Genomic DNA, 123871 nt, shown 5'->3' on the forward strand with positions numbered 1-123871 from the left:
TCATTTGAACCACATAACAAGCTTATAAGATAGGTAAAGGTATTATCACCCCCATCTTACAGATGAAATAACTAAGGCTCATAAAAGCAGAGTGTAATGTATCAGCAACATGTTAGAAACAACTGTAGTAGCTCGAGCTGATTGTGAAATTTTCATTATGAACACTTAAACCTGAGAAATAGGTGACACGATGAATCAGGGCTTGATATACTGCAGTAATTGTCTAGACTTAAGAAAGTGCTAATGATCCACACTAAAACTTGAAAAAATATGCCTTACATACGTTTCCCCCCTCCCTCAGAATGCCAGTTGTTAAACAATTACCAGCATGCCCCGAGAACCAGAAGACTTGGTTGGGTTTGAATATGGCTTCAGATACTTACTAGTTGTGTGTCCCTGGGCAAGACACTCAACCATTCTGATCTGCAGTTTTTTCCATTTATAAATTGGGATTAATAATAGTACATACTTCAAAGGTAATCAATGCATTGGCATCTGAGCATGGGAAAAGCTCAAGAAGAGGTGACTCCAAAAGACAAACTGCCTGTTCACAGTTCTGCTGAGGCCTGGTCCACAGGTTAAGCCAAAGCCTCCATCTTACTTTGGAACAATCCTCTGACTTTTCTCCTCTCAGGTCCTTTTGTGGGAGTGTCCCATGTAGCAGTCTTGCTTGAAAACATAGTCTTGAAAATATCAGCCTAGGAGATGTTATTTTTATCTAAATCCTGCCTCCTTCTCATCAAGTTTCCATTTTGAAATAAAGTTTTCCATATGTATGATCTAATATCCAGTTTTCCCCAAGGCTACATACAAGAATTTTGTACTGATGGGACTTCAGAAAAAGTTACTGAGTACATAAAAATAGAAGAGCTGTCTAGTGAGGATTGAATTCTCATCTGCAAAGAGGGCAATGTCCCAGGGTGCTGAGGCCCTGCCTTTCTCCTACTCCACACTAGATGTTGGAGAACACTTTTTGCTGCACAAAAACTGCCCAATATGGTCATGGAATGTCAGAATTGGAGAAGACCTAAAAGGGCATCTGGTTCAAAAGCTTCATTTTATAGTGGAGGGAACTGCCCCAGAGAGAGGCGGTAGCTTGCCCAGGGTCATCGAGTGGTCCCCAAACCCCCAAACTAGTTTTCTTACTAAGCTGCTTTTTCATCTAATGAAAAAATTCAAGGAAACTTATATCAACAACCATGTCTGTCACATAGCCAGGTGCAAAGGGAGAATTTTAATTGGAAAAGGAGAAAAATACTCTCCTGGAGGAAAGAAACACAAGCCAATGTTGAAGGCAAAGAGGGTATACTCTCAAATAATGATAATATTACTTGCTAGTAACTAACGCCTGGAGTGAATCAATGGTAAAGAAGCTTTTCTCATCTCAATATCCAATTCTCACTGAGGCACCTCTCCTTTTTAGAGAAAGGAAAGAGATCCTAGAAAGTAACTTACATGTAGGGATGGAAGGAGAAAAAGAAACGACAGTGAGGGGTTTTGTATATTTTTCTGTCCACAGCTGCTTTACAGAAACTGTCTTTAAAAATCAGCTGACGCGCCATGGTGTAATGAAGAGACATCTAGCCTTAATGTCACAAAAAATAGATAGGTAAGGTCTAGCTCTGCCACCTGTGTGACCTCAGGTAAGTCACTTGACATCTCTGGGCCTCAGCACCTTCATGTAAAAAAAGGGATTTAGAATAAGGGAGAATAACCAGTTTAGGGTTTGCAAAGCATGTATGTGTGTGTGTATACTTACATATATACACACATATACATATTACACACACACATATGTGTATAAATATTTACACACATCTATGTGTGTATATATACACACACACATATTGTTGTCTAGTCATTTCAGTCATGTCCAACTCTTTGTAACCCTTTTAGGGGGGAGTTTTCTTGGCAGAGAAACAGAAGTAGTCTACACTTTCCTTCTATAGCTCATTTTACAGATAAGGAAACTGAGGTAAACAGGGTTAAGTGACTTGCCCGGGGTCACACAGTAAATGTCTAAGGCAGGATTTTAACTCAGGTCTTCCTGACTCCAGTCCCAGCATTGTATCTACTGTGCCACCTAGCTGTACACGCAAATATACACAGAGATAGGTAGATAAAGAGATATGTTAGAATAAGCGTACAAGTATAAAGGGAATCTCACATCTAAAATGTCCACACGTGTTAGAGGGCTATTCGTGTGAATTAGTAATTAATATGTCTTGGGAATAATAATGCATGTCACTTTCCTTGAAAGATCTGATGGGGCCAGGCTTTGGTGCTGGAATTCCTCTAATATCAGAAGTGGCTAACAGCAGCCTCAGTGCAAGTGAGTGGGCCTCAGAGATCAAAGTCAAACCAAGTACACCCTCAACAGTGGATGTTCCAATACCTCAGGCTAAAATGGGGGAGAAATAAAAGCCATATAACCTTAAATACTAAAATGAACAAATAAATAAAAGCATCTCTTTCTTCTTGAGAGCAAAAGAAGTTGTCTTTCTCCCCACTGCTGTCATTAATCATCTACCAGGATTGCTGGCTTTTAAATGTTTATTAAAACATAATCACGATAGCATGGGAACTTAAAGCATTACAGTCAATGTAACAAAAGTGTAGATAACAACTGAATTTGGCTGGCAGCCTGGGTAGGACAGATGACCTGTGTGTCTCCGTTTCTCCCTGTCTTTATATGCATGTCTCTGTCTCTCTGTGTGTCTATCTCTGTATGTGTCTCTGTCTCTATGTGTATGTTTCTGGGTGTCTCCATCTCTCTCTGTCTTTAGGTGTATGTCTCTGTCCCTCTGTCTCTGTGTATCTCCATCTCTGAATGTTTCTATGTCTCTCTCTCTTTCTCTTTTTCTCTCTCTCTGTTTGTCTTCCCATCTCTTTCTCTCGGTGATCTCACTCCCAGTGGCAGAGCTCATTCATTCTGTGTGTTGCCCAGCATGGTCTGATCTCTATACTTTCTCTGATTTGTTTGCTATCAGCCTGAACAAATGAGTTCATTTGCTATTTGCCAAGTGTGTTCATTGTAGAACTGGCATTTGGTGAGAAGGGAATCAAGTCATGGATATATATTTTGAATCACTCCTTACTTGTTAAAGGATAGTGATCAGGAGCTAAGGGTGAAACCTAAAAATTATCTCACCTAGACTAATATATATATATATATATATATATATATATATATATATATATGTTTCTAGCCTAGTACCTTTTATATATATATATACATACATACATATATATTTCTAGCCTAGTACCTTTCTCTGAAGGAAACAGAGTGTATCCAGCCTCTACCAACCAATCTCTTGCTTCCCCTCTGGCAAGAACCAATCTCCCTTGAAGAAGGGTGGATGGAGGAGACAAAAGATCTATCTACTGATGCCTCCTTCAAGTCATATCTAGACAGACTCATGTGAATACACATAATGTATGAGGGCAAAACATAGCACACACATCCCTACATTCCTATTTGTGCTCCAAACAGGACAGCACGGAAGATTTTGAGCTCCAGCTTACTACTTACAATACTTTGAACAGACTTGAGTTGGTCCCATTCATTGATGACACACTAGAGATGTTCACTATTTCTGGATATACCAGATTCATAATAGACACTTTCCTTGCACCACCTTTGCCTGCCTTAGGAAACTTCAAGCCTGCATTCAGAAAATAAAGATAATTCTTCTGACCTGAGTCCTAGACCATTTCTTTTTTTGCTCACCATAGGGGAGAGTGCTATGTGTGTGCATGTGTGCATGATTATATGCAATTTAGTAAGCTCTGCAATGCTCTGGGGTTTGATGTTTGATGCTTGATGCAGTCAGCACATCCCCAAAGAGAAGCATACGTATGGAGGACCTATTCGGCACTGCACCTTTCCTATGACAAAGAGATGTTTCTTTGATTTGTCCCTTCATATATGTGTGTATATACATAAACACACATGTAGCTCCAGAAAGAATAAAGCAACTGGGCCAAAGCTGAAAGAAAGCTCAGCTGTGAATGTATTTGGTGATGAAAGAAAAGTCCAGCGCTGCAAAGATCGATATCACATAGGAACCTAGAATGTAAGATCTATGAACCAAGGTAAGTTGGATGTGGTCAAGGAGATGGAAAGTTCAAACAGCAACATCTTGGGGGTCAGTGAGCTTAAATGGACATGAATATACTACTGTGAGCAAGAATTCCTTAGAAGAAATGGGGTAGCCCTCATAAACAATAAAAGGGTGAAAAAGGCAGAACTGGGGTATAATCTAAAAAATGACAGAATGATATCTATTCAAATCCAAGGCAAACCATTCAACATCATAGTATCAGAAGTCTAGACTCCAATCACTGATGCCAAAGTTGCTCAATTCTATGAAGACCTACAACATTTAGAAAGAATGCCAAAAAATGGCACATTCATCATAGGAGACTGGAATGCTAAAGTGGAAAATCCAAAGATAATTGGAATGGTAGGCTAGTTTGGCCTTAGACTACGAAATGAAGCAGGGCTGAAACTAACAGAGTATTGTCAAGATAACCCATTGGTCATAGCAAACACTTGTTTTCAACAACCCAAAAGGTAACTGATTCTACACATAGGCATCACAAAATGTTCAATACTGAAATAAGGTTGATTATATACTTTGAAACCAAAGGTGGAGAAGCTCCACAGTCAGTTAAAACAAGACCTAGGGCTGACTGTGATCACGAGCTTCTTACTGCAAATTGCAGACTTAAATTGAAGAAAGTAGGAAAACTATAGATAGGTATGACCTAAATAACATCCCTTATGAATACGAAGTGGAGATGATGAATAGATTTAAGGGATTAGATCTGGTAGATAGAGTGCCTGAAGAATGATGGAGAGAGGTTTGCAATATTGTATAGAAGGCAGCAATTAAAAAACATTCCAAAGAAAAAAAGAAGAGCAAGAAAACAAAATGGCTGTCTGATAAGGTTTTACAAGTAGCTGAGAAAAGAAGAAAAGCAAAAGAGCAAAATATACGCAACTGGATTCAGAATTTCAGAGAACAGCAAAGAAAGGTTTTCTTAAATGAACAATTCAGAGAAGTCAAAGAAAATAATAGAATAAGAAAGACAAGGGATCTCTTCAAGAAAATCTGGGATATTAAGGGAATATTTCCTGTAAAAATGGGTCTGGTAAAAGACAAAAATGGTAGGTACTTAACAGAAATAAAACAGACTAAGAAAAGGTGGCAAGGGTATACAGAAGAACTATTCAAGAAAGATCTTAACATCACCAGTAAGCAAGATGATGTGGTTGCTGATCTAGAGCCATTCTTCCTGGAGAATGAAGTCAAGTGGGCCGTAGGAAGCACTGCTAACAATTAGGCTAGTAGAGGTGACAGAATTCCAGCTGAGCTACTTAACATCCTAAAGGATGATGCTGCTGAAGTGTTGAACTTAATATTCCAGCAAATTTGGAAAACCCAACAGTGGTCACTGGATTAGAAAAGACCAGTTTACATTCTAATTCCTGGATTATGGAAAAAGCCAAGGATTCCAGAAAAACATCTACTTCTGCTTCACTGACTACAGTAAAGCCTTTGACTGTGTGGATCACAACAAAATGTGGCAAGTCTTCAAAGAGATGGAAGTACCAGATGATCTTACTTGTCTCCTAGGGGACCTGTATGAGAAGCAACAGTTAGAAATAAATGTAGAACAACTGATGGGTTTAAGACTGGAAAAGGAGTATGACAAGGCTGTATACTGTCACCACATTTATTTAACTTATATGCAGAGTACATCATATGAAGTGCCAGGCTAGATGAATCAAAAAGCTGGAATCAAGGTGGCCTTGGAGAAATATCAACCATCTCAGATATGCAGACAATACCACTCTGATGGCAGGAAGTAAAGAACTAAAAAGCCTCTAAATGAAGGTGAAAGAGGAGAGTTAAAAGCTGGCTTGAGGCTTAAAAATTTAAGACTAAGATCTTGAAAACCTCTCCCATCAATTCCTGGCAAACAGGGGGAGAAGAAATAGAAGTATGGTCAGATTTTATATTCTTGGGCTCAAAAATCACTGGAGCCGGTAATTACAGCCATGATATTAAAAGATACTTACTCCTGGGAAGGAAAGCTATGGGACATCTGGACAGCATACTAAAAAGCAGAGACATCACCTTGCCAACAAAGGTCCTACTAGTCAGATCCACAGTTTTTCCATTAGCAATATATGGCTGTGAGAGTTGGACTATAAGGAAAGCTGAGCACTGCTGAGAAACAATGCTTTCAAATTGTGGTGCTGGAGAAGAATTTTGAGAGTCCCTCAGACAGCAAGGAGATCAAATTAGTCAATACTTAAAGAAATTAATTCAAACTATTCCTTGGAAGGACAAATGCTGAAGCTGAAGCTTAAATACATTGAGAATGTATGTAAGAAGACATGACTCATTGGAAAAGACCCTGTTGTTGGGAAAGATTGAAGGCAAAAGGAGAAAGGGACAGCAGAGGATGAGATGGATAGATAGTGTCAAGGAAGCAAGAACCATGAGCTTAGACAGACTTCAGGAGACAGTGGAGGATAGAGGGGGCTGATGTGCTATGGTCCACAGGGTCACGAAGAGCTGCACATGATTGCACGATGGAACAACAACACAACAGCAATAATATGTACATACACATATGTTAAATGTGCACATAACTACATGTGTTCTATGGGATCTTTTCATTCAACCCCTAAGTTATACAGGTAAGAAAACAGACCAAGAGATTAACTGTCTTGGCCAATGTCACACAGCTCAGGTTCCTGATCTCTTTTTAGCTTCCAAACATATAACAAAACCTGGCACTGGACTAGATAAACCTGGGTCTGAATCAGGAGATAAATTCTTTGCCACGAAACAGAGCCAGAGACAGGAAAGGAGACAAGGTGCCATTACTGTACTTGAATTGTCCATAGCAACCCCTCTGTAAAGCTAGATTGAAGTAATTTATGGAAGAGTCAAAACTTCTGTAGTGAAAAGTTCTCTAGACTTGGAATCAGGAAGGCCTGGGTTCAAATCCACCATCATCATCACTAGCATTTTTATAGTCTACTATGAGCCAGGCATCGTGCTGAGCACTCTACAAATATCACCTTGTTTGAGTCTCACACCTCGGTGAGGTAAATGCTATTATCATCCCTACTTTACAGCGGAGGAAACTAAGACAGATAGAGGTTAACTTGGTCACACAGCTAGCATCTAAGTTAGATTTGAATTTGGGTCTTCCAGACTCCAGGCCCAGTACCACCTACCCACCTGACCCTTCTGACCCTTCCTACCTGTGTGACTTTGTGCAGGTCACTTAACTTTTCTGAACCTCAATTTGTTCATCTGTCAAATGGGGATAAGACACGCTGTAACTACACTTTGCCAGCTTTGAAATACTATATAAATGTGAACAATTATTATTATAGGTGGGTTTAAGATTACCACGTCTGAGAGGCAGCAGATAGAGCACAATCCTGGAGTCAGGAGGACCTGAGTTCAAATGTGACCTTAGACACTTGCCAACTGGGTGACCCTGGGCAAATCATTCAACCTCAATTGTCTAAAAAGAAATTACTACCCCTGCCACTAACTAGCTATGTAACCAGGGGTAAGCCCCAACCTCTCTGAATCTCAAGCTCTTCATCTGAAAAATGAAGTAGTTGGACTCTCGATCTCTAAGCTCTCTTCCATCTATGATCCCTTAGTGCTCAGCACCGCACCTGGCACAGAGCAGGCACTTAACAAACACTTGTTCTCTTGGCCTCTGCTGCTAAAGAACTGGCTTCCATCCTGTCTGCTCTACGTCTAAGCCAAGGCCCTCCAGTGTCCATAATAGTACAGACTGCTACAATTTCATCTGGAAAAGAGATTTCAAATCTCACTGGGCACAGATGGAAGCTAAGATAAGCTTCTGCGAGCAGAATGCTACCAGACTGATGTTAGCCCTGAAAGTCTTCAAGAACACTCCTTGGTCCCTCCAGTCCAAACTCTTACTTTCCCCTCTAATTCCATCAGGCGCAATCTGGGGGTGACTGCGGGTCAGTGTTTATCAGCAAGAGATGGTCACATTGTTCAGAGTTAGACCCCAAACCACCTTCCTGAAATGGTAATTACCGAGTCACGCCAGCTGCTTCCCCAAGAAGCTGTCTATGGAGTGAAAACCAACCTGTCTGGCCGACGGTCCTGGGGTAACGAAGCTTGACCAGGATTCTTTACAGTAAGTTAATGCTCTACTTATCGCTACGGCAGAGCTGTTAGGGATCAGAGTGAAGCCTTCGGTTTACAGGAGAGACTGGGGCTCAGGGAAGGGAGAGATTTGACCCAATGGGTCAATTCAAAAAGTCCTGAGCAGAAAGAGTCTGGGTCCTGGGTCCTGGGCCCCCAGGGTAGGGCTCTTACTCCTCCTCCATGGAAGAGCAGGTCCTATTCTCAACGCTCCTCTTAGCCTCTCCTGTTCTGGGTTCAAGAAAATAACTAGACAGTCTTGGGCTTTACAGTATCTGGTGTTTCCCTTCTCTTGTAATTTCATTTTTTCAACTCTCTGAGACTCAGATAACTTTAAGGTTAATTTGGCAGTCTAGAGAAGGGTTAGGATCAGCTTTGGGACTCCATCAATGAAACTGTAGTTACTTGATGTGTCTATGTATTAATTTAATTTCTCATCTTCCAGTTTTCTAACAGAACTGTTGCTTTTCGGCAAACTTCTCTTACTCAGTTCACACTCTAGGTCTGGTTATTTTGGGGGACATGAGCAACCTTCTCAAGAAAATGTTATTTTTTCCATGAAGATTTAGTATCTTAGAACTGTACATGTGGGGTAGGCAGGATGTTGCATCTCAAGTAACTAACACCAAAATATCGGTGTATTGATTCTAATGTCAATATTTTTAAGATCATAAGAAAATTTGTTACTATTAGATTCTTACTGGATTGACAGTGCTTGGCACATAGTAGGTACTAAATTGACTGACTGACTGACCAATGACTATGGGTATTTACTGTTGTTGCTGTTGGCTGTGTTTGTCCTTCGTTCTCGAAGAGGACCATGACATCAGGGAAATGATGACATGACTTGCACTTGACTCTGATTTGAGCGAGGGAGGGCTGTGCAAGGTCGCCAGCCTCGCTTTCTGCTCCAGAGCCATCTGGGTCCAGTGGTCTGATATTTACCAGGACAACTGGAGATGGCCCAGGATGCACTGAGAGACCCTGGCCCTTTCTGGTTCTCACTTTGAGTGAGGTAAGCCTATTCTGAGTGAGCCTATTCAGTGAATAGGTTTCTTTAAGAAGGTAATCAAGGGATGGCCCCTTTAATTAAAACTCAAAAAGAAAAATCAAACTGGGAGGGGAAGCCCCTCAGGGTTCCTGGCCAAAAGAGAAATGGTTATTATTTAGGATTTACATTCACTCTGTGCTAGAAGGGCAGGGACCTAGTATCCAATCTATGAGCTCCAGAGTGAGGTGGGTTTAAGGTGACAGAACCTAGAAAAATGAGTAGGAATTACCCAGAGGTAAATTTAGGTTTGAGGTCAGAAAAAATTCAACAAGTGGAGCTGCGGGAAGGTGGGACAGACGGCCTCCACCTTCTCAGCAGTGTTCTAGCAAAGGCAGATGACCACTGGTCAGGTCTAATACCGTGGGGATTCCTAGTTTAGTGTGCAGTTTGGACTAGAGGATCCCGGAGGTCTTGTCCACTTCTAGAAATCTGTAATTCAGTGATTCAGTAGGGAATGAGCGTTTGCACAGCTGCTACTATGTGCCAGGCCCACAGCTATGGGTTTTTTATAAACAGCATCTCATTTGGTCCTTGCAACAACCCCATGAGGTACGTGCTATTACTACGCCCGTTTTACCGTTGAGGTGACAGAGGCAGAGAGTTAAGTGACTTGCCCAAGGTCACACAGCTAGTAAGTTTCTGAGGCTGGGCTTGGGCTGAGGTCCTCCTGACTCCAGGCCCAGAGCGCTACCCATTGCTACCAGCTGCCTCCTAATCTACTAATCAGTCAATTATCCTAGAAACAGAAGGGAGCCACTAAAAAATTTTGAGCAGTAGTTACATAAGAAGCAACATGGGACAGGAGAAAACACACTTCATTTAGGAGCAGAAAGCCTGCATTTGAATCCTGATTCTCCCAGTTACTGTGTGTCCTTAAGCAACTCACTTGACTTTTCTGGGCCTAGGTTTCCTCATGGGTAAAATAAGGTGCCAGACTAGACAGATGATCTCCGAGGCCTATCAGCTCTAAATCCTACATGCTATGGAAACATATTAGGAAGAAAATGACCAACTGTGGGAAGGATGGATTAAAGAGACCATTAATAGGGCTATTCTAATTGGCCAGGAGAAAGGTGATGAGGGCCTGAACTAGGAAGGTGAAAGGGTGGAAATAAAGGAACAGATGTGAAAGAATCAGCAGGCTTTGCCAACTGACCTGAGGAGGGGAGGATGAGGAAGAATGAGGGCAGACTCAAGGAGGGTTTGGGTCTTTCTAAAACAAAAATACCGCTGGGGTCATACCAATCATACTTTAAGATTCGCTATGTCAGGAGCTTCCTTCTGACAGGAAAGACCCCAGCTGCTGAGAATCAGGAAAGGGAGGGGTACCTAGAGGGAGGAAGAAGATGAAGGAAGAAGCACTGACAGGCTTGAGAAAAGCCAAGGAAGGAAGAGGACAAGGGAAGGTGAGCTAACCTCCGAAGGCCCCTCTTGGTTAGTCCCAGACCTCATAAACAAACCCTGTCAACTTGTCTTCTCACAGGTAGGAAGGACTCCCTGAAAACACCAGCCTAGGCAATCCCGTTTTTATCTAGCTCTTTCCTTTTCCTCTCCTCCTCCACCTCAAATTTCTACTTTGGAATAAAGCTTTCCACAAGCCTTACCAAAAGCCCTTTTCCCTAGAGCTACGTACAGGAATTCTGTCCTAAGAGAGCCACAGAAATAGTTATTGGCACATAAAAAAATGGAAGTCTCTGGAGAAAGGCATGTCTAGTGGAGGTCTGAGCGTCCATCTGCAAGCAAGGGAATGCCCCCAACTGTCCCAAGATCCTCGGGGCTCTGCTTTCCTCCTAAGTCTGCACTCAGTGTTGGAAAAAAAAATTTTTGGTTATGTGAGAATGGCCCACCTTGAGCTGTACAATCATGGGATATCAGCATTGAAGAGGAACTGAGGGATCCTCTGGTAGAACCCCAAAACCAGAAAGGTAAACAGTAACAAAGTGACTGAGCCAGGGCAGGTGTCTCTGCTAGTCTAGCTCCCTTCCAAGAAGCTTTAGTTAACAGTAATGAATGTCATCATATGTAGATGTGACTTCACCATCAGATCACAGTGAGGTATGTCATCACAGCTAGACGTGAAGTCACAGAATGGGAAGGAGAATAACATTTTCCTAGAGGGAAAAGATCACGCAATTCTGTATCTAGCCACAGTGTACTCTGAAATAGTGAAGAAGTTACTGGCTGAGTATTAAGGACATGATGTTGAGAAGGCTCTTCTGTTCGACTTTCTCTGAGGCATTTCTCTCTTTTACAAGCAAAGAGAGATCATAGTGGTGGCAGGAGGGTGACTTGCTACTGGAATACAGCAGCCTTGCTGAAACAGACCAAAAGGTCAATTGATATGTGCTGTAGTGAAAAGAAACCTGACCTTAGTTCACAAAGGTTTAGGCTTAGACCCAACTCTGCCAATAAGCTGCCAACAGGGTTTCTTCAGAAAGGCAAGTTAACTTCTCCAGGCCTCAGTCTTCTCACCTGGAAAAAAAAAGAGAGAATTTGGCTAATGTGATAGCACTTTAATCTGCATTATCTGATTTGATCCTCAAAACTACCCTATGAAGCAGAAAACTGGGAAAGAATTTTTATAACCAGTGTCTCTGATATAGGCCTCATTTCTAAAATATATAGAGAACTAAGTCAGGTTTATAAAAATACAAGTCATTCCCCAATTGATAAATGGTCACAGGGTATGAACAGGCAGTTTTCAGAGGAAGAAATTAAAGATATCCATAGTCATATGAAAAAAATTCTCTAAATCACTATTGATTAGAGAAATGCGAATCAAAACAACTCTTAGGTACCACATCACACCTGTCAGATTTGCTAACATGACAAAACAGTTAAATGATAAATGCTGGAGATGTGGGAAAACTGGAACACTAATGCATGGTTGGTGGAATTATGAACTGATCCAACCACCCTAGAGAGCAATTTAAAACTGTGCCCAAATGGCTATAAATATGTGCATACCCTTTCACCCTGCAATACCACTTCTAAGGCTGTATCCCAAAGAGATCATACAAACGGGAAAAGAACCCACATGTACAAAGATATTTATAGCAGCTCTTTTTGTGGTGGCAAAGAATTGGAAACTGAGAGGATGCCTATCAACTGGGGATGGCTGAACAAGTTGTGGAATATGGATGTAATGGAATATGTGGTACTATAAGAAATGATGAGCAGGCAAACTTCAGAAAAACCTGGAAAGACTTAGATGAACTGATGCTGAGTGAGGGAAGCAGAACCAGGAGAACGTTGTACACAGTTACAGCCACATTGTGCGGTAACTGACTTTAATAGACTTGGCTCTTCTCAGCAATGCAAGGTTCTAACACAACTCCAAAAGGCTCATGATGGAAAATGCTGTCCTCATCTAGAGAAAGAATTACAGAGTCTGAATGCAGATCGAAGCATACCATTTGCTCTCTCTCTTTTTTGTTTTGTTTTGTTTCTTCTTTCTTGTGGTTCATTCCATTGGTTACAATTCTTCTTTGCAACACGACTAACGTGAAAATATGTTTAATGTGAATGCATATGTAGAGCCTATATCAGATTGCATGCCCTCTTGGGAAGAAAATTTGGAACTCAAAAACTTATGGAACTGAATGCTGTAAACTAAAAATAAATAATTTTTTAAAAACTACCCTATGAAAATAAGTGCTACAAGTATTATCCCTCCCTCTCCATTTTACAGATGAGAAACTGAGGCAAAGTTAGTGACTTGCTCAAGGTCATACAGCAGAAAGTGTCAGGTAGAATTTGAATCCAGTTTCACAAAAACCTGGGCCAGACTTGAACTGATACAAACTAAAGTGAGCAGAACCTGGAGAACATTGCATACCATAGAGCAACATTGTCTGATGAACAGCTAAGAATGATTTAGCTCTTCTCAGCAATACAGTGATCCAAGACAATTCCAAAGGACTCACGATGGAAAATGCTATCCATATCCAGAGAAAGAACTGATGGAATCTGGATACAGACCAAAACATACCATTTTTACTTTCTTATTTTGTGTGTGTGTGTTTTTCTTTTGGTCTGTTTCTTCTTTCACAATATGACTAATAGGGAAATATTTTACATAACTGAATGTGTGTGTGTGTGTGTGTGTGTGTGTGTGTATACCTACATCAAATTACTTACTGTTTTGAGGAGGGAGAAGGGAAGGGAGGAAGGGAGAAAATTTGGAACTCAAAAACATTTTTAAGCAAATGTTAAAAATTATCTTTCCATGTAATTGGAAAAAATAAAATACTATTTAAAAAAGAATTTGAATTCAGCTCTCTCTGACTGGTCTAACATTAAGTACTATACTACATATCTCATAAATAAGCTCTAAGGTCCCTTCAAGCTCTAAATCCTATGAATCTATCTTCTTTTTTCAAAATTGAGTGGCATCTATATACACCATTTTCCATCTCTGCTGACAGGTTTAAGGAAAAGAATTGATGATTTCTAGATAATGGAGCAGTCTCCAACTACTGTGAGTTCTCCAGAGCCCACATCAGATGCCCAGATCCAGGTGAATGGGGCCTTCTTGAAATTACCATCAACAGAAGGTGTTTCAACCTACATTTCTCTGCTTATCTCCATACTGGGAACAACTGGCAATGGACTTGTCATCTGGTATCTCATCTTGCACTTCAAGAACAACTCTTTTACTGTCTACATCCTCCACCTCTCAATGGCTGACTTAACTTTCCTACTTTGTACTTCTACTAATACTATAGTTCACATGGTTTATTCCAAGAATGACTCAACCAGACTACAATTATTTGACTTCATCTTCTGTGTGCTAATTCTGTTTGGCTACAACACCGGCTTCTATCTCCTGACAGCCATCAGCGTGGAGAGGTGTCTGTCAGTCCTTTACCCCATTTGGTACCAATGCCAACGCCCAAAGCACCAATCTGCTGTGGTCTGCATCTTGCTGTGGGGACTCTCCATTTTTGTGACCTGGTTAGAAGGTTTTTTCTGTTTTCAGGGTACACATCCCAGGTTCCCCATTAGACCATGTGCTGCTGTAGAAGTATTTTTGCTTATCTTGAACTTCCTCGTGTTTGCCCCTCTCATGGTCTTCTCAAACTTGATCCTCTTCATCAAGGTCTTCTGTAACCTGAAGCACCGCCAACCAGCCAAGCTTTACATCATCATCATAACCACGGTCATTCTGTTCCTTCTCTTTGCTATGCCTTTGAGAGTCTTGTTGATGTTATTTGACTTCCAGGATGAAAACTATGAACTTCTATCAACAGTATCTATATATTTGAATTTATTATCTTGTATTAACAGTACCATCAATCCAATTGTCTATTTGGTGGTTGGTCAGTTCAGGGGGCAAAGGTCCAAGAAGACCCTGAAAGACACATTACAAAGGGTCTTTGAGGATAAGCCATGCTCCCGTGAGAGAGAGAAAAGAAGACACTCTAATTTCAGTGCCATCCAATGGGAGCATCGTGAAAGAAACAAGTCATGTTCTGAAAATAGATTATCAACTGGTATAAAATAGATTAGTGCTCACCTAGCTCATAAAAGTGTTTTGTACAAAACACAAAAGTGATTTTCCTTAAGCACAGATATGACCATGTCACTTGCCTACTCAATAAACTCCAATGGTTCTCTTGCCTCTAGGATCATAAAAATACAAACCCCACTGTTTAGCTTTTAAAACTCTTAACCTGGCTCCAACTTATACTTCCAAACTCATTACACATTACTCTCTTCTTGCATGTAGAACACTTGATGGAGTGCTGGGCCTGGAGTCAGGAAGATTCATCTTCCCCAAGTTCCAAATCTGGCTTCAGATGCTTAGTAGCTATTTGCCCCTGGGCAAGTCACTTAACCCTGTTTGCCTCAGTTTCCTCATCTGTAAAATGAACTGGAGAAGGAAATGGCAAACCATTCCAGTACCTTGCCAAGAAAACCTTGGAGTGATGAAGAGTCAGACACTACTGAAACGACCGAACAACTCCTCCTGCATTCTGTGATCCAGCTAAACTTGCCTTCACTTCGTTCCTCACAGGGGGCCCTTTACTACACATCTCTGTGACTTCGCATCAGTCATTCCCCATTTCTGAAATGTATTCCTTTTCTCTTCCTTTAAGACCCAGCTCAATTGCCATTTTCTACATGAAGCCTTTCCTGATTCCACTCCCTAATCCCCAACTGCTAGTGCCCAATATACCTTGCGTTTCTGCTTTGTATTTGTTTGCGTTTATTCTCTTTCATGTTTTTCCTGTATAGGGGATAGGGATAGGTACTGCCCCTATGATTTCCTTGTTGTAAGGAATTCTTAGGGAAATTCCCTCTACCAATGCAAACTGGCACTTTTCCTGAAGCTTAAAGTCTTAGAAAGTTACCCAGCACCTAAGAGGTAAAGTGACTTGCCCTGGTCCCATAGCCAGGATGTGGCAGAGTCTAGGCTTGAAAGAGCATATTCTTGGCTTCAAGGTTGTTGTTGCTGTCCACCCCACAAAGCTGCTTCTCTCTTTATTCTGAAAACACTTAACGCAGGTCAGGGTTGTCTTCCCTGTTAGAATATAAACTCTTTGAAAGTCGGGATCATCTCACTCATTGTATCTGTCTCCACAACACCTAGCACAGGTCTGGCACATCTGTTGTTCATTTGTTTCAGTCACTTCCGACTCTTTGTGAGTCCATTTGGGGTTTTCTTAGCAAAGGCACTAGAGTGGTTTGCCATTTCCTTCTCCAGGTGTTGCACATAGCAGGCACTTAATAAAAGTTGGGAGGATAAAATAAGATCACGTTTGTAAAGTGCTTTACAAACTTAAAAGCACCGTATAAATACTAGTTATGAGTACTACTACTATGCATAATCGAGTGAGCAGAGTGTGCACTGCACAGGAAAAGACAATATACAAGGACAGCGTTGGAAAGAAAAACAACTTTGGAACTCTGATCAAAGCACAGACACAGAGGACCTATGGCATGTTAGCCACCTCCTGAGAGCGCTGATGGACACAAAAGCACAGTGTCACACATGGTCAGAACTGGACACTATAGATTTGTTTTGCTTGACTGCTTACATCTCTCACAAAGGTTTCTTGTTTCTGGTCTTGTTCTTGGTTACATGGGGAGGGGTATGGTATAAAGGAGGGGAGGGAATGGCAGTAGTGAGACCAACAGAAAGAAAGCCCTCATAACATTTTTTTTTAATGCACAGAAAAGAACAGAAGGAAGTTCAGAAGAAATCATAGACAAGTAGGACAGTTTTGAAATTAACACAGAGAATTTATATATATATATATATGTGTGTGTGTGTGTGTGTGTGTGTGTGTGTGTATTAAAAGCAGGCAAAGTGAAATGGAAAGTTTCATAAAGGATCCTCTTTTTGTGTTCTGCTGTATATATGGAAATGTTCTCTTTGGTGTTTAAGTTCAGAATTTTTAAGAGATTTTTTTAAAGAGTCAAAGGTTATTACAAAAGGAGTCTGACCCCCTCTTCTATGTGGTCAGGCTTCCCTAGAACTGAACGTAGTCTGGATTACATATATGGGTCCAGTGAGAGGGCCACCTTATAGTGGAGAGAGAATAATGTCCCAGCCCTCTGAACCCAGCAGTTGTTCTAAATGTTCCATGTTTATATGTACATTTATGTGTATACACACATGCGTATATATGTAGGTGTATGTATGAATATACACGTGTGTCCATGTATATACGGGTATATGTTCATATATGCCTATACACATGTGTGTCTATAAACATATACATACATATATACATGTGCGTGCAGATATAAGGTACTGCTGTCTTTAATATGTGAGCAGTATGGTTGCCCAAAAGAGCAGATAATGAACTTTTGCATAAATAAAGATTAAATCACTTTGTAAAGAATGTAAGGTGATGCTTCTTTCGCTCAACAGTTTGGTGTCTGAAGGAGACAAAAAAGAGCTTATTAAAATATTATAAAACACAAGTGTGAAGAAACAGAGTTTTCAGAGACATAAAATGTTAAGGGCACTACCTTGAGGACTGAGGAGCTCTTACCTTTGATTGCCCAGAACTGGACTGCCAAACTGGACATCTCCACACCATGTGCTCCTTACCACCACAAACCTCCTTTATGTGCTGTCTTCCTCCACTATTATGTGAGCTCCTTGAGATCAGAGACTGTCTTATTTGGCTGTATTTGTATTCCTGGCACTTAGCAGCATCTGCCATATAGTAATATCTTAATAAATTATTTATCTTCCTATCCACCTGTCTATTTTTTGTTATGGCTGTTCAATTGTTTTAGTTGTGTCTAACTCTTCATGACCCCATTTCAGGTTTTCTTGGCAAAGATACTGGAATAGTTTGCCATTTCCTTCTCCAGCTCATTTGACAGATGAGGCAACTGAAGCAAATGGGGTTAAGTGACTTGCTTGAGGTCACACAGCTAGCAAGTATCTGAGGCTAGATTAGAACTCAGGTCTTCTGGACTCCTACCTGTCTGTCTGTCTCTCTACCTATCTATATGCCTGTCTAGCTAGATAGCTGGCTAGCTAGCTGTCTGTCTTCATTTTGGTTCTCTTCAACAATGAGGAACAACAACCAACCATAAAATGTCTTAGGTTATACTGCTAAAGAACTGGCTTTTTGTTTATTTCACTTATAATTTAACCATCCAAGTATTTCAGAGTCATTTTTTCAGGCAGTCATTCTATGTTCTGCCTACTTATACTGACTTTTTTCCAAAGCAATAGTTATGCCCCATAGAGTGGGGGGGGGGGCAGACTGTTGGGGAGGAAGGAGGGGAAGCAAATTGATGCCAGCTTCTCCCCCATGAGCAGCTGTGTCCAATCCAAGGCCCTCCAATGTCCAGAACAACACAGACCACTAGAATTTCAGCTGCAAAAAAGACTTCAAATCTCACTGGACACAGGCACCAGGATTGTTGCCAGATTTGATATCAGCCCAGAAAGGCTTCAAAAACCTTCCTTAGTCATTCCATTTTAAGTTCCTGCTTCCACACAGAACAAAAAGATCCTGTTAGCTCCATCAGGTGCACTTTTGGGTGATATTGTCTGAAGAGTGAATGAGTACTTTGTCCAGCTGCCAGTAAAAACATCCTATCTAAATTGGCAATTACTCAGTTACATTGGCATCCCCCCTCCCAAGAAGCTGTCTGCAGAGAGAAAAGCAAGTGGTTGGAGGATAACTCAAGACTGGACAGGATTCTTGACAGTAAGTTCACATTAAGTTCATCACTATTTCAGAGCAAAAAGGGACCTGAGATCTCCCTCTAAATTTATTCCAAGGAGTGAACTGAGGTTAGGGGGAAGGGGATGGGGGGAAAGAGGTATGTGTGTGAAGTGTTTGACCCAACCAATGTCAATAGGACCAGAACCTGGTCTCTAGGTTCTCCTGGTAAGGCTCTCACTTCTCTCCCATGGGAATACTCTTACCATACAGGAGCCTCTTTACTGCATAGCCAATGATGGGCCTCTTGGGCTTGTTTATGTACATTAACTTCCTTTCCCTAGGATGTTGGTATTGTGTCAATTATATCCCTTCTCCCACCTATAATTTCATTTCTTCAAGGCTCTAAGACTCAGCCAAGTCTCTAAAACTTAGCTACTAAGTTAGAAAAGGATTAGGATATACTTCAGGGCTCCACTTATGATTTAATAGATAGATCCTTGATGGGTTGGCATATTAACTAAATTTCTTATTATTCATTTTCCTCACTGAATGATATTTTTGTCCTTGTAGGCTCCTCTTACTTAGCATACACTATCACTCTGTTTACATTGGGGTACATAAGCAACCTTCTCAGTCAGTTGATAAGCATTTATTAAGTACCTATTACTTGCCTGGCATTGTGCTAAATTCTAGGGATACAATGAAAGGCAAAAGACAGTTCCTGCCCTCAAGGAGTTCACAATTCTTAAGGAAAGATTATTTCCCATAAAACCTTAGTATTTCAAAAATATCTTTTTGGGATTTGCATTTCAAGTAAATCATAGCAGACATATGTCAACATGTTAATTCCAATAGCAAAATTTGTAAGGCTATAAGAAAATGTGTTACTATTAGATCTCCACCAGATTAATAATGCTTAGCATGAATGTTTGTTGACTGATTAATTGACCATTGATGCTGGGTGGTTATGGCTATAGATGAAGGTGTGTTAAGGTACCCAGAAGGGGAAAAAAAACCACAATTAAAAATTCTCTCTGCTTTTGCACTCCACATCTCTGCCCACTAAAATCCTTTTCTGCCTTCAAAGCACTGGTTTTTGCAATTAATCGTGCTTTTATGTTCTCTTCTATTGCCAATTTTCTTTCAAAATCCTCTATATGATATCCCCTAAGATATTACCTAACAATATTTATGGAAGCATGGAAAGTGGACCTGGAAGGGACCTTAGATATTGTTTACTTCAACCCCCTAATTTTACAAATTTGGAAACAGAGACCCAAGGAGTTTATAAAGGGACTTGTCCCAAGTCAAAGTTGTCCCAGATCCTTTGGGACCCCATAGTTGGAACTGCAGATAATTGACATGTTGGTATATTCATTTCACTTCTTATTTTTCAGCTAACTCCACTGCTGCTCTGTGAGTCTCCTCTTACTAAACACATGCTCTCAGTCTCTTTTATTTGGGGCAAGTCATGAGCAACCATCTTAAGAATATTTTTATCTCTCACAAAGCCTTCCCATTTTTAAAATATCCATTTGGGGAGGGGGAGTTGTATCTCAAGTAAATACAATAAATATAAATGTGCTGAATGCACTTTACTTCTCTAGCATGGCCATCTTTTTTCCTACAGAATTCCAGGAATCATTCGGTCTTCTTTCCTTTCCATCTCGACCAGCCAGCGCTTCTGTCTAGCATCTCTCTTCTCCACTGTAGAATGGAATTACAAATTCGATTCACTTATTAAATTAAGTGCAAGTTTCTTAAAACACCCTAAAAAAGATGTAAGAATGAAATCAGGCAGACCCTACCCTCAAAAAGCTTACAATCTATTAGGAGAATGTAGCCTATGTTCCTGTTCTTATTTCTGTCAAGACTTTGAGAATTTAACTGATACTATTTGACTTCCAGAACGAAAACTATGCTTTTATCAATATTACTTATATCTTTGAATTTTTATCTTGTATTAATAGTACCATTAATCTGATTATCTATTTGGTGGGTGTTTGGTTCAGGGAGCAGAGAGTCAGAAAGTCCTTGAAAGACACAATGCAAAAGGTCTTTGAGGATAACCCATATCATGTGGGAGAGAAAAACCTGGGCCCTCCAAAATCAGTACAAAAAAGCAAATTGTCTTCTGTATTAAACACCAGCAACCTAGAAAATAGGTTCTCAGCCAGAGAAAGAAAAGATTGCTACCCATCTATGCAGACAATATAAAAAAGTTCTTTTTGCACCTCTTAGGGAAAGGATAGGCTTGCAAAAGTATTGTAAACATACGTCTTGATGGGGCTGTCCTTACTGCTCCCAGTCCATTCCACTCACCACCTTCTAATCCTGCCCTCTACAACAGATCCTGGGAAATGGTTTTACTTATTTTCAAAACGCCCTGAATCTACCACTAACCCCATGCACCAATCAACATTGTCTCATAAACGATTAAATTCCTAGGTGGGCACTTTAAAATGACTGATGATCGACAGATTGATCTTTAAGGTCCCTCCTAACACTAAATCCAATTAATGTATGATCTAATAATTAAATAGCATTAAATACAATCTATACAGACACTATTTTCCATCTCTGCTGACAGGTGTGATGAGGAGAATTGATGATTTCTAGATAATGGTGCTGTCCTCAACCAGCAGACCTTCTATGGAGTGTCCACACCAGATGCCCCAAGTCATATGAATGGGTCTTTTCCTAATTCACAACCAGCTGAAATTATTTCAATTTATGTCTCTCTGTTCATCACCCTTCTGGGAACAGCTGGCAATGCACTTGTCATCTGGTTTCTCCTCTTCCCCTTCAAGAAGAACCCTTTTACTGTTTATATCCTACACCTCTCAATTGCTGACTTGACTTTCCTTCTTTGCATATCTACTATACATACAGGAATAATAATTTTCTACAATTTTAATATTCAATCATTTGCACTAAGGTCATTTCTGATCATTTTTTATATGATGGTTCTCTTTGGCTACAACACTGGCCTCTTCCTCCTGACAGCCATCAGCGTAGAGAGGTGTCTTTCAGTCCTTTACCCCAGTTGGTACAAATGCCAACGCCTAAAGCACCAATCTGCAATTGTCTGTACTTTGCTGTGGGTACTCTCTGTTTTTGTGAGCTTGTTAGGTTTTTTGTGTTTGTGGGCAACAGAGCCCAAATTCCCTTTCAGACCATGTACTGTTGTGGAAGTATTTTTGCTTATCTTGAATTTCCTTGTGTTTGCCCCTCTCATGGTCTTCTCAAACTTGATCCTCTTCATCAAGGTCTTCTGTCACCTGAAGCACCACCAACCAGACAAGATTTACATTATCATCATAACCACAGTCCTTCTATTCCTTTTCTTTGCTATGCCTTTAAGAGTCGTGGTGATGATGTATAACTTTAAAGATGAAAACTATGAGTCTCTGAGATTGTTACGTCCATATGTGAACATATTATCCATTATCAATAGTACTGTCAACCCAATTGTCTACTTGGTAGTTGGTGGGATCAGGAGAAAGAGAACCAGAAAGTCTTTGAAAGATACATTGCAAAGAGTCTTTGAGGATAAGCCACACTCAAGAATGAGATCATAGGCTTAGAGATTCACTCCAAATTCACTGCCCCTCACTGAAAACAAATCCTATTCTCTATTAAACTAAGATTACCTAGAAAGTATATTCTCAGGCAGGGTAAGAAAAGATTGCTGCCTGAGTAGACAACTTTAAGTTCCCTTTGCATTTTCTAGGGAAAGTATGATAAAACTGTCTTTACTATCCTTAATCCATTCTACTTCCTTCTAATCTTATTCTCCACACTAAACACTGGGAAATAATTTTAGTTATTTTCAAAAGATCTGTGTCCTGGAAACCCTTCTCTTTCTGTCTCTCATTTCTGACTGCATTGTTATTTCCTCATAGGCTGAAACTGACTTTTTTGTATTTTAATCCCCATTTTTTCTTTTGGTGATCTAATCCACTTCCACAGATTCAATAATCATATAGCAGCAGAAAATTGTCAAATCTACATATCTAGCCCTCATCTCTCTTCCAACCTCAAGTCCCATTTTACCAACTGCCATCTAGACATATCCACCTAGATGTCCCATAAGCATCTCAAATTTAATATTGCAAAAACAGAACTCTCTGTCTTTGCCCTTATATTCATTATATCTTTTTGCCTCCCAATTTCTGTGGCTATCAGCCTTCAAGTTGCCCAAGTTCCCGTCCTTCAAAGTAGCCTTCCTTCTTCCCTCTTCCACCTTCCTTCTCTTTCTCTTATAGAAGGCAATGTGATACAGTTGATAGGCCACTGGACTTGGAGTCAGGAGGAGATGGATCCAAATCTCACCTTCAACACTTAAGAAACCCTGGGCAAGTCACTTAACTTATCCGTCTTCATGTATAAAAAGACAGAGTTAGACTTAATGGCCTATAAGAACTCTAAATTTTAGATCTATTGATGGAATCCTAACAAAGGTGCCCCTAGCCCCAATATTTTAACTTACTTATGGCCTCACTGAACAGCAGACAAGTCGTGATTTGACTATACAATCTGGCTTTCACCACATCACAGGCCCCCAGACCCAATATCCCAAATATGCCTCACTGGAATAGCAGGCATGTCCACGTGATGGAATTCTAGCCACTGCCTCTAGCTAGCCACAGCCCCCAGACTTAATACTCTAACTTCTTCATATGCCCCACTGAGCAGCAGGCATTACCTGACCACATCATCCATTTAGCTCTAGACAGAACCACAACAGCCAGCCAATCAGAGAGCAGCACCACCAGGATTTTGACCAGGAAGCTTGACCACCAAACCATAGAAGGGGCTTTCCATAAGATGGTACTTGTGCAGTAACAGTAAAGAACTGCCCTAAGTGAACTTATGATGCAGAGACGCTTATAATAATATCATTATCAAACATACATGCCCACCTACCAGTGAGCTTTTCTATATTCATTATGGGTAATTGCATGCACAGTTCCACCGAGGTTAGGACCCCTCTATTGCCTAATCCCTTAACAACCCCCTCCTACATTTTAATATTCTGTTATATAATTCCATCTTTTGCTCTATAAAAATCCCTGTCTTGTTTTCACTAAGCTGCCAGTTCCTTCTTGGAGCTCAGCCTATTTTCTGAGAGGTGTAACTCTCAATAAATGCCTTTATTTGGGTTGAAGATGGTCTGAGTCTGTGAATTCTTTTGAGATTATCCCACCACACATCTTGAAACCACAACAAATACAATGACTATCCATGATTCCAGAAGACTAATGATGAGCTACACTATTTACCTCCTGTCAGAGAGCTGATGGCCTCAGGAAGCAAAATGAGATTGTTTTTTGGATACAGCCAATTTTGCTTGACTATGAATTTGTTGTGAGAATTTTGTTTCTCTTTTTTAAATATTTTATAAGGCACTCTCTGTCACAGTTTTTTTCCTAGAATCAGTTTTTTTCCTCAAATAAGTATCCTGTAACCAACAGTTTTATTCTAATATACTATTTCATTCTTTCAAGTTCCAATTAGGTGAACTTGTAGCAACCACTGATCATTATCTATCATTCCAGTGCTTATTTGAAAGAGACATCACTGCCTTCACCTAGAATGGAAAAGAACAAAGGAAAGGGCCAGGAACCAAGAGCCATTCAGCCATAAAGGGAAGAAGGCCCTTTCCCCTCACTGCACTGTCAGTCACTAAGATATCCCAAGAGAGTCTGAAGCAAAAGAAGAAATAGCTTCAGCTGTCAGGCCTCCTGAATGCCTCTACTGCCAATTAAAAGGCCACCTCTCCAATTCAGGGTTCACCTACTGGAATGTGTTACAGAATGTCTACACATGCTCCACCTCCAGAGGCACCTCCCTTACATGTTTTCATGATTCTCACCTTCCAATGTGGGGAGACCACAACATATGCCAGATCCCCATTACATGGGCACAGTAAGTCACCATCAAACTTAGGAATACCATTGTTTTCCAGAAGTTCTTTTGTACAGAGGCCATGTGGTATGGTATAAAGAACACTGGATGAGACATCAGAGAATCAGAGCATGAATCTGGACTCTTCTGATTACTCCCTGTGTGATTTTGGGCAAACTGTTTAAATTCTCTAGGTCTAAGTTCACTCATCTGTCAAGTGAGGGCACTGAACTAGATACAGTTCTATAGATATAGACAGATTCTTTCCAGCTCTCATATGCTGTGATCTAATCAAGTCAGTTGTTTGGAACTCAAAAAACATTGTCCCATAGGAAAAATGTTACACAAAGCAGCTAGTTTCCCAGGCCAGCCCACAGCAGTCTATTTAATCCATAAAATAGCTGAACATAGAAAATAACCATCACTTACAACCATATTCCAAGGGGAAAATGAATTCAGAATGACAACTTTGGATGCTAGGAACACATCTCCTTTCTGTGGTCCCCTCCCCAACAACAGAATCTGAGATTCATTCCCCACTTGCTGCTAGATCAGGGGTGGGGAACCTGAGGCCTTGAGGCCACATGTGGCCTTCTAGGTACCTGGGTGCAGCCTTTTGACTGAATCCAAGTTTTACAGAACAAACCTTTTATTAAGGAGATTTGTTTATTAAAGGGACCTAGAGGGCCACATGTGGCCTCAAGGTCACCCCTGTGCAGGATTATGGAAATGAAGTCACTTAGTTCTATTCCCCATATGAAATGGAGACTTCAACACAGGAAGAAACTGAAGGGGGCTTGAGACTCAGGGATGGGGTTTCCAAGAAAATCTCAGGATTAGGAACTGACGTGAGGTCTCTGAAATGGAGCACGTTGGGGAGATGGTAGGTACGGAGTCAGGAGGTGTCTGGGAGTGAGGAACAAAGACGCAGAGGAGGAGAGAAGAGGACACACTTCCATCATGCAAACTTTGGGGTTTTCTTTCTGTTTCTCCTGTTGGGGTTCAAAAAAGCCCTACCTAATAATCACATAATCAAAAAGCTTGAGGGATGGTTTGTTTATAGTACAGAGACCAAACCAGTTCCCCTCCAATCCCTTTTTAATCACTCAATTTCTTTAAACGCTTATCCAACTCACTTCCACTTCCTTCTATCCCGTTCCTTCTTTCTTGTCACCACTCTTGCCTCTACGAGGACAGATTCCATCCCCAGACACTTAAGGGTAGAAAAGCAAGGTGAGAAGTTGAGGAGGGGGTGGAGAGGCTCTTTAGGGATGGGAATAGCAGAGACGGAAAGAGGGAAATTTTTCTTTGGCTGCCGTCATATTTAATTGTAGTAGACTGTAAACAGATAACCCAGGGTATGCGTATTTGTGTAGATACACTGATACATATGTTCCATTGGAGCTACAGACCCAAGTGTTTGATGATTGTCAAAGCAGAGAAATGAATAAACTTTGTGTCTGCTGACTTGCCAAAACTCTTTTACTATACCTACTAAATGCCAGGCACCAAGAATAAAAAACTAGTCTCTACCCTCAAGGACGGGCAACTAAGTAGCACAGTGAATAGAGTGCCAGGCCTGGAGTCCTAGACTTTGCCTCAGTTTCTTCATCTGTAAAATAGGCTAATGAAGCCCTAAATGGGGTGACAAAGAGTCAGACAAGACTGAAATGACTGAACAACAAAAAATTCTCATCAAGGAATTCACAATCTAATAAGGAAAATGCATAAAGGGAAAAGCACAAAGTACTAGCCACCCCGCCTCCCGCCCCCCTCTCCCCTGCCAAAAAAAATAAGGAAGGAGAAGTCACTTTCGAATGGGGGTATCAAGGAAGATTCGCTGAGGAGGTAGTTGCCCCTAACCTGAGCCTTGAAGGCAAAAAGGTTTTCAAAAGACAAAGATGTGGAAAGAATGCGATCCAGTCATGGGGAAATAGCCTACATCAGTGCATGGATTAGGAAAGTGTAGGAGAAGACAGAGCATCAAGTGGTCCGTCTCTCTGGAACATAGTGTGTAAAGGAGAATAATTCAAGAAAGGCAAAATATTTTGGAGCCAGACTGTGAGGATCCTTAAGTACCAGGATAAGTACAGGGTTAACAGTTTACCCTATTAGCAACAGGGAGCCACGGAAAGTTATTGAGCAGTGGTGAGACCATGTAAGAAGCAGCATAGTATAAGAAAAGCACTAGACTTGGAGTCATGACCTGGATTCAAATCCTGGCTCTAAAAGTAATTACATATCAGACCTTAGGCCTATTGCTAATCCTCGGGCCTGTTTCTTCTTCATCCGTAAAACGAGGTGTTTGGCCAGAGGATCTTTGATGACCTTCCTGCTCTGCATCATATCATAATTCAATGACCTGCATTTTAGGAAGAATAATGTGGTGGCTGTGTGAAGGAGGAATGAGAGAGGAGAGAGACTGGAAGCCAGGAGGTCAGTCAGTAGGCTATTGGAATGGACCAGGAGAAAGAGGCCAAAGGCCTGAACCACAATGGTGGCAGTGAGCACGAACGAACAACAGCAGGTGAGAGATGTCAGACCCTAGAGCCAGGCAACTGATGGGATAAGAAGGTGAGGGATGAGTCAAAGATCATGTGCATGCTCCAGGTCTTCTTTTTTAAATGCAGATGCCCTCAGAAGAAACAGTACGGGACACTGTGGCTGATTTGCTGAGTCACAGGAGAGACCGGGAAAAGGGAGCAGTAATTAGTCCTATCCCAGCATTTGTGTAGTGTTTTACGGTCCTCACAACAACCCTGTAAAGTAAGTAGGTGTTATTATTATCCTATTCTACAGATGAGGAAATCGAGGTTGAGAAAAATATCTGAGGCAGGATTTGAGCGTGGGTCTTCATCACTACTAGTCTAATGCTCTATTCATGGGACCACCGGGCTGCCTTGGGGAGGATAAGGCCAGGAAGGAGAAAGGCAATGACTGGTGGGTCTGTGGATGGTGAGATTAGCTCAAAACCTACATTTTACTTTGGAACAATCCCGAGCCCTCCTTCCATGTACTTTTGTGGGAATGTCCCAGGTAGGAGAAAGGTCCTATACTATTTTTACCTAAATCCTTAACCGTTTCTCCTTCCCCTACTTGAAGTTTCCATTTTGGAATAAAGATTTCCACATGTCTGAACTAAAGGTCACTTTTTCCCCAGGTCTACATACAGAATTTTGGACTAATGGAACCCCAGAAATAGTAGTTGGCCACATAAAAAAGTCAATTGCTGGAAAGAGGCCCACGTAGCTGGGGTCTGAATGTCTGTCCTACCATGGAATGCCCCCAAAGCACCCAGGGTGCTAGAGGGTTCCGCCTTTCCCATAGATCTGCAGTGGATATTGCAGAACATTTTTTGCCATGTGAAAACTACAGAACTAGGCATTTGTTGAACATGGTCATGGAATGTCAGAGTTGGAAGGATGGAGCCTTTTGTTCCAATATTTCATTTTATCCCTAAGGAAACTGAAGACCAGAAAAGTGACTTTCTCACGTTTGCACAGTGATTGATCCAGACGTCCCTTGACTCCTGGTCCAATTGTCTTTCAGCATAATGGGATCACAGATTTAGAGCTAGAAAACACCTTTGAGGTCATCTCCCCCTCATTTTACAAATAAAGAAACTGGGGCCCAGGCAACATAAGTGATTTATCTGCCCAAGGTCACACAGTAATTAGTCTCAGAGGCTGGATTTTAACCCAAATCTTCTGATTCCAGAGCCCATGTTGTTTCTACTTAAATGTCTGAGGAAAAAAAAATCAATGCTGTATCATTTTAGGTACAAGTTTTCCAGAAATAATTTTTTAAATTAATTTAAAATTGTTCTAAATTCAAGCATTTCTAGCTTAGAAATAAAAATGTCCAAAAATGATACTGGCAAGCCACTTAGCCTCTCTGGGCCTGGATTTCTCCATCTATAACATGGTAGAGGTGTTAGTGTTTTTAGGGGTTGCAAAGCACAGTGTTTCAAAAGTCTTAGTGCAGTTCTAAGTTTTCACAGCCACTTTTGGGACACCCTGTATGTACTCTCTCATTTGATCCCCACAACTACCATGTAAGACCTTATGCTACAAGCATTATTATCCTCATTTTACAAAAGACAAAGAAACTGAAGCTGAAAGAGCGATTTATGCAAGACCAAATAGCTGGAAGTGGTCAAGGTGAGATCTGGCTCCAGGTGGAGCCCTCTCTCTATTCTGCTATGCTCCCTCTCATGCAGGATTTCTAAGGTTTCTTCCAGTTCTAAATAGCATGTCTATGATTCAATAAATAACATCTAGACATAGTATCTGCCATTTCTGCCAACAGGTGTGAAGAAAAAACTGATCATTTCTCAATAATGGAGCAGTCCCCGACCATCCTGCCTACTCTGGAGTCCATGGCCGATTCCAGGAGCCAGGTGAATGAGTCTTCTGTGAATTCAAGATCACCACAAGTTATCTTAAACTATGTTTCTCTCTTCATTTCCCTGTTGGGGATAGTTGGCAATGGACTTGTCACTTATTTTCTTCTCTTCCACTTCAAGAAGACCTCCTTCATTGTCTACATCCTACACCTCTCAATCGCCGACCTGACTTTCCTTGTTTGTTCATCTACCTTTACTATAAGAGACATCGTTTGCTTTGATTCTGGCAGGGAATTATTTCGATCAGAGTTCTTTCTGTTTGTCTTCTGTATACTGATTTTGTTTGGCTCCAATACTGGCCTCTACCTTCTGACAGCCATCAGTGTGGAGAGGTGTCTGTCAGTCCTTTACCCCATTTGGTACCAATGCCAACGCCCAAAGCACCAATCTGCTGTGGTTTGCATCTTGTTGTGGGGACTCTCCATTTTGGTGACCTGGTTAGAAAGCTATGTGTGTGTGGGGAAAGCAGAGCCCAAAATCCCTTTCAGACCATGTGCTGTTGTGGAAGTGTTTTTGCTTATCTTGAACTTCCTCGTGTTTGCCCCTCTCATGGTCTTCTCGAGCTTGACCCTCTTCATCAAGGTCTTCTGTAACCTGAAGCACCGTCAACCAGCCAAGCTTTACATCATCATCATAACCACAGTCATTCTGTTCCTTGTCTTTGCCATACCTTGGAGAGTTTTGTTGATGCTGCATAATTTCCGGAATGAAAATGATTCATTTTTATTGATATTATATTTATATTTGAATTTATTATCCTGTATCAATAGTACTGTTAACCCAGTTGTCTACTTTGTGGTTGGTCAGATCAGGGGAAAGAGAACTTGGAAGTCCTTGAAAGATACATTGCAAAGGGTCTTTGAGGATAAGCCATGTCCAGGAGTGAGAGAGAAACCTGGGCACTACAAAATCAGTGCCCTTCACTGGCGACAAAACTAAAGGAAAAAAATGGTGTCCTGTATTACAGGATTAGGAACCCGGGAAAATCAATATTAACAAAGTCAGATTTAAACAACTGGAAAAATATTAATTGCTCGTGGGTAAGCCAAGCCAATATGATAAAAATGATAATTTTATCTAAATTAATTTACTTATTCAGTGCCATACCAATCAAACTACCAAAAAATTATTTTATAAAGCCAGAAAAAATAATAACAAAATTCATCTGAAAGAATAAAAGTTCAAGAATATCAAGGGAATTAGTGGAAAAAAAAATGTGAAGGAAGGTGACCTATCTATACTGGATCTCAAACTGTATTATATGGTAGTAATCATCAAAATGATATGGTACTGGTTAAGAAATAGAGTGGTGGAGCAGTGGAACAGATCAGCACACACAGTAGGAAATGGCTAGCGTAATCTAGTATTTGATAAATGCAAAGATCCAAGCTTTGGAGACAATAACTCACTATTTAGCAAAAAGTGCTAGGAAAACTGGAAAACAATTTCGCAGAAACGAGGTACAGACCAAGATCTCATACTGTATACCAAGATAAGGTCAAAATAGGTATGTGATTTAGAGAAAAAGAGTAATACCATGGGCAAATTAGGGGAGCAGGGAATAGTTTACCTATCAGATCTATGGAGAAGGGAAAAATTTATGACCAAACAAGATATAGAGAGCATTATGGGATATAAAATAGATAATTTTGATTATATTAAATTTGAAAGGTTTTGCACAAACAAAACCAATGCAGTCAAGATTAGAAAGGGAGCAGAAAGCTGGGAAACAAATTTTACGGCATGTGTCTCTAATAAAGACCTCATTTCTCAAATATATAGAGGACTGAGTCAAATGTATAAAAATACAAGTCATTCCTCAATTGGTAAGTAGTCAAAGGATATGAATAGGTGGTTTTCGGACAAATAAATCTCAGTTATCTAAACTCATATGAAAAGATGCTCTAAATGTCTATTGATTATAGAAGTGGAAATTAAAATAACCGAGGTACCGCTTTACACCTATTAGATTGACCAATATGATGAAAAAGGAAAATTATAAATGTTGGAGGGGATGTGGAAAAATTGGAGCACTAATACACTACTGGTATTGTTGTGAACTGATCCAACCAATCTGGTTGGATCTGGTTATAAAACTGTGTATACCCTTTGATCCAGCAATACCGCTACTAGGTCTGTATCCCAAAGAGACAAAAAGCTTGGCACAGGGGGACAGAACCTATTTGTACAAAAATACTTATAGCAGCTCTCTTTGTGCTGACAAAGAATTGGAAATTGAAGTGATGTCCATATATTGGGAAATGGCTGAATAAGCTGTGGTATATGATTGCAATGGAATACTATTGTGCTATAAGAAATGATGTCGCAGGTGGATTTCAGAAAAACCTGGAAAGACTTACATGAACTGATGCTGAGGGAAATGAGCAGAATCAAGAGAACACTGTACATAGTAATAGCACCACTGTGCAATGACTAATTATGATAGACTTAGTTCTTCTCAGCAATGCAATGATCTAAGACAACTCCAAAAGACTTGTGATGGGAAATGCTAACCACATCCAGAGAAAGAGCTATGGAGTCTGAATGCAGATCAAAGCATACTATTTTCACTTTGATTTTTTTTCTTTCTCATGGTTTCTCCCTTTTGTTCTGATTCTTCTTTCTCAACATGACTAATGTGGAAATATGTTTAACATGACTGTACATGTGTAATCAGATTGTTTGCTGTCTTGGGGAGGGCAGAGAGAAAGGAGAGAGAGAGATAAATTTGGAACTCAAAATCTTACAAAAATGAATGCTGAAAACTACCTTTACATGTAATTGGAAAAAAAAAAATGCTAGTTCCACAAACAAAAAAAAAGAATTTTTTTTCTTTGCACAACTGTATGCCAATAAAACTGATAATCTAAATGAAATAGATGAATATTTACAAAAATACAAATACAAATAGAAAACTTAAATAACCAACCCTATTTCAGAAACAGAAATTTAATAAGGCAGAAGTGAGCTCCCTAAGGGGATAAAAAAACAATGACTCAGGACAAAATTCTACCAAATACTTAAAAAATTATTAATCCTAGTACTACATAAACTGTTTGAAAAAATAGGTTAAAAAGGAGTCCCACCAATTTTTTTCTATGACACAAATATGGCTCTGATACCTAAAAATAGGGAGAATCAGAGAAAGAAAACTATGGATCAATTTCTCTAATGAATATTGATTTTCAAAGAAATTTTAAATAAAATACTAGCAAGGAGATTATAGCAATATATCACAAAGATCATACATTAGGATGAGAGTAAATTTTTACCAACGATGCAGGGCTGAGTCAGTGTTGGGAAAACTGCAAGCAAACTGACCATATCAGTAAAAGAAAACAACCAAAATCACATGACTATTTCAGTAGACTCAGAAAAACATTTTATTTTTTACAACACTGATTCCTCTCAAAAACAACAGAAAGCACAGGAATAAATGAAGTTTTAAGTAATACATTATATCTATCTAAAATGAAAAGAATTATCTGTAATGGAGATGAGCCAGAAAACTTTCCAGTAAGATAAGGTGTGAAGAAAGGATGTTATTTACTCAATATTATGCTAGAAATGCCAGCTATAGCAATAAGATAAGGAAAGGATACTTAAGGAACAAGCATCTGCGAAGAAGAAATAAAGGTATTACTTTTTGCAAATAATATAATGGTTTACTTAGGAAACCCTAAAGAGACATAAAAACTAATCAAAACAAGTAACAACTTCAAAAAATTTGTACTATGTAAAATACACCTATACAAATCATTAGCATTTCTGTATACTATCAACACAATGCAGCAGGAAAAGATAGAATGAGAAGCTCCATTTAAAATAACTATAGATAGTATAAAATACTTGAGAATCTACCTGTCAAAATATACACAGGAATTATATGAAGACAACTTAAAAAATATTCTTCCGACAGATAAAGATAGATCTAAATAACTGGAGAAATATTAATTGGTCATGGGTAGGACTTGTCAATATAATAAAAATTACTGCCTTAATTAATTTACTTATTCAGGGCCATACCAATCAAACTACCAAAGAATTATTTTACAGGGCTAGAAAAACTTTTTAACAAAATTCATATGGAGGAACAAAATGTCAAGATTACCAAGGGAATCAATAAAAAAAAAAATGTGAGAAAGAAGAGGGCCTAGCAGCATCAGATCTCAAACTATACTACAAAATTGTAATTGGAAAAATAATTTGGGTCCGGTTAAGAAAGAGAGAAATTGATCAATGGAATGGATTAGGTATACGATATACAGAAGCTTATATAAAAGCACAGCAACATAGTGTTTGATAAATCCAAACATCCCAGTTACTAGGTTAGGAAATAATGGGATATAGACCAATATCTCATAACACATGCCAAGATAAGCTCAAAATGAGAGCATGACTTAGACATAAAGGTGATATCATAAGCAAGTTAGTAAAGTAGGGAATAAATTACTTGTTAAACATATAGATAGGAAAAGAGTTCATGAACAAGAGAATGAGAGGTTCACACAAGATAAGAAGGAATTTTTATTAGATAATTTTTTTAACTGCACAAATAAAACCAATGCAAGTAAAATTAGCAGAAAGTAGGAGATTGAAAAAAATCTTTATACCAAATCTTTACAGAAAAAAAAAATCTTTGCAGCAAAAGGTCTCATTTCTAAGATATATAGAAAACGGAGTCAAATTTACAATAAGAAACATTCCCCAAGTGATAAATGGTCAAAGGATATGAATAGACAGTTTTTAGGGCAAAAAGTCAAAGCTGTCCACAGTCATATGAAAAAATGCCCTAAATCACTAATCATTAGAGAAATAGAAATTCGAACAAACCTGAGGTACCACCTGAAACCCATCAGATTGGCTAAGATGACCAAAAAATGGAAAATAACAAATGCTGGAAGAGATATGGGAACTAGAAAAAATAATAACACAACACATCTGGAGAAACAGGTCAAAAATATCAAGGAGGGGCAGGTAGGTGGCGCAGTCAGTAGAGTATCGGCTCTGGAGTCAGGAGGACCTGAGCTCAAATTTGGCCTCAGACACTTGACACATGTACTAGCTGTGTGACCTTGGGCAAGTCACTTAACCCCAACTGACCTGCCCCCCCCCAAAAAACAACAACAACAAAAAGAATATCAAGGAAATTAATAAAACAGTGGGAAGCAAGGGAGTCTAGCAGCATCACATGATACTATGAAGCATGAATCATCAAAACCATCTGGTTTGATCAGAGGAACAGATTAGGTACACAATACATAGAATAGAAGTGAATGAACACAATAGCCTTATGTTTGACAAATGCAAAGATTCCAGTTATTGGATCACAAACTCACTATTTGACAAAAACTGTTGGGAAAACTGGAAAACAGTTTGGCTGAAATTAGGTATAGAACAACATCTCACACTATATACCAAAACAAGGTCCAAATATGTACATGATTTAGATATAAAAGGTGTCATAAACAAAATAATGGAGCAGTGAATAAATTACCTGTCAGCTCTATGAATAAGGGAAAAGTTCATGACTAAACAAGAGACAGAGAGGAAGTAAAATGGACAATTTTGATTACATAAAATCAAAAAGTCTGTACATAAAATCAATGCAGCTAAAATTAGAAGAGAAAGAGGTAAATGGGAGGATGCAATAAGTTTTTCTGATGAAGGTCTCATTTCTAAGATGTAGGGAACTGATTCAAATTTATAAGAAAAGCTCCATTCCCCAACTGATAAAGGATATAGATAGTTTTCAGAGGAAGAAATACAAGCTATCAATTGACATATAAAAATGTTCTAAATCACAAATAGAGAAGTGAAAAGCAAAACAACTCACACTCATCAGTTTGATAAAGTTGACAAAAATGGAAAATAACAAATGCCAGAGGGCCTATGGGAAAAGAAGTACATTAGTGTACTTTTGCATTAAAGGACTGTGAACTGGTCTAGCCATTCTGGAAAGCCACGTGGAGCTATGCCCAAAAAGTTAATAAAATGGGCATACCCTTTGGCCCAGTGATACCATTACTAGGTCTATACTCCAAGGAGATCCATAAGAGAAGAAAAGGACCCATATGTGCAAAAATATTTGTAGCAGCTCTTTTTGTAGTGGCAAAGAATTAGAAACTGTGGAGGTATCCATAAGTCGGGAAATGTCTGAACAAGCTGTGGCATATAAATGTGTTATAATACTACTGTGCTAAAAGAAATTATGATAGGGATGGTTTCAGAAAAACCTAGAAGACTTGTATGAACTGATGAAAAGTGAAATGAGCAGAACCAAGAAAACAATTTATACAATAGCAACAATACTGTAAAGACAAACAATTCTTAAAACCTTAGGTACTCTAATCAACACAATGACCAACCATAATTGCAGAGGCCTCAAGATGAAACATGTGACCCACCTCTTAAGAATGGTGATGGCCTCAAAGCACAAATATTGAGGCACATTTTTTTTTACATAACCAAGGTAGGAATTTGTTTTGCTTGACTGTACATGTTTGTAGTCAGTTTCGTTTTTCTTGATTTCTCAACAAGAATAGAGGGTGAAATCAGAGGAGACGGAAGGGAAAAAATGCACAGCTACTATTTATAAAGGGCTTAGCACAGAGCCTGGTACATAGTAGTCACTACATAAATGTCACTCCCTCCCTTTCCCACTCGAAAATAAAACAAAACTCAAAAAAATTTTTCATCCCACTTGAAAATAAAACAAAGCTCAAAAAAGATGTTTTAAAGAATAATGGAATACCTAATGGGACAGGCCCAAGAAGCTCAATGTTTAAACCAAGCTTGAGAAGAAACAAGGATCGTTGCATATCGATTTTGCCTAGAATACATATCCAAAAGCTTAGGACATAAGGAAGAGGTCTCAAAACTATCCAGTAAGGACATATCCATGTGGAGTGGACAGAACACTAATTCAAAAAGAAACATCATGGCTCACGTTAGTCACTCAACTCTTCATACTTTTTTCTTGGTGACAGTGGAAAGCGGCATGTTCCTAAACTGCAAAAAGAATATTATAATAAATTGAAGCAATCTCCTTGTAAGTGATGGCCTGCTAGCACAGGTTCTTTCATCTGCTTCACTAGGAAAGATAGCTTTTTAAAGGGATCAACAATCTTCTTTAATTACTTTCACTAATTCAGGGGAAAAGTCAGCCCCCTGAACGTCAGAGAAAATACAGAGAAAAGGTACAAGCAGAGAAATTAGATTAGACCAACAGACAGATCTCTAAACTGCCTAAACCAAAGCAGTATTGCTATACACTTTACATATATCACTGGATTGAGAGAGCCTTCACATCTGAGCAATAGGGGGTCTGAACATATGGCTACTCAGAGTCTTGATCAAGAAATCAAAAAGTCCTTCTCACAAGAGAGCCCCCAAAGCAAAATACCAACTCAGAGTGTGTATACAGTTCTCAGAGCCAGAGGGCATCACAACCCTCATGACTCAGTGCCTAATTTGAAATTAGCAAAAGGTGTGAAAGTCTTCCTACAAGCTAGCCTCCTCTCCCAATGGGCTCTGTGACTCAGGATATATCACAGCTGTGGGCTGGACCAGAGCTCAAAGCAGGTCACATAGGCCTATTAATGGACTGGGAAGATCTTCATATCCTATTAACATTACAGTAGTAAGAAGAGACCAAAATACGGATATCCCCCACCTCCAGATAAGGCTGGGAAATGATTTTCATGTTCAAGTTGTCTAACATCTTCTTCCCAATTTATTTTCAAGTAACCCATTTTATTACAGATCTATAACACTACTAATGGGCCTAGTATTTCATCTTAACTAAGACATAGAACACTGTCAATATTAATGACCATTGTGAAGAACATTTTTATTAATTTAGATTATTCTAATCTAAATGTTTCTGCTTAGAGAGGACGTTGAGTTTTCCACGTATGATACCATATTTCCCCATGTATAAGACACAGCTTAATTTGGGGGCCCAAAATTTGAAAAAAAAAATGTATTACATAAAGTTACTGAACCCAAGTTTTATTCATCTGCTCATAGCTTTCAGGCATCTTTTGGGCAAATCTGGGCAAGTCTGGTGCGTGTATGCAGGGTTAATCCGTTCCATTTCATGAACCAAAAGTACACCAATTGTGTCCTCCTTTGAAATAGTAACTTCTTTTTCATCAGCAATTCTTCTTGCCTCATGCTGAACCATCTTTGTGGACACAGGAATTCCAGTTGTCCTCTGCTCTTCAATCCATATCTTCAATTCCCTCTCTAAATCAGGTCATTTTGCTGACTTGCCTCTCATGGACTTCTTCTGCCATGGCATTTTCAGTAGGGTTTCTTCTTCCTGTAGCCAGTCTCGGATTCTTTTCTCAGTTTCAGGAGGACCAAACTCACATTCGGCAGCACGATTTCCATTCACTTTTGCAAGCTGGATCATTTTTAACTTAAATTCAGCACTGTGGGAAAATCTTTTCTGAGCCATTTCTGGGCAAAACGTGGCAAAACGTAACCTAATATACTGGTAACAAATGTGAAACAATGAGTGCAAAGACAACAAGCTCGAAAAAGCAGGAAATGCAAGTAAAAAAATCTACAACCACTGTATAAGATGCACCCAGTTTTTAGAACCCGATTTTTTTGGAAAAGGGTGCGTCTTATACATGGAGAAATACAGTATTCTCAAACCAATACGCAACCTTCCACAATAAGGTAAAACACAGTTTCAAATCTGAGTAAAGTTCAGTTAACATTCTGTTCATCAAACAAAACTACAGCCATTTAACTTTCTGCATGCCCTTGGAGAATCATTTTCCTGAAATCATTCAATTCCTCTTTGAATACTCCCTTTAAGCAGGAATTCTTAACCTGAAATTTGTAAATTTTTCATTTGTTTGCTTCATATTTTGATAATTGTTTTTCAATATAATGTAATCCTATGCATTTAAAATTATTTTTAAAACATTTAAAACAAAAAGGGTCCATAACACACACAAAAATTTAAGAATTTCTGCTTTGAGGGTTCTTTTTTAAAGTCAGAAGGAAATACTTCCCTTAAATAAAATAACCAAAACCTTTGCCTTCTCTTAGGCGGATCTCTACCCTAATCCTTTCACAGCATGGGAACAGACAAAGATCTAAACTAGATTTCAGGGGACTAACTGTGAAGTTTGCCTCCTGAGATAGTGGATTATAGGGATAGGGATTATAGGCAGAGGTGTGCTAGTAAATGCTTAACAACTAATTCTCCGGGGGAAAAAAGTATGCTCGACCACTTTTAAATTTAATCTGCATTATTAATGTTTTCTCCATGACTTTAAGTCTAGACAATCAAGAAAACAATAAATCTAGCCCTGATTTGTATAGCATTTGCTGATTTCCACTGTATAAATAGTTCTTGCTGACTCTAGCACAACTCTGATTATAGAGGCCATGATGTGGCACTTTATGTGGTATTTTATTCTTTTTGAAGTGATAGCTTTCCTTCTACTTACTCATGGAATTAAAAAGAATTTTAAAAGTCACCTAGTCTAACCCCATTATTTTACATTTAGGGAGATAGAGAACTTGTTTACTACCCAAGATAAAGTTTCCCAGACAGATCCCTTGGTTATGTTCCTGTCATCACCTCAGCGACCTTGAACTCCAGTAACATGAGTACGAAAGATGCGAGCACGAGCTTGGCTGGAACTTTTTGTTCTAGATCATGTTAAAGTAATAACCCAACTATCTGGGGAATAGCTAACTGTCTGTGACAGAGGACATTAACGCTCTCCTAATCGCAGGGAAAGAAAATGGGGTATATTGGTGCCAATTCAAACCCTGAAGACAAGTTTTGAATTTTCAGTGTGAATATTTATACCTAGGAAATTAGCAAATGCTATACATCCGGGCTTGGACTTAAGAAAGGGATAGGGAAAATGTAAATAATGCAGATTAAGCTTAAAAGTGTGCTAGGCATACTTTGGGGGAGGAGGCAAGTTAGTTGTTAAACATTTACCAACATACTGCTGGATAGAAAAGTCTTCATTTTAGCCTGAGCACTCTGCCAAACTTGTGGTAGCTAAGTGTGGTGGTGATGATTAAAAGTTCTGTTGACCTGTTTTTCTAAGGAAAAGGATCTAGCCACTACACCCTAGCCAATTATAGCTGACCAACGGGTGACCCTGAAGAGGTGAGCCTAAAATGCTGGTAACAGGGAACACCCCCACACACACATACATACACACGCCAGCATTTGCCACAAGACCAGTGGAACAACTCCCGACTGAGAATTTGTGCCCTGTGGGCACCATGAGACTTGGCTAAGACTAGTAGAAAACTCTCCCAGTAGAGATGCCACACCCAGCAGGGAGCTAGCCCGGTGAGTACAGTTTATCAAACATTTATTAAGCTTGTATTTTGTGCCAGGAACTATGCTAAGTGCTTGGGATAGAAAGGTCAAAACAGTCCCTGCCCTCAGGAAGCTCACATTCCAATAGGGGAGACAGGTAAATAATAACGTATACAGAAAATAGAGAGAGAGTAGATAAACAGTAATCTCAGAAGGGAAGGCATTTTAGCAGCTAGGACTGGAAAAGGTCTTAAGAAAGCGGAATTTGAGCTGAATCTCAATAAAACCTCTAAGATGGAAGGCATCAACATGTTCCTTACTAAGGTCTATTCTGCCCAGATGTTTAAGGGTACAGGCTGTTTCCACATCACTTCCTCTCTTAGAGCAGGGAGGACCACAGTCCTACGACAGCTGTGCATCACTCACAGATTTTTGTTACCATTGGCAAAGATCCCTTTCATTGTCATGGAAAGAAGCAGGCAATGTGGAACAGTGGGAAAAGCACTGGATCTGCATTTTTGAATCTCATTTGTGCCACTTAATTACCTGTGTGACATCTAGGCAAGTGACTTCAACTGCCAAGAGTCTCTATTTCCTCATCTGAAAAACAGAGGGCTTAGACTATATGACCACTCTTCATTTCAACTCTAAAATCTTAAGTATATGTAAGGAGAAGAAAGATTTGCAGGAAGTCAGCTCCATCGTGTTACTTCTACTCTTAGTAAGTGAAAATCCAGGGTAATATGCCTAGACCCGTGTCTAGTTGCGAGGGTCACGATAGAAATTGAAAGAAATTTACTCACCTTAGCACAAATATCAGAATAGAGTGGGGAAGCTGCCTCTTAAAAGGAAGCAAAGATTTGTCCTGAAGGACTCTCATTATTCAGAGGGCAGTGAGCGGGAGGAGGTATATGTGAGAGCTTGACTTGCAAAAAAAAAAAACTGCCAAAGCCCCATGAGGCTATCAGCCTTCTTCCCAAAGAGTTATCTTCACTCCCCTATGAAGAAGAGAATGCCTATTAGCTGCCACTCAATGGAGAACCACCAAGTGACAATAGCAACTGCTCAGTGGAGAACCAAGAGAAGGCAGCCAAGAAGAGGAGAGTCTAGATGACATCCGCAAAACAGGAGATGACATCAATAGCTCTGCATAGAAGCAACAAGTAGTAGCTCTGGAGGCAGAGGAGTGTTCCAGGTGGGATGCAACCAAAGAAATACGGGAGTGCCAGGCTACATGTGTGTAGCCTCCTTTCCCACTGGTAACCTGAGAATCTGTGGGAGACTGTGCCCCTGTACATATAGGGTAGGGGGGAGAATGGATTTTCCTCATTATTTATCTTACCATAATACTTAATTAAATGCCTTTGCTTTGAGTTTATAGGTGTTTCCTTTGGTTTAGGGACACTGGATAGGGGCCACATGAAGTGTGGCTTTGACTACACAGTAACTCAAAGCATACTTTGAACCTGGGCATAGCTTTCATGGACTGACATTGAGAAGTGCCCTGGTATTTATAAAGGGCTACAAAATTCACAAAGTGTTTCATCCGGGCTGTGCCCATTAACCATGGGTGTCCCTCGAGACTATGGCTTGGACCTTCTTATTTTCTCCCTCAACTCTATTTCGGTGATTTCATCAGCTCAGGGATTCAATTTCCCTCTCTGTGCAAATGATTCTCAGATCTGTTTGTCAGTCTCTAACTTCTCACCTGACCTCTCTAGTTTTGCCCATTTTGGAGAATCAAAATGTCAAGAATATCTAGAATTAATAGAAAAAAAGTGGGAAGGAAGGCGTACCACATCTCAAACATGAAGCAGGAATCATCAAATCAATTTGGTACTGGGGTAAGAAATAGAGAAACTGATCAGTGAAACAGATTAAATATCAGAAGCAAATGAGCACAACAGCCTAGTGTTTGATAAACCTCCAAATACCAGCTATTGGCTCAAGAACTCACTATTTCACAAAAACTGTCGGGAAAACTGGACAGCATTCTGGCAGAAACCAGGCATAGAACGTCTCACACTGTATACCAAGACCAGCTCCGAATTTGTACGTGCTTTAGACATAAAGGATGAATCATAAACAAATCAGAACAGCAAGGAAGAAATTACCTGTCAGATCTATGGATAAGGGAAGAATTTATGATCAAATGAGATACAGAGAATCACTAGAGGAAAAATAGACAATTTTGATTACGCAAAATCAAAAAGTTTGCGCACAAGCAAAACTAATGCAGCTACAATTAGAAGAAAAATAGGTAAATGGGGGGGGCAGGGGGTATCTTTGCCCCCAAAGAGCTTATATTCTATATAGTAAGAAGGTGCCATTTAGTGAGGTTGCATAGGACAAGGAAACTTATGAATGCTTCCAGAAAAGGGAAGGGATGCCAGGCACGAGGAGCCTGTCTTTCCTCCCCCCCCCAAAAAAAGTTCAGGAAACCAGCTATGAATTTTGAAAATAAGGTTAAATGTGTAAGAAACAGTAAGCCGGTTGTTAGACCTACATATGATACACCAGGTAAATCTGTAGAGGTTTACATATAGTTCAATACCATGCTTTAATACATGATAGGTTTGTATACAATTGCCATTTGATGCTTTACTTTATTCCATTTGTTGATATGTACGTTTTACTGGCTGAAAATAGTAATATATGTGTGTTATTGCTAATTTATATATATATAGAATATTACGTAATTTACACATTTAGTTGTCTATCTGCTCATATAATTGTGTATATATATATATGTATATATATATGTGTATATATATATATATACATATACATACACACACATTCTCTCTCAAGATTATTTTTGCCCATATATGCTGATTGCCTGGAATGAGAAAAAAAATGTTGATATAATATAAAAAGTTATGCAAAATATTTGGCTTTTTTGTTAGCTGATGTTGCATACTCCCCTGTCCATTTTTGAATTTTAATTTGCAAAGGCGTGAAAATGTTCACTGGCAGGAAGATGTGAGATATACTGTTCCTATGAGAACATTTTCATATAAAACAATTTAGTGATGAAAAGGGTGGAATGAGTATTTTTGAGTAAAGGAAAAGATGTATATCAACTGACAAAAAATAAATGATATTGTCACTGTCACAGATAAATGTTTTGATTCCTAAAAAGAGTAGGAAAATAATTTCATTTTTAATAAAAGCTAATATTTGTGCATAAAGAAATACATCTTTCAGGTGGGATGTGAGCAATTTTAGAAAGAAAATGAGCTGTAATATAAAAATTCTCAGATGTAAATTATGTAGAATAATTTTCTTCTATGGGAACAGTGTGATATTGTAAAGAAATAAAGAGCTTATATTGCATAAAAAACTGGAGAAAAGAGAGTCTAAAGAAATAGTTTCAAGAACACCAAAGAATGAGTGAATAAAGACTTTAGAACTTTCAGAGTCTTACGGTCCCTCGCCTCATTTGTATGCTTTATGACTAAAAAAGGTGAAACTAACAATGAGAAATCATATAAACAGTTGGATGATGATGTGAGATTTTTAAAGGATTATTGATTTGATAGGGGAAATCTTGGGTTACTCCTTTATGTGAAATGTGCGTCACCGAAAGGTGGGAACCTGTTTTTTAAGCTATTAAAGCAGGCAGAAATGGGCATGGGATGCTGAAAAAAGGAATCCATGTGCTGTCAGAGCTGTGGCGGTTAAGAATCTGTCAGCTGACAGGTTTCACCTAAGTGATCCCTGGTTGGTAGAAGAGACTCGACTTAATTGGCCAGGGACTTCCTGACATCTCTTGCCCTTCGGCGCCACCTGCCGTTGGAAAGAGGTGAAGCTTCTCATAAGGGCCTATTGCTCTCTATTGCCATCTCTGGCTTGAGAAAGAAAAGCAGAAAAGGCTTTACAGTTGCTTTTGATAGTAGCCTGGGTGAGCCAGCCGGGTCAGTTTGCCTGGCTTAAAGAGATAACTTAAGCTGGGTTGCCGTGAGATTGATTACACAATGCAGCATCTGGGTGAGAAAATCCCTGAGATAACCACTCTGATGAGCTTTGCAGTTCTCTGGCTTAAAGAGAACTGCCATTCATACTAATAGGTTAACACTTTTCTAAACACCTTTCTAACAGTGATTGTAAATTGAAGCAGTTTCCAAATGCTCTGTTTGAGTAAAGAAGAGGATTTCCCTAGCTGTAAGGACTAACAATGAAGAGCAGAAAAAGTTTCCTGAATGAACGAAGGGCATTAGAGCTTGCATTCCAGAGTTGTAAAGGCTTCCCCCTCATTGGAAGATGACCAAAGAATGAATACAGCAGTCAATGCAAGATCATTTCCAGTCTAAGTTAGGTGGATACAGAACAATGCAGTTGATGATGGATGTTCCCAGAGCACCTAGATTGGCTTAACTCTGTTATTCTCAACCTTTTTATTTTTTCGGTCTTAGCATAGTATTCATGGCATAACAAATGTTTAAAGTGCCAAAAAAAAAAAAAAAGGATTCCTCCAACAAATGCAAATCACTATCTTCTCCACAACTTTTAATCTCAGAGAGCTGCCTAATTTACCCAGGGACACATAGCCAGTATGTGTCAGCGGGAGGACTTAATCCAGGTCCTCAATCTCTATTCACCATGCTAGGCTGCTTCTCACATCCACGTCTATCTAGATAGATAAATGGATGGATGGATAGACTGACAGATGGACGGATGGATGGATGGATTCAGGCCAGTAATTATTAACATGAAAGTTAGTAGACTACAGCTTTAATGTAATGCCTCTCCCATTAACTAGCCGTGTGACCTTGGCAAAGTCATAACCTTTCTAGGTCGCATATTCCTCATCTATAGATGTTGTTTGTCCTTCATTCTTGAAGAGGACCAATGACATCAGGAGGGTGATGTCTTGACTTACAACTGAATTGGATTTAAGTGAGGCAGAGCTGTGCAAAGTAATTAGCTTCACCCTCTCCTCCAGATCCTAAGTCAAAACAACTGGCAATGGCCCAGGATGCAGGGGTAGGCCTTGGCCTTTTTAAGCTAAGGTCTTTTTCAGGTCTCAGTTTGTCTGAGGCGTCAATGACTCAGCTAAGTCCCACCAGGATTCTATACACGAGAGCAGAGGTTTTTCCCATTTGACCTTGTTTTGCTGGCCTTTTGCAAAGCTAGACCTCAGGTCTATAAACTCTATGTCCAACCCTACAGGAGAAATTCATAAAAGGAAAGCAAATCCATTTGTGAACATCAGGTTCACATTACTCACCAGTCAGTATTTAATAAGCACTCAGCATGCAGGATGCTGTAAGACTAATGCAAAACAAATGGCTTCACGGGTTTAATGGGTATTGTATTTCCTGCATTTACAATGGATGGTGGAGGGAAGGAGAGAATTTGGCACTAAAAATAAAAATTAATTTTTTTAAAAAGACTAATGTAAAACAACACACACTTTCCAAATTGTCCTGGTTCAAGGAAGCATACTCAAAGGGCTCTGTGAACTCATTAATGTGCGTTTCCTTTAGCAACGCCTGCTCATTATCTCTAACTCTCATCCACAGCCATCTCCAGTCCCTCATTTCTATTTTGCCACTGGACCGAATGGTTCAGGAGAAGAAAGTGAGGCTGGTGACTTTGCACAGCCCTGCCTCACTTAAATCCAATTCACCTTCCAGTGGTGGCATCATGTTCCAGATGCCACGGTCCTTGAGAACCAAGGACAAACAACAAGATCCTTCCATAGATTTGTCACAGGGTAAAAGAAAGTCTCTTGCCCAGATTCTGACTTAATTGGAGGGGTAACCTAAGAAGCTTCTCCACTGGCATACAGATCTGGGGGAAACAGGACCAATGGGCATGTGGGGCTCAGAATTAAGCAGGAAGAGAGTGTCCTGGGCAGCTTTCAGGATCCTGCAAAGCTTAGGTACTCAAAAAGCCAGGAAAGGAGAAACAGGAAGACTAGGAAATAGCCAAAGAAAAGAACATCCCATCGGCCTGAACCTCCATCCCTCCTGCTGAGGCTCAGGACTCACACGGAGCTGGACTCCAAGGGGTCAACTGAGCTCCTAGTTAAGAGCAGGCACTTTCCAGCCAGCAGGGAAGCCTTAAACCCAGAGAAGGCATGGGGTGAGGGCGGGAGGAAGAAGACCACCGAACAAAAGAGTTCTGATCCTGCCTCTGTCACTAACTGGCTGCGGATCCTAGACGGATCGCTTCCCCCTCTGCTCCCTCAGTTTCCTCGCCTGTAAAACAGGGGGAGATGATCAGCATGCCCCGCCCCCCCCCCAAGTTACAAAAGAGGAAGTCGAGCAGCCGCTGCTCTCCCCGGGGGCTGTCCAGGCCCGGAGGGGCCGAGTCGGGATTCCAAGCCATGTCTCCCCCCTGCCCAGCGTTCCCGGACGCAGCCCAGGCCGGCCCGCCTCGACGCCAGAGGCGCCCGCCCCTCGCTCCCTCTTGTCGTCCCCGGCGGGGCCCGCGGAGGAGCTGGTGCAGCCGGGGCCGCACGGACGAGAGACGCGACGCGGAGGCTTCTTTACCCAGAAAGTCGGCGCCCGAAATGAGCTCCTCCAGCAGGGGCAGCTTCACTCAAAGCCGTCGGCGCCCAGCTCCATGGCCGACCACGTGCGCACTGAGGCCTGCCCCGCAGGGCGAGGCCCGAGACCCTGGGCTTCTTAAAGGGGAAGTGCCCCCGCACCAAGCCCGCCCCCATCCGCAGCCACGCCAGGTCCGGGCCCCCTTCCTGCAGCGCTACACGAGGGACACGTGGAGCCACGGCGAGGGGCGGGGGACAGGAAACAAGTGGTGGCTGGGGGAAGGAAAAGGAGGGGGGGAGAGGAGCGGAGAGGAAAATTTAAGGAAGGAGGGGGAGGAGGAAGAGGAAAGGAAGAGAAAGAGAGGAAGATGCAGGAGGAGGGAAAGATTGAAGGAATGAAGGAAGGAAGACGAAGAGAAAGAGAGGGGAGGAGGAAGAGGAAGAAGAGAGGAAGATGCAGGAGGAGAGGAAGATCGAAGGATGGAAGGAGTGGGGAAGGGGCAAGTGGAAAGAAGGGAGAGGGAAGGCGGAAGAGGAGAGGAAGGCACAGGAGGAGGGAGATGGAGGAGGGGAAGAGGGAGAGGCTCATCTGTAGAATGAATGGGTGGCACGGTGGAATTGCTAACATTCCCCTCAGCTCTCAGGATCTCCTAATTTTGTGATTTTTCGGGCGGAAAATAAGGAGACCCCTCAACAGAAAGCAAACAGAATGGCTGGACATAGGAATAGTTAAGTGAGTTGTTTCTCTAAAATTACAAGTGCGACTTGGCTTGTCCAAGGTTAAGTACAAATTTACTCTTGGGCTGAGAAGCCCAGCTAAATTTAGACAAACCTTTTATTTTGGTTTGTGCTGCCTTGAGAACGCTAACTTTTCCCATTTCCACTTTCCCAGGCCATGGGCAGAGACACTGCTAGAGGGAATGCCTGCCTGCTCTGGAGCTGGAGTGGGGTGGGGGGTGCCCTGCCCCCCAGCCAGTCTGCAGGAGAGATTTCCCCAACCACCCCTGTTTGTTACCACTTGGTTACCACTTCATTACAACTGTCACAAGCCATCCTGGGAAGGTGACTGGTGCAAATGACTTAACCTCTCTGGTGCCGACTTCCTTCATCTGTAACATAAGAGGTCTGGACTTGAATGACCTCTAAGGACTCTCCAATCCACTAGGGACTTTCCTCTGTAACAGCACACAGTCTGTTGAACTGGAGGCAGCTAGTGGCTCAGTGACTGGAGATCTGGGCCCAAAGTCAACGAGACCCAAGTTCAGGTTGGACTTCAGACATACTTGTTAGCTGGGTGACTCTGGGCAAAGCATTTAACCTGGCTGCCTCAGTTTCCTCAAGTGTAAAGAGTTTAATAATAGCACCTACCTCCCAGGGTTATGATTAAAAGAATTACTTATGAAGCATTTCACACAGCACCAGAATGTAGTAAATACTTAATAAATGTTCATTCCCTCTTTTCCTTCCTGTTCCTAGGCCCTGGGTAGCTAGGTGGTGCAGTAGATAGCGAGTGCTGGAAGACCTGAATTCAAATGAAGCCTCAGACACTAGTTCTGTGACCCTGGGCAAGTCACTTAACCCTGTTTGCCCCAGTTTCCTCATGGTCAAATGAACTAGAGAAGGAAATGGCAAACCACTCCAGTATTTTTGCCCCACCCCCCCCAAAAAAAAACCCAAATGGAGTCACAGAGTCAGACACAACTGAAAATGACTCAACAAGAAAATCCCTTATTCTGACATCTTCATTCCTTCCAGGCTGCACTCCTGACTCTCCCGGACTTTCTCTACGTGCCAAACCCCACTATATTGGCCCTTTTCCATGCCCTTTCATGTGTTGTCTTCTGTCATTCGCATAGATTATATGCCAGGCACTGTGCTCAGTGTTCGATAAATGTTGTTGATTTGACATAACCAGTCAACTTCATTTTTAGGTCATGTTGTCGTTCAGTCATTTCAGTTTCATCCAACTCTTCATGACCCCATTTGGCGTTTTCTTGTCAAAGGTAAAAGTGGAACTGCTTTTATAGGGTCAAGATTTTGAAGAGAAGAAAAGTGAATGATTTATGTAGTTGTGTCCCTTTAGAAATTAAAAAAATAATTCTGAAGGACTTATGATGAAAAATTCTATCCATCCCCAGACAAGGAACTGATAGTGTCTGAATGCAGACTGAAGTATACTTTTTTTAACTTTATTTTTCATGAGTTTTTTTTTGTCTATGTTTTCTTGACTATTATGGAAGTGTTTTGCATGACTACAGCGTGTATAACCTTTATCAAATTGTTTGCCTTCTCAGTGGGAGGTGAGGTGGGGAGGGAGGAAGGGAGAGAATTTGGAACTCAAAGTTTTAAAAATGAATGTTAAAAATTGTTTTTATATGTAAGTGGGAAAAAATAAAATACTATTAAATAAATTAAAAACAAAAGAAATTTTAAAAATACCCCAAATACGTATTTCTAGTAGTGAAGGAATTCTTGTAAAAGATGATGTGAGAAATTCAGCTAAAATTATAAACATTTTAAGTGCCCTAGGACCTGTCCCTCCATGTTTACATTCTACCAGATGGAGATTAAGGGAGAGAGAAGACTCTAAGAAGTTAAAGAAAAACTCCAAGAGAATAGTAGCTGTTCAAAAGCTATTCATGTGTGGTATGAACCAAGGATTACTGAATTGCTTTATTTTCACTCCTGAGCTCACAAAAGACCCACTGAGATTATCTAACACAAAATTAAATCAGCCAAAAAGTACAATAAAAGATCATACATCTAGAGCTTGGACATCTGAGATCATTTAGTCCAACCTCCTCGGGTTGGGTTTGATATGAAAACACTAAGATCCAGAGAGAGGATTAAGTGACTTGCCCAGGTAATAAATAGCCCAGACAAGATCTGAATTCCAATTCCAAATTCAGAGCTCTTTCCACTACATCATGAACAGAAGACCTTGCTGGAAAATGTATGATCTATAGGTAGTGACAGATATATAAGGAAACATGGTACTGATCCATTTAACAAATATTTACTGATTCCCTACTATTTACTAGATACAAAGAGATATTAATCAATCAATATTTATTAAGCACCTAGTGTGTGCCAGGCTGTGATAAGAGCTGGGGATACAAAAAGAGGCAAAAGACAGCCCTGCCCTCAAGGAGGTTACAAAAAACACACAGGTTGTTGCCCACCGTCTAGACGAGAGGTCAGGAAACTATGTCCTAGTTCATAGCCTGATTTTGTACTACCCCTTTAAGCTAAGAATGATTTTTTACATTTTAAAATAAAATGTTAGCATATTTGAAAAATGTAAAAATCATCTTTAGCTATACAAAAACAAGCCTGCTGGCTGCCTAGTTGTAGTTTGCAGGCCCCTACAGTGTTCAAAACTCCAAAGCTTTACTTCAAGTGCAATTTTAAAAGTGAGTAGGCAAGTGTAGTGGCCTTTTGATAGGAAAGGCTTCTCTAAAAAGATGGGACTTAAGCAGATTCCCAAGGGGTGCTGGATTTGAACAGGGGGCGCGTCTGTGAGGGCATTCTGACATTCCAATTTTTTTTCACTGAGGTCAGGGGAACTAGAGAAGCACATGAACAATCAAAATTCTGTGGTTTCCTTGGATCAAACACATTTGAATGCTATTATCTGCAACTGTTTTTCCCCTTCTGATCTATCCCTCTTCCTTGACCAAAGTAACAGGGCTTTTAATGAGAATACTGAACTCACTTGAAGTGCTTCCGAAAAGTGAAGTGTAAATTCATTTTCTACAAACCAAAATCACTGTACACTGAGAGTTTACACTATTTCAGAGACGTTCTAGCAATGATTCTTGTCATTGTCATCCTGTACTTCTTGCCTACTTCTTTCCCTCTCTTTAAGCAAATACTTAAACATATCAGGAGTTTCTGATTAAAGGGATCCTAGAGTGAATCCATTTTGTAAAATGAATTGTCAATCACTCTATAATTTATTTGTTAAAAGGTAGATTTTCCTTTTTTGTGTTTTTTTAAAATAGCACCTGTAAAAATATCAAATCATGTAACACGTGGGCCAAAAAGAAAACGTTACAGATTAGTGAAGTCGAATCAGATGAAAAAAAGAGGGGTGGGAGGTTAGTGAAGGGGACCATTACTTTGCTTAGGATAAAAGATCAACTACTGAAAAGTCAACTGTTTCAACTCTTCCAGTCACTAATGGCTATAAATCATGGCTGTTGAAGTACAAATGGGACATGAACGCCCCATCCCAGAGTCGAAAGACCTTTCCCACCACCTCTCAGGACTGACATGCCTTTTGTTCTGGAACAGGCAATTCTGGGCAATAACTTGAAATGTTCCTTCCATTTTTCCCAAGGGGGGGTAGGAGGGATGTGGGAGAAATAGCATCGACATGCAAGAAAGTGCCTGGAGTTGGGTGAACAGCCCATCTAGCATGAGTCTTATAAAGATGTTTGTGAAGCTAAGTATGAATTAATTAACTTAAAGGAAGCCTAAATAAATTTCCTTGACTGTACCCTGAGTTTTTGAGATATAAGATGCCAGTGGTGCAGATCATGCCTTCTGGATATTTTATTCAAAGTCTAAAATAGTATGTTTTGCAATTAAAAACATTGATCAAAAAGCATTCAGGCATCGCTCCAAGGCAAAGTCTGGGCTAATGTTACTTTTTTTTCCCCCAAAAGAACACTGACAAGTTATTCTTCCCAATTAAACTTTTTCTTTATTAAATCTACTTAGAAAAGTAGTCTTCAACAGAACCAAAATTACCCTAAACCCATCAGTCATTTACTCTTCTCATGATGTTGAAAAGTATTTAAAAAAACATTAGCATAGCCTTTTATCTGTGCAACTTGTATCTCCTCTCACAAGATATTTTTACCAGCCACCCTGGAATCTGATTAATGAATTCACTGACAAATACAGTCATCAAAATGATTTGGGCTTTTGTCCCAAAAGTACATGTCTTCCCATTTACTTCTGGGAACGAATTTTCTCCCGTGAGCCAATTCTATTGAATCCACAATTTCGTGGCACCAGAGCTCTGGAGAAGGATGTGCTCAAAAGATGTGGGGTAGGAAAAGAAACCTAGTAAAGATTTCACAAGCCCATCTTACAATACTCTTAAGAGCCAAGTCATGCAGAATGGCCTTCCAAGGGCAAAGCTGAGATGGGGTAACAGTTCCTGAAGACTTCACTGTATGCGCGATGGAGATCCTCCAAGCATAAAAGCCAGAAAGGCCCAAGCAGTAACAACACCACAGATTCTGCAAGAAAATGATGGAAGGTAGATGGCCATCAAACCAGGGATCACTTGTTTTTTTTTGGGCTGCACATGAGTTTGGCTGAGTATTTTTCTCTCATCGCTTCTTGAGTCTTGTTCATCTAGAAGGGAATTCTTCACCACCCAAGGTCCAGCGCTATCACACTAAACTCATACATACATACATACATCCCTAAGATGATGCCCTTGTGTTCTGAAAATCAATTTTCCTAGTAAATTTACAGAGGCTCATAGAAATTAAAAGTTGGTTTCTTTGGCATCCACAGGGGCAATTTTTATAGAAACATATAATGTAAAAGCTTTGTTCAGATGCCATGATCCTCATTTAGCACTTAATGTAGCTCAAAGACATTTAATTAGCTGTTCCCTTGCATTATAAATCAACTAGTGAAACATGCCATGACTCAACAAACTGACACCTTCTGTCTGCAAGTGGAGAATGCCACCAAAATGAGACTTTATAACCCTGGCCACTTACTGTAGTAGGCAGTTGATATTAGGTGAATGCCTCCAGTATCGGTACAGGGTCACTTGCAGGTCAGGGTGATACCTGTATTCTTGCAACACAATCCGGACACTTGAGAAGGGGGAAAAAAGGCATTTCCTCAGTTATCTAGTGACTGGCAGTACACTACGCAAGAAAGGAGATAATACTGTACCCATTAGGCTAGAAGCAAGTGAAGCAAGTAAAATGCTATTTCAAGGAAGGGGGAAATGAACCCATGAGCCACCTACTCCTTGAACTTGTTGGTCATAAGCAGAAACTGGTTGTGGGTGAATCGCCGGACGTCGAATTTGCAGAGGTCTTTGAATTCATAATAGACCTGCTCTTCATCTACCCCAGGCCACCTCTTGACTTTGAGGATGAGGGTGGGTGGCCGGTTCCTGGGGGAATCTGGGCCAGAGAAATTCTGGAAAATATGGAAAACATTACATATGGACTGTCTACAGAAATAAATGCTTTAAATTTCCAATCTGATATTGCTTTATCTCTACAAAATCAGAGACTAAGCTACGTCTAGTCACTACTTTTTAACTTTAGAGATCCTTAGGACCACCACCAGTTCCCAGGTCTCACAACCAAAAGGTCACAGGATCACAGACTTAGAGCTCGAGAGAAACAGTGAAGTCATCTGGTTCAACTACTTCATGTCACAAATACGGAGACTCAGGGCAAGCCAAATTAAGTGACTGCCCAGGGTAACCCAGATAGAAAATGGCAGAGCCAGGATGGATTGGGCTGCAAGAAAATACTGACATGTCTTACATGCTTGGGAAAACTTTAAAAAGACTAGACCCAATAACAAATACGTAAGCTTGGTTTTTATAGATTTGTCAGGATAAAATATACAAGCTGTCAGTCTCCTTTCTACCATGAGTTTTGGTTTCTGAGTAGGTCCAGAGAGGCAGTTTGATGACACTGACGATCATTTGTTTAGTGCCTGAAAATCTAGACAGTTACTGCCCTCAAGGAGCTCACAACCTCCTGGGGGAAAACATGTGCACAGACAGTAAGTAAATATAAAGTATAGACACAGTGAACACAAGATGCTCAGACCTCAACAGTGCAGGACAATCAAGATGGAGACTTGTTAAGGACTGGACTCGTGTCTGCACAAGTAACTTACCAGAGGGCCGTTCCTGCTCTCTGCCCCTGAGGGAACATCCACCCTACCCAGCTTACACAGAGTGAGCGTGCAGCGGCCTACATTCAGGACTGCCCTTACGCTGAAGACAGCACCTCACCCCTTCTCCATCCCCAACCGCCACCAAGTGACTTCCCACTCGGGGTCCCCCAACAAAGCAAAGGGTTAGACACACAACTACTCACAATTTTAGAGATATATGCGCGGATAAGGTTCACCTGGTTCACATAGGGAGCCAGCACATCAAGATACTGAGGGAACGTGGGCTCTAGTCTTAAGCCGCTGTCAGGTGGGAAAGAGAAAGCCCCCAATCAGTTCCAATACACACATTTAATCACAGTACCCTCTGCATCAGATAATAGAGTCACAGATTAAGAGCTGGGAACATCTTTAGAGATCTCCTCATTTTGCAGAAGGCCAGAGAGATTAACTAAGTTGCTCGAGGCCACATCAGTAATAAGTAGCTGAGCCAGGATTTGAAGCCAGGTCCCTTGACCCCAAACCCAGGACTCTTAACTCTAACACACTGCCTCCTCTTGTGTGTGTGTGGGGGGGGGGGGGGCAGGGGAGGTCTTTGGAAAAGGCTGCCCTATGCATTTCTAGAACTCTCTCCTCACATTTAAACCTTGCTCAGTTTTTCTCCTCAGTAAAATAAGGCCACTACTATTCATGCTACTTACTGTACAGGGCTATATCAGGAAGAAATTTAAAAATTTTTAAATCACTCACTTCCTTTAAGACCTAAGGCCTCTCCTGACCCCACTAGCAGCTACTGCCTTCCCACTGGATCTACTTTCTGCCTCCTCTGTGTGGATCTTAAACATCCTCGTTTTATTTACATAATGTTGTACACTGCTCCTAGAGGGCAGCAATTACTGTTGCTTTTTCTTTTTCTTTCTTTCTTTCTTTATTTGTAGTTTACCACACACGGTTCTACATAATTTTGAGTTCCAGATTTTCTCCCCTCCCTCCCCCCTCCCTCCCCAAGACGGCATGGAATCTCATTTAACTACCATGTATAACTTCGCATTGAATTAATTTATACACTAGTCAAGTTGTGGAGAAGAATTATGACCAATGGAATGAATCATGAGAAAGAAGAGACAGAACCAAAAAAAAAACAAACCCAAAAACAAAAACAAAAGAGAAGCAAAAAAGGCGAGCATGTAGTGCGCCTCAATCTGTATTCAAACTTCACAGTTCTTTCTCTGGATGAAGATAGCATTCTCCATCATGAGTCCCCTGGAGTTGTCCTTGCACCTTACGTTGCTGAGAAGAGCGCAGTATGTCAGGGTTGATCCTCACGGAATCCATATATCTGTGGTTGTGTACAATGTTCTCCTGGCTCTGCTCCGCTCACTCAGCATTATGTCGTGTAGGTTTTTCCAGGTTGTTACGAAGTCTGCATCATCCCCGTTTCTTATGGCACAATAGTATTCCATCACCTTCATATACCACAGCTTGTTCAGCCATTCCCCAATTGATGGGCATCCCTTTGATTTCCAATTCTTGGCTACCACAAAAAGAGCCGCTATAAATATCCTTGTACATATGGGTCCTTTTCCCGCTTGTGTGATTTCTTTGGGATACAACCCTAGAAGTGGTAATGCTGGGTCAAAGGGTATGAACATTTTTATAGCCCTTTGGGCATAGTTCCAAATTGCTCTCCAAAATGGCTGGATCAGCTCACAACTCCACCAGCAATGCAACAATGTGCCAATTTCCCCACATCCTTTCCAGCATTTATCATTTTCCTGTTTTGTCATCTTAGCCAATCTGACAGGAGAGATGTGGTATCTAAGAGTTGTTTTGATTTGCATTTCTCTAATCAGTAGTGATCTGGAGCATTTTTTCATATGCCTATAGATAGCTTTAATTTCTTCCTCTGAAAACTGCCTGTTCATATCCTTTGACCATTTCTCAATTGGGGAATTACTGTTGCTTTTTCTTTGTATTCCCAACAATTAGCACCATGATTGGCACATGATAAGCACTTGCTGATATAAATAATGACTGATTGAAAATGCTTCCCAGTTACAAAATGCTAAATAAATCTTAAGTTTTTAGTAGCACTTGTTATGGGCTATACTGTATCAAATACTAAAATTTTAAATTATTTTATTATCACCTCCACTGAAGTCCACCTTTGATACTTTACTGTAGCATGGAGATGACTCTGGGTTCCCCAAGATTAGTCTAGCTCCCATTGGTCCTACCAAGTACAAGCCCAGTCTGTTCCCTGAGGACCAGTCAAGGTAAGTTCTGAAAGTCTCATCACCAAGTTTGCCCTCGGCGATAAATATCTGGGCCACAACAACTCACTGACTTAAAAAAGGATCTGCGTTAGTGGAAGAAGTACCGATGTCAACAAAGTCACAGGTCTTTGAAGTACTCATCAACTCTACAGGAAAATTTCTCCTCCCCTAGCTCCGCACTACCAGCAATGGCTCTCTTGGCCTAGGACCTGTCCTCTTAGAACAAGTGTCACCAAGGCTCAGAAGAGGAACAGGGAGAATAAGGATTGGATAAGAGCAGTGAGGAGTTACTGCTTTGCAGTCAAGAATAAAAACAAAGGTTAGGGCAGATAAGGAGCTGAAATGGGAGCTCCAGCAACATTATGCCCCCTCCCACCTATTGTCTGCATTGGACTGGATTAGACTGAGCAGTAGTAGCCAGCAGAAGGGTCAGTAAACAGAAGGAAAGAAGAAAAGGAGAGAAATCCTTGGTAGCAGGTGAGGAAAGGAGGGAAGTTCTGGGGTTTTGTCCAACCAAAGAGGTTCTTTGAGAAAAAAAAAGGACATTAGTCAGAATCTGCCAAGTCAGGCGTTTCCCATACTTGTGATAACTCTGTCCTCATTATTCTCCCACGGCCAAGACCATGCTGGGTACATCGTAAATGTTCAGAAAGTATTTGGCGATTGACTATTAAAAGTACAAGATGAAAAGAAATACTTACCCACTTGATCTATATAGTAGTAAGTGTGCCACCTTCAAGAGAACTGGAAGGAAAGAAAATCTGAAAAGTAAGTGACTCCCTGGCTCAAGTCTCTTTCTCTAATTTATCCTGCACCCAAATGCCAAAGGGATCTTCCGAAATGCAGATCTAACGTCACTCCCCTAACTCAATAAACTCTGGTGGCTCCCAATAGCCTCCAGGAACAAATAAATATTCCCCTGTTTGGTATTTAAAGCCCTTCACAACCTGGACTTTGTACTAGTCATGCCCCAGGCCTGAAAATACCCTTTCCTTCAAGTCTCAGCACAAGTACTACTTTCTACATGAAACCTGTCCTGATCCCCACTCCCCAAATTGCCTTTTATTTATTTTATATTAAATGTATTTATACATTTTCTCCACCAATAGAATGTCAGAGTCTTGAAGGCAGAGATTGTTTCCCGTTGGACTCTGAATTCCCAATACCTAGCACAGAGCCTCTCACAGAGCAGGCATCTAATAAATGTTTATTGATTAACTGACTCCAGGTTTCCATTTTGTCCCCCATCAATCTCAGAGTGCCATCACATTATGTTTCTCATCATTCTGGAAAAGTGCAAAGTCCCATGAATGTAAATATAAATTTCTCCTCATGGTACCACCATCCTCCCAGTCATTCAAGTTCAAAACCTCCCAAGTTTTCGTTGACTTCCATCCATCCTCCATCCCCAATCAACTTTTATTCTAATTCCACAATATCTTGTTTCTAGTCACTCCATTCTATGTCCATATTATCATTCTCATTAGGGCTCCAGCTGCTTCTGCCCTGGACTATTGTTTTTTGTTTTGGATTTTTTTTTAATGAGTCTGAGTCTCACTATCTTGCCCAGCTTTAGCCTTACTGCAGCTCGGAATTCCCAAACCTTAAGCAATTCACCAACCTCAGCCTCCTCACAAGCCCACACCACCACCACCTTTACTCTGGCCTATTTTTCCAGACTCTTCATTGGCCTCCCTGCCTCCCTCCGGTCTCTCTTTGCTTTCATCGTTCACCCCACCCTCCCACCAGAATAATTTCTTAATGCAGGATCTGAGCATGTCACCTCAGTTTACCAAATATAAATGTCTCAGCTGGGATCCAAGGTCTTAATAATCTGGTTCCAAATCGTCTTTCCAGACTGGACTTTTCTCCTCCATAGTCTGCCAAGCCCACATGAATAAAATAGACTCTTCCCCACTCTTCCAATGGTGCAAAGCCTTCCCTTCCCTCAATCTCTCCAGCTATAAGTGATCTGTCCCTTCTAGAATCTCTCAGACATTCCCTTTGGACCTGTCCTATATACTTATCAATTATAATGAGCATCATATTACTTGTACACCTCTCTCACACAGACCCAGAGTAAGTTCATTGAGGGGAGGGGTTGTGTCTTCTTTTACCTTCAGCTCCCTAACACAGTACACCTTGCACACAATAAGTATCTTATAAATATATGAATGGAAATTTTTAAAAAATAAGTTCCTTTTTTACCTGATCCACAAAGAAAGGCGTCATAAGCTGCTTCATGAGGGTATTTGGTCTCAACTGAAACATTTTCCCCACAAAGTAGAAAAACAAAGAATCGAGCTATGATTAGAAACAAAATTTGGACTAGGAACTATCTACTCTTGATCCCAATCCAACCAACTTTCTACCTCCTTTGGCATTTAGGACTACAAATGCCTAGCCCATGCCTGCCCTTCCCCAATATTATGTCTAATGTTTTTCTCCTCCTAATTGTGTCAAAGGAAGAAAAAGTAAATATAGAGGGAAGAGAGTGGCAGGGAAAGGAGAGAAGAAAGAGCTTATTGAAGAAAACTGGAAAAAAAAGACCTGAGAGCATATATCACAAGATCAATCACAATTTCCTCAGTACCTGGAACACTGCAGGTGCTTAATAATTGCTTCTTGAATTAAATTGAATCAAAGACATCTTAGGTGAGAAACACTGAGTGAGAATGTGCCCATCTGTCCAACGCTTGCTGGGGATAAGGCACATTTCAGGGAAATATAGCTCCCCAATCAGTAGGCCTGGAAGCAGGCCTCACTTTAATTGAAACCTACCATATTTGATACACTCGCTTGCATGGATGATCACTGGACAAGAATTCTTGGTAGGATTTAGGTCACTTTTAGAGAAAGAACAAAAGGTCAGGTTTTTTTTTTCTTACTTGCAAATGTTCATTCTTTCACGACAGTGCATGCACTCACACATCCTCTTTTCCCTTTGACTAAACTACTGAGTCCAAAATACTGTGACTTAAAGGGAGAGCTCATTCAAGGAACAGAACAGAACACTGGCAAAGACCAAACCACACTGCTCTGAGGGACTTGCAGAACTCCTCTACCATCCCGAACCCTGATCGACATCGCCACTAGCCATGGCCGGAGTTTGAGATATATCTCGATCACTAATCCCCAGTTGGCTGACAGAAATATTAAAAGCAGATCAAGAAGCTTTACCTGTTAAATCTCTAAACCTGCTGCAGGTGCTTTGCCTCTTATTGCCAGCCCCCACAACCAATGCTGAGCTTCCTAACAGGGAATGAATACAGCTGATGCCTCCTTTCTTTGAAGGGAGGGCTTTTCTGTCAATCTGCAAACCCATACCAACTGAAGGCTTGGGGCAAAGATAAGGCAACTCCTCCTCCTAAAAAAGGTTGGGCATCCACAAAAACACATTTACAGGGTATGTCCTACCTGTATTTTGGCCTATATTATTCCAATCAGAAAATAGCCTAAAGGTCAAAAGTGAAAATAAAACCCCAACTGCTCCCAGACACTTTCCATCACCAAGGTGCTGGGCCTGAGATGCCACAGTTCCTGCCCTCGAGGACCAACATCAAAGACACCTTGCTTGCCTGTTTAGGACTTCATAAACTTCCAAAAGATTTGAAGCTCTCGGGAAACTTAGTTCCTGTTGGGGTGAAAACACAGGAGAAAAAAAACTGGGGCATAGAGAGGGAGTATGGGATTTTATAAATTTTTCACCTTAAATATATTTTATAAATTTTTCACCTTCAACCCAAAGGACTTGTATAGTAGTACTTTTGTCCCCTCTAATGCCATCCAATAGCATAACCATCCCTGTTCCTCCAATCAAGACTGAATGAATACGCAGCCTACTTGGAGGTCATCAAGTAACTCCAAAGACAGGCTGTAGAAAGACTGACCCCAGAAACACATAGCAGAGCGACACACTTCTTTGGCAGGAGACCAGTGTACCAAGGTAGTGATCTGAGCTTCAAGTTAAGAGACAGGACACACCCTAGGATTTCCAGGTCTCAGCAGGACCAAATAACCTCAGAGCCAAGAAGGGAATTTTGGTCCAACAGCATCTAAGGAGCTAAGCTTCATCTTGCATCGTCATCCCCACTGCCGTCATTATAGCTGACATTTATACAACCCTCTAAGGTTTTGCAAAGCGCTTTACATATATTGCTTCACCCAAGTCTCACCACTACCCCATAAGGTCGGTGCTGTTATTAATTTCTATTTTAAGGTGGAGGAAACTGAAGCTCTTAATGGTGAACCACCAAGTGCCTAAGGGGGGACGTGAACGAAGGTCTTCCTGACTGGGCACAGCACCCTACTCAGTGGAATAGAGTCATGCTGCCTCCTAGGGAAAAATGCTTCTCTTTTGGGAAGTGGACTGCCACTCTGCCTGAACAACTGTGGCCTACTTCAGGACCTAGCAACTATATTTTGACATTTTTGTCAGCCCCTAAATCATGTGAATTTTGTTTGGTCCCTTCTTCATTTTCCAACGTGATGGAGATTTCTATCTAAGTTCTAAATCTAAATTTTTCTAAAGGTGCTACAACTCTGATACCCACCTTGAAAGGCATTTATTTCCCTTAGGGTTGTGCAGACAGTTATACAGAGTTCCAATAATATGTGGATAATTAATAAAGACTAAAGAAAGTCCCAGCCCTGATGATCCCAGTAAACAGACCAAACACAAATAGGGAAAAGCACAGAGGTTTGCATAAAAGACAGAATCTATTTTGTTACCATTCATAACCTTGCACAGGTCAAAGTAATGACAGTCACTAGAGCCTGAACTCTAAACTTTATTAGGAAACTGAAGGCAGAAGAAAAATGTACATTGAAACTAACAAAGTATTCCCTTTCCAAAATGCAGTTTGTTCATTTACCTTCCAAATCTCTTTTGTCACATTCTTGGTATCTATGAGGACAGGAAACAAGCCATGGATGTTCAGCTTAAACTGCTCATAGGATTCTGAGGAGAGACTCGATCAATCAGCATTTATTGTGCATTTTACCGTGTGCCAGGGATTGTGTCTAGGGGCGGGAATATAAGAAGACAGGGAAATCTCTGTTCTCAAGAAATGCAGTTTAGCCAAGGGAGATAACATAGACATGTAAGGCATCTCCAAAACTATTAAAGCTTAGAACTGAAGATAAGACTTTGGCCACTAATCATAAACTAAGAAGGTGTCAATTGAAGAGAAGACGCAGAGTCTTGTGTGGGACAAACCACAGGCTCAAAATAAACAAAAACAGAGGTGTCTCGGTTTTCTCAAGGTAGAAACAAAACAGAAGCTTTATTTGATCAAGTCTCTCGAGAATTGGGCATCTCCCACTACCAGGGTGGGATGGTAGTGCAGAGAGGCAAGGGGGAGAAGGCAAGCAAGGGGATATATAACCTTGTACAAACAATTCTAAGAAATTCCACCCCTAGAGGCTGGACCCCTGTCCCTATTTGCTGGGACAGGTGGCCTCACAATCTATCCCAGAATAAGTTTATCCAATACTAGCACAGAAACTACAGAATTACCTTATAGGGAAATCTCAATGTTAAGATGACGGCATGGGAGTGGGCTAGGGGAGGGGAAGAGGGGGAGACCATCTGATTTCCCTGAAATCATATGATTTACAGGAAAACGAAACTTAGGCCTAGTGAGGTCTACATCCTAACTAAATTTGTACTACCTGAGTATTACCTTGCTTGATTTATTCATGGGAAGCTTTCACAAACAATCTTGTGTCCCACACAGTCTCAACTCAAAAAGAGGAAGGTGAAAGTTCACTTTAAGAACTGCATCAACTAAGCTTGAAGCTGGAAGTGACATTCAACAAGTTTGGCTGAGATGTGGTGCTCAGTGAGGGGCTTGGGCTTCCTCCCAAAAGAAGCTAAAATAACATATAAAATATATAAAGTAAAATGAAGGGCTAAAGCCATCTTCCCAGTGGAGGAGGACAAAAGGCAGAAGGCAAATGTCTTTTGTTCCAAGAAGACAAAATGAGATGAACCACAATAAGCAGCCCCTGCCTGACTCCAAGTTCCTCTAGACATTGATAAGAGGCATGTATTTGTGGAGGGGGGCAGGTGGCTAGGCAAGGGGGAATATTCCCCCACCCCACCCCCAGTCCCTATAATCCCCTAAAGACTAAAAAATTGTGTGCTTTCTCAGGTCAAGTTCCCTCTCCAAAGCCCCAGGTCAGGTTTTGCTGGGACGAAAAAGGGGCAAGGACATCTCCTTCCCTACCTGGGAGGGGTCTGTAGAACTTTTCATGAAGGTGCAGAAGGTCCATCATCATGTTATGTCCCACCAAAGGCTAGGAAGAATAGAAAGGATAGGGACAAGAGACATGGAAGAAACGAATCTAAGTCAACAAATATCATCAGTATTTTGTTACAAAGAAGTCAGTATATCAGTAGCTGTAGGTAACCTCTTCAACCCTCTTCCCACATCATTCTCTCTCTTCCTTTTAAGAAAAGGGGCTCTTAACAACCCAGCTACCAGCGAGGATCAGGTACCTGAAGAGGAGTTGTTAAGCACCTATTATGTGCCAGGTGCTCTGATAAGCTCCCAGGAAAACAAAGACAAAGGAAATAGGCCATGTCCTTGAGGAACATTAAAGTAACAGATAATAATAATGATGATGATGGCTGACATTTATGTAGTATTTTAAGGTTGGTAATGTTTTATAATTTGATTTCATTCAATCTTCATAACAACTCTATGAGGAACGCAGGGGCTATTATCAGCACCACTTTAAATATGGAGAAACTGAGTCAGAGTGGTTAAGCGACTTGCCCAGGAACACACAGCAAGCATCCAAAGAAGCATTCAAACTCAAGTCTTCCTGACAGAGTCCACTCTGTTTACTACACCTCCTAGGTTACCAAAGTAAGATAATGACAGGAAGAGGGAGCTAGTTCTCATGGCCAGAGCCATCACTGGCCATGGTCATTAATCTAACACTGTCAAAAAGCATGCAATATGAATGTGGGTCTCTCTACCTTTTTGGCTTTTACCAGCATCTGGAAAAAGACAGCAAAACCCCGAGCCGAGAGGAGAATCTTCTCCCTCCTGCAGTCATCATGGTCATGAGAGGAGTTCTCTAGACACCAACGGTACTGCCTGCTCACTTTCTTTACTAGCACCTTCAAGGAGAGATCAAGGACAAGTTATCCTTGGTCTTAGACTTGGGGCAAGGAAAAGAACTCTCCAGCTTCAGGAAAAAGGAAGGGGGGGAAGGCCAAGGAAGGAAATCTCAAAGGCAGGCTGTAATAATCTGGCAGCCAGTCCAGCCTCCCCAAAACAATCTTTTTTCCAGACTTTCACTGAGGAACCCTGGCATCTGGCCCACAAAGATGGTCCTTTAACAGAGGACAAATTTAAACTAGGTTTGGCTGGGTGACAAAGACTGATAAATTAAGAGGCTACCAAGTGCTCCTCTTGAACAAGGAAGAAAAAATCCTTTAGTCTAAAACCACAGAATTCCTAACTCACCCCTTTGTCTTTTATCAGGGTCCAAACCGTGGGGAGAGCCTGCCTCAGTACCAACTGAACCTCAAAAGCCTGGAACCCTGAGGCAAAGAAGGGGAAGCAAGACAGAAAATAAGGACTGAAATGCACAGAACACATATTCAGATTTGAAAAAACATTCCACCCTCCCTCCTAAATCTACAACCTCAAGGTATTTAGACCACAGTAGGAACAAATGGAAAACTTTCTCCATACACCCACATGACATGTTATGGTCATGTTCAATACAACCCAGAGCCAGCATTATGTTCTACTCACATTATATGAGAGAAGTTTTAGACAAATAGAGAATGTAAGAGGAAAAACAGAACCAATGAATATGAAAAGTACTCAGCATTACCCTTAGGAAGAGGACCCTGAATGCCTATGCATTTATAAATCCCCAATCCAGAATGCATCCTATTCTCAAGATAGAGGTCACACTCCTATAAAGCATGACCCTAAGTTACCCAAAGGGAAGATACCAGCATCAGAAGTCCTACCTCCTAAGACCCACCCCTCACCAACAGGCAGGATCTCAATCAAAAAGAAAAATCCTTGGTTTGGTTTTTTTTTTAATCTGGCTAGCAGCTTTGTGGGTGGGTGTCACGGACCTGGCCAAGTACCCCTTTCATACTCTCCTATCTACAGAAAGGAGTTCTCTTGCCTACCAGTTATATCAGGAAGAGTCATCCAATCTCCTTCTTGGGCCATCTCCAACCAGCGAGTTACCTCATCAATCACCACCTTCATTTGGTCTTTGTCTAATGTACTATAAATGAAATTTCAAGAAGAAAAGGAGATGAGAATACAAACAAATAAAACAAGACAATTCCAAATAAACCAGACAACAAAATAAAATGAGATGACTCCAAAACTAAGTACTGTTTCCTATATCTCAATTTCTAGCACTACAATTTAATGGAGAAAATGGGCCACCAAAAGAGATTACCACTCTTGCTATACAGATAGTAAAAATAATTTGTTTTTAAAAATAGTTTTCTTCAATGCTAAGCATCCTTATTAGTACTACATCCAAAGGACAAGAACCATATGATTAAAAACAAAAAAGCTAGCAACAGAGACCTCAGTAAATACAGGCTAATCTAAGCAAAAAAATAGCACCAACAGAAAATTTGAAACTCAAAAACTTGAGGAACTGAATGTTGTAAACTAAAACTAAAAAAAAAAAAAATACCACCACCTCTCCTCCAACCCTGGTAGGGACAGCCTAGAACCCTGTGCCCAAAGGCCCTAGGAATAGCAGTACTCTATGCCCTCACCCCATCACGTGCCAGCCTTGCTTCCAACTCAGGCTCATAGCCAGTATCTAGAGGAATGATCCTATGGAGAGATGTGACCTGGCACCCGCCTCCTCAACAACTAGAGCTACTGAAAACCCAGGAAAGAAAGTTCTTGACACCATCCTTGGTATTGTCAAATGGTTCAACATCAGAAAGACTTGTGGGATTATCAATGGAAATAACAACAAAAAGGATAGATTACCATCTTTTTTGCACTGTACCCTAAGGACCACAGGGCCTTTCTATGGGCCCTGCAACTGAACCCTCCTATATGCGCTGTCTCCCACTATTAGAATATAAACTCCTTAAGAGCAGAGGCTGTCTTGTTTTTCTACATGTGAGCCAAGTGCTTTTTGTACACAAAAAGTCCTTACTAAATGCCTTTTTATTTATGCCTTCATTTGAGTAAAAAAAAATGGAATTATTATTTGGCCAATAAGGACAAAGACTTGCTTCTGATGTTTAAAAAAAAAAAAGGGGAAAAGGTTGAAGATGGAGTTCCAGGCCCTTTCTGGTTTTCTGATTCTATGAAACTGGTATCACGCATGGACTACTTTCACCAATAGCTAACATTTATGTAGCAAGGACTGCTCTCCCAAAAGCTAGTGAATGTGCCCTCTGGCACATTAGCACCAAATACAGAACTACAAAAGCTCAGCTCACACATACTTTTAGAGAATGCTGTATAAACTGAGGAAAAAAGACTTTACCTACGAACTTTCCAATTCCCTGCTAGAAGGTCTTGCTTAATTTTCTTCTCCTGTTCTTCATTCATATATGGGATCCCATTTTTGAGGAACTAAAGAAAATAGAGGGGAAAATGCAGCAGTCATCGATGTGCCAAGCACCATAAAGCTAAAAGGAGATTTTGGTTTGAAGGGTGTGAATAACAGACAGGGAGAGGCCTTAGTCCTTGTAAATATGTCATTTCGAGACTGTACTCTCCCCACCTTCTGCACTAGCCAAAGTTGGGCAAAGGAAGAAAAAAACAACTAACGTACCTTATTATAATCGAAACCATATTGATTCAAAAATAGAATACTAGAGGCCTGGAAGGAGAACTCTGAATCCATAATTCCAAGTGTGGTAGGGAAGAGGAAGAAGTTATATGAATGAGCTATATACCTATTAAAAAAAAGGAAAGAAAGAAAAGAAACACAAAAGAAAAATTATTTTTAAATACTGGACACTCATAGACTGCAATCTTTCAGTCTCCTGCACTCAAATGTGACTTATACCAAATTAAATTAAATAAATAAAAGATCAAGGTCAGCGGCCTAGCAGAATGTCTCATATGTAACAGAGGTAGATACTTAGAGAAAGATTTAGGAGGGGAAAGGTTGGTTATGTTTTAATGGTAGCTCATTTCCTTTTTTAACTAATTTTTAAAATAATTTCTTCCTAACAATTTTTAGCGGGGCAGACCTGTCATTTCATTGGGACAAGGAGCTCTTAATGAGGAAACCCTCTCCACTAAAGCAGCTCAGTCCCTCAAACCTCCTCTGTGACTCACTGAGAATTTCCTGGGATATTGAGAGGTTAAGTGAAATTGACAGTTAAGTGAAATTGCCCATGGTCACAAAGCCAGTGTGTATCAGAGGTGGGGCTTGAAAATCGGGGATTCCTGAAGCTTCAGCCAGCCCTCAATCCACTCTCATACTGCCTCTTTCTGGTTTATTTTTACATTGCTGACATCTCCCGGTCCCACCTCCGAAAAAAGAACGCCCTTTTTTCATAACAGGAAAGTTAATTTCATCAAAACAAACCAAAATATGAATGTCTGAAAGAATACGCTACATTCTACACCTGCTGTACAATGAAGTATACCTTGTCCATACTTAGTTGTTTCATTTTATTGGAAAAAAAGCCCTTGTACTTACTTGTTTGACTTTTTTCCCATACTTGAAAACATTGATAATCCTAAAAGAACAATGGGGGAGATTATAACAAACTATTTCCATTCTTGTCCCCTCAAACCACAAATAAAGTCACATTTTTAATAATGCTGTGTATCAACACTTCCAAAAATAAGAAAACAAATAGTTCCTAAACATGACCTTGCTATTATAAGAGGCGACCCCTACAGGTTGTTCTCCTCTACTTGCATCAGAGTTAAGGCTTAATTTAATTAAGTAGCTGAAGACAAAAGTTAAGTCTTCTCTTAGGCAGGGAAATGCATGTTCAAGACAAAGGCTTCACAGGTAAATGAACCAAAGATGCAAACAAGAATCAGGACTAAGTCAGGCTTCAATTATCTCTACGGGAAAAGGAGACCAGCAGACTAACAATAGTTTAAGGACAGATTCTATCCTTGGGTGCGGCCTTTTGACTGAGTCCAAGTTCTACAGAACAAATCCTTTTATTAAGAGGATTTGTTCTGTGAAATTTGGATTCAGTCCAAGCCTTGCCTTTAAGGACCTAGAGGGCCACGTGTGGCCTTGAGGCTGAAGGTTCCCCACCCCTGGTAGAACATATCCTAATGGTCTGACCAAGAAGAAGCTGTTCCATATTGCTAGACTTCACACTTCTACTGAGGTTGAATGTCTCTTGAAATTAAGATCTCATCAACAGAACAGAGATCAACTGTACAGATTTTACAATAGAGAAAATTTTGCATCTTGCTAGACAGGAAAGCACTTCATCTCCCCATTGTGCATTTTCATTGACTATCTCCATTGCCTGGAATTCTCTCCCTCTTCACCTTCGCCTCCTGGCTTCCCTTAAATCTCAGCTAAACTCTCACCCCTCCAGTCTTCTTCCCCCTTAAAGTTGATACCTTTTCTTTGAGATTACCACCCATCTACCCTGTATTTACTTTGTATGTAAGTAATTGTTTGCATGTTCTATTTTCCCTACTAGATTGCAAGCTCTTGGAAAGCAGCAACTATTTTTGGCCTTTCTTTCTATTCCCAGCATTTGGCACAGCCCCCAACACAAAGCAAACACTTAATAAATGCTTGTTGACTTAAGGAAGTCTAAAAAGAAAAGATGTCAAGATCACAGGAAACATAATGTATGATAAACATTTACATTATTAAACTTTAGCTTGATGATAATCCAAAAATGTGGGAATCCTTTATCAAGCTTTAAAATTAATGAGTTAAACATAATTTTAAAGACTCTTCTAGATTTATCAAAGAATGGCAAGCAACTTAAAAAGATTAATCTCAAAGCAATAAACAACATGATGATTACCAGGTCATAGGTGTATGTTAAAGTAAAACTAATGCTTCTACCTACAGAAAGATTATTCCAAAGAAATGACTCAGTTCAGGGAGGGAAGCCCCACTCTGGGGAACTGTATATAGCATGGCACCAAAAGCCATCACCAGTTCAATCCAACAGCAAACCTATAGGACAAACCAACTTTCCAACACCTCCAAATGCACCTAAAGATACAAGGATCATAGATTTTAAACTGGACCAGTCCGCCTTACAGATGAAGTGACTTGCTGAGGTTGACACAAGAATTAAGTAGCAAAACAAGGTTTCTAACCTAGTACTTTCTCTATTGAACTTAACCACCTCCCATATACTTAATACCTTAGAACAATGGGGAATTTAAAGAGATGTTAAGGATGCTATCATCTTTAACCAGTGAACTCACCAATTTGACACACTGTAAACTGCTGAATGCTTCGCTTGGTCTTTAGATACCACTCTGCTGGTGAGTCAAAGAGACTGTTAAAAGAAAACAGGTATTCTACAAAAACTGAAAATATATCTCCAACTAAGATGCTTTCATTTTCATTATTAAAAGAATTATCAGGTAGTAGAAAGAGCATAGAAGTTAAGAGTCAGAAGACTTAAGTCTGAGTTTTGGTTCCAATATTCATTAGATCTATGATAATGAATTTTTTAAATTTTGCTGAGCTTCAGTTTCCTTATCAATAAAATTCTATTTTCTCTATCCACTTCCTAGGGTTATAAAGAAAACCTCAGAAACTTTACAAGAAAACCTTGGGAATTTTACTTTAAGAAAATCTTGTAAACCTTAAAGCATTACGTGACTATGAGTTGTTGTTATCATTATTAGCACAAATCCACATAAATGCTAGAGGACCACTTTGTAGAAAGAATTCCTGTTCAAGTCTGGATTCCACTTGACTAGCTAAATCTCCACCCTGAGGGGAAGAAGATAATAAACATTTATACAGCATGTATTATGTGCCAGTGCTAAAACATTTTACAAATTTGTCTCATGTAATCCTCATAACAACCTTTCCAGATAGATACTGTTACTATTCTTATTTTACAGTTAAAGAAACTGAGGCAAACAGAGGTTAAATAACTTGCCCAGGGTCACACACTTAGGGGGTCTGAGACCAAATTTGAACCCAGGTCTTCTCCAGTGCAGGCCCAGTGCGCTACCTATTGTACCATCCTGTGTGACTCAGGTAAGTCCCATCAGGATTCTAAATACACTGACAGTGAAGGATTTTCCCACTTTACCTTGTTTGCTGGCCTTTCGGAAAGATGGACCTCAAGCCTGTAAATTCTATGTCCAAACCTACAGCAAAATTGATAAAAGAAAAGGACAACCATTTGTGAACATCAGGATTGCATTACTCACCAGTCAGTATTTAGTGAGCACTCAGCATTCAGGATGCTGTAAGACTAATGCAAAACAAATGGCTTCACGTGTATAATGGGTATTATATTTCTTGCTTTTAACATGGATGGTTGAGGAAAGGCAACTAAAAATAAAAATTAATTTTTAAAAAAGATTAATGCAAAACAATATTCGGGAGCAAAAATGGTTTTGTGATCTAATCAATTTGTATGTTTCCTCTAACAAAGGCAGCTCATCTCTAATTCTTAAGTTTTTCCATAGATTTGTCACAGGGTAAAGAAAGTCTCTTGTCCAGATTCTGACTTAATTGGAAGGGTAACCTAAGAAGCTTCTCCACTGGCATACAGATCTGGGGGAAACAGGACCAATGGGCATGTGGGGCTCAGAATTAAGCAGGAAGAGAGTGTCCTGGGCAGCTTTCAGGATCCTGCAAAGCTTAGGTACTCAAAAAGCCAGGAAAGGAGAAACAGGAAGACTAGGAAATAGCCAAAGAAAAGAACATCCCATCGGCCTGAACCTCCATCCCTCCTGCTGAGGCTCAGGACTCACACGGAGCTGGACTCCAAGGGGTCAACTGAGCTCCTAGTTAAGGGCAGGCACTTTCCAGCCAGCAGGGAAGCCTTAAACCCAGAGAAGGCATGGGGTGAGGGCGGGAGGAAGAAGACCACCGAACAAACGAGTTCCGATCCTGCCTCTGTCACTAACTGGCTGCGGATCCTAGACGGATCGCTTCCCCCTCTGCTCCCTCAGTTTCCTGGACTGTAAAACAGGGGGCTGGACCGGTCCTCGGAGATGATCGACATGCCCCGCCCCCCCCAAGTTACATAAGAGGAAGCCAAGCCGGGATGCCAAGCCGGGGGTCTACGCCCCCCCCCCCCCCCCCCCCCCCCCGCCCAGCGTTCCCGGACGCAGCCCAGGCCGGCCCGCCTCGACGCCACAGGCGCCCGCCCCGCGCTCCCTCTTGGCGTCCCCGGCGGGGCCCGCGGAGGAGCTGTTGCAGCCGGGGCCGCGCGGACGAGAGACGCGGCGCTGGGGCGTCTTTACCCAGAAAGTCGGCACCCAAAATGAGCTCCTCCAGCAGGGGCAGCTTCTGCTCAAAGCCGTCGGCGCCCAGCTCCATGGCCGACCACGTGCTCACTGAGGCCTGCCCGGCAGGGCGAGGCCCGAGACCCTGGTCTTCTTAAAGGGGAAGTGCCCCCGCACCAGGCCCGCCCCCATCCGCTGCCTCGCCAGGCCAGGCCCTGCCCCCCTTCCTGCCGCGCTACGTGGGGCCACGAGGAGGTGGGGGGAGGGGGACGTGGAGAGGGGTTTGAAGGACTGAAGGATGGGGGGAGGGGGGAGAGGAAAGGAAGAAGCAGGAGGGTGTTGGAAGAAGGGGAAAGGGAGGGGAAGGGGAGATTGAAGGACAGAAGGAGGGAGAAGAGGGAGAGAAAGAAGAGGAAAGGAAGGAGGCAGGGAAGAGGAAGAAAAGAAGAGCGGAAGGTGGAGGAGGGAGAGATGCAAGAGAGGGAAGAGGAAGGGGAGAGGAAGGAAGGAAGGAGCGGAGAGAGGAAAGAGGTGAAGGAGGGGGAGGGGAGGAAAAACAACGGGGAGGAAGGGGGGAGGAGGAAGAGGAGATGTCTTTGTGTGCTTTTGTGTGATCTTCAGCCTCAAAGGGGCCTGAAAGGACAGAGGGTCAATTCAGAATCCAGTTCTGTAAACCATCATCCATTTCCAAATTCTCCACCAGCCTCAACATTACAGCTATTTCTTTCCATGCTCAGTCTACTGGAAAAGTTGGGAGACACAAAGTAAATCTGATTGTGTCCGGTCTCCTTTCATCTGCTCTTTGTAACCTTAGCCAGTACTTTCTCAACACATTCTCATCCTGTTTGAGGCTTGTCTGTAAACTTTTAACAGCATACTATTGCTCTGCTTATAACATCTTCCCATTAAATTTATCCTAGCACAGCAGCTTAGAAGCTTTAGTGCCTCATTTCGAACACATCCCCTTGTTTTCCTTGTTAATGTGATTCCTAATTGCTCCCTGTGTATCTAATCAAGATTCCTAGTACTTCAGTACTATTCTAATGAGGCTGAAGAAATAATTACAGAATGTAGCCTGGGATACTGGACAAGTTGACCTGGGATTAAACCTGGCTTTCTACTTATCTTTGTGGCAACCCCGTAAGGTACATAAAGAAGCAGCATGGTGCACAGACCATAGGGCTCTCAGAAGTCAAGAAGGCCTGAGCTCAAGTGCTTCTGACCTTACTACCTCTGTGATTCTGGGCCAGGCATTTAAACCTCTCTGTGCTTGGTTAACTCATCTGTAAAATAAGTGCCTGGTTCAGTAGTCTCTAAGGTCTCTTCCAGCTCTAAATCCTTCTAGCCTCTGAAAAAGGAAAAAAAAATCCACTAGGATGTTAGATTTTTAAAACCCTTTATTACCTGCCCTAGTCCCTTCCTATCTTTTCAGTCTTCTCACATTTCACTACTCTTCACGTGCTGTCACAATTCAGTGGCTCTTCGCTGTTGCTATCACGAGACTCTCCATCTCCCAAATCCAGCCCTTTTTACTGGCTCTCCCCCATCTGCAAATGCTCTCCCTCCTCACCTATATCTCCCCACTTCCTTCAAGTCTGCTAAGATCTCATATTCTACAGGAAGCTTTTCCTAGTTCCCTTAACGAGTGTCTTCCTCTGAGATTAACATCCATCTACCACATATATGGCATTTGTTTGCACGTTGCCTTCCGTTTTAGACTATGCAGTGGAGGACTTGTTTTTCCATTACTTGTATCCTCGGTGCTTAGCTGTGACAGGCACATAGTAGGTGTTTAATAAATGCTTGTTAACTTACTAACCAGAATCTACTTGGAAGATAAGATCATTCCCACCGAGCTTAACCATCAGTTAACATTAAACCAGCCAGTAATGTAGAGTTCAACAACTACTTTCTCTTCCTAGATTAAGCCCATGGTCAGAGGAATAGTGGAGACCAGTATGGGAAGGCAGTGTCCTGCTGGCCCTGGAGTCAGGAAGAAAGGTTCAGGTTCCCCAGACTTACTAGTTGTGTGACCCTGAGCAAGTTGCAGTCTCTATGAGTTTGTTTCCTCAGCTGTAAAAGGAGGGTAATAACACCGACCTCACAGGGTTGTTGTGAGGATTAAATGAGATGATGTATAAAATGTATGTGTACACATATAAAAATATAAATGTATACTCTATATTTAAGCACTCTGTGGATGTTAAAGGTCTCTAGAAATGTGTGCGGTTTAATTTTCCAAAGGAGTTAGCAGTAATAGACCTTAATGAATCCTCGCCATGCACCTTACGTAGCTAAGTGGTCCAGAGGACAGTGCTAGGCCTGGAGGCAGGAAGACTTGAGTTTGAATCTGACCCGATGCCCGTAATCAGGACAGTTACCTTTCTGTCTGCTTCAGTTTCCTCAACTTTAAAACGGGGATGATAATAGCACCTCCCTCTCACCATTGTTGAAAGGATCGAATGAGAGATTTCTAAAGCACTTAGCATGCATGCACGTAGCAGGTACTTCATAAATGCTTGTTTCCTTCCTCTCTTATCCTTTCCTTTGCCACCTTGGGGAAGGAATGAGGCAAGGGGACTGTTTCTAATTAGAGCCCCTAACATATCCAAATGGAGGAAAGCGACAGTGTGATAATGACTCTAAGGTACAAAGCATTCCATTATTTTCTCCCTGATCTTTGGATCTAATCAACTGACATCATATCAAATCCACTTTGGATTTGCTCAGCCAGGCAGATTTACTTTGTGACCCAGTAGATGCCCTCACCTTCCCGTGCCCTTCCTCCTTCAGAAAATTCCTCTTCTTTGATCATATCCTTACCCTCTTTAAAAATGAGATCTCTTCCATAATTACTTTAGATGACCTCTAAAATTCAGTGCATTGTGTTCAATCTTTTGAACATAGGATTCCCTCAATACTCCATCCATACTGTTTGTACCTGTTTATTTTCTTTGCCTATGTTCCTAAATATTCTTTATTTCTTTGTCATCTGCCCCATACACTTAAAAGAGAAAACACCATACTACCAGTGTCTTGGTATCAACCCCAGAATTTAGTAATAGGTGCACAATATTTAAGATTAGTAATATAGCACTGTGAAAAATATAAAATGTTTCACATAAATTCACATTTGATACTCACAAAAATCCTGGGTCTGACAGAGCATTATTCCCATATTAAAGATAAAGGAACTAATTGACAAAAATGTCTTGAAAATATTTAACAATCTTCTGATATTTTTTAATCTTTGAATTACAGCATTTAACTCACACTTTAAAATCAGCCAGATTTCATGCTTGAAAGAGAATGTGTCTGAAAAACAACTAAAATTAGATTCAGAAGAGAGATGGATTTAGCTTGAATAAAAGTCACAAAAGAAAAAACCATTAAAAAAAACTGTCACATTTATTATACTGTAAAACACCAAGGTGATTATCCCTCAAGTTCCTGTCTCTTGATAAAAGGGTATCAGCTGATTTTTTTTTAATTAAAAGTCCAAAAGAAATTAAATCTCTCCTTTATTCATAGATTCTTCGGGGTTCCTGTAGCACCACCCCACCTTCTTTCATGGCATTCTGTAGTCGCTGTATCTGGTTTTCAGATAGGGAAAGAGGAAAAATAGATTCAGTTAGCACTACACTGAGGCTCAAAAAGAAAATGAAAGCTTTAAGAAAATTTATCTACCTATTACTGTCCCAAAAGAGAAAGTAATTAAACAATATAATACCAGCCCTTGGGGTAATTTTTCCCACTACAAAGAAGAAATAATGTTATTTTTCAAGGAATATATAATTAGTACCTACTATGTATAAGTTGGTCTTAATAATATTACACTTATATAAGTGTGCTAAAGACCTTTAGTACCCAGATACAAAAAAGACAAAGTGCTTATCAAAAATAAATCCCAAAGTCCCAGATAACTAGGACTGCCGCGGGAAAAGGAATTCAATTCACAGCTCTTTAATCTTTTCCAAAAGCAATTTCACTCCCAACTAAATAACTTCAAAACTGAACATGCCGATTCTGAGGATGATTCCCAAGAAGTGGGATAGAAGACCATGAAGTTGATTCCGGCCTCCAGACACCGCTGGGCCAGAACCCGTCCAATATTCTCACTGGCATTAACACTTCGAGTTGTGTAGAGGTGCTTCTTAATAGCCCATTCTCGGGTGGATGCTGAAACCACAACATTTCCATCATGATGCTCAACAAAAGCTTCTATATGGTGCTGGGTCCTCTGAACTCGCAACCTAGAGTAAGGAAGGAAAAGAAAGCTGAGGTAATGAAGTAGATCGCTTAACTACCAAAAGATTCCATCAACTAAAATTTCATTTCAGACTCCCTAAAATATCTGACTCAAAGGGCTGTTGTTTTAGGAATGGTGTGTATTGTCATTTATTGCAATATATTTGACTTAGATTTCCTCTAAGGGAATCACGAGATCATAGATTTGGAGCAGGCAGAACTTTTTTTAAAAAGAACATCCTGAGTATTGGTATCCAAATGAATAAATTATTTCAACTCAGAAATTTGTCATTGGAGTCACAGATCTGAAAGAGACCTGAACGATTATCTTGTCCGACCCCCTTCCTTTAACAGATAGAACAAAAAAGGATGCTCAGAGACAGACTTGTCATTTGGGCAGGTCAAGGTTACATTTTCTACACTCTTATTTTCAGGCTGATAAATACAAAATGAGAAGAAATCCTGCTTGGGGCTTGGTGTCTTTAGGTACCACCTGGAACCCATGGATGCTCTCAGGACGTGCAGAAAGAAAAGGAAGAGAGGGTGGAGGTTTCCCGTCCGTCCTCCGGGTTCGTTTCTCGCCTGCAGGGGCGCTATGCCCTCTGCCGCCTTCGCCCCCCAGCCCGGGCTCACCTGTGCCAATAGGCCCGGGGCGGCCACACCGTGCCCCAGCCCCTCTCCTTCCGGGCCAGGGCCAAGCGCTCCAGATTGCGGGGGTTCCGGTTGGTGAATTCCGGCGCGATCGCCTCATTTTCCTTCGTGTCCCCCTCTGGCGCCGCGGCCGGGTTGGGGCTAGTGATGAGGGGCGCTAACCGAAACCCTGCAGGACCCGGAACGAAGTGAGGAGAAGGAGGCAGGAGTAAAGGACCCGCCCACGGCCGCAGCCGAGAAGAGCAATTGATGCTACTCGCCCTTCTCCTCCCTCCCCCAGCCTGCGGGCCTGGTCCGGGAACTGCAGAAGCAGGAGCTCAGGACTCCGTGCCCGTGGGCCTCCACCCCCATCCCCTCCGAGGGCCGCTAATTTCCCAGCGCTGCACGTTTAGTTTAAAGTGCGAGCCCCCCGGGCCAGTCCCCAGTGAGTTACCTCAAGGTCATCCTGAGAATCGAGGTCTCGGTTCTTACCGGGCTTCCTGCATAGAGCCAACAGGTTCCGGCCCCGCGCCTGCAGCGCCATCGTGCCGATGACCCCGGAGAAAGCGGCCTCGGCGATCAGCTCTGTATAGATCAAGGGAGCAGAACGGCCTGCGTGGGCGCAGCCATATTGGTTCGGGGCAGAGAGCCTTAGGAATGGGGCGCATGCTCATTACCCGAAATGAGCGCGCGACGCCGGCCAAAACAAAGATGGCCACTTGCCCCAGCCAATCAAAAGCAACCAGCTGTTTCTCCTTGACCCTTGGGGATGTGTGACCCTGAGCAAGTCGGCCAGCCTCTCTGTGTCCCAGGCGACTAGTGGATAAATGGTCAATGCTAAACCAATCAGAATATGAGATACTTTACAAAAATCTATAAAATAATAATAACAGATAGAGAAACAAAAAACCAAGACTATCATGGGGAATAATGAAAAAGAGTAGGAATAAAGGGGGAACAGCTTCAGGCTTCCAACTATGTTATAAAGCAACAGTGATCAAAACTTTCTGATATTGGTTACATAGAGAAGACTTCCCTTTATGACAAAAACTGCTGAGAAAACTGGAAAGCAGCCTGGCAGGGTTTAGGCTTACATCAGCTTCTGATGCCATCATAAATTCAAAATGGATCCATTGCAGTATTAAAGATTAGACCACAAAAAATTAGAAGAGAAGCAGATCATACACATCTCACTGCTATATGTAGGAGATGTATTCTTAACTAAACAAGAGATAGCAGCCATTACAAAAGATGAAATAATTTTGATTACACTGGTCAATCAGTCAAGAGTCAATACGCATTGAATAAACATTGGCTTATAATAAATAATAATATAAATTAATATACTGCTCTGTGCTAAGTGCTGGGGAGACAAAGTCAAAAAACAGTATCTCCTCTCACAGAGTTCATAGACTAATGTGGGGAAGACAACTTGTAAACAACTATATGGAAACAAGCTATATACAGGAGAAATTGAAGGTAATTAACAGGGAGAAAGCAATTAAACTGGGGAGGGGGCACGCAGCCAAGGCTTCCTGTCGAAGGTAGGATTTTCAGTCAAAAACTAAAGCAAACCAGGGAAGCCAGGAGGCAGAGATGAGTAGGGAAGAGAATTCCAGGCATGGAAGAGGACAGCTGGTGAAAATACCCAGAGGCAGTGTCTTGTTTGAGGACCAGCTAGGAGGAAAATAAATAGAAAGGCAGAGCATGTGGTGGGGCTACACTGTGTAGGAAGACGAAAAGTAGAAGGGGGCAAGGGTTATAAAAGACTTTGAATGGAAAGCAGAGGGTTTTATATTCAATCCTGGAAGTGATAGGGAGCCACTGGACTTCACTGAGTATAGGGAAGTGACATGGTCAGATCTGTATTTTAGGAAGACCACTTCAGCAGGAGGTCAGTAAAACCAAATCCATTTGTGATACTGGACCATTTGACAATGCTAAGGACTTTCGTTTCTGGGTCCTCAGGATCTCTTTCTGCTGAGGAATTGGTGAGATGGTACAACCAGAGTCTGTAGCCAGGTCTGCATCTTCACATGGGTTAGAATGCTGGATAACAGCTTTCCTAGTCAGATGCAAGCAGGGCCTAAGGGGGAGAGAGGAAAGAAGAAAGGTGGGATACTGCTATTATTTGAGTTCATGATTTCAGAATTCTCAGCTGCCTCAGCTGAGATCAAATTAAATCTGGTGATTTGTTCCATAAAAACACAGAAGGCAGAATTAGAAGTAATAAGAAGAAACTGTAGAGAGGCATATTTAGGTTTGACATAAAGAATAAACTTCCTAACAATTAAAGCTATCCAAAAATAAAACGGGCTGACTTGGGGGTTAACCGGTTCTCACTCACTAGAAGTCTTCAAGCAATACATACCTTATCCAGGATATTGTAGAGGGGATTCCTGTTCGACCAATATTGAACTACAAGTCTTCTGACGTCCCTTCCAACCAAAGTGGAACATTGTGGAATGTCTGCACAAAGAGCAAACAAACCTTAACATAAGTAGACAAATGTGGCACAACACTTCAGGTAAAGAAGGGCAGGGTAGTCAAATCACATCATATATTAAGTAGAATTATTCATGTGAAGAAATCCAGGAATGAGAGCAGGTGAGCATGATGGAGAACACATGGCTGAAGGACAACAAAGGTGAAAACACAGTTTTGAGAGAAATGTTTATTAAATAACCAATTATTGGGGAGATCCAAGTAGCATTTGAAGGATGTTGCTGATGATGATATTAGATTAACTTTCTCCTCGATCTTGTTCAGATCCCACCTAAGTAGGGAAGCCCATTGTGTTCTACTCAGTCTTGGGTGGGGGTGGGGAAAGAGGTGGACTAAGAGCCTTGTCTAGATTGCCTGAGGCTGGGGGTGGCCTGGGAGCAAGAGTGCTCAGTCACATCTCCCAGTCCCTCATTAGAATAGGCCCACCTCTCATTATAATATTCATTTTCTCATTGTTAACCAATTGAGTTAATTCTCCACTGTTGGAAACACCCACTCTTGATGCATATAAACATCAAGAAGCCCCCATGATGGTCTTTGGCATTCCAGAGTGCTACTGACCCTTTTTTAAATTATCTGCTTGCAATAGTTAATAAAATGATTAATTACCCAGAAATTATGTATTTAAAATTTTTTGTAAGTCACAGTATTATAAGCAGAGTGCTGGTTGGTTGGCTGTTGTCCTTTGTTCTTGAAGAGGACCAAAATGACATCACTATGCTAGAGTTAAGTTTCAATGTGTCCGACTACGGCTGATCAGACCAATAGTATCTTGGAATGCTCTACCACAGGTTGAGCACAAATAGTCCTTTTGAACATTTGGGGTGAATACTTTAAATTTGTGCATCCTGCATTTCCTTTAAGCTGTTTCAATCCTGCTTTGCTCATAGAGCACAGCACTTTCTCTGATGTGGGCATGCCATGCTGGGTGGTCCCACGCTAGTGCCTCCCATGTCATACAATCGATTCCAGAGAAATCTTGAGAGTGTCCTTGTATCGCTTCTTCTGACCATCATGTGAGTGCTTGCCCTATGTGAGTTCTCCATAAAATAGTCTTTTTGCATTCGTGGCCAGCCCATTGTGCTCTCTGAAGCAGAGTCTGAATGCTTGGCAGTTTAGTTCAGGTAAGGCCCTCAATGTCTGGTACCTTATCCTTCCAGGTGATCTGCAGAAACTTCCTAAGACAATTCAAATGGAAGCGATTCAATTTCCTGGCATAGTGCTGGTAGACTGTCCAGCTTTCACAGGCTTACAACAATGAGGTCAGCACCATAGCTCTGTAGACCTTCAGTTTGGTAGTCAGTCTAATAACTTTTCTCTCTCATACTTACCTTCAGAACCTCCTAAACACTGAGCTAGCTCTGGTAATTTGTGTGTCAACCTCATTGTCAAAATGTGTACATCCCTGGAAAGTACACTACCAAGGTAAGTGAACTTATCCACAGCATTCAAAACTTCTCCATTTGTTGTAACTGATGGTTCCACATATGGATGGTGTGGTGGTGATGGATGGAGCACCTGTGTTTTCTTGGTGTTGTTAGGCCAAAATGAGCACAAGCAGCAGAGAATTGATCCATACTTTGTTGCATCTCAGCTTCAGAGGCTGCACTGTGTGCACAATCATCTGCAAACAGAAACCATGCACCAACACTCCCTCTACTTTGGTCTTGGCTTGTAGCCTTTTAAGTTGAAGAATTTACCATTGGTGTGGTAGCAGACCTTTGTGACTGTTTGCCTCAAGTTGAAGTCAATCCCTCCCTAACTGAAGTTCCAACTGAAGAAGAGGTTTTGAATGCCATTTGGCTCCTTTCATGTGGCAAAGCACTTGGTGCTGATTTTATTCCAGCTGAGATTCACAAGGTAGGGGGTCCATTGCTCATACAAAAGCTGACTGAAATTTTCCAGGTTATATGGCAAGAAAAGGTTATCCCCCAGAAGTTCAAGGATGCCTCCACTGTCCATCTCTTTAAAGGTAAAGAAAACAGATTGTCCTGTGACAATCACAGAGGGCGTCTCTCTCTTAGTCACTGCTGACAAGATTCTTGCTAGAGTCCTCCTTAATAGGCTGATCCTTCACCTGGAAGATGGTCATCTACCTGAGAGTTAGTGTGGCTTCAGAAAAGGCCAAGAAACAGTTGATATGGCGTTTGCTGCCCAACAACTCCAGGAGAAATGCCAGGAGCAGAACATACATCTCTACACAACATTTATAGATCTGACCAAGGCCTTTGATACTATTAGTCGTGAAGGCTTATGGAAAATTATGTTAGAAAACTGGTTGCCTGGAGAAGTTCATCAGCATTGTACATCAATTTCATGATGGCATGCTTCCCGGGGGTTCTAGATAATCGACAATGCTCTCATGCTTTCCCAGTCACCAATGGAGTGAAACAAGGCTGTGTGCTTGCTCCCACGCTTTTTAGCATGATGTTTTCAGCCATGTTGTCAAATGCTTTTAATGAGAATGAATACGCCATCAAGGTCAGCTACTGCACTGATGGTAAATTCTTCAAGCAGAGTGTAATAAATATTTGTTGAATACAGTTTAACTCAACAGTCAACTGGATTTTTAAAAGATGTACACAAGTATCAAATTGTCAATGATAAAAATAAAAATTATGTATGGAAAGACTAGTGTACTCACACTATTGTTGGAGCTGTGAATTGGTTCGAACTTTCTGGAAAACACTTTGGAACTATGATAGAAAAAGATAGAAAAATTATTCATATCCTTTAACCCAGGGATACCACTATTGGGCGTATATTATAAGGAAGTCAATGGTAGAGACAAAAATCCTATATATAAACAAAATATTCACAGCAGCGGTCTCTGTGGAAGCAAAACAAAACACAAACCTGGCAACAAAATGGGCACTGAACAAATTGCAGCATATCATTGTATCGTAGACTTAGATTTTGATCTGAAAGAAACTTTAAGGTCACCTAGTCCAACCTCCTTATTAGACAAAGGAGGAAACAGAGGTTAAATGATTTGCCCAAGATCACACACAGTATGAAGCAGAGGAGGCAGATTTGAATACAGCTCCTCTCACTCCAATTATAGTGCTTTTCCCACTGCCCTATATAATGGAATACTGCTGTGGTTTATGTTCAGAGAAACTTGGGAAGACATTGTAAATGATGCAAAAAAAAATTGTAGAACCAGGAGAACAGTACATACAGTATAATTATGTAAACCAGGATAACTGAGCCTAAGGAAATTTTGTGTGGTAGCAGTATAAAAGATGGATGGGGAGTGGGGTATTGGGAAAGGCAATGGGAAATCCTGTTAAGAATGATCAGTTTAGAGGCCACGCAAGAGGTAATAAGGGTTACCCAGCAATACCACTATTAGATGTTTCCTAAGGTAATAGGGGAAAAAGGGAAAGAACCTATATGTTTGAAAATATCTTTGGCTGTTCTCTTTGGGGTGACAAAGAACTAGAGACTGAGTTGGGGGATGGCTGAACAAATTGTGGTATATGATTGTGATAGACGTGAATGAAATAATACAGAGTGAAATGAGCAGAACCATTGTTTGAACAGTAACTTTGAATGACCAAGCTATTCTGAATAATATCATTCAAATCCGCTGCAAATGGACCTTTGAAGGAAGATGTTATCCACCTCCAGAAAAAGAACCGATATATGGAGGTGTATATATATATATATATATATGTATATATATATATATGTGTATATATATACATTTTATATATATATAAAAGTAATGTTGGCCTTCTCTCCTGTGGGGTTGAGAAGGAGGGAGGGAGACTACTCAAAACTCAAAATGTAACAAAATATTTTTAAATGCAAGGGTTCTTAAAAAAAAGAAGAATGGGGCAGCTAGGTGGCTCAGTGAATACAGCACTAACCCTGGAGTCAGGAGGACCTAAATTGAAATCTAGCCTCAGACATTTGACACTCTTACTAGCTGTGTGACCTTGGGCAAGTCACTTAACCCCGATTACCTCGCCTCCCCCCCCCAAAAAAAAACCCCCAAAACGATAAGGGCCTTATCTAGGGTGGTAGCCATGTGAGTAAAGAGAAGGGGGCACATGCTGAAGATGTTGCAGAAATAGAATCAGTGAGATTTGGCATGACTGTGAGGTGAGGGAAAGTTGTGAACAAAGGTGACTGGGAGGATAGCGAAGCCTTCCACAGAAATAGAGAAGTTTGGAAGAGGAGTGGGTCTTTTGGAAAGAACCCAATGATTTCTGTTTTAGATACGTTGAGTTTTGAGAAGCTTACAAGAACAGCCATTTCAGAATGTCCACCAGGCAGCTGGTGATGACAGGAATTCAGCAGATACCAGGGCTGGACTATATATGACTTTTAAAAATAAACTGTTGATATCTTTTGGGTTTCTATAGCCTATATTTGTCTTTATAGTCTTCCCTCCTCCCCTTCCCAGAGTGCCATGCCTAATAACAAAGAAAAAGAGAGAAAAGTTCAGCAAAATTAACCAATATAATGAAAAAGTCTGACACGTAGAAATGTTTCACATACGTAGTCCCTTACCTTTGTAAAGAACGTGGGGAGTTATCTTCTCATATCTCTTCTTTGGAGCCAAGTTTGATCATTTGGTTTCAATTGTTTTATTGTTTTTCTATTTACAATGATGTCATTGTGTATGTTCTTTTCTTGGTTCTGCTTACTTCACTTTTAATCAATTCATATCTTTCCATGTTTCTCTAGTCATATTCACGGTTTCTTTCAACACAAGTAATATCCCACTATATTAATGTGCCATAATTTGTTTAGCCTTTCCCAGTCAATGAGCATTGACTTTATTCAGGTTCTTTCCTGCGACCAAAAGCACTGATATTAACATTTTGGGGCCTTTTTTAAAAAATCACTGACCTCTGTTTCTCCTCCTACCTGACCTGACTTAACTCTTAGCCTCCTTTGCTGAATCTTCATCTAAGCTTTCACCTAAGCTTAATTATCATCTCAATTTTGGTGATTTTCAGATCTATTTATACCACTCTAATCTCTCTCCTTACCAGTTGCTTAAAGGATGTCTCTAACTGGATGTTGCACAGACATCTTAAACTCAGCATGTACAGAAATGAACTCATTTTCTTCTTCCCCTCCCTCCCCCCCTTCTTAATATCCCTCTCACTGTTGAGGGCATCACCATTCTCCCAGCCACCCAGGCCCCCAACCTAGGTGTCATCCTTAATGACTCTACACTCTCACCCTCCACATACAATCTGATACTGCCACCAGTGCAGGCCTTCATCTCCTCCCACCTCCCCCTTAACTCTAGTGCCTTCTCTCTGTTGATTACCTTCAATTTCTCCTGTATATAGCTTGTTTGTACAGTTGTTTGCACATCTCTCCCTCTTTGGATTGTGAGCTCCTTGAGAGAGGATACTGTTTTCTGACTTTCTTTGTATCTCCAGCTGTTAGCACAGTTACTGCCACATAGTAGGCACTTAATTGATTTGACCTATGCCTAGCAGGAGGATTCCTGGGTCAAAAGCTGTGGCCATTTTAGTCACTTTTTAGCATGTTTCCAGAGGACTAGGTGACCTCCGAGGTTGCTTCCAGCTCCAGAACTACATTATAATCCTAAAATTATCTGAGAGGTGAGATTGATCATAGGAAAGGCTTTCAGGAAGAGGTGATATTTGACACTAGCTCTTTTAGAATGGGGACACGTCGTAAACTTTATACACATCCCAACCCACTCCCTCCAGCACTTCTTAGGAATGTCTTAAAACAATTTGATCTCCTTTAATTGCAGGGTAAGAAATAAAAAAGCTCTTGGTCCTCTGGAAGGTCTCAGCGAGACTCCTCGTCCGAGAAGCCTTTGATTGCTCACTGTGTACCAGGCATTGCGCCGAGTCGGGCTTACAAAGAAAAAATAGTCCCTTAAGGGGCTCACATTCTATCCGGGTCCGTAACACACAAGTAACTGTTGTGCAGTTACATCGAAAGATACATTATTGCAAGGTATGTGTCAGATTCCCTCAGAGGGAGGGCGCTAGCAATTGTGGGAAGAGGAGGGAGGGCTTGTAAAATCTTCCTTCGGAGGAGAGGAGTCTTAAAGGAAGCCTAAAGCTAAAGGGGAAGGAGCCGGTGAAAAGACAGGGAACCTGGTCGATGATTGTAGTGGAACTGCAAGAAGGCCTGAGTCTGAGTCAGAGACAGCTAGGTAGAGCACCGGACTTGGACTCAGGAAGACCTGAGTTCAAATCCGCCCTCAGACACTTGCCACACTAGATGTGTGACCTTGAGCAAATCACTTAACCTCAATTGCCCTGCCTTCAACACTCCAAAAACAAGAAGAAGGCCTGAGTCTTTGGCGGAGGATCTTGTGCTGCAGAGTATAAGAAGGGGACTAAACCATCCCAAGGTAGGGTGATATGGTTTGTACCACCTTCTTCTGCATAACCTCTCCCCCACGGGGCATGGGAGTCCCCTAACCAGGGCTTGGAGGCAGGATTTGAACCCAACTCCTCCAAATCCAGTGGTCTTCCCAGTGCATCATATACTGGAATATTGCTAATTTAGGAACCAGATGCAAAGCCCTTCAAGGCCACAAGGGTCCTGAGCTCTAACAAAGGGCCAGGCCTCCTCTATCCATTTAGGTAGCATGCACCTGCTGGGGACCTATAAAGGAGGACACACTTCTTACCCTCGGGGAGTTTTTACTTAGTGCTGCAATGTGCTCCCGTAAGCCTAAAATTGTAAACGCAGAGAATCCTTAAATACAGAACACACTTTAAGACAGCAGCATCTTTAATCTTAAGCTTTCGTGCCCCACCCAATAACCGCTTTCTAGAAACCACTAGAATTTCCTAGCCCGCATGCGCACCGCAGCCCCGGCCCAACTGCTCTTCCTTCTTCCGCCAGCACTACAAACCAACTCCTCCCATCCCCGTGCGCTTTCCCTCCTGTCCTTTCTTTGATTGGACCATAATCTTATTGCGTCACTAGTTGGCTTTCCCCGCCCCTTCCCTTCTCCCGTAGTCAAGTTCCCTGGGCTTGGTTATTTCGCACACTTTCCCTCCCCTCCGCCGCATCACCGTGCCCCCCCACCCCCCCGCCCAGTCCAGAGAAAGGAGGGGGCGGGGAAAAAAGGGTTACCCAGCAGCTCCCGCGGCGCCGTTCCCCTTTCCATCCCCGCTCCGTATCTCCACGCTGTTGCAGCTTCTGATTTTCGCGGGCGTGTGTGGCTGGCTGGGAAGATGGAGGGGCCCTTGTCCGTGTTCGGGGAACGGACCACCGGGGAGTCTATCCGCTCGCAAAACGGTGAGGACGAGCTGGGCGGCGGCGTGGGAGGCCTGCTCTGACCCCGGAGCCTCCGTCGCCGCCTGAGGCCTAGGTTGCGGTGCCGGACGGGCCCCACCCCCAGCCCCCCCCCCATCCCATCTCCGTAGGCCCAACCGCGGTCCATTAGCGTGGCGTCGGGGAAGGGAAAGGGCGAGTTCCATTCTCAAGTGAAAGCTTTCAAGGGTCGGGCTGGGACTGGCATGGTGGATGGTTCTGGAGCCGCCGGCGGCCACGTTTTCTTTGCGGTAGTGAGACTCCTGCCGGGGTAAGACGTGCTCACGGCCTGCGGAGTGCTCACGTTTTTACCGAATCAGGCCGGGCCTCTTTTGATAGGGAGCGAACCTCCAACTATTCTTTTGTGGGGTTAGGTGGCACATGTCCGACCCTGCCCTCCACCCCAGATTGCCAGCTTCTTGTGTCTTACTCCCCGATGTTGAGATTAAAGCGCTGCTTTACCTTTAAAGGACCTGATGAAGATCGAACAGCCGGTTCTAGGAGCATGGACCTGGGTGTCTCTTACCCCAGTCAATTGCTGACTCCATGTTTGCTCTCAACAAAAAGAGTACGACCAGAGTTAAAACTGGATGGCACTTTTGATTTCCAAAAAGTATGGAGAAAGTGATAGGCCCTGGGAAACCTTACCACCTCCTCCATTTCCAGTCCACTCCCCAGAAGAGGAGACCCCGGGCTAAAAGCATGGCTAGAGTCTTAACTCTACAAAAGGCCTTAGAAGTTGCCGTATCCAAAGCCCCTACTCTTGAGGAAACGACAGAATGAGGGTGGGAGTCTTACAGCCACTTAATTATGTGATGTTATTGTTAGTGGACCCAGGTGCCGTTGTCTACTCAGTCGAATATGCTGCCTTCCCTTCCTCCAATTTCTCTTAACTGAAAAGGGTACAGCAAAATTAAGCTGTATGACAGCTTTTCGGATTTTCAAGAGTTCTGGGAAAAGGAATTGTTTTTAATTAATTAGATGACTTTTAAATAAAGCGTTAACATATTTCTTCTGCACTTTGGACTTTTTAAAGTCCCTTGCCACATACTTAATTTTGGCTGGAGTTGCTTGATGAAGTATTCTGAAGATGTTTGGTTAGGAGTTAATAAATTTTGGTTGATTGTAAACGGAGAGAACTGGTGATTAAAAAATACCTCCTACCTCTTAAGAAGGACTACTAGGGCAGTTTCAGTTACTGATATGGCATCTTTATTTTTGTCTGGTTTTTGTTGTTAAAAGTGAGGGTTCAATTTGGAATGTGTATTTACAGAAATGACTAGTAGAAAATGAAAAGATACAATTGAAACTATGATAAAGAGAAAGAATTGCCAAAGTCTGGAGGAGAAAGCTAATTGTTCTTTTTTTTTTTTTCTATGTGATGTTGTAAAATGTAAATGGATGGACAATATTAACCAAAGCTTCTTCAAATAGGAAATATATTTCAATTGAGTAACTAAAGATTTAACATTTTTTCTTCAGAGAATAGATTTAAGGTCTGTTTGGTAAGTTTTATTTATGGGTCTACTTTTTAACAGAAATGCTTTGAAATGATTGGATTTTTTAGGAGGTGTGGTTTATACCGATTGGCTTGTTTAAAAGTGCCATACAGGTGCAGCTAGGTGGTGCAGTGAGTAGAGTACTGCCCTGGAGTCAGGAGGACCTGAGTTCAAATGTGCCCTCAGACATTTGACACACTTACTAGCTGTGTAACCTTGGGCAAGTCACTTAAACCCAATTACCTGCCTTCCTCCCTGGGGGGAAAAAAAAAAGTGCAATACAAATGTAAGATTTAGTGTAACAATAACTGCCCACCTGATAAGAGTACAGGATGTAAGAGGGAAATGGGCACTTATTTAGCACATAGTATTTGCCAGGCCCTATGCGAAGTGCTTTACAAATATCTCACAATTCTAGGAGGTAGGTAATATTTGTTCCTGTTTTACAGTTAACGAAACAGGCCCATTTGCCCAGGCTTACAGAGCAAGGCAGTGTCTAAGGCTGAATTTGAACTCTCTTGACTCTAGGTTTAACTTTCTATCCACTGAAACATCAAGCTACTTCCAATAGAAAATAATTGTATCCTAATTCCCGCTATACATGGGAGCTTTTGTCTGAGATTATTAAAATTTTTCTTTCTTTCTCATAGGTATTCTATTCCTTATGAGAAAGCTTCTTGAAGCTAGTACTTTACTGGCAACAAATATCATTTGAAATAACCAAGGTACCTCATTTAATTATCTTGTTTTTATATTTTTACAGTTATGGCTGCAGCTTCCATTGCTAATATTGTAAAAAGTTCTCTTGGCCCAGTTGGCTTGGATAAGATGTTGGTGGATGATATTGGTGTAAGTACAGATGTGGCTTTTTTTTTTTTTAAAGACATCCTAAGGGGTTTTAAGGAATAAGGTATTTTGTGGGAATTTGTTTAATAGTTTATCATGTAAATGCTTGGCTTTTGTTAGTATTGTGGAACTGCATAATAAGTTTATAGGAAATTTCCTTAACATTTTTTAAATGTTTCTCTCATGGTCATACAAAATGCTAATTCTAACGTTTATTGCTCTATTTCCAAAACAGGATGTGACTATTACTAATGATGGGGCAACCATTCTGAAATTGCTAGAAGTAGAACATCCTGCAGCTAAAGTGCTCTGTGAGTTGGCTGACCTGCAAGACAAAGAAGTTGGAGATGGGACCACATCTGTGGTAGGTAGAGACACTAAAAATATGTCAGACTTGATCAGAAAATTGTAATATATACAAATTAAATGAATACATTATCTTGATGTACTAAGTCTGAAATAAAAGTTGGGAGGGGAGAGAAGTATCATGAATCGTTTCATGAACTTTCAGATGGTTAGTTTCTGAGATGTGATAATTGCATTAGCACACAAGGAGGCTATTTTGCATTCTAATGTATAATTTTCAAATGCCAGTGTTCAAAGCCTTGCCTTTTTTTTTCTTTGTGGAATCTTAAGAATTCGTGGAACTTTGGAAAAAACAACTTTATATTGGAGATTTCAGTTTACCCATTTTTCTTAGTCCTTTTGTTTTTACCACCTTCACTATTATATATTTGGAGCTTGTCAGATTTGGATTAGAACTTAGTCCCAATTTAAAGAGCCAGATGAATTTCTAGATTCTAGAGTCATCTAGATTCTTCCTGGGGCCTTGGTACTTTCTGGGCATGGTACCATGTGAGTGAAAGCACTGATGACCAATCTTTCACAAAATTAGTCTTCCCTAAAGTGTGAGAAGAAATCAAAGCCTCAGCTGAAGACAAAAGCTGTTACGTTAGCAGTTGTCACATTTGAGTAACTCAGGGGACACAGGATCAGTATCTTCCCATTTGACTACCACTTTTTCACTTCATAGATTCAGTGGCTATGCTTATGGGATAAAATACAACTGCCATGGTCTGACGGAGAAAGAGTGGCCATGTCTTTTTTTCCTATATGAAATGGCAGAACAATCTAGCTCTATCGTGTGTTCTATTTGACTTAAAAATGATGGTTTAGTTAACCACAGCAATTGTAATATCCTTGTCAAACGTGATAATAGCAGGCAACCTTTTGATTAAGGAGCCTGAAGACAGATAAAATGAAGAAAGGCTCAAGAGTCTTGCTTCCCTATGGCTTAAATCAAAGATTTAAGAGAGATATGTTAATGGCGTAGAACAAAAACTTCCCTTGTTTGTGGAATGCTGCCCTGTTTTCCTAGGGACCTTAGCGATCATCTCTTCTGCTTTGTATGTATAATGAACATTGGTATTAAAAGGTGTGCTAGCTATGAACATTTCTTCTCTCAACAGGTTATTATTGCAGCAGAACTTCTGAAAAATGCAGATGAATTAGTCAAGCAGAAAATTCATCCCACATCAATTATTGGTGGCTATCGACTTGCTTGCAAGTATGATACATTCACAAGAAAATTCATTTTAATCGAAATGTCTGCTCTTAAATCACTTAATCTCTTTTAGTCTCAGTTGCCTTGTCTATAAAATAGATATGACAATCCTTATACAATCCTATACTTTGTAATATCTTGAGCTCCTCTAGAGGCTGATTGTGATGAAAGTATTATATAGATGGGGTGGGGGGGGAACCTAACATTTGCATTGAAGGCTTGAGTTAGTAGTTTTCTAGTTAACTTCACTGGATAAAATGAAAATGTTGCGTTGGCAGTTGGCACATTTGATCGACTCAAAGGGACACAGGATCAGTATCTTCCCATTTGACTACCACTTTTTCACTTCATAGATTCAGTGGTTATGCTTATGGGATAAAATACAGCTGCCATGGTCTGATGGAGAAAGAGTGGCCATGTCTTTTTTTCCTATATGAAATGGCAGAACAGTCTAGCTCTACTGTGTGTTCTATTTGATTTAAAAATGATGCATAAGTTAACCATGACAACTGTGATAGCCTTGCCAAATGATAAGTATTGATTTCTGTATTTTTAAAATGTTATTAATAGGGAAGCAGTGCGCTATATCAATGAAAATCTCATCATTAACACAGATGAACTTGGAAAAGATTGTCTCATCAATGCTGCCAAAACATCTATGTCTTCTAAGATCATTGGAATGTATCCTTTTGTGTTGATTGCAGTTTATAGCTATTTAAATTAATTGAGCCTTTATAGTATGTTAGTTTTAATGTTTCAATTATATGGTCCTAGCATATGGAAGTTGTATTTGGAAACAGCCAAGTTCAGCAGGCAATTCCCAAGGAAAAATTCTGTCTTGAAAATGAGATCTAATGTAGAGTGAGAAGGTTTCCTAATACCTAAGGTTTCTCAGCTAGTTGAAGGTGATTGAATTCAATGTAGTATTTGTTTCATGAGATGATTTCTTGTGGCAAGTGTCCCTGGAATAGTGATTTGCATTTTTGGGAGGGGAAATTTGCAGGAAAGTGAAATTATTTGTTGATAGTTTTCTTAGATTAAGAAATCTAGGAATTTCTTCCTGTCCCTTTGAGATAATTAAAGAGATGGGGAGGAGAGATACATAAGGTATTTTAGAAGGGCTTAGAGATTAGGATTATGTTGACATACACTTAAACATCCACAGTAAAGACTACAGCATGTCTGGATGTAAATAAGAAATACAATTTTAAGACTAAAGAGCCTGATCTCGGATGTGGAGTTTTAGATGAATATGTTATCTAAAAGGAGAGATCTCATTAATACCCAAATGGAATTCTGCCTACCACTAAATTTGTGGGTGTTACCAGTTGGAATGAGGAAAAATGCTTGTCAGGCTAAATGGACTGAAAAAGGTCCATTTGCTTAAAAGATGTTTCCAAGGTGGGGAGAACTAGAAATGCTAACAATCGCCTGTGAAGTAAGTATAGCAGTATTTTAAAGATTTATTATAAGCATTGTTTTTGCCACAGATCATAAGTCTTAAGGTGGCTACAAGTGGAAGATAGCGAGTAAAATAGTTGGACCATAGCTTGTCTCATGCTGTGGAGAAGTTGTGCTAAAAGAGTTCAGAAGAGAGAAGGTAGGTGGAGTGAGTGAAGACAAAGAAGCACAGCCTGTAATTATGGAGCTCTGTATAGGTATAAGCATTTCTTCGGATTTCAAAATTGGGAAGACAAATTGGAAAAACTTTGACTTTTTTATAATTTCTGTAAGTTACAAACAGCAAATTATAGGAGGAGAAGCCATTTCTTTGTCTTTTTTATTATTTAATATTCTATTTTTTCCCCAATTATAAAAACAATTTTTAGTATTCCTTTTTTAAAAGTTTGGGTTCCAAATTCTCTCCCTCCTTTTCCTCCCCCTTCATTGAGAAGGCAAGCAATTTGATATAGGATATACATCTGCAGTCATGCAAAATATTTCCATATTAGTCATGTTGTAGAAGAAAATAGACCAAAAGGAAAAAAAAATCCAAGAAAAATTAAGAAAGTTTAAAAAAAAAAAAAGTTCTTCCATCTGCATTCAGACTCCCATCAGTTTTTTCTCTGGAGGTGGATAGCATTTTTCATCACGATTCCTTTGGAATTGTCTTAGATCATTGCATTTCTGGGAATAGCTAAGTCATTCAATTGATCATCAAACAGTATTGTTACTGTATACAGTGTGTAAGAAGTCATTTCTTAAGTAAGATAAAATGTAACGTAATGGTGTGGGCACTGAATTTAGGAGTCAGAAAATAGGGGTTCTGATTGCTAACCTGGGCAGCTCATATTAATTTTTAGGAGTAATGGTAGTTGTTTGAACTACTCTAAGGTTGTATCAGTGATTTGTAAATTGCAAAGCACCGTGTGTTAATGGAAAGCACTGTTTTAACTGGTTTGTGTTAGTGCTTGTTGCTTTTAGGAGTTTGAGATTGTTGGAAAGGTGAACAGCAAAGACCTTTTTAAAAAAAAATTCCCTTTTACAGTTGATCCATTGCAGTCCTTTTTATCCTTGACACTGTTGGCTTAGTGATGGTGACTTCTTTGCCAATATGGTGGTAGATGCAGTACTCGCAGTTAAATATACAGATGTGAAAGGCCAGCCTCGCTTTCCAGTAAATTCTATTAATGTTTTGAAGGCCCATGGGCGAAGTCAGAAGGAGAGTATGCTTATAAATGGTTATGCACTGAATTGTGTGGTGGCATCACAGGGTAAGCAAGCTTCAAGCAGTTTGCTCTCTTAATTTTTCATACTTTCCTACTTCCTTGTGGGTACCACCAGCCATTCAAGTTTGCCATCTGAGTCTGTTCATTCTGCTGCTTCAATATTACATCCCCCTCCATTCCCATGCCTACCACCCTAGTTAAGGCTGTTATCACCTCTTAATTGTTAGCGTTCATTCTGCTTCTCTTCTCTACCCCTGCCAAAGTGATGTCCAGAAAGCCTAAGTCTGACCATGTCACTCACTGCCTTGCTTGGAAAAGTCTAGTGGCTTCCTGTTACCTAAAGGTTAAGAAAGAAAAGCTGTTTGTTTAAAGCTCCTTGAAGTCTGGCTTCAGCCAGATTCCTCTGCTTGCTGTTGGTTACGTACCACATTGCGTTTGTGATTTCGACTGCTGGGAGTGCTGCTGCCCCCCTTGTCTGAGATGTTCTCTCTCCTTACTGCCACCTCCTACATTTCTGCTAACCTAACCGTCATCCTTCTAGACCCCCATACCTATTTTGTACTACACATGTTTTGTTTTTACTTATATAAGTGTTGTTTTACTCCAGGAAAATGAAAGCTTGGGGACATTTTTGGTTTTGGATCTCTACTGCCTGACCCATGATAGGTGCTAGATAAATTTGTTGAATGAATGGTTCATGCAGGGGATATTGGCAATCATTATTCATCAGCTTTCTCTACCTTTTTTTATTTTTTAACATCCCAGTGATTCAAACTTTTTTTAATAAACTGAACAGTAATATGAATCATAGCACATATTTAGGTCATCCCCATAATATTTGCAGGTCACTTTTTACTCTTTAAAAAGTATAGGGAAAATAGCAGAAACATGATGGATATTTTGAGTGTATATTCCAGTGCCTGGTCCCTCATTGACTGTTATCTCTTTTAAGTTTTACTTTAAGCTAATATGTCAGTCATGATGAATTTATTTTTCAGAACTGGTGGTTGGGAGAATTCAATTCCGAAAGTGACTTTATTTAACAAAGAGCTTTAATAAATTCTATTAGAGAAACTCTGGGTGTAGGGTAGAAGCCTAATTTATTCTTTTTATGCTTCCCTACGATTAAAAGACATGGCTCTTTTTCTCTTTTTTAGGAAATCTGTACTTTTTGAAATTAAAGTTGAAGGGTAATAAGTAATAGTTTAGAGTAGTGTTAAAAAAAAATCTTAATAAATTAAAAAAAATGTGATTTTCCATTTTATTTTTAGGCATGCCCAAAAGAATAGTCAATGCAAAAATTGCTTGCCTGGACTTTAGCCTACAGAAAACAAAAATGAAGCTTGGTGTGCAAGTGGTCATTACAGACCCAGAAAAACTTGATCAAATTAGAAAGAGGTAGGTTGGGGTTCTCTCTCTGTCTCAGTCTGTCACTCTCTCCTCCCTTTGTGTCCCTCTCTCTTCTTCTCTCCTCTCTTTTCTGTATGTGCAAGACAAGGATGCAAATAATTCATGTTTTTATCTGAGCGGGTTAATAATAGAATTATTCACTGAACTGAACTGAATATTGAGTTTATACAGATTAACTTTAGAATAGGCTGTTACCGTGATGTTCGCTTAATACGTAACTTTTCATTGTATTTTGTTGTACTACAAGTATATTTGTTGCAAATGACAGTCACAGATAGGAAACGTCTAGTCCTAGCTGTAGAAGCTATGAAAAATCAAGAAGGAATGTATAGCAAGTAAGACAGTGGGACTGATCCTAACTGCCTCACTTGCTTAAGATTAGTCCTAAAGGTATGGAAACCCTCCTTAGTTATTTCCTGCTACCACAAGTGCTTGTAAAGAATAAAATTTCTGCCTTAAGCATGTTTTTCTGTTTCTTCACACTTGGCTATGCTAACACGATTATTAAAGCTATTGTGGAGAATTACATTGTAATAAGTGAAGCACTTGATGAAGTAATATCAAACTTGTTGGAATGACATTGTCTAATTCTTGAGCTATATTTTTACAATGCACATGTATGTGTATATACATACACGTGTATATATATATGCACATACTTTGTCAAGTATCTTAAATAGCACATATACAGAAAATTATAAAATCACATTGACATTTTAACTTAGATTAAAAATGTGGAAAAGACTTAACATTTTTCTAGTATTTTGAAGCTTTGAAATAAAGTTTCACAATTTATGTTAGCTTGCAAAAATTAATATGACTCTATCATTGGAAATATTAATGATGTTGATAAATTTGAACACAATACCTTGGCAAATTTTTTGAAGCATGAAAAATATCAAGGCCTTTTAAACTTTGTGCAAAGAAGGTTGGTTTATAAATGTTATAAAAGGATAATTTGAATGATGTTAGTAAATAAAATCATGTAGCCTGTATTTCTGTTGAACACTTTATTTGAGGATACTCAAAACTTTTCTGCATTAAGGAAATTTAGATTAATAGTGATTATCATGTCTCTTTAGAGAATCTGATATTACAAAGGAGAGAATTCAAAAAATACTGGCCACTGGCGCCAATGTTATTTTAACCACTGGTGGGATTGATGACATGTGTCTAAAGTATTTTGTTGAGTCTTCAACTATAGCAGTCCGAAGAGTTTTAAAAAGGGATCTTAAGCGAATTGCTAAAGCATCTGGAGGTAAGTCTGAATGTTTAGGAGCTAGTAATTGAATTAGAACTGTTAAAATTGATAAGCCTTTTGCATAGGTAAGCCTTAAAATAAAAGGCACTTTGTGACCTCTCGAAAACTTTTAATGAGGAGCTTAATATTTGCTGTGTGTAAGCTTTAGCACTTAAGAAAGAAAACATAAACAGCTATTTTCATGTAGTTGCTTACCTAACCGAATTTTTAATGATTTTTGGCAAATAAAAATGTAATACTGACCTTAAGAAACTTGTATCAGTTTGGCTCAGTATTCTTTTTGATTCACTTTGGAAAGTGTTAAACTCATCGATGTGATGTGTGGTTGGTCTGTTTTCCTTCGGGGTGTGAGAATATAGTTCCTTTTAGGTCCTAGCAAGCCAACATCTTTTCCTTGTTACTATGTAGGAAAGCAAGCAGTTCTGTGGTAACAAAATTGGTCATCCTTAAATATTTTTGTACAAGAGAAATCAGAGGAAAATGCATGTAAAATTTTCTAATTCTTTTTCACTTAAAAGCAACCATTTTGTCAACCCTGGCTAATCTGGAAGGTGAAGAAAGTTTTGAAGCTTCAATGTTGGGACAAGCAGAAGAGGTAGTACAAGAGAGGATCTGTGATGATGAGCTAATTTTAATCAAAAAGTAAGCCATACTATGGAATACCAAAGTTTATTCTCATTAAGTTGGAGTTACATAATTCCCATTTATTTGCTGCCATTCTTTCAGTAGTATGAGCAGTTATACGCATGGGAGACATTAAGATTAGTCCTGTAAATTAAGGTGAAAACATCATTTCATCTGTGTTACAGGATCTATTACATTGTTGAGAATTTGGAGAGTATTGAGAAACGGGTAACCAGTATCAGAGAGGACTTCTATCTTGTTTGTACCATACAAGGATCAGTTTAGTTTAGGGCACTACTTACCAAAAGGTGGGGGTGGGCCAAGAGGCATCAGACTTGTTCTGCTCAGCCCCAGAGCAGCAGTGAGTAGAAAGATGGGAAGAGGCCTGTTTCTGCAGGATAGAATTAGTGCTAATCCGAAGTGGAAGAAGCGGGTCCCTTTGTAGAGACCTTCAAGTAATGGCTGAATGATTACTCGTTGGGCACATCGTAGGTGTAGATGGGAATAGTGTTCTGATATGGGTTAGACTGGTAGTCACTTGGGTTTTTCAAAAGTCTGAATGACTAATAAACTTTTTTATACCTAGACATTTAATATTGAGGCAAAATGATTTTTGAAGAAATTACTGTTCAGCTGCCTTGTGAAGTATTAACATTTTAGACTTTTTAATTCTGTAATTCTGGTTTATTAAAACGAATTGGTTAACCAAGCCTGTTTATTAACAGCACTAGAGCTCGGACATCTGCCTCTATTATCTTACGTGGAGCAAATGATTTCATGTGTGATGAGATGGAGCGCTCTTTACATGATGCTCTCTGTGTAGTTAAGAGAGTCCTGGAGTCAAAGTCTGTAGTGCCAGGTGGTGGTGCTGTAGAAGCAGCGCTTTCCATTTATCTGGAGAACTACGCAACCAGCATGGTAAGAACAGTTCAGAGACTGGGGAAGGTGGAGGAGGAGAACCTATTCCCATTGCTCACTAAAGTTTTTCCTTTTTTTCCCCTGCAGGGATCACGGGAACAACTTGCTATTGCAGAATTTGCCAGATCTCTTCTCATTATTCCCAACACACTGGCAGTTAATGCTGCCCAAGACTCTACAGATTTGGTTGCCAAGTTAAGAGCTTTTCATAATGAGGCTCAAGTTAACCCAGAACGCAAGAACCTAAAATGGCAAGTGTTAATTTTTCTACTTTTATTGTCCTCTTGCATGTACCAAGAAGGCAGAATTTTGGGAGTGCTTTTGTCTAAAGGTTAAAACATTTAATAGAATGGAATCTTCATTACTGATGGAGGCACAGGGAGGTGAATAGCTTCCAGGAAGTATGTTTATATGCAAGCACCATATATTTAAAACAACACTCCAAGGGTGAGGGAAGGGAGATGGCTTTATTAAGAGATGAAATAGCCTTTGTTTTAATACCATTCTTTCTTTTCAATTGCAGGATTGGTCTTGACTTAATCAACGGCAAACCTCGAGACAACAGGCAGAGTGGTGTGTTTGAACCTACCATGGTCAAAGTTAAGAGTTTGAAATTTGCAACAGAAGCTGCAATTACCATTCTTCGAATTGATGACCTCATTAAGTTACATCCAGAAAGTAAAGATGATAAAAGAGGAGGAGGAGGTTATGAAGATGCAGTTCACTCTGGGGCTATTGAAGACTGATCTGATTATCTTTATTTATAACAGTGTTGAGATTAGTTTCATCCTGTACCGTTGTCTTGCACTTAGTGTATAGACATAAAAAATACAACAAGCTGTCATGTTGACTTGAGTTTTTAAAAGGGAGATGAAATAAAACATCTTTCCTCTGCTGTTTTTTGGTCCCTGAAATGTGTTCACAGGTAGTTAAATTAGTTCATTTTTTAAGACTTGAACTAAAATGTGGTTAAATTTTACTGGAGACCAAGGTTATAAAATTTTTTCTTTTCATCCTCTTTGAACACACATTGCTATTCCCATCCCTCCTCCAATGCACAGAGCAGCAACTCCACGGGTTCCACCAGTTCGCTCCAGTGTATGTAGTAGAGTAACAAGAATTCGACACCCTGAGGCTCCAATGGGATGCCCCAAAGCTATGGCTCCACCTTGAATGTTGACCTAAAAAAAAAACCATTTAAAATCTCCATATTTGCTGTAAATGAAAATCATTTTCTTTGGAGGGATCCAATGTCTAGCTTAAACTTTTCCCCTCTGGATCAGCTATAGGATCACCTATAAAGCAGGCAAGGAAATAAGCATTTCTGTGCCAGGCACTGTGCTGAGGATTTTTACAAATAGTCATATGACCCTAGAAAAGTATCAAATGATAGACTCACCTTTTCTGGATTCAAACCAAGTTCCTTTGATATTGCTACAGAAAGCGATGCAAAGGCCTCGTTGATTTCAAATACATCAACATCCTCTAGTGTCCAGTTTGCTTTGGCAACCTAAGTGAAAGGGTAACATTAAATCTATTGGTGAGTATAGGTAGTATAGTACTAAGAAAATTTCTCAGCCCCTTTTCTGCCTTGAAAACTCCTCCCCCTCCCCCCAATAATGAGTTTAACCCTTCACTACCCATGCAATTCTCACAAAGTTATAAATTGCAGGACAGGTACACCAGCAGACTGTTCAGTGGAAGGTTTCTAACCATGGATCTCATTCAAGAAGGAAAAGAATGAGTGGTTGTATGGCATAATAGAAGTTGGGTTTGGAACCTAAGGATCTGGATTTGAAAGCCTCTGTGGGTTCCTAATTCATCAGAAATGAAGGGTTGAGACTATATGATCAACCTCTGAGGTCCCTTCCATCCATAAAATCCTGATTACTATTTAAAATTCAGTACTTACAGCCTGCTTTATTGCTGGAATTGGTCCTGATCCCATAATGGCAGGATCTACACCAACCTGTGACCAGGATACAATTTGTGCTAAGGGTGTAAGACTTCGTTTTTCTGCTTCTGACTTTTTCATGAGGACCACAGCTGCCGCTCCATCATTCATTCCTACCAAAGTGTTTAAGATACACATTATTCTCAACCCATGCCAAATCTCTTCCTGTCACCTAATAGTTTGTACTTAATACCCACGATAGAATGCTACATAGTATGAAGTCTCACCTAAAAATTTTGGTTAATCTACCAGATTCTGGTATGCTGAAATGCTCATATTGCACATGATGGATCCCACAATTTATAAATGTCGAAGACAACTGACAAGTGTAGTTATGCCTTAAGTGGAATGGCTCTTAAAAAAAAAAGGCTAGAATGAAAGGTCTTGCAGGAGGAGCGATGCCTACTTTATACCACCACTTAGTAATCTCAGTATCCAGATAACCTGACTTCTTCCCCTTAACTACCACCCAAACTAACAGGCATTTACACTGCACCTTCAGTGTGCTAGGCACTGCTAAGCTCATTTTGCTCTCACAACAGCCCTTTGAGGTAGGTGCTATTACCTGTTTTACAGTTGAGGAAACTAAGGCAAACAGGTTTCCCAGGGTCAGCCACACAGCCAGTAAGAGTCTGAGGCCTGATCTTAACTTGGGTCTTCCTGACTTAAAACCCAGTGCTCTAGAAAAATGTCTCTCACAGGTGTGCTGGCTGACTTCTTTACTCTAAGGTTAGATGCCAGAGACCCAAATTAACTTGTTAGTACTTAATAAGATTAAAGCAATGAAAAAAAACTGAATGAAGCTAACAAAATATTAATAGCACTCTGTAGTAACAAAGAATTAGGAACAATATATGTATTGGGGAACAATTGAGCAAATATATATGAAGGTGGTAGAACATGCAACTGTAAGATACGATAACATGAGGAATACAGAGAAACATGGGAAGGTCTTCATAAACTTACAGAGAGAAATAAAACAGAACCAGAAGAAAAACACATTAAAATGACTAGGACAATGTAAGTAAAAAATAAAAGAAAGTTTACTCTGAAATAATGGCCACTGAGAAGAAAGAAAAGTCCCTTCTATTGGAAAGGGGGGGGGTCTTTGAGCACAACGTTACACATACTCTCAATCACTGTATCACACATTTCTTGCTTCACTTTGTTTAATAAGAAGGGTTCAGTTTTAGAACTGGGTAAAAAACCCACAGCACCACTCAGGAAGAAATGAACAGATGACAGCTTATGACCACAAAGATCAGTGAGCTGGGAGTATCTTTCCTACCACACTCCCCAAAAAACTCACCTGAAGCATTAGCAGCAGTTATTGTTCCTGATCCATCCGTCAGAAAGCAAGGCTTCAGTTTGGACATCGCTTCTAAAGTGCTTCCATGGCGAGGAAATTCATCTGTTTTAACTTCCACAGGTCCTGAAAGGAGAAAAGCAACTCCCTAAGAGTCGTTCCATTACAGACACGGCACCGGGCTTTAGCAGAAACTCGAAAACATATAAATGGAGGTTTATTAGCAAGGAGTACGTAACTCTGCCAATGAATTCTATCTTAAGGGATGTTCCTTTGAAAAAAAAAATGACCATTAGGATAGGCTGTTAGAAGAATATCTGTTAGAAGGATATCTCATTCCTTTCTGCTGGCTCTGCCATATTCCAGTGAGTTGCCAAAATGACAAACAAAAGGAAAAAGGAGAGGGACGCAATACATGTTTTCTAGGCCATTTCAAAAACATGGTGTTGTCCCTTTGGCTACATATATGTGAATATTCAAGAAAGGTGATATTGTTCATATCAAGGGTATGGGCACAGTTCAGTAAAGGATGCCCTACAAATGTTACCAGGGCAAGAGAGGACAGGTCTATGTTACTCAACATGCTGGAGGCCTTGCTGTAAACAAACAGGTTAAGGGCAAGATTCTAGCCAAGAGATTAATGTATTTATTTAGCATATTAAACATTCTAACAGCACAGACAGCATCCTGAAGTGGGTAAAAGAAAATGATCAGAAAAGGAAGGAAGCCAAAGAAAAATGCAACTGCGTTCAACTGAAAAGCCAGCCTGCTCCACCCAGAAAAGCACGCTTGGTGGGAACCAATGGCAAGGAACCTGAGCTGTTGGAACCAATCCCCTATGAATTCATGGCATAAACGACTGTTAAAAAAAAACCAGTAAAAAATCTTGGATTATGAAAAAAAAAAAGAATCTCATATAGGTTTATGCCCTTTTTTTTTGCAGTGGGAGGCAGCTTGGGGTGAAGAGGGAAACTGGTCTCCCTATCCTGACCAGGCTGGAAATGCTAGACCCCAATACTGATTGGTATGGAAGCTTGAAGCTACTCCATCTTCCCTACCTGGGTCAGTTTAACCCTCATTATGTAGCCTGGTGACTCTATGCCCCACAACCGGGGAGCACTTCAGGATTGAGGGCCTTTTCATGTTGCAAGTTGAAGGCTCTGGCCAAACAGTTCCCACTGCATAGGCTTCAAACTGCCAATGAACTGCTCTCGAAGTTACTTAAAGTGAGAGCTACATTTCACCTCGGAATGCCCTTAAGAGGTCAGAAGATGTGTGTGATGGAGAAAATCATACTTTTTCTCTGGGCCCAGCTTCTCACCTGATAAACTGGTAAAGTCAGACAGGGTGCCTAAAAAGCCTTATGACTCTAAAGGTGCCATGACAGAGACAAATGAAAACAGTATGATCCCCAATGGATCTTGTCACTTCAACTAACAAATAGAGAATTTTCAAAGGCCTCCTTACCACAATGACAAGAGTATAATTCTTTATAATCCATTTTGAAATTCTTAGATAAAACCATTGCCTTTTCTTAATCAAAAAGATCACCAACACTAAATGTGCTCAATAACCATCGATGTGGCCTTTAGAGAAAGATATTTAGTTATGTTCCAGTGGCTGCTTTTCAAAAGAACGTTTTCCAGCAGCTGCTTCAGATGATGAAAATACTGAGCCTAGTAAAAAGCATGCTGTTGAGATAAAAACACAGGCAGGCAGACTTAGTTTACAGTTCCAAGTCTTCCACTCAAGAGCTGTAACTCTGAGACCAGACATTTCATCTCCAAGCTTCTGTTTCCTTATCGATAAAGCAAAGGCTGGACTAGCATACTATGTGTACCAAGTCCTTCAGTAGTAGGTAAATTCCTAAAGGGCTGGGGCTATCTTTTGCACATAGTAGGTGTGTAACAAACGCTTGTCTCACTTAGCTAATGATTTCTGAGGTCCTTTTAAGTTCTGAGATGCTAAGATTCTCTACAAACCAGGCCACTTGCTTATTTTCCCTAGAACCTTTGAGAACATTCCTATATAATCATGGCCCCAAAAAAGAGCTATGAGAAGGCACCTCCCCCCACTTTCCTGCAGAGTTGGAACTTGGCAAATACTTTCAGATGATCTTATTTTTTCTGCTTCTTGTTTTTTCCCCACCTTCGGTTTTTGTGTTAAAAAATTATTATTAAGTAGCATAACTACCTAGGAGGAGAGGGGGGAATGATACAGGAGAAAATCTGGATGACAGAAAAACAAAAAGCTATTAATAAAAAAGCACTTTTAGAAATTCTAGTATGGGGGGGGAGGCAGAGCCAAGATGGTGGCTGGAAAGCAGGGACTTGCTTAAGCTCTCCCCCAAATCCCTCCAAACACCTGTAAAAAATGGCTCTGAACAATTTCTAGAGCTGCAGAACCCACAAAATAGAAGAGGGAAGCAGGTCTGCAGCCCAGGAGAGCCTGGATGGTCACTGGAAAGGCTCTATCACATGGTGCTGGGAGCGGAGCCAGGACAGACCAGACCGGGAGTCAGATGGAGCAGGCCAGTGGGAAAACTGCTAGACAGGATTACAGAGGGGTCTGGTCCCAGCCCTGGGAGTGGCGGAGGTGGCATGGTGGTGGCTATGGTGGCAGCAGCAGCAGGAAACTCCTGTGGCTGCTTCCAGAGCTCCAGCATCAGCTGCTTCCAGAGTCCTTGGCTCACTTGGTGGGAGGAATCAAGCGTTGGACCAGAGCGGGAGTGCAGGGCTTAATTTGCCCTGCTTGGATCTGGGTCTCAATTCTGGTTGGTGGTTCTTGGGGGAGGAGGAGCACTGCTGTGGCAGAGCTTGCAATGACAGTGAAGTAGCTCTGAAAATAGCAGCACAGCCCCTAAAGCTTGCGACAAAGCACTCTCTACTCTACAAGCAGTCATACCCTGACAAAAAGCTCAAAGGTGAAGTAGTTGGCTGGGAACATAGCCAGGCAGCAAAAAAGGACATAGACTCAGACGCAGACTCCAGAATCTTTTTTTGGTGACAAAGAAGATCAAAACATACAGACAGAAGAAGTCAACAAAGTCAAAGAGCCCACATCAAAAGCCTCCAAGAAAAATATGAATTGGTCTTAGGCCATGGAAGAGCTCAAAAATTTTGATTTTGAAAAGCAAGTAAGAGAAGTAGAGGAAAAATTGGGAAGAGAAATGAGAATGATGCGAGAAAATGATGAAAAACAAGTCAATGACTTGCTAAAGGAGACCCAAAAAATACTGAGGAAATTCTAGTATGTCCTTGTTATATGCTTTTCTCCTTATATTTAAATTTTCCTTCTAGTGTTTTATCTACTGCAATCCATACCTACCTTTTCTGGAAGGCACAGAAACAGGTACAATCTCTTTGTCAAAATAGCCCGCTTTTTGAGCATTCTCTGTCCTGTTCTGTGACAAGAGAGCATATCCATCTTGGTCTTCTCTACTCACTTTCCATTTCTGTGCTACATTTTCAGCTGTTGGAGAACAAGGCAACAAAATATATTGGTATATACATGGTTGGCTTCTAAAAACAGAAATATGTTCTACTAAAAACAAGCATCTGCTTTCAACATCAGCATTTACACACAGACTGATCTAAATAATTTCTCTCAATCCTTGTTCTAGATTGTTCTTAAGTAGATATCATGGGTGGAAGTTGTGATGTGACTTTTAAGAAACTATTTTCTTCCCACATAATTTATATCATCTCCTACAAAAATGAAAAAAGGAATGCTGGGAACACGTATGAGGCACTGTGTGATGAGGTTGGACAGTCTACTTGGATTGAGGCCAAAAGTACAAAGAGCCCAGAGAGGGACATTTAGTAAAGCCAGGTGGCATCATTTAATTTAGCGTACTGACTTCTGTGCATCCCAGCAGGGGCCAAGGTCTGACTCCCAGCTCATCAGGAAAGAAGGCATCCCTCTCTGTGAGATCCTGTTATTCTTTCCCTGCCCCATCCCCCACTCCCTGCCTGGGAACATCACTAACCCCCAAGTAACGTTAGATATGCTTAGTGAATTAATGTCAACCTTTCCAGCTTTGAAGAACAGTTTCAGAATACAGAATCCTCCTATAAAAAGGGAGTGAGATATTCAGGGACTTAAAACCATCCAGTACTAATCTAACATAATTTCGGGAAGGTAGAAAGGATGCCCCAAAGGTCTGGTTAACATCATCTGGCTAATAAGCAGAAGGAGACAAAAAGAGGGTAAGCAGACAGGTGAAGATCTTCCTATCAAAGCACTGGCTGACTGACCTATAGTAAATCCTGTAAGCGCCCTAGGCCTCAGTTTCCCCACTTGTAAAATGAGGGGGTTGGACACCATCTTTAAGGTTGCTTCCATCTCCAATACTCTACAATGATAGGGGCATAATTATAATCAATTCACAGCAATCTTACATTTCTATAATTTCTTTTAACCGAAGCTGTTTCACTACCTTACCTGTAACACCCATGTGATAGTTGTGGAATGCATCTGTAAGACCGTCACAGATCACGGTATCTTTCAAAGGGGTCTCTCCCATTTTCAATCCTGTTCTCAAGTGAACAAAATGAGGAGCCTGGGAACAAGAAATATACCATCGATTTAGATAGCGATCGGCAAGTCCAACCGAATCCTTTCCTCGGGGTACTAGGCAAAAAAAAAAAAAAAGGTTGAGAGAATGAGCTGATCTTAATAAAAATGTAAGTGAGATTCTGCAGCTAGCCCAGTTTGAGAGAAGTACAGAGCGCATAATGTGCGTGTTAAGGATGTGGTTACAGCGGTGAATCTGAGAACTACAGTAATTTCAAAGTAGTGATGAGCATAAATGAGATTTCAAGATATCTACAATCGTAATGAGACACTAAAACATCTGTGATTTCTATTGATGACTACATCATGCGTATTGCTAATGCTACTGTGGTTTTGTTGCCTACAGCCATAATTGAAGGAAATGCTTAATTTCAATTCAAGTCAGTGAACATAAAGATGTGTTGGTTTGTTTGCTTTTCTTCTTTCCCATCCAAGTTTAAGGACCTCCTGCAATGTAGCCACAGACTCCTTGGCCTATATTGATGCTGCTGATGGGGTGCCTGTGCTTGGACCCCAATTCCAAAATCACATTTCTGTCTCAGGCAGTTTCTCTCCAACCCAATGACCGCATGCTCTAGCAAAACAGGACAGCATGCCCTAGCAAAACACTTCTCTATCTTCCTGATACAGTAGCCTGCTACACCTATAAAATTTATTAGTTTGAACTGACTATGTACTGGCTGAACTGGCTGTGTACTCACCCATTGGACTACTATATTTATCTTGGACTCCTCATTCACTCCCTAATGTTTATCTTGTCTAACAAGACATTGATGGGGGCAGCCTGAGTATTTCTCAATCAGGCCTGACCCTTAATCATTCAGACCTAAAACCACACCTCTCTGTAGCTTTGGGCTATTTCCCAGTGAACACTGGGTAAAATACCTCCACAGTAGATACTAAATGTGCATGTTCCTTTAAGAACTCCTTAATCACTCCCAAATCCCACCCTGAATCACACAGCATATATGGCACATGTTTTACTATAGTTTATCCTATATAAACTTCACCTGTATCCCTCTAAGGTTGTAAGTTCCCTAAGAACTCTTGCCCGCTGAAAAGTGTAATAAATCTTTGCCACCTTGACTTAAAGAATGCTTGAGTCTGCGAATTCATTCCAGACGACCTTGCCTGGGAAACATCAGCCTTGGAGTTCCTGGACTGCCTCAACCCCACAACTACCATCTGAAGACATGCGAAAAGGCTTTGGGAAATAATACTCCTTTAACAGCCCTCACAGTGGGAAAGACCTTCAGCGAGCATTCATCTCCCTGTTCTATGTTTCATCTGGTTCTTAGGACTGGGTGGGAAGGGGGGGTCACTGAACCAGATTATTTTTGTTACCTATTTTAAGGATTCTTAAATGATTTTGATACATGTGTGAGAGATACCTTGTTGGGAAAACTCCTGAAACGGCATTTTAATCTACCAAATCAAATGCTATTTTATAATCAACAAACAATAAGCAGTTTGTGTTTTCTTCTGCAACATGACTAACATGAAATATGTTTTCTATGACTTCACATGTATAATCAATATCAAATTGCTTGCCTTCTAAAGTAAGGGGGAAGGACAGGAGAGAGAATTTGGAATTCAAAATTTTAAAAAATGACTAAAAATATTTTCGCATTTAACTAGGAAGTATTTAATAAAGTAAATAAAAATGACTTAAAAAATAAGCACTATGGGCCCTGTATTCTCTAAATCAGAGGTTCTCAAAATTGTTTTTGTATCTGTAGAAACCTGTGGATCCCTTTTCAGAACAAAGTTTTTAAATGCATAAAATATAAAATACAAAGGATTACAACCAATTATATTAAAATCCAGATGTTGAAATATATTTTTAAAATTGTGGACCCCTGGTTAAGAACATATTCTAAATAAGACAATTGTGTTACTGTAAAAATGTGATTTCTTTTGATGACTACATCATAGGTATTGCTAATAAATGTACAAAATCAAGTATCATTTACAAAAGTCTGCCTATTTCCTAATATCCTCAACAAAAATGTCACACACACACATACATACATACACACACACACCACGTAGTTAAGTCCCATAAAATTTTTAAATAGATGCCAGAGTAGGTACGGGTCAGTAGTTATTATTGTTCTCTCACTCAACTTTTTTTGGTATTGTGTAAGATCTGAGGCTTTTTTTTTTGGTCATATTTTTGGTACCTTTTCCTTTTTCAGGTATCTTGTGAATGGCTCCCCATTCCTCGGGGCTCACTATATTAATGCCAAACAATTCCAGGACCTGATTAACTTAAACCCACTGCAGATCAGAACTGAGCTCAAAAGATCCACCAGCCTCAGCCTCTCCAGTAGCAGGGATTACAGGCATTCACCACCACACCTGGCCCTCTCTTTGCCCTTTATCCCATTTCTATCTCATCTAAAAGCACATTGGGGACTGTAATATTAAGAGTCCAAGTGTATCCTGGATGGTGAATAAAGTCTGTGATAAAATTATATGCAAATTTCTTCCAATTCTCTTTTGTTTCGCCTTCCCATTTTCAACTTTAAATAAGCTTTCAACCTTAAACCATGCTTAACTCATGGGTTAAATGCACTCTGCATGACTTTCTGAGGTTTCTTTCCAAGATTTCTTTAAACTGGTTTTACAATTCATTGCTTCCCTCTGCTTCACTTGGTACAACTGCTCAAAATCTTTATCATCCTCTCCTCTCTGTAAAATTTTACAAACAAGTTTGTATTTTAAACTGATGTTGCCTTTGGCTACCACTCCAATCTGCGTGGCAATTAAGTCACCTGTTTGTTGCCTAACTGGCTATTTAGGCTCCTTTGGCCTTCTGGCTATAGCAGTTTATTTATTTCAATCACACTTCTAAGATGATTATGGTTTCTGTACTTTCTTCTGAGTGTAACTCATTTTTCATTATCAATAACAGGTTAGAATAGAATCGTTTCAAGAAAGGAATTCGAGGAGTTGGTTTTGTCGTGCACCAATGATCACAGACTTGAGGACCCAGAGGCAAGCTAGTCCAGTCCCCTCATTTCACAGATGAGGAAACTGAGGCTAACACAAGTCAAGTGACTTGCCTAAGGTCACAAAAGTAGTAAAATGGCAGAGCTGAGATATATAAATACATTTCACACCATCTGACAAAGTGTCGAACACTAAGATAAAGGGAATCCTATTGCAGCTTTTCTCCTTGCAGTCTTCTTTCCAAAAAGAAAGGAAGGCACAAGTGTATATCTTCTTGACCTTCAAGTCAAGTCATTGTTACTCAAAAACTAATTAAACAAATGGGTTGGGTTCAAGGGTCATCAAATTAGGGCAGTTCATTTTCTCCCCTTAATTCACTCTTGTTTGGTTCATAACTCTTCTTAAAAGAAGTCTGGGGGCGGCTTATCTTGATGCTAATTAAGTAGCATTTTTTTCTTGTTAGGGGAAGAGTCATGGAGACATTTTCATTTCTACAGAGGCCATACCTTGCTCATGCTTTCCATGCCTCCTGCTACAACAATGCTGGACTCTCCGATCCCAACAGACTGGGCCCCAAGGCACACAGCTTTGAGGCCTGACCCACAGATCATCTGACAGCTCCAAGCTGGCACGGCGTAGGGGATCCCGGCTCCCACGCTGGCCTGTCGAACAGGATTCTGACCACAACCTAAAAGAAGGACCGGTTGCCAGAGTCAAGGGTTTGCATTAGAAAGCGTGGCAAACATTCACAGGGATTAGCGAAGACATCGAGTTTTGACACACTGTCAGCAGAGGACAGTGGAGGGGCATTACAGTGAGCAGAAGCAGGAAATGAGTGGGAGGCTCTCTAATGTGGTTGATTAGAGTCCTCCTGAGAAGTGTGGCTGACAGAGAGCCAAGAAGACCTGGGTTCAAATCCTGGCTGCGTGACTTTGAACAAGTCAATGTTCTAAGCAGCCCCTAAGTTTCTAAGTTGCAGAGAAGGTGCCTACCTGCAAAGGTGGAAGGCATTTCCTCCCCTGGAAATTCCCTTTTTAACCAATGATATCACAGATCTAGCCCCTATCCTTATTCCTTTTTGATTCAATCAGCTATGAAACAACTAAGGAACACAGAGAAATGCAAGAACATAATACAGTAGGGCTAGCTATGATCAAACTTTAGGCTCTGCTTTTTTCTTTATGCCTATCAGGCAGCTCCACGGCAAAATGGATAACGGAGCACCAGGCCGGGAGTCAAGAAGACCCAAGTTCAAGTCCAGCCTCAGATACTAATTGTGTGACCCTGAGCAATTCTCTTAACCTTTGCCTGCTTCAGTTTTTTCAACTATAACACGGGGATAATAACAGTACTTGCCTTCTTTGTGAGGATCAGATGAGATGTTTTCAAAGCACTTAGCATGTTGCCTGGTGTATTAGAGGCATTTAATAAATGCTTTGTTTCCTTCCTTCCTTCCTTCCCCAACGTTAGGGGAAGGTGGTGGTATCAAGCACTCTTATGTATCTCAGAGTCTCTCCTAACGCTTGAGAAAAGTAACTTGCTAATTTTATTCACATGAAGATGTTAGGGATTACTGTGTTAGCCTCTCAAAGGGTAGCTATATTTTAGTTTTTAACACAAAAGAATAAATCTCTAACGGTAAAAATTCAGAGAGGTACACGGGGGAGGCTCTGTGGCTCTTGAACATTAATGGAAAAGAAGTGAATCTGCCATAAATTCAGAGAAGGCTTCCTCAGAGTCCTGAAATGGAGTTGGCAACAACAGATCATTAAAGCAGAATGTAGGAGAGCAGGTAGGTAGAGAAAGGCCAAAATCTCTAACAAGCCCAAAAATCTGAAATTCGGCATTAGGCTTACCCGCTGACAAAACATGCCCAAAAATGACCTCGGACACCTCGTCTGGAGGAACGCTAGCCCTTTTTAGGACTTCTTTAATGACGGTGGAGCCCAGCTCATGGACAGGGACGGTGGATAACGCACCATTAAAAGATCCTGAAAGAAAACATGAAAACTTTAACTGAGCTTCTCAGAGGGAGCCAGTGGTTTTGGAAAAACACACTACTTGGGTACTGCCACCTCCTCCAACCCCAGCCCACCGTTCCCTAAACAGCTCATCATTAAGGGTTAGGCATTAAATTAGGACTGAAGAAGGCAGCTCTTTTTAAAGGAAGCCCGGTCCTCTTCGGCATTGGTGATTCAGGGCTTCTGGTCCGCTGACAGGTTGATGCCATAACTTATCAGAGATGATGCTAATGAAGGGATGGATACCTTATGGTCTTTAATTCCTGAGACACTAAAACGGTGGAGCTGGGAGTCTGAAACACCCAACTTTCAGATCCAGTCCCAGATACCAAATCACCCCGGGTAAGTTGCTGAACCTCCGTGCCTCAGTTTCCCCAGCCTTTAAGTCCCCTTCTAAGTGGGGTTTGTTGGAGCCGGTTCTAACTGGATGACCTTAAATTTTCAATATAAGCATTTACACCTAAAAACCAGCAATTGCTATAAATCTGAGCCTGATTTACGGTTCTGCTGATTGTCTAGACTTAAGTGTTAATAACGTTAATTCAACTTAAAACTGCGTGCGTGTACGCTTCCCCCCACCCCCGGAAAATCCGATTAATAAACATTTACCGGCACAGCTTTGCTTCCAACTATACAATTATGATCCAATGAATCCTCCGTTCATTTCTCTATCAATGAAATTTCTCACTTGCCTAGCTATACCACAGTAAAACTATAACCCAATGCATCCTCCGTTCGTTTCCCAATTAATGAACTACACCCTTGCTTGCCTATAGATACTGTGGTAAAACTATAATCAATGAATCTTCAATTCATTTCTCAATAATCGATCCCCACTCTTACTTAGACGAACGCTTCCCAAGCCCAAAAGCAGGGTTACCCCGCCCCCCTGAAAACATGAGGTAAGCCGATGGCTCTACTGGGCGCTGACCAATCAGAGGCCGGTCCCGAGAGCACTATCTCTTCCCCAGCCAATGGTGTGCTCAGCATTCGAGGTGGTCCTACCTCGGCGAGCCAATCACCGCCAGAGGAGCCGGAGTCGGCCGGGGGCGGAGCCACCCCTCGTCCGCGAGAACGTACTCTGTGTCTCCGCGCGCGGGTCCCCGGCCCCTCACAGGGATCTCCCTCCCTTCTCATTTCCCCGTCCCGGACCACGCGACGCCACAGTCACGCAGGGCAGGGGGTCTCGAAGAGAATCTCCAGCCCCACAAGCCCCCGAGCCAGCTCCGGCCGCTGCCCAAGCCCCACGCGCCAGGGGCCCGCTACGTCCAGCGTGGGAGCGGCCGCTCACCTATCGCAGTTCTGGCCGCGGACACGATGGCCACGGGGTCCGAGCCTGCGTTCATCCTCCGGCTGGTCTAGGGCGGCGGCTGGAGCTGCTCGGCTGCACGGCTTCCCCGGAGCGTGTTCGGGTCTCGTCTCTGCGTGGCACCGTGGGGTTCTGGCACCTCACCTTGGGAGGAGGGGTCCGGGACGGAGACCCCTCCTCCTTCTACCGCCTTCCCCACCCCTTCCTCCTCGGCCCGCCTCCAGGGCCAGTGCGCACTTCCTGGTGGGCGGTGCCAACCCGGACAGAGCCGGGAGACTGAGGGAGGGGCGAGGCCCTCCAGGGCTACCCCGCTCTCCGAAAGGCCCCGGTGTGCGAACCTAGAGCCGCATGGAACCAACTCCGGCGCCCGGATCCGCCCTCCCTTCCCCCATTACCCTGTGCTGCCGCGCTACTGGGAAGCCTTGGACCTCCTGGCGGTGCCATCCTCCTCCTTCTTTAACTGGGAAATTCCATCCGTATTGAGGCAGGAATTGAGGAGAACTGGACGCCGAGGAGAATGAGCTTAACATTTTAAAAAAAATTTTGAGTTCCAAATTATCTTCCTCCCTGCCCCCCTCCCTTACCCACTGAGAAGGCAAGCAATGCGATATCAGTTATACATGTGAAATCATGCAGAGCATATGACAATGAGTTTTGAAAGAAGGTATTCGGTGGATTAACGTATTCCAGAGCACGGACTTTTTCTTAAGATTTCTAGTCTTTCCTAGATGGCCAGATTTGCACAATTGCCAGTGTTCACTCCGTTCAACATACATATCCTCAGAGGAGACTCTTCCCCACGTCCATCCTCTGTACTCAGCTGTCAAACTAATGTTTCTTAAAATGCAGGTCTGATTATTTGCTCCTATTACCTACCTCCAAGATCGAGTGTAAAATTTCAATTAAATGAACATATTTTTAGCACCTACAGCGCTCCGGGCATTGTGCTAAGCGCTAGGGATACTAAAAGAAGCAAAAGACAGTTAGTTTCTGCCTTCAAGGAGTAATCTAATGGGGGAGACAAGATACAAACAAATAGGAAGCAAGCTACGTACAGGATAAATAGGAAATAATAGACAGAGGGAAAGTGCTGGAATTAAACGGGGTTGGGGAAGGCTTCCAGTAGGAGATGAGATTTTCCTTGATTCTTAGAGGAAGCCAGGAAGGTCAGTAGACAAAGCAGAGGAGAGAGAATGTTCCAGGCACGGAGAATAGCCGGAGAGACTGCCCAGAGCCGAGAGATGGAGGGTCTTAACCCGGTTTGTGGAACAACCTGGAGGCCAGGGTCACAGGATCAAAGAGTACATGTTGGAAAGTAAAGTGTAAGAAGACTGGAAAGGTAGGAGGGGGCTAGATTGTGAAGGGATTTGAATGGCAGACAGGATTTTGTATTTGCTTCTGACAGCAAAAGCCAAAATTCTGTCTTTCCTAACTTGATCCCTCCCTACCTTTTCAGCCACCTTATTCGCCTTCCTTATTAACCCCACCTTTTTTGTTGTTGAGGTGGCAAGAAGTGTCTATCATAAAGACGTGTTTAAAATGCTGTACTATAACATTATTGGATTCAATGTGCTGCTTCTCTCCTAACTGGAGGACCTGCTTTAAACTCCCATCTCTAGCGATTCTCTTTCTGCTTGGTGCCATCCAGTGACCCTGGCTTCTGCTGTTTCTTGTACAAGAAACTCAGCCTCCCAACTCTGTGAGTTCTCACTGGCTATCCCCCTGCTTAGAATTCTCTCTCTCCATCTTCATATCTGGGCTTCTCTGATTTCCTTCTGCCTCCTAAAAATCTCACCTTCTTACAAGAAATCTTTCTGGATCCCCCTTAATACTAGTGCCTTCCCTCTGGGATTACCTCCCAGTTATCATGTCTTGTTTATATGTGGCTGTTTGCATGTTCCAGCCCCCTCCCTTAGATTTCGAGCTCTTGAAGGTAGGGGTTGTTTTTTTGCTTTTCTTGCATCCCTAGTGCTTCATACAGTGCCAGACATATAACTAATTAATTATTACTTAATGTCGATTCGATTAGCTGACTGGGTAAATATAGTAATGCTCCTGCGAAGGATAACATGAACTGACCTTAATGTCTTCGGAGTAGTAAAAGGCAACAGGTATTTCTTAACTATCTCCATACCTTCTCAGGCAGTCTGACAATTATATTCTTAAGTATTTCTTCTGCTTGTGGATTTGAATTTCCCTGGAAGATGAGCTAGCAGTTACTTGGAAAAATGTTGACTGTTGAATGAATATATTAGACCTAGATTCAAATCCTACCACTTACTATCTGTTTAACAATGGACAGGTTACTTCATTTCTCTGAGTCTAAATTTCTTCATCAAAATGGCAGGTTTAGACAAGATGATCTCTAAGGTCCTTTATATCTGGAAGCTTTTGAGCCTATTCTTATCTTCATTACTCTAAAACAAAATCATTTCACAGTTCCTGGGTTCTTTACTAGGTCCCATACCCAGTGAATTAGGCCCACTTCCTGCCTCTTGGTAGTTTACTGTGTATCAAAGACATCAGACACAAGTAAACATTTAAAGTGGAGGGCAGATAATTTTTTTTTTACAAATTATTGAACAATTAAATCAAATAGGGGATTAAATATTCACTTTATTCAAGTAAAGGGTAAGGACATTCTTGGGGCATTGAGTCGCTAAAACTCAACATGCCCCCAACTGAGTTAGTAAACTCTTCCAATAGCATCCTTTCCCCAAAACTTGACCCTTCTTTTGAATTCTCCATTTCTGTCCATGTGAGCACCATTTATCCTATCTTTCATGTTGGAAACTTTGGTGCTTTCTTTGACTTTTTTTCTCTTATTCACTTCTCATATCCAAACAGTTACAACATCATGATCCTACTGAGTGTCTATCCATTCCTAATAACCAAATACACCTGCCTAGATGATTAAAGTAGCATCCTAACCATTCTTTCTGTTTTCTTTCTCTCATCCCTCCAGTTCATCATCCACATTACTGTCAGGCTCGTTCTCTTTCTATGGCTGAGTCATGTCTTTGTTCAAAGCCTTCAGTGGCTCTCCACTGAAAAGTTCAAATGTTAGCTATCATTATCATTAGACTATAGGGACACTGCCAGGAGTTTGGAATGCTGTTGTGTGACTGGGTCTCCTAGGGATAGGAGAGCTGCTCCCTACTGATGATAACTGGCAGACATGCAGAGTCAACTCAAAGGCAACCCTTCACTTCATTGTTAACTTGGAAGTAAATTGAGTGGTCACAGCAAGGCTACTTCTGGGAAGCCTGTATCAACACACACAGGAGGCCAAGCACAATCTCATGCCTATGTAGACCTTAGAAGTATGTCATGGAGTTCAGGCACAGGGACTGAGGAGGGGGAATATAAAGAAGAAGAGGAAAGAGAAATGAAAAATCAAATTTATCTTTAAAATTCTCTGCTAACTTTTCGTTGTGTCCTAGAGGTATTTTATGTACTGCTGAAAAATTTCCTAGTTTTTTCCTGGAAGCTCCATTTACATGGGAAATGTTCTCATCTCCATCGAGGGAGTAAGGACTGACCTGTAACTTCATGGACACTGTCCTATGCTGTTCTAGTTAAAATTATAACCAGTGGAGCTCCAGTAAAGTTCAACAATTGACTCTCAGAAAAAAAATGTACGCAAGACACACTTTTGAGTTTAAGCTGCATTATTAGCAGTTGTTCATCAGTCTGTTAAATCTAGAGCATCAACAAAAACGAAACTTTGATTTGTGGTGTTTGCCTGTTTCTGAGGTGTAGATGCTCCCACTGAAAATTTAACCATCTTCTAGGCAGCAGGTCCAAGCTGCTTCCAGCATACCCTTCATTATATTCCATGCATACAGAGTCAATTGGATGATTAAGAAAATTATCTAGATAATGCAGCCTGTAAAATACTTGCCTAAATTATTTTGGGATCTCTTTTTAAAGGAATGAAGAGGGCAGGTTTGATGATCCAAATTATGGTCCCAGTTCTCTTTGCCTTTCGTATTGAGATAAGCTGAGAGTATTTATGACAGCTAGGTGGTGAAGTGGATAGAGTGTCCCAGGCCTGTAGACAGGAGGACCAGAATTCAAATCTGACCTCAGACACTTACTAGCTCTGTGCCCCTGGACAAGTCACTTAACACAGTTTGCCTTAGTTTCCTCATCTGTAAAATGAGCTGGAGAAGGAAATGGCAAACCACTTTCAGTATCTTTGCCAAGGAAACTTCAAATGGGGTCATGAAGAGTAAGGCACAACTAATTGACTAAATAATGACAAAAAGTATTTATATACCAACTTAAACATGGCTAAATAAACTGGCAGTCATGCAGAGTCAACTCAAAGTAAATTGAGTGGTCACAGCAAGGCTACTTCTGGGAAGCCTGTATCAACATACACAGGATTTTAACTACATATGTTGCTGTTTTCTTCAAGATAAGTATCAGAGGTAAGATCCATCAGTGTTTCAGTTATTTTTGCAATCAGGCTATTTACATATGTACTGACTTATCTTCTTATAGGTACACCAGTTCTTACCAAACTGGAAAAGCATAAAGACTATTCTAAGCCAACTGGATTAGCAACATATTGTGAAAAAAGATATAATAATATAAATAATAATAAGGAATATGGTATTTATAGGACATACAAGTATCTAGAAATTTATGTATAATTCAGCCCAACAAATGTAAGTAACCTGGGGCTCAAGCCCAGTTGTTAATACTGTCCTCATTGGTGGATATTGATTACTCCATGATCCATATCTGCATGAGGGTGGAGTTTAAAAAAGCTTGAGAGAAGAGAAATCCTGGTCTTTTGGCTTCCAGCTTCAAGAGAGGAGATTAGGAGTCCAAATTCTCTTCAGGGAGAGAAAAAATCCAGGAAGAGGCTGATATGTAGAGGAGTAGCACCTCAGTCATGTTTCCACATGTAAGGGTATGACTAAGTGGACAGAAGGAATGTATGAGAGATGCCATCAAGGTAGAACTGGAAAAATTCGGCAACATATTGGATATGGAGGGTGAATGAAAGGGAAAAGTTGAGGGTGACACCAACATTGTGAGCCTGACTAACTGGGAGGATTGTGAGTTCTTCAACAGTAATAGAGAAGTTCAGAAGAAGGGTGGATTTGGGGGAAAAGATCAATTCAGTTGATGTTGAGTTTGAGATGACTACATGACATTCAGTCTGAGATGCAAGAGTCAAATGGTGTTGTGGGACTGGAGCTCAGGAGAGATTGGACTGGGGCTAGATATATAAACCTGGAAATCATCCACATAGAGACAATAATTGAACTCAAGGAGCTAATGAGGTTTTCAAGAAAGAGCTGGTAGAAGGAAGGATGAAAGGAAATAAGAATTTATTAAGTGCCCACTATGTGCCAGGCACTATGCTAAGCACTTTACAGATATCATCTCAGTTAATTATCTCTTTTAATTCAACTTCTAGCCTAATCTGATGCTTTCAGAGGAATAGCTAGGATAGGAATCCCAGAAAATATATACAATGATAACAATTTTGTAAAGACAAATAACAAGCTGAGGACAAAGCCCTGGAGAACACCCACAGTTAAGGGGTATGAACTGGATGGTGAACCAGCAAAGGAGACACAGAAGGAGCAGTTACATAGGTAGGAAGAGAGCTAGAAGAAAGTAGTATCATGAAAACCTAGAAAGGAGAGAATATCCAGGAAGGGGGGAGATCAGCATTGTTAAATCCTGCCTGTTAGGTCAAGTAGGATGAGAATTGAGAAATGGCCATTAGATTTGGCAATTTTGTTACCTTTAGAGAGGGCAGTTTTAGCAGAATGATAAAGTCAGGAGCAGGTTGTGGAGGCTTTAGAAGACAGTGAGAGGAAAGCCAAGATGTTGGAGTAGTAGGAAGTATAGCAAGCTCCTTCCATCACCACCCCCCAAAACTCCTCCAAACATATCTAGAAAATGTACCAGACCAAATACTGATTGAGAAATCCAAGAAAAAAAAAGAGTGGGTTCCTTCTCTAGCCCAGGTTAACATGAGGAGATAGGAAGGTCTGTGGATGTTTCAGGTAGAGTCTGGCCAGGTGTGTGCTTAGTGGAGCATTTCAGTACAGGGAGAGGCTGAGTATTAGGACAAGAAGAGATCCCAGATCCAGTACAGAGGGGCATGACTTTGTGTAAAGTGCAGGATCAAGTGACAACTGAGAGTTCTGTCATTTATGACCCTGTTCTGGGTCATAGATACAGGGCCAACTGAGGAGGGGACCTGTACCTAGAATTAGCATGCCAGGGTAAGGAATGGTTCCAGGCCCTAAGCTGTGTGCTAAGCAAGGAGCAAGTTCAGAAGGTGGCAACAGCTGTGTGGCTCAGAGCTCAGGGGCAGTTCAGGGTCTCAGTTCCAGCTTCTAGCCCAGTTGGAAGCTTTCAGAGGAATAGCTTGGCTAGGAGTCCCAGATAAGTTATCCAATGATAACAATATTGTAAAGACAAGGAACTTTGAAAGACTTGGGCACTCTGACCTGTACAATGACCAACCAAGCCTGCAGAGAGCTAATGCTAAGGATATAAAATCAAAAATCTTCTTGTCCTCAAGGAGCTTACATTCTTCTAAGGCCTAGAAGAATACAATGTACACACAGGTAAGTTGTTGTGTTTGTCCTTCGTTCTTGAAGAGGACCATGACATCAGGGAAATGATGACATGACTTGCACTTGACTTTGATTTGAGTGAGGGAGGTCACGTTCTTCTCCAGAGCCATCTGTGTCCAGTAGCCTGATATTCATCAGGGTGACTGGTGATGGCCCAGGATGCAATGGGAGACCCTGGCCCTTTCAGGCTAAGGTCTTTTCAGGTTCTCACTTTGTATGAGGTAATGCCTATTCAGTGAATAGGCTTCTTTAAGAAGGCAATCAAGGGATGGCCCCTTTAATAAAACTCAAAAAAAAAAAATCAAACTGGGAGGGGAAGACCCTCAGGATTCCTGGCCAAAAGAGAAAGTTACTATTTAGTATTTACATTCACTCTGTGCGAGGATGACAGGGACCTATTGTCTAATCTATGAGTTCCAGAGTGAGGTGGGTTTAAGGCTTGGTTTTTGAGAAAGAAATCTAGCCAGTAAACCCAAAGTAAAGGAGGTAGCCTTTGGCCATCCAAATATGAGAGGAGGGGAGGAGAGGCTACTCACTGGTTGTGTTTGTCCTTCCTTGGTAAGTAAGTATAACATAATTTGAGGAGGGAGAGAGCTAGCTAACAAATTAGGGAATCTTGAAGGCTTCCTGAAGAAGGTAATACCCAGGGTGCTGATGAGAAAGTACTTTCCAAGCATAGTAGATAACTTGAATAAATGAAGACCAGCAAGACATGGAATGCTGATGTTAGAGAATAAGCTAATGGTCCAGTTTGAATGGTACTTAGATTGTATGAAGTCAAAGAATGAAAAATTAAACTGGAAGGGTAGGTTGGGCCATGTGAAATGAGGAGGAGGGGAGAAGAAGGAGCTTTATAGGAAAATAGCCTCAATTGTTTCATTGAAGACAAGGTTCTCAGATGAGAGTGTGGGACTCTAAGAAGGTGGGAAGAAAAGTGTGAGGAGGCTTGGAAAAGTTTGGAATGGCCCCATAGTGAGTGGAGTAGTGATTTGATTAGGGATGCATAAAAGGACAGTGATGTAAATAGAAAGAATAAGGACAACACAGCAATTGAAAATAAATGTTGAAATATTACAAAGAAAATGTATGGCCCCAAAGAAGAGATGTGAGAAGATAGCTCTCCCCACCATATTTTAAAGATGAGGGGTACATGGATGTGGAACATTATATATATTGTCTCATTTTTTCAATACATTGGTCAGTTTTTCTAATTTTTTCTCTTCTTTCTCTTTTCCTTTTTGGCAATCTTTGTTTTATGGGATGGGTCTCTGAAAAGGGTGAGGTAGAAGGATACAGGGGGTAACTAGGTGATTCAAAAACAAAATATAGCAACAAAATTTATTTTTTTAAAAAAGGAAAGGAAACCACTCCCACAGAGGGGAAAAAGCTGATGGAGTGGCTAGAAAGAAAGATATGCCCCAAAGAAGGAGTAGCGTGGCCCACAAAAAGTTGGGGAAAGTGAATTACTGTCAACTCCGCCTGCTGGCTTGCCAATCCAGAAGTAAGAAGCACTCTTACAGTATACTTGGAAAAGAAGGTGAATTGGTCATGTATCAAGAGCAAGGGATAACGTGGAGACAACTGGAGTGTTGCACAGGTACTCATGAAATGTGAAAAGATGTAAAAAGGTGGCTTCCTCCATACTGAATGAATAAGGATTTGTGGAAGGACGTGAATAAGAATTACAGATTGAGACAGTATAAATAAGATGTCACCAGAAATGGTAGAAGGAGCTACCCACATCAAGGAGATAAAGTATCTTTTGTAATAATAGCAACAATGGATTGCTAATTTTTAAAAAGGGTTTATAATAAAAGTTACTTTAAAAAAATTCTCTTTGAAGTCAAGAGATTTCACGGTCCTTGGAATCACTCTGGGCTCTGAGAGGTAAACTTTTGCCTTCTCTTTCCTGGAACCAGGCTTTCGTGCCATTTCTGAGCCATTTCCACACGATGCTGTCATGCATGTATTTCTCCCCCCAATCCCCACCATTTCTTGCTCTCCTTCCCATGTTCTTTTCCACCATTAAACTGTAAGGTCCTTGAGGGCAGGGATTGTCTTGCTTACTTGTGTTTATATCTCCAGAGCTTAGTACAGTGCCTGGCATAGTCAGAACTTAATAAATAGAATCATTTCTGCAAGTCATTTGACAAAATCTCTCACAATATCTTTGTGAAAAAGATGGACAAATGTGAACTGGATATTTGTTCAGAACCAGTTGACTAAATAGGACCCAGAGAATGTTGATTAATGGGCTACTGTCAACCTGGAGTGAAATCACTGGAGAAATTCTAGTGCTCTGTCCTTAGCCCTGGTCCAGTCAACAGTTTTAAGCAGTGAGTCAAATAAGATATAGAGGTCATGGTTGTCAAATTTGAGGATAACACAAAGCTGTGATGGGGAAGCTAATGCGCTAGATGACATAATCTGGATCCTCAAAGATCTTGACAGAGTGGAAAGTTGGGCCAAAACATCTTGCACTCGGGTTGAAAACTCATCTACAAGGAATAGAATAAGGGAGTTATAGATACAATGTGAGAAAAACATTGATGATTTTGATCGCAAGTTCTGTTGGAATCCTCCTGAAGTAACAGTGTGTCATAGAAGCTAAAAGAAGCTAATGTGATCTTAGACTAACTACATTAGGAGAAAAATTTCCAGACTATCAGTGGTGTCCATCTTGCTGTTCTTTGTCATGGTTAGAACACATAGGAGAGATTATTTCAGTCCTAGGCACCATGTTTTAGAAGGCACATCTACAAGTGGTAGCATATGCAGAAGAGGGGAATGAGGATGGTGGGTGGGGAGTTGGGTCAGGGGCGGGGGGACTCAAAACCCTGCAATTTGAGGAGTGAAGGAACTTGGGGTATTTATCCTGGAAAAGAGAAGATACAATACAAATGCTAGTCATCTTTAAGTTTTTGAAGGGCTGTGTGAAAGAGGGGCCTAGACTTGTTTGACTTGATTCTGAAAGGTAAGCGTGGGAACAGGGTTATAGGACTGGAGATTGCGGCTTGATGCACAAAAGAACACAACAACTAGAGCTCTCAAGGCAGCCACCACAACCAAGAATGCTGAATGTGCTGCTTCAAGAGGCTATGTTGTGAGCTTCCTCTAACTGATGTGTGACTGGATGATCACTCAGTGGGTTATTGTAGAAGGGATTCATTTATGTTTCAAGAAGGGATTAGACTCAAATGATCCTGTAAAACTTTTAGAATTCTGTGATTCTAATGAATATGAAGAATTCTTCCCAAGTTTCTGACCATTTCTAAAGCCTATGCTCCTATGAATTCAGGCCAAATTAAAGAATTCATAATGATAGACAATTGAAGGGCAGCTAGGTGGTGCAGTGGATAGAGCTCTGGGCCAGAAGTCAGGAAGACCTCAGTTCAAATCTGGCCTCAGACACCTACTAGCTGTGTGTCCCTGGACAAGTCACTTCATCCTGTTCGCCTCAGTTTATTCATCTGTCAAATGATCTGGAGAAGGAAATGGCAAACCACTCCAGGATCTTTGCCAAGAAAACCCCAAATGGAGTCATCAAGAAAGGGACAGAATTAAAACAGATGAACAATAACAGGAAGAAGAGAGGAGTAGAAGGGAGATTCTTTTTGAAGCCATGGACAGATACATGGGGAGAGAGAGAGAGCAGAGTGGATGAAGCTGAGGGTAGGCATATAGTGTGAGTAAGAAAGAAAGAGGAGGATGGAAGCCCAGGCTTTCTGACTTTTGATATTTTGAACCAAGCCTGTTTGATCTTCCCTTTTGAGTCAGACTCAGGGAAACTGCTGCAAGTGACACATGGCTTCTAGTCTGCATTTAGCTGAGGAAGAGGGACTCATCACCAGCTATACCAGGGTATTCCCAGATTCTATCCAATGAAAGCCAGGCTTAATTGGCCTGCAACTGAGAAATTCTTAGACGTATAATGACAAACATAAACTAGTTATGCAGGACATCATTTTCAGTAGGAGTACATAGTTCTTTTCCTGCAAGCAGCCCTGATTCATACGTGGTGCTCTTTTAGTAGGGTGGCAGATCAGATTGTAGAGATGAAAGATAATCCTAAATTCTGAAAATATGATGCCTGAGCATTTCTTTTTTTTGGTGGCAGCAAATAACTGTGAACAAAGTGGTTGCCCATTGATTGGGGAGAGTTTTTACAAATTGTGATAAATAAATGTAATGGAAAGCAGTTTTGTAAGACATGAATGTGAGGGATTTAGAGAAATATGGGAAGATTTATATGGTCTGAAGGAGAATGAAGAAAGCAGAACCCCAACAATGTGCAAAGCGAGTACAACCATGTAAATGAAAAGAACCTTTCTTTTTTAAAGGGCATCTGAACTCCAATTAGAAAAGTCCCACCTTAATTACCAATACACCAATATTGATTAGAAGATAGACATAAAATACTCACCTCTCCCTCTTTTAGGCAGGGGATGGGAGATACTGCAAATGCTAAATGTGTCATGTAGTTGGCTACATTGGTTGGTTTTCCTCCACTGTTTTCTGTGACTAAAAGGGAGAGTTCTGGTTGAGAGGGGTGTATGTGTGAGTGTGTTTTGAAGCATGTGAAATAATTGTGATATAAAAAAATAAACATTCTATATCACAGGGCCATGGATTTAGAACTAAAGGAATCTCGGAAGCCATTTAGTCTAATTCTTTAATTTTGCAGATGGAGAAACTGAGGTTCAGAGATGTTAAGTAACTTGCCTTGGGTTAAACAGGTAGTAAATATCTGAAGTGGGATTTAAGTCAGGTCTTCGCGACTCCAAATCCAGTACTCCATCCATATACCATAGTGCCCTTAGAAATCCATTTGTGTTGAAACCGAATGCTGCTAAATTATAATGAATAAACTTGGCCTCAAAAAAGAGATGAAAAGGCAACTCCTCCCACTTCTTTGCAGAGGTAGGGGAACTAGAGGTATGGAACACTGCATTTAATTGCAAACTTTTTTTTGGTATGTTGATCGGTTGTGTTGAACTTCCCCACCCCTGCTCTTAACTCCCTTTTCTGTCCTTTTTTATGGCCAGGGGCTCTCTGGGAAGGAATACATTTGGGAAATGTACATGAAAAACCAAAGATATCAAAATTTCATTTTCAAAATACATTTATGATGCCAGGAAGGAACTCTTCTCTCTGTAACCCAATTATAGCCAGCCCCTAAGTAGGTGTGAGAGTTTATTCCATTCATCCTCCCACTAACATTCTTGGAACTTGGTAAATTGAATAGGCCCTGTTTTTGCCATGGATGCTTTAGCAAATTATCTTTTACTCTTACTTGGAAATTTAACATTTTATGTTGTATTCCCAAGTTCCGCAGAAATCACTGTGAAATTAACAGTTTTGAATATTAGAATTTTGGATGAGTGATGGATTTTGGTAATCTGGGTAATTTTTTTTAACCCTACTTGAATCCACAGAACTTAATCCTTTTTACTAGATGCTACTGAGGGAACTAGGTAGCAAAGTGGATAGATCACTGGGCCTAGTCAGAGCCTAGACTCAGGGCAAGTCACTTAACTGCTGTCTGCCTTAGTTTCCTTAACTGAGGATCATAAAATGAGGATCATAATAGCACCTACTTTATAGGGTTGTTTGTGAGGATTAAATAAGATATGTTTAAAGTGCTTAGCACAGTGCTTGCCATATGGGTCCTTAATAAATGCTTTTTCTCTTCCCTTACCCTTGTGAAATTGTTTATTCCTCTTGTTGGGTCACTCTTCAGTTAAGTCTGAGTGGGTTATAGTTGCAGTTATACCACTCGAAAAATCTATAACCTGAAGAAAGCATTGCCCACAAATACGAAGGATGTCTGTGAGGATTAACCAATTACTAGGCCCTAGTTAACTGAAGTGACTTAATATTTGACCACCAATTTGACCGATGTACCAAGAAGTTTCTATGGACCTATTTACTATATACTAGTTGAGCCAGCTACATTTAGACAAAGAATGCAAGATTCTACTGATTACAATCACTTTAGCAAACTATCTTAATCCATGTAAGGTTAGCAAACTTTGCTAATCATACAATGCCCTTATGGAGGTGGGAAAGCTCACAGTCCAGATCACCTGTGATTGACTGTTTTTTAGGGTCTCTCTCCCACTTGGTCCTTGTGAATCTGCTCAGTAACAACAAATGGAGATAAGGGCAGAGATCCAGAGATCTAAGCTTGCAATTGGGGTATCTATCCCATTGTATGAGCCACCATTTTTGTGCCCAGGTGACTGTAGGGCTAGGAAGCCCCATGCTTACACACCTGTGAGAAATAAACTGCTTGATTTGTGATCCTGTCAGCATTTTTGTTCTCTCTTTACCTCACCCAACATCTCCTCACAGTGGCCCAGTTCATAGGAAGGTTACCATGTCTTAGCTATATTAGCATAACTATGATAAGGGCAAAGATAGAGAAGGTGCTTGCTTTAAGTGAATGATGACCCTTAGTGGGGGTGGAGGGTGGGGAAGGGAAGGTGATGGAAGAGAAGTAGGGTGGAGGGGAATTATGCTCAAGGGTCATAGCCTAGGATTTTTGAGCCTTTTGAGAGTGGATGAGTGTACTGTTCTGGAAAGCTTCATGGTGATGCTTCGAATTAAATGTTCTCAATTAAAAAAAAAAAAAGCACTGCTTTGAACTATAGGCTTCTCCAATATTCTCCCAATTCCTTCTTCACGCCCCAGATGCACTGGTTCTTGGAAAGCTGATTGTATTTATACATGATTCTTCCTTAGAACTTGGAGTACAGTATTCCACCCAGCCCAGCTGCCTAGGAACAAAGAGAGTTAGGGCAGGATTACTCAGTCTCAGAGTTGTGATCTTGTTAGCTTCCACAAATGCCCTGTATTTGATAATGATAATAATAGGAGCTAATATTTATATAGTCCTTGCTATGTGCCAAACACTGTGCTAAGCACTTTAAAAATACCTCATTTGACCCTCACTGCCACCTCCCCTAGTAGGTAGGTGCCCGTTGTTGTTCAGTCATGATTGACTCATGACCACATTTGGGGTTTTCTTGCTCATTTGACAGATGAGGAAACTGAGGCAAACAGGATGTAGTGACTTGCCCAGGGACACACTACTAGTGTCTGAGGCCAGATTTGAACTGAGGTCTTCCTGACTCCACACCCAGAGCTCTATCCACTGCACCACCTAGCTGCCCTTTGATTGTCTACCGTTATGAATTCTTTAATTCGGCCTGAATTCATAGGAGCATAGGCTTTAGAAATGGTCAGAACCTTGGTGACAATTCTTCATATTCATTAGAATAATAGAATCCTAAAAGTTTTACAGGATCATTTGAGTCTAATCCCTTCTTGAAACATGATAATCAATAGAGAGAAAGCACCAGTTTTATTTAAGGGCAATCAAGAAAGGGCTTCTCTCAAAAGATGTGATTTTAGCTGAAACTTGAAGGAAACTAGAGAAGCTGAATGGCAGAGATGAAGAGGGAAAACATTCCAAGCATGGAGGATAGCTAGTGACTGCCAGTTGCTGGCATTGTTCAGTTGCTTCAATTATGTCTGTCACTCTTTGTGACCCCATTTGGGGTTTTCTTGGCAAAGATAATGGAGTGGTTTGCCATTTTCTTCTCCAGCTCATTTTACAGATGAGGAAACTGAGGCAAATAAGGTTAAATGACTTGCCCAGGGTTACACAGCTAGCACCTGGGGCTGGATTTGGACTCAGGTCCTCCTGATTCCAGGCCTGGCACTCTATTCACTGTGTCACGAGTTGGTAGATGCAGTATAACAGCAAGGAAGCAACCATCATTGGATCATTAGGAAGGAATCAGGTCATGAAGGGCTTTGAAAGACAAAAAGGTTTTATATTTGATCCTGTAGATGTTAAGGAGACACTGGAGTTTACTTAATAGGAGGAAGACGTGGTTAGACCTGTCCTGTATGAAGATCAATTTTACAGTTGAGTGGAGGATGGACTGGAGTCAGGAAGAGACTTGAAACCAACCAACAGGCTACTGAAGTAGTCTATGTGTGAAGTGATAATGGCCTGCATATTAGCGGTGGTAGTATTAGACAAAGAAGGAGTATATGAGAAGTGCTATGAAGCAAAAATTGTCAGGCCTTGGCAACTAAAATTAGCCTGGAAAGATGGCCTGGTGCAACTGTGAAGAGCTTTAAATGTCAAATTGAGTTTTATATTTTAACCTAAAACCAACAGGGAGTCATTCAACCTTTTTTTGGCAGAAATAACAGGGTCAGACTTGCATTTTAGGAACATTAATTTGACAGCTGTGTGGAGAATGAGTTGGAGAAAGGAGGAAAAACTGGAAGCAGAGAGGCTAATTATAAAGTTATTGCAGTTGTCCAAGGGAGGGTGATGAGGACCTGGATTGTTCGTTGTTTTGTGAGTTAAGACAAAGAAATGAATCTAAGAGATGTTGCATACACGGAATTGACAAGACTTAGCCACTGACTGGACATGTGAGGTAAGGTCAAAATAAAGGATGACTTTTAGGTTGAGGGACTTTAAGATTTCAAGAATGGTGGTACCCTTAACACAAAGAGGAAAGTTAGGATAGAGTGGATTTTAGGGGATAGATG

At 40.9% G+C, this 123871-nt stretch overlaps 7 protein-coding genes and 3 non-coding genes across 11 annotated transcripts; 7 read left to right on the forward strand and 3 right to left on the reverse strand.

The window, feature by feature from the left end:
• The first annotated feature begins 13732 nt into the window (after nt 1–13732).
• Nucleotides 13733–14779, forward strand: LOC118857584 (mas-related G-protein coupled receptor member H-like). The gene has a single exon (XM_036768217.1). It carries the CDS (start codon nt 13733–13735, stop codon nt 14777–14779), a length of 1047 nt encoding a protein of 348 aa, XP_036624112.1.
• Nucleotides 14780–21038: 6259 nt separating this feature from the next.
• LOC118857585 (mas-related G-protein coupled receptor member H-like) lies at nt 21039–21997 on the forward strand. Its single transcript, XM_036768218.1, is given in 2 exon segments — nt 21039–21074; nt 21077–21997. Coding segments are annotated over 2 exon segments (957 nt in total).
• A 6668-nt stretch (nt 21998–28665) lies between these two features.
• Nucleotides 28666–29670, forward strand: LOC118856175 (mas-related G-protein coupled receptor member H-like). The gene has a single exon (XM_036766302.1). It carries the CDS (start codon nt 28666–28668, stop codon nt 29668–29670), a length of 1005 nt encoding a protein of 334 aa, XP_036622197.1.
• A 20918-nt stretch (nt 29671–50588) lies between these two features.
• Nucleotides 50589–69202, reverse strand: PNLDC1 (PARN like, ribonuclease domain containing 1). The gene is made up of 19 exons (XM_036768561.1): nt 69127–69202; nt 67962–68019; nt 67117–67190; nt 65390–65429; nt 64511–64634; nt 64220–64308; nt 62877–62977; nt 62191–62267; nt 61698–61841; nt 60940–61009; nt 59584–59669; nt 58288–58343; nt 57491–57555; nt 56918–56971; nt 55411–55453; nt 52640–52727; nt 51544–51719; nt 51287–51385; nt 50589–50791 (listed from the first exon to the last, which is right to left on the reverse strand). Exons 1-19 carry the CDS (start codon nt 69200–69202, stop codon nt 50719–50721), a joined length of 1593 nt encoding a protein of 530 aa, XP_036624456.1. The 3' UTR covers nt 50589–50718.
• A 3125-nt stretch (nt 69203–72327) lies between these two features.
• Nucleotides 72328–74631, reverse strand: MRPL18 (mitochondrial ribosomal protein L18). Of its 2 annotated transcripts, none has more exons than XM_036766080.1 (4): nt 74479–74631; nt 73990–74176; nt 73130–73361; nt 72328–72701 (listed from the first exon to the last, which is right to left on the reverse strand). In XM_036766080.1, the coding sequence occupies exons 1-4, from the start codon at nt 74528–74530 to the stop codon at nt 72630–72632; spliced, it is 543 nt and encodes a 180-aa protein (XP_036621975.1). In that variant the 5' UTR covers nt 74531–74631; the 3' UTR covers nt 72328–72629. The 2 variants fall into 2 exon arrangements, with proteins under 2 accessions (XP_036621975.1, XP_036621976.1); XM_036766081.1 differs by having other exon boundaries at nt 72634–72697; nt 73275–73361; nt 74479–74625.
• Nucleotides 74632–83326: 8695 nt separating this feature from the next.
• On the forward strand, nt 83327–95459 carry TCP1 (t-complex 1). The gene is made up of 12 exons (XM_036766477.1): nt 83327–83754; nt 86032–86117; nt 86350–86478; nt 87584–87681; nt 88249–88359; nt 90211–90392; nt 91619–91745; nt 92840–93015; nt 93537–93660; nt 94368–94560; nt 94648–94811; nt 95084–95459. Exons 1-12 carry the CDS (start codon nt 83691–83693, stop codon nt 95304–95306), a joined length of 1677 nt encoding a protein of 558 aa, XP_036622372.1. The 5' UTR covers nt 83327–83690; the 3' UTR covers nt 95307–95459.
• On the forward strand, nt 87114–87250 carry LOC118858862. The gene has a single exon (XR_005010985.1). It is a non-coding gene; the product is annotated as a small nucleolar RNA SNORA29 (small nucleolar RNA).
• On the forward strand, nt 87998–88134 carry LOC118858863. Its single transcript, XR_005010986.1, has one exon. It is a non-coding gene; the product is annotated as a small nucleolar RNA SNORA29 (small nucleolar RNA).
• ACAT2 (acetyl-CoA acetyltransferase 2) lies at nt 93672–108902 on the reverse strand. Its single transcript, XM_036766478.1, has 9 exons — nt 108663–108902; nt 107207–107341; nt 105857–106038; nt 102264–102381; nt 101148–101291; nt 97824–97946; nt 96473–96627; nt 95960–96070; nt 93672–95741 (listed from the first exon to the last, which is right to left on the reverse strand). Exons 1-9 carry the CDS (start codon nt 108715–108717, stop codon nt 95571–95573), a joined length of 1194 nt encoding a protein of 397 aa, XP_036622373.1. The 5' UTR covers nt 108718–108902; the 3' UTR covers nt 93672–95570.
• LOC118858859 lies at nt 93715–93841 on the forward strand. Its single transcript, XR_005010982.1, has one exon. It is a non-coding gene; the product is annotated as a small nucleolar RNA SNORA20 (small nucleolar RNA).
• Nucleotides 108903–123871: the final 14969 nt, after the last annotated feature.

Source organism: Trichosurus vulpecula, chromosome 7 (assembly GCF_011100635.1).
Source record: "Trichosurus vulpecula isolate mTriVul1 chromosome 7, mTriVul1.pri, whole genome shotgun sequence".
Taxonomy (NCBI): Eukaryota; Metazoa; Chordata; class Mammalia; order Diprotodontia; family Phalangeridae; genus Trichosurus; species Trichosurus vulpecula.

What these genes read in the sequence shown, in the direction of transcription:
- MRPL18 (XM_036766080.1), bottom strand. Translation starts at nt 74,530, where the DNA reads ATGGCGCTGCAGGCGCGGGGCCGGAACCTGTTGGCTCTATGCAGGAAG. An exon ending in GGCTCTATGCAGGAAGCCCG is followed by an intron (nt 74,177 to 74,478) that starts GTAAGAACCGAG and finishes CGGGTCCTGCAG; the next exon opens with GGTTTCGGTTAGCGCCCCTC. An exon ending in CCCCGGGCCTATTGGCACAG is followed by an intron (nt 73,362 to 73,989) that starts GTGAGCCCGGGC and finishes TCCTTACTCTAG; the next exon opens with GTTGCGAGTTCAGAGGACCC.
- ACAT2 (XM_036766478.1), bottom strand. Translation starts at nt 108,717, where the DNA reads ATGAACGCAGGCTCGGACCCCGTGGCCATCGTGTCCGCGGCCAGAACT. An exon ending in TGGGCATGTTTTGTCAGCGG is followed by an intron (nt 106,039 to 107,206) that starts GTAAGCCTAATG and finishes TCCTTCTTTTAG; the next exon opens with GTTGTGGTCAGAATCCTGTT. An exon ending in AACTGCTGCTAATGCTTCAG is followed by an intron (nt 96,628 to 97,823) that starts GTGAGTTTTTTG and finishes ACACTTTGGTAG; the next exon opens with GAATGAATGATGGAGCGGCA.
- LOC118857584 (XM_036768217.1), top strand. Translation starts at nt 13,733, where the DNA reads ATGGAGCAGTCTCCAACTACTGTGAGTTCTCCAGAGCCCACATCAGAT.
- TCP1 (XM_036766477.1), top strand. Translation starts at nt 83,691, where the DNA reads ATGGAGGGGCCCTTGTCCGTGTTCGGGGAACGGACCACCGGGGAGTCT. An exon ending in GTCTATCCGCTCGCAAAACG is followed by an intron (nt 83,755 to 86,031) that starts GTGAGGACGAGC and finishes ATATTTTTACAG; the next exon opens with TTATGGCTGCAGCTTCCATT. An exon ending in GAGCTAATTTTAATCAAAAA is followed by an intron (nt 93,661 to 94,367) that starts GTAAGCCATACT and finishes GTTTATTAACAG; the next exon opens with CACTAGAGCTCGGACATCTG.
- PNLDC1 (XM_036768561.1), bottom strand. Translation starts at nt 69,202, where the DNA reads ATGGAGCTGGGCGCCGACGGCTTTGAGCAGAAGCTGCCCCTGCTGGAG. An exon ending in ATGGGAAAAAAGTCAAACAA is followed by an intron (nt 64,635 to 65,389) that starts GTAAGTACAAGG and finishes TTTTTTTAATAG; the next exon opens with GTATATAGCTCATTCATATA. An exon ending in CCCTGATAAAAGACAAAGGG is followed by an intron (nt 61,842 to 62,190) that starts GTGAGTTAGGAA and finishes CTCTCCTTGAAG; the next exon opens with GTGCTAGTAAAGAAAGTGAG.
- LOC118856175 (XM_036766302.1), top strand. Translation starts at nt 28,666, where the DNA reads ATGGAGCAGTCCCCGACCATCCTGCCTACTCTGGAGTCCATGGCCGAT.